We start from the raw sequence: 121896 nt of genomic DNA on the forward strand, positions 1-121896 counted from the left end.
CAATGAGCAGCAGCCTCCAGAAGTGCCACCAGGATCTGGCTGTTTTCTTACCCCCTCATCCCACACCGATGCTTCCACAAATGACCCAAGCCCAACACAGATGCAGAAACGGGCCAGGCAGCCGGGATGAGCCCAACCTGTGAGTCATACAGGGCTGGAAAAGTAAAGAAAAAAAAAGAATTTTCAGCCCAGGAATACAAATGGGAATCTGGAGCACTGAGCTCAGCTGCCCTCCACTGGGACAGGGAGAGCTGCAGGGAGCAGTTCAGAAGCCAGAGGGGAGCTCAGTCACACCCTCTGAGCAGCATCTTTTTGCTGTAACACGTGCGGCTCCTGCCAGAACGACTTCCTTGTCTTCAGCTGGAACTGAAACAAAAAAGGAATTGTGTGCAATGAGCTATTTATGGAGACATTTTTCTCAATGTTTGCATCACTACTGCAAGAAAAGCCAGCACCAGGACTTTCCTGCCATAGTTAAGAAAAACTCTCAGCTGTGGGGAGCCCCCCGGTCCTGCAAGTGGTAGGTGCATGTTGCATTCGGGTTGAGCCCTTGGATTTTGTCGGGATTTTTGAATACCCCTTTGCAATTAAAACACCCCCTGGGTTGTCTTGTTGCTAGCAAAGCTGACTGGGGCTGTGGAGGTGCAGGAAGGCTGGCAAGCAGGCTTGTCCCAGAGCACCAACCCAGATTCAATGAGCCCACCTTGACTGCAGGAACCTGGTTAGCTGGCAGCAAAGTCCCCGTGGAGAGGTTAGATAACACACGGTGGCTTAGTCACGCTGGGAAGTAAATGTCTCACAACTTGCCAAGACAAATTCCTCCCTGTTTTAATTAAATGTGAGCTCCTGGAGTGCCTAAAGCTGAGCTGCTCTCCAGCTGCCCCCGCCCCTGCATCAGCCCGGTTGTGCCAGTCAGGTTTCAAAGCCGTTGTCCTCACTTACTTGCAGCACAAACAAGCTCTGTTTCCATTCACCATTGTTTCAGTGCCTGGTGGCTGCTAGAGGGGTGATAATAAAGTAAGGACTTAACTGTTTGGTATTCTGCCAGTAGCTGGAAAACACAGAATTTGTTATCCCAGCCTTCTCAAAAACAAGTGACAGATGCTCAGGTCCCAGGGCTTCACCAGGAGAGCCATGGCTCTCATCTGCTTTCTCCCTGCCCCAAGGATGAGGCAGGATGAGGCAGGCAGCACTCAGCAGGAGCAGCTGATGTAGGGGATGCTGAGCAAAGGAGCCCTTGGCACTGAATATCTTAAAAACCTTCTTCACTTAAACCTTGATTGTGCAAAAAAGCTTTCAGGATGCCATGGTTTATTTTGCCGGTTGTAAAGAGTGCCATTGACAATTGTTAAACAATTACATTTAATTTATACCAAAAAAGCACACCATATCTGCATCACATAAACAGCTCTAGAGATGATTATTCCTTTTACATATGGAGATGTCTGGGGCTCTCACAAAGGTCTGATGACCCTCCCACCCATTGCACAATACGTTTTACATATGTACAATGGGCGCAAGATTGAGCCTGTGTGGGTTTACCTGTTCGTACTGGCAGCAGAGAGCTGCAGTTTCTCTGCAGGCAGGGATGGGTTTGAACATGCATGGTGATAAAAACCCCAAGTTCATAAATCCTTGTTTTCCATTGCAGAGGAGCTGGTCTGAACCTGACTGCAAAGCGCTGAGGGCTGTGAGACTGAGAAGCTTAAAAGGGAGCAGAGTATTGCATCTATCTCTGCTCCCAGCACAGCCTGGGAGAAGAAAAGGATAAATGGAGAAGCATTTCAGCGCTTACCTCTCCTTCTTACAGAAATCACTATACATTACAAGTGCCTCTGCATATTTTATAGCACTTAAAAAAGCACGTCTAGCTAATGTGGAAGTTGGCTTGTTCAGAGAGACACAAAATGTGCAGCCATAAAAATCCTCCAAGCTATCGCATTTTCCAGTGTCTGAAAGGAAAACGATGCTACAGGAGTCCCCCATGCTTTCTCCCAACCTGTTCACAATTGCTGTCACAGATCCAAAGCATTCAGCTCAGCTCCCCTCAGCTCCCAGTGGCTGAGCAGAATAAAAACATCAATGCAGCATCTCAACAAGTTTCGCTGTATTGCTGCCACACAGTACAGATGCTTTGGTAGCAAATGCAGCCTCCATCCAAGGATGTACCTTTTGAAGAGGAGAGCAGCAGAAATGCTTTCACCCAGTTGAAATTAAAAACAAGTAGTCAGATTATAGAGGAAGAGCTAAGCAAATTGATGCCAAAATCCTGGAAGAGTGATGGTCCTGGAGCAATCTGCTTCCCTCGGCAAAAAAGGGAATGTGGCCTGTAGGGTTTGGCTTGGGAAAGTATGGCCTTATGTCCCTGAGAGCCACAGAGGGGTTGGGGATAATAGGGTCTCTCTGTCTGGCTCTTATTATTGCAAAACATTTGGGAATATAATATTTTGCCTTTGAAAAAGCCACTTCTTTGTCCAAATGTGATCAATAGGTTCAGCAAATGTCAGCAGGATCTATCAGATGTGTATGTGCACACACAAATACTTGCTGTGGTCATGTAAACCTTCTTCCCATAGGAAACCAGGCATCCCCATGTGCTTAACTAAGCATTCTGTTTTTAAGGGCTCTCCCCATTTCCCCTTCCTCCCTTCACTTGGGTATTTGATGTACTGGATTGTCAGAGAGACGAGGGAGAAAGAGAAGCATTAGGATTAATGGTGATGGATGTCGATTCTCTTCAGACCTCTTGCCCAGTCCCACTTTGTAAGATGGCTGGGAGAAGCACCTCCATCAGCCTATTGTCCTCTTCAAACAGATCCTGGCTGCATAAGGAAAGTAATATATATTGAGCCAGGAAAGGGGTGGACATGCTGGGTGTGCAGGTGGCAGCAGCTGGAGCCATCCCTGACCATAACCTACTTAAGGAAAAGGCTGAAATCTGTTACTTGAACCAGGAGGCAGGAGCACTGGATGCTGGTGGGAGACAGTGAGATTCAGCCACCTGAAGGCATCTCCCTGAATGAGAATTACCTTCCCTATAAAGCAGCAGGCATCACTCTTAAGTGTTTTCAAGCTTAAATTGTTTCCCTAGGTGACATCCTGGTAAGTGGATTTCCCAATTAAGCACAACCCAATTAAGTGGGATGTATGGTAATTACCAAGTGCTCAGCAGGACCAGATCCATCTACGGCAGAAAGGCTCTTCCCCACTCTGGTAGGGGCTACAGGTGCTTCTATAAGCATGAAGGTGGGCAGCCCGGACATGAGGCTTTGCAGCCCTTTCCCTGCCAGTCAGCATCTTCTGTCCCCCCTCAGAGACCAGTTCCTGGTGCCAGTGCCCTGAGCTGCTGAAGCCCTGCAGCAGACGCGTGCAGCCTGCGCAGCTCCTCCAGCTCCATACGGGTGGTTTCGCAGTGCCACCCACTGGCACAGGCTCCCACAAACCCCCCTCCGCAGCTCTGCTCTGCTGCAGCTGATGTTCCAATGATGAAATATTAGAAGGGTAGCTCTGGTGGGCATCATTCATAGAGCAGACCCCACGTGTGCTGGCCCAGACCATCTGGAAGCTTTTTGGCGTCCGTTCTGGTGTGTCTGTGTCTGCTGAGCCCACGCAGCACAGTTGCTGGGTCTGCATCGTGCCAGATGTTGGCTCAGGCTGTGTTTAAAGACAATCAAATGGTGCAGTGCTGTGTCCTGCCTGCAGCGTGGCAGAGCGGGTGGTGAGCTGCCTTTTTGTCCCTGCTGTGATGGTCATACCAAGTCTCATAGTCTGTGGAGGAGTCTGTGTTCGTGTTCTCCCATGTAGGAGAAAATATGAAACCATGTCTGATTCTGAATGCCCCACTGCACGCTATAAGCATGCATCCCCATGGGGAGCATGCTCCCAGCAGGGGAGGGCTGGGGAATTCTGCAGGACAGATGGATGTTCTGCTTCCAATGCACAGCACAGCGGTCAGCCTGGTCTCTCTGAATGTGCTCTTTCCTTTCCTGAGCGCTGCACTTGCCTCTGCTGCTGGTTGAGTGTGTGATGCAAGTCCAGCCGACAAGCAGGAGGAAAGGTGCAGCTGTCAGTGTTTCTGCACAGCAAGCTGCTCCTCACAAACCACATTTTTAACTGAGTGCTGATTTAAAATCAAGTCTGACAAATATCATGTTGGGGTTGTCAGGTCCGGGAGCACTGTCTTCAGAAAGTATGAAAAAGGCACCAGAGGAGAGCTTGACATCGCCTCCCAGATGACAGTAATTAAAGGCTTTTGCACTTGGGCTCTGGGAGCTGCTCCTCTTGCAAACTGACCTTGATTGAAGAGGAAGAGAATGATTAGACTGGAGGAGAGCGATGGGGGTGGCAGGAGAAAGTGCAGAGGTAAGTCTCAGTTTGTCTTCCAACTGTTTTCACCCCAGCTCCTCTGTCCCAGCCAGTGTGGAGGCAGCAGAGCTCCTGGCCTGGCTCTGTGGTGCACTGGCTGAGATGGAAGACAAAGAGGGGCCCCGCAGCTCTGCACCATCCAGCTCTGAGAACAAACATTCCAATCCCCCAGAGCCCTCCAGGTTCAGTGACACCAGGGTCACCCATCCCAGTGTAGCAACCCCAAAGCTGGGTTATCCCCATGCAGGGGTGTCCTCCTGTGTGATCCCCAGGGATTAAAGCTCTCTCCTCTGTGCATCTTCAGCTGGATATCTTTAAGTACAGCACAGCAAGAGGAAAACCTGTGGCCAGGCTGTCTGCAGATGGGTGGGAGGTAAGCCCCACATCTTACATTTGGTGCTTGTTAATATTTGGATCAGACAAGCAGAATGCTTCATCCAGGGCGGTGTTTATGTTTGCTGTAAAGCCAGTACCTCTGCAGGGTTACCATGAAATTCAAGGCAGCTTGTGAAAAATGCTGGTGGGATGAGGCATGACTACAGGCCACTGGCAGCAAAGCCCTGTGAGTCAGGGTAAAATCTGTGTTTGAAGCCAAAGGGAATGCACTGGGAGAGCAGCTGGACCTGGACACGATTCCTGGAGGATGCGGGGAGATGCCCTGAGCTCTCACTTTGTCACTGATGCTCCTATCAGTCCTCCTGGCTCTCCCCAGGAAAAGCCGCTTTCTGCAGGAGCTGGGCAGGTCAGAGAGGACAGGAGATGCTCTGCCTATGGCTCTGCTCACATTCACACCAGCCATTGGGGCCAGCCCATTGCATGTTGCGTTTAGCACAATAAAACCTCCAGAAAACAATATCTCAGTTCAACGTGCCCTGAATATCTTTAACAATCCCCACAGCTGCCTGCGTGCCCTGTGCCGTGCTTGGTTGTGAGCTCTGCTGTCAGGAGGCCCTTAACCCCGCTGATGCCAGAACGCACCGTTGTGCCCCTGCTGCCCACCTCTCCCAGCTCTGCAACAGTGTGACTTGATGGAAGGTGGCAGGGGTTGGGGTAACGCTTCCATAGAAACTGGTCAGTGTTTGGATGAGAGCAACTCCAAAAGTAATGATCTGTCCCTTTGATGAAGGGGGAGCTGGGGGGATTTAGTTAAGGGAAGCATTATGCTCCGAATAATGAGGGTCCATAAGCCACATCTCCGTGTTTGCCTCCCCAGAAGGGCTTTGCTGACAGCCCTGACAGGGAGCACGGATGTGGCTCCCGCACAGCAGCTGAGCTGCAGCTCCACGCTCCCAGGATGAAAGGCACAGCTCCGTGCAATATTCATTCACTCATCCTTCCTCTCTTCATTCATTTATTCACCCATTCATCTGGTTCATTCACTTTTCCCTGGCACTTCAAGGAGCAGTGCTGAGCCCCTATCATCCTGCACAGCCCACCCCCAGCCCACGACCTTGTGGGCTCAAGCCTGTACATTTTGCAGGGCAGATGCTGGTGTGGCCGGGGCATGGCCTGCAGTGTGCCCAGCCAGCCACCCAGGCCCTTAAATCCCACTGCAACCCTGGTTTCTCTATGCTCTACTTTGTTTGCATCTTGTTCAGTTCGCATCCTCGTCATGGGAGCACAAGGAGGGGGACTGCATCGAAACTGCAAACACGGGGGGGTTCTTTCTTTTCACTGTGGTATTTAGGAAGGACAGGAGTGCTTTAGGAGCGTCTTCCCTCCTCAGCCACGTTAGAGCTGCCAGGTGACTGAGTGGGGACAGAGAGGCCATTGCAGAGGTCTCAGATGGATGCTGAGGAGCACAGTTCCAACCAGACCTTGCTTTGCCCCACGTTCTGTCTCTGCCCAGAGGCAACAGGGACTGGAGGCAGCAATTCTGAGCTCTGCAGAGCAGGACTTTTACCACTCATCTGCAGACATGTCTCTTGAAGAGAGTAAAAAGGACAGGGGCTGGGTAGAAATCCAGGAAAGATTAAAAGGAGGCGGTGATTTCCCTGCCTATGACCTCACTCCTGGAAAACAAGGCTTCTGCTTTTTGTGCATGTGCTGCTGCTCTGTCCTCTGCCTCTCTCCAAAGAGCTAAATGCATTTCTGAACCAAAGGAAGCAAACAGAAAGCATCATTCTTTGTATAATGAAGAGCTTTTTCTTTTGTTCCCTGCCTTTTATCAGGGATCTGCTGCCATCATTGTTACTCAGCGGGTTATTACCTCTGAGTGGATACTTCCACCAGCAGGAGCTGCTTTGTGGTCTGCTCAGAGCAATTATGGATCGGGATAATTCCTGCTGCACGGTTTCATTGCACAAGGATTTGCTGTGCTCCGCAGCCAAGGTGAGATGAGGTGAGCTGTGCTGCTGAGGTATCCGCACAGTAATGAGCAGTGGGTGTCGGTATCCTGCTGCCTGGGCTGCCCGCTCCAGGTACTCAGGTTAGCAGCAACGTGCTACGCATTCCCTTCATAATAAATACAAAAGCATGACACTTCTAAGTGCTCGGTAAGGCTGTGGCCAACATGGTTTTCCCACAGTTAGTAACCTGGGGATTAGGAAGCAGGGGTTTTTACTTGTTTTTCATAGCACACAATAAGGACAGATTAGCATGAAACTATAATACCGTCACATGCTCTCCAAATCCTCCATACTGAGACCCCGTCCAAGTTCAGCACAAGCAGCTTTTCAAAGGAGTCTTGATGATAATAAGTATTTTTCTCAGTGGACTGGGGTTGGATTTCTGGGGCTGCACGTTCACACTGAGCGTCACAAAGAAACATAGTTTGGATTCACTATGGTTAAACTTGGCTCTCCGTACCCTCAGAAATGTGTAGGTTTCCAGTCTGGGTCTGACACATGAAGCCTCGTTGCACCCAAGGGCCAGAGATCCTTTTGGCTTTAATGCCGAACCCATATCCAGGGTTATTTCTCCAAATGTTCTTGCTTCATGCAAGGTTTTGCTATGCAGATCTAGCTCATCTATCCTACCTGCACTAATTGATGGATCAGACTGATCTGAGCAGACACGATGACTTCACCCCTTCCTGTTGGGGATGAGGGGAGACAGGGCAGAGGCAGCAGGAAGCCACCTTCTTCCTGCTCCACTACACTGGCTCCTAGTTTAGGCAAAGATCTTGCAAAAGCATTGCTAACAAGTTAACTCTTTACAATGTCAGACCCTGAGGTGATTCCCCAGTGATACCTGTGTCTCTTTTAGTGGGCCAAGTTAAACACAGCAGCCGTCAAGCACTCGGAGTTTGACCAAGAGCCTTCGGCAGGACTCATCAGAGTTTTGCTGCTGGTTCAGAGGAGAACACACTGAGTCATAAGACGTTTTTAGAGTCAGTCCTTCTATGCGCACTTTGTGCAAGCATCATGCAGTGCTTGTGGTTAGAACACATCCATTAAGAGTCATGGCAAAAGTGGGTGAAAAACTCCGAAACCAGAGCTGGAAACCCCTCCTGACATTTCAGAGCAATCTTCTTTTCTTGGGCTGAGCTCCCAGAGCAAAGGGAAATGGTGGTCATGGGTAGAATGTGTGCACTACAGTGATGGCATTCAGGAACCCAGAGGACAGCCCCTACCTGCCCCAGGAGAGCAGAGAGCAGGCAGGGCCAGGCAGCAGCTGAGACGTGATGCTGTCGCATGATCAGGGTTTTCACTGCTACTCCTGACACCCCAGAGTGCATTAAGTTTGAGTCATCACCACTAATTACCTCCATAAGTACCTCTGTGGCACAAATTGCCTCCCAGCCAGCTGCCAGTGTGCCCCAGTGTGATGTTCTGGAGAAGACCAGAGCCCAGCATTGTGCACCAGCTCTGAATGCTGGCAGTGCTGGACTTGAAGGAGGTGATAAGGTGACCTGGGTGCTCACCACTCACCTCTGACCAACCCTGGTGCCCGTGTCAGTCATTTGAGTTCAAGATGGCATGAGAAACATGGAAGCTGATGTCCTCCAGTTCTCTTGAAGTCTTCAGCAAATGTTCCTCTCTAGTTCTGGCCCACTCTATCGAACATTTTACTTACACTCCAGCTTGCTCAACCCAGCTCTGTTCTTGTGGGTGCAGATAATGCCCCTCATCCAGCTCTGTAGCATCAGTGCCTTCTCCCAACCAGGCTACTCCCTGTTACCCGTCCTTCCTCTTGGTCTGCTGTGAGATACATTACCAGAATGGCTGCTGGGTTGTGTTTTGACATCTCATCTTCAACCAAGCCAGCTGCAGGGGGTTGGAACTAGATGATCCTTGAGACTTGAGAGCACTCAAAACGGAGAAGGTACCCAAGGCATTTTCCTTCACAAGGCTGGTGTCTCCCGTCCTCTTTCTCTCTTATATTTTTAGCCCTTAGCCTGCCTCAGTGTCTTTCCCTTGCTTACTAGGATCCAATGGCATTTTGTGAGAAAATACCTATAAATGTAGAGCATTATAAACTCCATCTTCTTTACATTTCCCCATGTTCCAAAGCTCCATTCCTCATCCCCAGACCCTGAAACAACTCCTCTGAAAGCAGATATCAGTCTTTGCAGCACAGGGAATGTTTTAAGGCTCTGAAAACAAAGTTTATTATAGCAGAACTGCCAAAAGTGTAACCGCTGTCATGCTAAAATATCCTCTGCCTCCTACATTTGTAACGTGGGAGTCTTTTATATCCTCTTTACTGCTGCTGAACCATACATTTATCTTGGCAGCAGATGTATGTAGACCGGGGTCTATTTCAGTGTCATGCTAAAGAGCTCTTAGGCTAAAAGATGCATTACAGCTTACTGGAAGACCTGAAATTAACTGCGCAATGATGCCGCCTGAAGATAAAGAGCCAGCAGTTCCCTTGAATTGCAGTTTTATCCAGATGGGTCTGAATAGCGTTGCCATCTCCAAAGGCTTCCCTCTGCAAAATTAACTACTGGCTCTAGTGAGAAACACGAGAGAGAGGCTTCGACAAACCATTTTGGGAAAAATCTGCCTCTTTACCCAGTGTATGGAGGCAGTGATGATTCCATCCATAGCCAACCAGCACCGGGACCCCAGAAAGGGCACCTCTTCCCTCTTCTCCCATACTTGGTTCTAGGAAAGGCATAGCAGCTCTCTACAAAGCTGTGGGTATGACCAAGCCTGTAAATGTTAATATTTAGTAGTGCTGACAGACCTCTCACCAGGACTGTCCTGAAGGGAACTCTGATGGCAGCACATGAAGAGTTAATATTGGGAAAACACAGATTTGGGGGACAGATTTTTGTTACTGTTATGCTTCACATCTGAGCTCTTGGCACAGCAGCCCCAGATTCTAATTGCACCTTATAACTGCAGTTTAAATCAAACTCACCAGGCTGGGCCAACTGGAGCCAGCTTCTGTGAGAACACCAGAGGAGACCTCTTGTCCCCAGCCTGGTCCCCTGCTGTGTGCTGGAGTGTGACCCACGGCAGCTCTGTGGTACAGCGACAGGAGGAGGTTCTTGCCATTCTGTCTTAAATGCCCTCACCACTTACAGGGTCAACATTTTCTTACAAAGAATGATAAGATGAGGGAAAATCCCACTTTTAGTTCCCACCATAATATATTCAATAGGAATAACAAATAAAATGAAAATGGTGTCTGCAATGCAATCTCAGCCACCACCATCCCAACCACTGCTGCTCTGGGCTGCCCCATCCTATGCAGGGTGGGAGTGGAGCAGAAACCTGCCTCTGTCTCAGCTTTTTTTGAAGATACTTTGAACACTGTTTAAAAGGAGGATTCTTGGAAATCACTTGGAAATTCTGGACTGTGTGAGAGCGGTTTCTACATGCAAAAACTTGAGAGAAGGACATACTCCAGCCACTCCTGTGTTAGTGTCAGAGAAATGAGGCCACTGCCTCATCTTCAATGGGGACATGGTGCAGGCTGGCACTTTGAGGGGTGGGAGTGCCCTTCACATTCCCTCAGAATGAGGAAAACCTGGATCTTTCTTTCCTTCTGATGTGAATAACAGATCAGATCCTGGTCTGGAAGTGTCTGGGTTGTGGATCAGGCACGCAGCACGTAGATGATGGAGATGCTGATGATGACATATAAAGAGGGTTTTGGGGGTCATTTGTTTTCAGCCAGCCCATTCAGGCAAGAATAAGCTTTTATTTTCTTCACCATGACAGCGTATGTCAAGCTAACAATGGCTGGGTATTCCTCTGAGGCTATAAAATAAGCTCATTCATACTTTTTCTCTCTCTTTGTTGCAGCCAGAACAAAAAAGAAAAAGAAAACCCTGCTGAGCTCCTGCTTGCTCCCCTGACCAAGTGTCCTCCCAGCCACTGTGTCACTGTCATTCCCAGCAGCATCACACTAATCACAGGAGCAGGGCTGGGGTTTGAGTCCATGGCCACGTTCCCAATGTAACAGGACTGAATCAGTGCCCTGTGTTGGGGCAGGGGACCCTGGAGCCCATCCTGTATCTGAGAGGGCAGCAATGGTACCTCTGCACCTGGAGGAGTGGGGATGGTTGGCACGAGACCTGATCCAATAACACCCCAAATCACAGAGCTTGTGAGCAGCCACTGAAATCTTGGTAGCATAATTTAGCTGAAAAGCCGACCTCACCAAAAAATAAATGGCCTCATTAACACTGGAACAAGGTGTCTCTGCTATAGAAGCTGCAGAGTACACCAAGTTGGCTGGAAGTGTCCATCTGGCTGGGGATAGCGAGGCCCTACAGGGGGATCTGGACAGGATGGAGGTGATCACCCCCCTGTACTCAGCTCTGGTGAGGCTGCACCTTGAGTGCTGTGTTCAGTTTCGGGCTCCTCACTACAAGAAAGACATCGAGGCCCTGGAACACATCTAGAGAAGGGCAATGAAACTGGTGAGAGGTCTGGAGCACAAGTCTTATGAGGAGCAGCTCAGGGAGCTGGGATTGTTTAGCCTGGAGAAGAGGAGGCTCAGGGGAAACCTCATTGCACTCTACAACTTCCTGAAGGGAGGCTGTCGTGAGCTCGGGGTCGGTCTGTTCTGTAGTGTAACTGGTGATAGGACCAGAGGAAATGGCTTCAAGCTGCACCAGGGGGGGTTCATGCTGGAGCAACTTGGCCTGGGCATGCAGCCCAAAAGCAGAAATTGCATTGGAGGGGAAGAAAGACTCGTGGAACTGGCTGAGGAAGAGAGAAAGTGGAGTGGACATCCTGTATCTCTGTCCAGCAGGTCCTAAACAGACCTGCTTTGGTGTGTTTTACTGGCCCAAAAAACAGAGCAAGCATCATCCATCCCACTAAATTCCTCCCGAATTCTCCCATTGCGGAGTGACCTGTGCAAATGCCAGCAGCTGGGAGACTGAAATAGCAGCTGCCATTGCTTAGGCCCCACTGATTTGCCCTGTGGTTTTTCCACGTCCTTTAATCTCCAGTAAATAATCCCTCATTTCCTTGTGGTCTTTCTAATTCCATGCTCTGTGCCGGCACTTCCTGTAAACAGCGGGTCTAGTGGCCTATAATTGAGGCTCTTGCCAGCTGTGCAAAGGGCACGTGGCAGGGCTGTGCTTTGGGCTGGATGTGGCAGTCCCAGAAGGCTGAAAAGATGGAAATGAGGAGCCTGGTTCTCCTCTTCATCCAGGCAGAATGTAAGGCAAGCCATGGTGCAGCCAAGGAGCAATTTGGGCTTAAAACCAGGACATATGGAAACAGCAGGTGTCATCAGTCTGCCACAGCACTTCACACTATCCAGTCTTAAGAAACAGTGAATGGGTCAGTGCTTGAAAGCACCACTGGCTTTCTTTGGCTAATGTGAAAAGAGTTCCCTGTGGCACATGCTTACACTGGTGCCACAAGAGTCGCAGTTTATTTTCTTCAGGTGAGTTCAAGTTAATGTGATAATGGATGAAGTGGGATATCAACTCTGAAAGCTCATCTGCCTAGGCTTCCATTGACTGGTTGCTTACATGGATCCTTTCACAGGCATCAGAGCATCCAACAAGCCAAACTGCATTAAGTGTGTACATTTCAAAACATAGCCTGCTTCCACTCCTGAAGGCATCAAGCCTGTGCTAACCCCTCCTGGTGCTTCAAGAGGAGCAGGTCTCATCCATCCCCAAGTGTGAGCAGGGGCAGCTGGTAGCAAGAAAGAGATAGATCAGAGTTTGTTCCATGAAATGTCAGTACCCCCGTAGTGCCAGCATGGGAGTGATCTCAGAGCACTCTGTGGAGGTCGGGGGAGGAGATGAGGTTTTTCCTAAGCTTGCAGAGTTGGTGCTGTTGATGGCTGCAGTGTTGAGCTGTTGGCTGAAACGTAGCCCTGCACGAAGTCGGACTGAAACTAAGTTCCTGCAAGCTATGAGATGGCTGCCTGAGTCCTGCTGAAAGCATCACAAGTGTAGATGAAATTGTTCTGTATGTATTTATTGGCTCTCAATGTGCCTCCACATCTTTTTTTCCAACAACAGAAATGCAAACAAGCCTTGAGAGGGGCAGACAAGATTTACCCAGGCAGCAATAGGAGCCCTTGAGCCCTGATGGCAATAATCCTCATCTGGAGTCAGTCCTGCTGGCTCCAGCCACTGCTGAGCTTGCTGGTGGAGAAAACCACTGCATTGGATCAAACCGATGTTAAAGGAGACATCACAGAAGTTAATAGCTAGTGGTCAAGAAGAGTTGCCAGATTCCTGCTTTCTCAGTAACTAATAAAAGTGCTTTTTAACACAATTAATGTGATGTCTTGCTGAAGACTGAAGGAAATTGGAATTGAGACATTTCTATTTTGACAGACTCGGTGGAAAACTTCTGTTCAGTCTGGTAGGAATGAGACCAATAAATTTCTGTAAAGACTTTCTGAATTCAGCCTTTGAGATAATAGATAGGCTGCTCTGACTGTGGATAAATAAACTCTGTTTTAGTAAGTGTTTAAAGACTTTCAGGATGACGGAGTGGAACATACTTCAAGTCTCCAAAGATGGGAAGTGGCTTCTGAGTCAAATACCAAACCATGCCAGAGCTCGTATTTTAGACTGAGATCACTCTTCTGTGACTTGTTGACAGTGTTGTGTTTTTTTTTGTTGTTGTTGTTGTGTTTTGAAGGAAAAAAAGAAAAAAAAAGAAAAAAGAAAAAAAAAGAAAGGAAAAGAAAAAAAAGAAAGAAAAAAAAGAAAGAAAAGGAAAACATCACAGGCTGAAAATAGCAGTGAAACATTCCCCAGCTGCAAACCTGCTCCTAAAGAGAGCTTCCCAGGGGACATAAAGCTTCAGCTACAGCCCAGAAAACCAGCTTATCAAGCAATGAGTGAGGTGGAAAACCCCATCTTGGGTGACTGCGGGCCTGCCTGAGCATCGCTCATTTCTGTCAAGGCACCAGAAGAGGGCAGAAAGTCTTTGTTACCACCAGCAAGTGCTCAAGGTGCAGCCTCCAAGTGGCAGCATCTCTCTGCCTTCCCATTTTGTGAAGACCAGCCCAACTTGTGGCTTTTGCCTGCTCTGGCCATCCCAAAAGCAGGTGGTGGAAAGGTCGGATCAGCACCTTCTGGAAAAGCAAGGCAGGTCTCCCCATTTATGAAAGCCCAGGGCTTAATTCTGCAAAGAAAACCAAAATAGACCTAACCCAAGTAAAATGGCTGAGGAGAAATTATGAAGCTCTGTTTGCTTTGTTCTCCTCCATCCCTACCAGCTGATGTGGATTGTTAGATGTGTGGGATAGAGGCCAGCAATGTGTGCTTTGCTTGTGCTGAGGCTAAAGTCCTGTTCTAGGGAGAAGGGGTGGTTCACATGCAGGGGACTGAGCAGACGTTGGTGGGCTCTGAAGGGATGTGTCTGGTGACATGGGGCCAGAGGATTCCTATGACTTGAGACACAAAAGTAGGGCAGAGGTTGTATGAACACATCCCTGACCAAACGTGCCTGGTTTTGGTGCCTTGAGAGCAAATGGGTACTTGAGGATCTGAGAAGAGGCTGGTCCAAGGAGCTCTGTCTCTTTGGATTCCCAAAGGAAAGGAAGGGATATTTGGTTACAGCTTGTGATTTACAAATCTGGTGGAAACAGGGGAGTAATGGGATTTTCAATTGACTAGGCAAAGCCTTACAAAATGACTGGAAATGGACATTAAATGAATGCAGCCTGTGAACAAAGCTCTATTATTTAGAAGTCATTAATCAGGAAAGTAACTCAGCAAAGCTTGTGCAGATCCTCTACTGCTGAGAATGCTTTGATCAAGAGTCACTGTAATTTTTTTCCCAAAGCAGAAGCTGTAAGGCAGGGTTGTTCTTGCTGAGGAGCCAGAGAGGAGCAGTGGAGGCTTTGGAGGCGGCTTTGACTCGTGCTCAGAAGATTGCCTGGGAGATGGCAGGCACAGCAGCATCCCTCCAGCTCGGCATGCCTTGCCTGCGCCACTGCTGCTGCTTCAGCAGCACAGCCTGGTCTCTAGCTGCTGCTGGCTGGGAGGCAGGCATGGGGCTTTTTTTCTAGCAGGGAATAGAATATCTGAATGCAAGCAGCAGGCTCACAATGATGCTGACTGTAGGAAGCGTGTGCTCCTGCCACCAGAGATACCACAGTTGCTACAGCAACTGCAAAGCACTGAGACAAGTATCCTCCCTCCACCATCTTCATCTTCCCAAAATAAAGCAGAGCAAGGAAGGAGTTGGGGTGTGAGAGACAAAGACCCTTAGTAGCAGGGCACTGATGCTCCTGTCCTGCAGCAGATGGTAGTCGTGTGCTGCTCCATGACCATCAGACCGCTTCCAGGTCCATCCCCAGGTCTCCATTACCTACATCTGCAGCCCATCCGGGCACACGAGCAGCTCAGCCTGCCTTCTCTCCCCACAGGGCTCTGCTGGTCAGACACTGAGCACTTACTGAGTGCCCGAGCTGTGGGGGTGAGGATGTGATGCTGGGGATGCTCCAGGAAGCACTGCAGCAGGTTGGGGAATGGGAGGAATCAACACAGGTGCTTTGTGAGTGCCTGCAGTCTCATTGCTATTTAAATCTGGCTCACCGAGGTTTCCAGCACTGCACCATCCTGCTCCAGCAAAACCACGTGGCCTCTCATATAAATATTTAACGGCAGGAGGAAGAGCTGCTGTAAAAAATACTTTGAGGGTTGCATAAAAACAGAAGGTTGTTTCAGGTAGCAAGAGCAGGGAAAAAAAAAAGAAAAAGAAAAAAAACAGTTTTAGCTGTAATTTCTCAAGATTACTCCACAACTGAAAGGAAGCAGGGTAGGGGGAAAGGAGGGAGAATGGGCTGCTGGTGTCTGCACTGCATGCTCTGCCCTACTCCATTTAACTGTCACCTGCTTTCTTACACTAGAGTGGAAAATGCCTGAAGTCTGCCTGTCCCCAGACCTTAGCTGGGCACTCTGCCCTTCCCCTCCACTCTGAAGGCATCAGGTGTGTCCTACAGATGGGGATTTAAAGGCATCCACCTGCCAGAAACTTCCTGGAGATTTATTGCACTTCGCCCTGAAGTGGATTGAAAAGCCTGGCTAAAATTGCAGGAGGAGCAAATGTGTTTTTATCATCATCAAACCATCAGTCAGGTCAGCCTTAACACAGATGGCAGCTTGAGATGGGGCTGATGCAAAAGGGAAGGGCTGGCCACAGGCATCTGCTCTTGTGGGATGCAGCTCAGGCACTGCTGGTGGATGGAGCGTAGCTGTGTCCATGCCGATGTCCTCCTCCTGGGTGGGATGCCACAGTCCAGGCTATCTCAGGTTCCTAATGAAGCCCACTTCACAGTGGGGCAGCTGGCATCATACTAGAAAAAGTGGATTTAAGCACCGTTTCCAAAAAGCGTTGGGCACAAGTTTTATTTGTTTCTCACTGATGCTGACACCAAGTGCAGTACAGCACTTTGGTCCACACCAGGCTGGGGCACAAAGAAGCATATTCAAACCCACGTTAAATGTCATGAAAATGCAGGCTTTCCCAGTGGGAATGCTGAACTCTGCAACAAATCTGCTTGCAAACCCCATCCCATACAGCCATAGTGCAGTTAAGTTTTCAGTTTAATTATGTGCAAGGAGGACATCAGTCGTTTCTCAGTGCTGACTTTGTACAAGGGCAACACCACTGGGCTGTTCAATAATTTATGTCCTTAAAATCAGGGGGTGGTGTTTGGGAAAGTTCCTACTGCTGCCAGCAGGATATTAAGCATCCTTCCAAGAGAGCTGGTCTGATTGCAGCAAGCTCTTACAGCATTCATGAAGCACACTGAGGTGCATTAGCATTAGAGGTTCTGATGGAAATGTGATCTCTTAATTAGCACACCCTACTGAAGAGATCCCAGCACAAAACCACTAGTAGGCTCAAGCAGCGGATGCTGCAGCCAAGAATCAAGTGTCTGGTGCATCAGTGCAGCTAAAAGCAGGGAAAAAACAGAACAAGAGATGTGCTGCAAAGAGGAAGTCTGTCTTGCTGCTGGTATCTTGCAGGTGTCTCTGCTCAGCATCCCAGAAAGCCAAGAGGGATGAGCTGGAACAATCCAGACAGAGGACAGCAGGGAGGCGCAAGGAGCACCACTGACTTGCAGAAATCATCACCTCAGTTACCTACTGATTTCTGTGCATTAGATAGCCAAGGTATGGGCAGTACTGCCTGTTCAATAGAAGAACATTACGTTTGAGTAAAGAAATGCCCTTGCTTCTAGAAACTGGGAAAGTGCCAAAGGAGGGGCTTTTTTTTTTTACTCTTTTTCCAAATATGTGCTCCTGACATGATCAGCATCCAGTGGTGGATGGGTCTTTGCACTGCCTGGGCAGCTGTCTGTCAGATAGCTGGCACAGAGCTGCAGAGCTGGGAGTCCTGAGGGGCTGCTTGACACAGTGCAAATCCCCTGCCCACATCCATGTCATCTGTGTTCATAGAGAAAGAGCTGAGAGCCACCAGCCAGGGACGATGGTCATTAAAACCCCTTCCTGCAGTGCTCATCTTCCCTGAGCATGAGAGAGCAACTGGCACCTGGAATGCCCTGTGTCATCTGCCTGTTCTGGGACAGGTTTGAAAAATGAGTTTGGAAAAAGTCTTGAGAAGGACCAAGCCTGTGTCCCATATATACTCCTGAGGCATCCTACCACGCTAAGCAGAAGAGCAGTGATGTGGTGCCCCTCCTGGATGTCAAGGTCATATCAGCATTATTCTAATGGATGAGTCATATTATTTTAATGGATGCAGCAGCCCTGAGTGTGATTGCTGTCCCCTTCCCTATTGTGCCATGCCCACTGCAGGCAGGGAATGGCACAGAAGGGCATGGGCTGTACTCAGAGCAGGGTTTGCAAGATGATGCTGAGCATAGAGCAGTGCAACAGGTATGAATTAACCCACTCAGCACCTTTGCTTCCCTTGGTCCACAGGCTGTTGTACGGAATACCAAGCTCTTGGCTTGACTTTAGCATTGTGATCTTGCACTGAGTGAAGACTACTTGAGTGATTTAAGTCCATGTCACGGGTGATAAATAGCTGCAGTGTTAAGAGAGATCTTCCTCTCTAGTTCTCTTTTTTTCCTCTTTTTTTAGCCTCAAGCTAAAAACTAAATGCTGCATATACTCTAGCTCTGCTCATAGTATATGCAGCATCGGGCTCCGCTTATCCCCTTCCCCCTCCCCAGCCCTGCCTCCACGCTAACCTACTTTCTCACTTTGTGGAAAGAACATCTTGGATTATGGTGCTGCAAACGAAAGGCTTCAGTCATGGTATCATGTGAATCACAGGTAAGCACAGGGTTTAACGTCAGCTTTTTGGCAGCTTTTTATTCCCTCCCCGCTTTGCACAAACAAGCCGCCTTTGTGCGGAAGTTCATATTTCCTCTTGAGACCGTGGTATTTGTCAACACGGTTTTTCAGTAATCCTTGCCATGCAGATAAGGCAGAGCTAAAGCAGATCCCTTTTACTGTTGCTGAAAAGCTACCTGATCCTGCTGCAAAGCTCATCTCACCAAGCTCTGTCCCCTCCAACCCTGCACCAGGCAGGAGGACAAAAGCTGTGCCTGGGTGACAGATCTGAAATCCCAGTGCAAAATATGACCTCGATGTGATTTCTTCAAGTGTTAATGATGCTCTGGAGGGAGCTGTGCTGGTGTCTGCAGTGATTTGGGTGATTTTTGTCAGCACTGGCTGTATTTCCCTGCACACATCCCGTTTCCTCTGGCCGCACTCACTCGGCTCCTGGAGTCTATCAGGAATATGGAAATCTCCAGCTCCCTATTTGCTTGTTGCTGGTGGTTCCTGAGCTGTTCTAAAGCAAAAGTGTAAAATGGGAAACAAGATTGAATGGAAAAAAAAAAAAAAAAAAAAAAAAAGGAAAAAAAAAAAGCCCGTTAAATCCAGCTGGAGTGTGGGGAGGGGTTGAGGTGCAGCAAAGCTGCATGAAGGAGCCGACCTGCTTCCATCCTGCTGCAGCATCTTGGTGGCCCTGTTCACCACCCGACTGCTTTTCTGTTCCAGTAACCTCCCCAAAACATCCACCCCTGCAGACCGTCCTCCCCTCCTGTCGGGCACTCCAGGCATTGGCACCAGTTGATTCTGGAGGCAACCAGCCAGATCTGCAGCTGGACAGGACTGACACAGAGGGAAATCTTTTAAATCCCTGAGCTCTCCCTAAATCCAATGGCACCATTGGAATGTCTCAGATAAATAAATGAACAAACAAACAAACAAAACAAACCATACTCTACAGTTCTATGTATTTATTGCTATGATGATATATTTTGGTTGCAAGCCCCGAAATGGGGAAGATCTAATTTATGTGTAACTTTGGGTTCACTGAATTCTAAGCCATTTTCTGGGCAGATCAGTGGAAGTCCACATAAGCCATCCAGAGCAGCTTCCCACTGCAGATGGTCAACATGAATGTTCCAGCACCTCCACTGAGGACGCAGCAAGGATGCAGCAGCCCCTGTGCTCTGTGATGGGCCAGGCATCCTGCGCCCACCGTGCTGACTCCATCGAGTTCCCTGGGCTTCACAACACTATGCTGGAAAACTTTCCCCATTCCCATCATATCCTGGTGCACCGGGGAAGCCTTCCTTCTTTTATCAAGGAGGAATTGACCAGCATCAAGGGATGCTCCTCAGGGCAGCACCAGCAGCTCTCAGACCACTCCGGGTCGCTTCTGCTTCAGGGATTCCCCTTCTCGGACCCTCACGGTCTGACGATTGACAGCAGTTGTCGCCGCTTTGTCTCGTTCGGAGCAGCCCTGCCAGGCGCTCTGAGGGGCAGGTTTAAGGACAGAATCACTGCAGATCGGATGGCACTTTCAAAAAGAAAACTCATGTTTTTAATGTTCTTCTTTAAGGAAATGACAACAAAATAACACAGTGGGGTGAGATGCCGAGTCAGCTGGGAAGTTTCAGCGTGTCCCGCTGCCATTTGCTGGGTGTCCCCTCTCCTGCTGGGGCGGTGTGTCCCATAGTGCCGCCATCCGTTGTGCTCCGGCTCCCTCTAGTGCCGCTCTGTGCTGATATCGCTGCTCCTCCATCCGGCTGCTCCGGCTCCATTTGTGGCCCGGAGCTGTGCTCACCTCCAGCTGTTAGTGTGGGCTCACAGCACCGCCGGGCCCTTTTCGACCGAACACAGCAAAGCCTTTCCGGTCAGTACCGATAAATACCGATCAATACCGATAAATACTGATCAGTACCGATCAGTACCGATGGGGCTGAGCACAACAGCCACTGGATGGCGTGATACAGGCACACTTACAGGGAGGACACGTTGTCAAAGAAACTCTTTATTTATGGGAATGTTGTGGTTTGTGTTTTGTGTCGCTTCGTTTCGTTTCGCAATACACGTCACGCAGCCGCCGGGCCCGAGCGGGACATCAGGGAGGAACGTTCGCGTGGCGGAACCTCCGTGCCAGCGGCGCTTGTTGCACCCCGACCAACTGGCTTCCGGTCCATACTTCCGGTTCCGCCTACCCCCATTTCCCAGGTTCCCTTGCGGCTCCTTTCTCTTCCGGTTCCCGCCCCGCCGTGGTTCGGTAGGTGCCGCTCGGTTCGATCCGGCTCCATCCGGCTCCATCCGGTCTCAGCTGCCGCTCCCGGCGGGCGGGGGGAGCCGCGCTGAGCCGAGCCGTGTCCTCTGTCCGCAGGTGCCGCCATGGCCAAGTCCAAGAACCACACCACGCACAATCAGTGTGAGTCACCGCCCCGGGCCCGGCTGTGGTGAGGGAGAGAAGCCGGGGGGGGAGCGGGATGGAGCGGGAGCTGCCGGTGCTGACGGGAGGAGCCGCCGGGCCCGGCCCGGCCTCGCGGTGCTGCACGCGGCCAATGGAGGCGGCTGAGGCCGGTCCGTGCCGAGTGGAAGCGCCGCGTGTGTGTGAGCGGTAACACGCGGCTCCGAGCTGCTCGTGGAGGGTTCACAGCGCTGAGAGCTCGGTGTGCCGGGAATGGCCGCGCCCCGCACCTGCAGCCGGATGATCTGAGGGGCGGCCTGGGATCCTGTGCTGTGTCAGTTCCACAGTGTTTAAAAGAGCTCACGGAGCTCTTCTAGTCCAAGTTCTGACCCGTGTTGTTTCCCTGTTTTTCACGTAGCCCGTAAGTGGCACAGAAATGGCATCAAGAAGCCCAGAAAACATCGATACGAGTCTCTCAAAGGGGTGAGTGTTTCTGCTCGTGTTTCCAACCTGTTCAGACTCAGAACGTCCCGTGCTGCTGTTTCTCACTTTTGGCTGTTGGTGTTTTTGCAGGTTCTGGTTGTGGGCTTCTTTTGCCTTGTTTACTCACCTCATTTGTTGCTGTGTTAGTTCTAACCCACATGAAACCCGCACTGTATTCCTACAAAGCTGCTTTTTAGCTCTTGTGCTGCTTGGGATCAGCATCACTAAATGCTGCTTCCAATGAAGCAAACACACGTCAGTGTTTCACTGCTCTCATTCACTCTCATTCACTTTAAATCCTGCTGTGTCTCCTCCCTACCGTTGTGGTGTTGTAACATCTGTATTGATACACAGAATGTCCTCCAGAAAAGCATTGCTGTTGCTGGGCGGTACACGTGGAAATGGCAGAACTGTGCATTATCTCAATACCAAAAGCTTGGTACGCTGCTAACTGCCCCCAAACAGCAGAGAGAAAAAGAGAAAAGGGTGTTGTTCTGGTTTGGGAGAGTGCTGTGATTCTGTCTGGTAGATGGGAAACTTCTCCTCTGAAAAGCAGATTTCCAGCCAAGCTCAGTGAGGGTTCAGCGCTCTGCAAATGCTCGTGTGATCTGGGAGTGTTGCTTTGTACCAAGTACGTGTGAGTTAAGATGGCAAAAATCCGGCGAGCTGTGTGTACTGGGGAAGATGTTCCTTGGAGTAAAGTAGGAGATGCGTCTCAATGGGGCAGTTTAAGGGATGGCTGAGTGGCTAAAGTAGTTCTGCTAATATCAGATCAGAAAATGTATCTGCATTAATCACAGCTGGAATTGCAATAACTGGGATGTGATGGAAATACACGTGTCCCTTTGACAGCGGGGCTCACGTTTCCTTTGTTATCGCAGGTTGATCCCAAGTTCCTGAGGAACATGAGATTTGCCAAGAAACACAACAAGAAGGGGCTGAAGAAGATGCAGGCCAACAATGCCAAGCAGGCAGCTCTGCAGAAAAAGGACTGACCTGGTTCAAGACGAAGACCCAGTTTGTCTTTTGGCTCGTATGTTTGAAGCATTCTTGTACAAATAAAATTGGATATAAAATTTTCACCTTCTGAATTTGAGGAGGGACCTCAAAAGTGCCTTGAGTTTTATTATAAATGCCAGTTGTGTGTCGTCACATCTGCACGTTGTGACCAGTGTGTGGTTTTGTTCCCTGTCAGATGACTGCAGAGGTTGTGTTGCTGTTCTTGGGCTCAGAAGTCCTGGATGAAACAGCTGCTCCTTCCTCAGTGCTGTTCTGCTGCAATCATTGGTGTAGACTGTGAGCATCTAATAACTCTCAGCCTGTTTTCAGTTTGTGAAGTTGTTGCTGAGTGGAGCTTTAAAACAGACAAGCAATAATAATTTGCATTGGTTGGGCTCTTAGGTGACAGTATTCAGTACAGATAGAACTGGTTTTGATAATGGTTGTGTGTTCACAGCTGTCTCATACTGTGATTTGTGCAGCAGTTCTAAGTGCTGTTAGAGCACAACCAGACCTGGAGGGCTGTTCTTTACACACAGAACAGGTGTTAAGAACACTTAGCACCTCTGTGTTACTGTTCAAGCACCAAACCCTCATTGAAACTGCAATTTCAGCCCTTGTCCACCCGGTGGTGTAAATCCACAAATCAACAAGGGCTGGAAGTGTGAAAATAGGGCAGTAAAAACCTGCTGGGTGAAAAATCAATATTTAAACTGAAACATCCAATTAATGAAAGTTAATGTTTAATACATATATCTGTGTATATTGCTTAGCCAATTAGTGTAATGAAATACTTTGTTGGAGTAAGTATTTTGAATTCTCTGTGGCCCAAAGTGCTTCTAAAAGAATTCTCAGTTTACAAATGATTTTTATTTATTTTTTTTCCTGGTCCAGCCCTGGGCCAACCAACACAGTGACTGATTGCAGCTGCAGGAGTGTCCTTGCAGCTAGAGAGATGATCACCCTCAGCCTGTGTGAGTCCTGCTGTGTGCATCTCTTGGACTCCTCGAGGCTGAACTTTCTCAGCTTGTAGAACTTAATTTCTCTGCAAGAGCAACGTGCTGGTAGGGAGGGCAGTGTGGTCTTGTTTGGAGAGAGCAGTCACGAGATTTGTGTCACGGGATAAAATCTTTTGAATCTTTAAGACAAAAAGGCTGGTTCCTGTTGCCTTCAAATGAGCCAAAAGCCCGTTCTTGTCTGGGGAGAGGATCCTGAAGATGACAGTCATCCTTGAAAAGTTTTATGGCAGCTGGCTACACCAGACACAGCTCTACAGTGTTTAAATGCTGGTGGTAACTGAGATCAGAGGTCTCTGAATTGCACGGTATCTGCCTTCCTTAGTGCACTGAGCTTGTCTACAAAAGCCTGGCCTCACAGCTGTGGTTCCGATCAATACACACGTCACTTTGGGATGCTGCTGGTGCTGGAGGAGGTGGAGTGGCTGATCCAGCTGCCTAAATGAAGGTCAGTGTTCTGCAGGGCTGTATGGTGGTAATAGTTAAAGAAAAAGCACAAACCTTAAAGAGGGATCTTGGCATTTGTTTTGCTGCACCTTTACTTGTGTGTCTGCAAATCTTACATCTGCTTTGAGTGCTACACTATGAATTCTGCACTGAGATGTTTCTGTCATGGAAGGGAGACCTGAACTCCGTGTGTCTGCCCCCATAGGGCTTGTGCTGTGAGAGCATCTTACCCACAGGGTGTGGACTGAGGGAAGAAGGACAAGGTTTGGGCAGAGAATGGGAAGTGCACATCAATGAGAGGCAGAAAATGGAATATGGGCAGCCAGTGGCTCTGTTTTCCCCAGGCCTGCCTCGAAGCTGCCTTTTCATGCCGCCCTTCATGCTGCCCTTCAGTGGGACAGCTTCCCAAATATGGGCTTGCTGACTTTCTGACCAAAATAGCGTCTGCGTGACAAAATGCAGCAGAGAGGAATGTAACCTTAATCCAGGCATCATTGTGTAGCAAAAGGCAGGAGTGCGAGCTGCTCCAGCAGCTCGGTGTCAGGTTTGTTGTCATGTGCACCTCTCTGTGATTTCCCCACACACGTGGTGTTCCTGTGGGACGCTGCCCGAATATTGGCAGTTTATAACTCCACAATGATTCAGTTTGAGAGTTCCCTCCTTCCCTTCCTTGAGGATGATGTGCCAGCACAGAAGGGAAAGCCGCAGATGTGTACCTGTGCTGGCATGGCCCTGCAGTGGGTATTCCTGCACTTAGATTTGCGTGTGCAGTCATGTAAATTCTGTCCTGCTTTCTGTTGGCTGAGGGAGGCTGGCGATCCTTTCTGGGAGGATGACATCTGCAGAGCAGATCAAAGCAGGGCAGATGGAACCGGCAGCTGCAGATCACTTGGAGCCATTCCCATTATGCAGAGCTCTGTCATCTTCGACATTTAGAAACTTCAAAACTCACATGACTAAGTCCTTGGTATCCCATCAGAAGGGGATGTTTCTGAGGAGCCTCTGCTTAGTCAGTGACACACATCAGTTTATACTTTTTATACGTGCTGATGATTTCTCCCCTTTGCAATGAAGAGGGCTCAGTATTAAGTTCTAGGTTGGCTCCTGTTTTCCCTACAGAGGAAAAAAAATAGGGTGCAAAGGGCACGTAACCGAACACTGAGCAGCTCATTTTGCAGAGGTGAGTAACTGCACTGAAAGTGCAGAGTACAGAAATGGGAAGGAGAGCTCAAAGCAGTGGGGAATGCCCTGATGGGACACGGTCATCACCAGAGACGTTGATGTTTGTTGTGAAAATGAGAAGAAGGACTTGATGCACCTTGTTCTGGCCCCTCCACCACCTCTCAGGAGCTTGTTCCAGCAGAAAATGCATGAACAGAACTTGAGTTGCCTGCTGCCACAGGCATTCCCTCACAGCAGTGGATCTGGCACAGTGAAATGTTGTGTATCTGGCATAGATCAGCTCATTTCTGTTGCCCTTGTGGCAAACTTGCTTCAAACTATTGTAGGAATTGAATCTGCTGCCACCCAACTCGAGCAGACAAGTCACCCAAGAGCTGCGGCTGCGTCCGGTGACACATGTTACATCACATGGCAGCACAGCTCTGTGTCTCACCTGGGCAGTGCAGGTGTGTGGGCTGTTCTACAGAATGGCTTCTGTCTGATTAGGAAAAAGGAAAAAAAGCAGATGTTTTGATGACTTTTTTTTTCTTTTTTCGAGCAGAGCTTGTGAGTGTGACAAGTTCCTTAAATCCCTGTGGCACCACAATACAACATCCAGGGGAAACTGCAGATCTGTGAGTTACACACATACGTGGGGTTCTGAGTTTTCTTAGTGTGTATCCAGGCACATCTCCTGCGTGGAGGCTGTAACAGGGCTGACTGTGCCAGCTGCAGGTCTGTCTGAGCCGCTTGGCTGTCTATCATGTTGTGTTAAATTCCTGATGCAGTTGTTCCCGTGCTTTAGCCAACAGTGAAATCTACCCACCCCACCCCGTGGCATTTACTGCCTTACTCTCGGACGACAGTCCATGTGTTAAGACAAATGGGTCTTGCAGAAGTTTTTCTGACTTTACACTGAGCGTGTTGACCTGCTGATCCTCAGCGATAGGGACCGAAAAGGCACAAATATCCCCCAGAATTCCCGCTCTTGTAGGAAGAAGTTTCAGCTGCTACAATGCTTTGGTTCTGTTCATCTCCAGTCACTGTCATCCCTGTTTTGCTCTGAGGGAAAAGAGAGGTGGTTGTGTGTGGCTGCTACCTGTGCCCATACTCCTGGCACTCTTGAACCAAGGGCAGAGTGCTGAGATGTGGCTGGATGGCTCCTCTCCTTTTCCTTGGTCTCACAGTGGAGCCCAGGTCTCCCCCAAGAGCCACAACTTGGGCCAAAAAGAGGGACAGGTTAAACTGGGGGAGTTCCTTATTTCCTCTCATGTCCATAACTCAGTGGTAGTAGATGTGCTGGAGATGTCCGTGTTGGGATTTGGTTGGGACAAAAGAAGGCAGTGGAGCTGCCAGTGGTGCCCATTGAGATGTGACAGGAGTGTGGGTTGCTTGTTGGCTGAATGGCTGTGGGGAAATTCCCTGCCACCTCGTTGTGCTGGTCAGAAGGAAAAAGGCTGAATTTTAAGCTGTAGCATTGCTGTGATTATGAGTGTGGCTGAAGCGCAGTTGTCTGCACCTCTTGTGCGATTTCCAGGTGTGGGTAAAACATCCCAATTGTTTCCCCAGATGCAGGAGGCCCCAGTGGGTCTTGTGAAGGGAGCTGTGCTGCTCGGGAGGTGGAAAATGACTGTTGTGGAATCGTCCAGTTGAAGACCTTCATGGTATCAAGGCAGCAGGTTCATTGAAGGCAGGACAGTAACAGCAGCACTTCCCACCACAGCGCTGTTCATTCCAACGCCTTTCTGCTCCTTTGCTGGCTTCTGGTGCATCTTCAGTTCTGCTGAATCAGCAGAAACCTGGGGGCTGGCCCAGAGGGGAGGCAGGGAGAGCTATTACCCCTTCCCTGAGCCTTTCTGAAGGGGGCTCGCATACAGGTGTGGCTCTATCTGGGGCTATTTCCTTTGGGTAGTAGCACTGAGTGGGCACCGAGCACAGGCTCCTTGCTCTGCACTGGGCTGTGTGTGGCCCAGGAGCCGTGGCACTGAGGGCTCCTGACCTTTGGGGCGTTTGTCTGTGTTTTCCAGATGAATGGTTAAAGATGTTCCTGGGTTTTAAGGACAATCTGCTGCCCGAGCTCATTTCTTTGTTTTATCTGATGTTACAAGCTCTGCTTGGGCAAAACATTTGTTGCTCTTTGTGCAGGGTTAAAACACAACCCCTCTCACATCCTCACTTAAGCTGCTTTAACCTCAAGCCTGTTTGGTGTGAATTAATAATATTTCACTACTGTTAGAAATGACAGTGTGCGTCGAGGCAAAGCTAGAGCTGCTCGTTGTGTTGATGTGTGGCTTTGGTTTTGTTGTTGTTTTTTCCCACTGGGAAGACGTATTTTAGGAGGAAGGACAGAAGGAAGGAAGATGGTGACACCTGCCCTGAGGTCAAGGGCAGCACCTGCAGGGCTTGCACAGAGCAGCCTGGTGCTGTGCCCTGCCAATATTTATTTTGCTTGAGTAAACATTTGATTTTAGCAACATGAACACAATGTGTGAGCCGTGCTGGGATGTAATTTGATGGGAGGAGGCAGCTATGTGCAGGGGGAGCTGCTAATACCATAGGAATGCCACACTTCCTTGGGGAGAGAGAAGACGGTGCCCAAGGCATCAGAAACAGCACCACTTGTCCTCCTAACCCTGCTGCCACCCTGAATGTGGATACTGAGACTGTGTCAGGGTCAAGCCCTGCTCGGGACCCTTGGCACCCAAACAGGTGGGATTTCTAAGGGAGAAATGTTGTGATTCAGATTCAGTGTGAGATGCCGTAGTGCTACAGCGCTGCTCCCTTGCAGGACCACCTGCCTCCCTCCACACAGAGTGAGACAAGGAAGAGGTGCTTCCAAATATAATTTTCCCTCTGTATGTACCACAGAGTGGACATCAGGATAGGGAGGGGGGGAGGGATGTCTTTGGGACAGTTGTAGGAATGTCAGGGAGGAAAGGAGATGCTCCTTTCCCAGGGGTTTTAGTAATGGAACAAGTGGTTGTTAATTCATGTTTCATCACTAAAATGTTGCCAGGGCTCCAGTTAAACCAGCAGGCACCAGTGCAGGCCCCTGCTGCCCTCACATGCTGTGACCAGTGGGGCAGCACAACATGGCGACTCCCTGGCAGGCACCCAGAGCCACGAGGAGCGTCCCCTTTGGTTGTGAGCCTATGGCCAAGGTGCAGCGCTCACCGTACTGCCAAGGAACCACTACCAGAAGCACTTGATAGCAACACTCTTTATTTTCCCTATGGCCACCCTTCTCAGCGCTCAGTCTTCATGCCGGCAGCCAGGGGACAGAACCGAGAAGCTGAGTCACAGAGCAGAAGGGGTTTCAGAGATTCGGGCTGTCCATCTGGCCTCAGATTTATTCAACTCCCTTCATGAACTCCAGGAACTCTGCCAAGGGGGAGACATCAGAGATGAGGGCTATTAGGTGGCACTGAAGTGCTTTCACAGCTGCCATAGTACGCGCTTGGCAGCTCTCCACGGCCCTTTCTCTATTTCCATCTAACTGAAGCACAAGAAGCCAGGCAGATGGCTACTGCTCCTCTGGCCATGGCCAGAGCTCCTCATGCCTGCAGTGGAAATGTCACCAGTGCCCAGTGTCACCCCCGGCCACAGACTCCACTCAAAAACAGCCTGCAGATCCTTTTGACAGCGCCGTGTCCAAAATAACAGCCCCTCAGTGCTGATGCTGGTGTTTAGGTGGCAAAAGCAGACGGGCAGGTCTCAGTGAAAGCAAACCTTGCTGTACAGCATCAGTAGGAAGTTAAGGGATGCCCAGGTCCTTGCAAACATTTTACAACCTCCCCAGCTCCATACAAAGCCAGGATGGGATCAGGAGCATTGCCCAGCTCTGCACAAGCTCACACCTGCCCCCAAAGACAACTGAGACCATGGGAGCTGCTCAAAGACTCACAACCAAACTTCAGGCAAGAAAGACTCCTACCGTCATAGTCAATCCTGCCATCATTGTTTTTGTCCCCATCTTTCATCAGTTCTTCTATGTCATCCTCAGTGATCGTCTCTCCAGTTGCCTGCAGCATGATCTTCAGTTCTTCAAGATCGATGTAGCCATCAGCATTCCTGTGTGAGCACAGAGGAGCTTAGGAAGGGACCCGCACACTGGGGAGGTGAGCTGGGGCCATCTCACCTCTCCCATCACCCACACTGTGGCTGTGGTTCTTACTTATCAAACATCCTGAAGAGATCTGAAAGTTCCTCTTCAGTTTTTCCTTTGCTGTCATCTTTCATACACCGGACCATCATAACAAGGAACTCATCGAAGTCCACGGTGCCGCTGCCTGTGTGCAGAATGAACACCGTCAGGCAGTGGGTGCACAGGTAAAGCCAAGTGAGAGGACAAAGTTCCTGCTAGGAACTGCAGGACCGAACTCAGAGAGCAGCTCTGTGGCAGGAGGCAGCTTGCAGGCTGGAGTGAGCAACTGAAACCATGGATTGAATTCATTGCTCTTGGTTTTTTTACCTTTTGTAGCCATTTTGCCCCAGCAAACCAAATATACTGCAAAACAGGACTGGAAGCTTTGATGAATGTGAATTCCTACCCTGGAGGCACCTGTCCATCTCATTAATAATGAAAACTCCAGCAGGCAGGTATTCATGCACTATTTTTGCACCAGCAGCGTAGCACTGTTGTTTTCAATGGCACTAAGGCTTTGCATGATTTGGGGCCACTTTTCTGTTTTCCAGTTTCTTGGCACAGTCTTTCCCTCCAGCCTGCACACTGGTTTTGTGTGCACACACTGATTTGATCAGTATACGTGTTTATGTCCATATATGTTAGAGCGGTGAAAGACTTTCCTGCTGATAAATGTTGACAAATTGTGACATTTATGCAATACCAGTTACTACCAAATTGGTTCAAGTAGTCTGGCCACGACAGTCAGAATCATTTTTATAGTGTTTATTAGTCTGGAAATTCCCTGTAGGAACCACACAGAAGCGTGGGGTGCATTCAGGATCTATCATAACCCCAGCTCCAGGCTCTCAGCAGGCGCTGTGTCCCGCATGGATCCTGCCTGAGGCCCACAGGCAGCAGGGAGCACTGAGCAACAGGACAGGGCTTCAAATGAGGAAACCAGAACCTCTCACCATCCTCATCCACCTCATCGATCATCTCCTGCAGCTCCTCGGGGGTGGGGTTCTGCCCCAGCATCCTCATCACCTTCCCCAGCTCCTTGGTGCTGATGCAGCCATCCTCTGCCCCCAGCACGAAGATGTCGAAGGCAGCCTTAAACTCTGAGAAGAGAATGGAGAGATGTGTGGGTTCTGTCCCCCAGGCTGGGGGTTTGCCCGGTGGGAACACCCGGGGGACACAGAAGCTGCCTGTGATGTGATCCTAGTGGATCAAGAGCCCTGGGAGCTCCTCCTCAGGCTGCCATGTCAGGTTAAAGATGCACCTACCATTTTTTTGTTCTTCTGTCAGCTGCTCAACCTGTAAGTGAAAGACAGAGAGCAATCCATTTTAATTCCTCATTGCCACTCATTGCTAACCCTCCAAGAGCTGCTCTCTCACAGGCTGGGACCTGGTCAGAGGAGGGACATCTTTGTGCCATGGCCAAGACCATCCCCAGTTGTTTTCAGCCCCAGATTCAATAAACAATCATAAGCATCAAGGTCTTGGCTACCAAAATCAGAATTTGCTCTTATAAGGTTCTGCCTCTATTCCCCTCATCCTGTTTTCCTTCACCCTGAATATTCATGTAAATTCTTTGGTCAGTGTATCACCTCAGTGCAATGGGGACATGCCACAGACAGGTTATGGTGCATGAGGAGCAGCAGGCTGCAGTCACCGTCATTCCCTGAACCTGGGCACTGGAACTGGAAGCAAACTGAGGCAGATGGGAGCAGCTGGAAGAAATGGTCCCTGCAGCCGCCCAGAGCTGGATGAGTTGAGCTGGCAGACTGCTCCCAAGTCCTACCCAGCTCATCTACCCACTCCTACCCCTGCCATCCACCGGTGGGAGCTTATCAATTAGCAGCAATTAATGACAATTGATGAGGAGAGCAAAGAGGAATCCACCAGAACCTCCTGGAGTGAATTTCTTTCGGATCCCCTTGGAGCACACCGCCATGCCATGGGCTTTGTCAGTGCCCCAGCGCTGCATCCACCTGTCCCTTCAGTAACATCCCTTACAATTACATGCTCCTCCCACGCTGTCTCTGACACCCCCACACCCACTCCCACCGTGTTTGGGTTGAAGCAGAACCCCTCAGCCCAGCAGTACTCTGTCTTGGAGGCGAGGCCGATGGTTTTCCACCCAAAAAGCAGTGATTTGGCAAACAACAACTTGGAAAGCAGGGAAAGTGCTTTATCTTAGCAGGAACTGGGAAGGGAGCAGCACTGAGCTCCCTGTGGAGCCTTTGTGGGGTGAGAAGCAAAAGCAGCAGGAAGAACCCCAAGCCCTGAGCAGGCATCATTTGGGCAGCTCAGCCGATGGCCACAGTCCATTGGGTAACCTGACCCCCTGGCAGCGTTCGCTATTAATAAGCCCTGATGAGGGAGGTGCCGGAGATAAAGATGAGCCCTGTGATTGTTCCCAGGCCTTTGGTATGCGGCCCCGCAGCCTGTTATTCTGACACTTGTCCCTGGCAACACTCTGCACCGCTCAACAGAACTGAAAAATGCTCCTGAAATAGCTTTGTGCCTGCACACCCTTATCTAGACATGAGTGGGTGAGACAAAGGCCCACTGGGTTCTGCGGCTGCACCGAGGGAATTCGACATGGATATAATGTTGGTATATACCCCTGTAGGTTTGCTGCCATCAATATACGCAGCAAATAACAAATCCTTACTTCCAAGGCTTTTCTAACTACTGCATGTTGGCTTTGTACAGCACTATGGATGTGGAGCTGTGCTGGATGGAACCGAACCACACAGCGATGCTTTTACTACACGGCTTTTCCCAAGCTGTTTATTGTGCCCCTGGTCACAGACACAGTTCACAGCTTTCTCCTTTTTTCTCCTCTGCCTCCAGCCTGGGAATGGTTTGTCCTGCTGCGCTCTGGGAAGGCAGACACCCAGCACACAGGATTTTGCTTTTTCTGCTCTTTTCTCCATCCCATATTTCCATTTGAAGTCAGGCACGAAAAGTTTCAGATCTTATTTATTTATTTTGCCAGATATTTTCCTACAGTTAAAATCTCGGGAACAGACTCATGAAGCAGCTATCAATTACAGCCATGTTCTGCCTCTTCTCCTTTTGCTTTTGCGCTGGCAGCTCCCTGTCAGAGCCCACCAACTTATTCCTCAGGTCAAGGACACTGCTTGGGCTATCAGATGGAGGAGGCTCGGGTTGAAACCTACAGGCTTCAGCTAGAGATGACCTTCACTGTGGATTTTTGCTCACTTTGGGGTGGAAAGGCACCCCAGGCTTTCTTCATAATTAATGCATGAAGTCCCTAAACAGTACAGCAAGGACCTGCTCCATGAGGGAACATAACTAGCTAAAAAGCTTCATTATACGGGCTGGATTTCCACTGATCTTACAGGGCGCACTCTTGTCCCTTCCTCATGCTCCTCGGGGCACTCAGCACGTCGTCATGCGCTTCCCAGCCCATCCCTCACATGTTGTCCGGATCCCGGGAGGGGTCACAGCTATAAGGGCTGACCAGGGAACAGGGAGAGCTGCCAACATCTCGTTTCCCTCCATTTTGTTTAACTAAGCAAAGTCCTTTATTCCCTCTGAACCTCTTGGAGTTGTCATTGCAGGACGTATTTTTCAACCCGGTCAACTCTATGTTAAAAACAACTAAAAAGAGTCACCCTTCAGTTCTTACGGTGTATTTTAACTCCGGGCACACAGCAGCGATTCACACAGAATCTATTTCCATCCCCATCACACCCGCATATCGCTCTGTCTAAATTACAGAATGATGCGCTGAGCTTATTATGGACCGGAGCGTTCCGGGTGCGCGGGGCAGCGCTGCGCGCAGCTGCCGGATGCTCCGCATTCCCAGAGAGCCCGAGTCCCAGCCCGGATTCCTGCGGGCAGCGGAGGGACCAGGCAGAAACACGGCACAAAGCAGAGAGTTGAAAAGTCTCATCGAAAAACACTCAGCTGAGGAAGGGGGGATTTAAGCAACGGCGCTTATGATTTTAAAGCTCCGGTAGCGACAGGGTGAGGTTGAACTCTCGCTAATCCCCTTTCAGCCGTGCAAATCAATCATTCTGTAACCCACGCGAATCACGTTCGCTCCGTGGGACGCGGTGCCGTGCCGGGATGTGCCCGCAGCCGGCAGCCGCCGCTTCCACCCCGCCGTGTTCGGACACGGCAGCGCCGGGACGTTCACGCAGACGAGGGGACTCGACTCCAGCCGAGCCGCCCGCCGGCGTCCCGTAACCCGGCCCCGGTGCCGGCAGCTCCTCGTCCCCTTCCTCCCCAGCATCCCGGCCCCGGGCGGGCACTCACCGCCGCCTTATAGATGTCATCCATGTCTGGGCAGGGAGAGCGAAGGGCCGGGGGGCGTCACTGACACGCTGTGCCGCCGCCGCCCCGCCGGCCCCACTGATATAGGGGGCAGCGGCCGGTGACGGGATGCGCCAGCCCACCACGGCCCGGCCCCGCACAGCGCCTCGCCGCGTGCCCGGGCTGCGTGGCACCGTGCCGCATCGCCACGGGCCGCTTGGCCGCGCTGAATAACGCAGGTCAGACGGAGCCCGACCGCTGCCCCGGGGGTCGGGGACCACGAAGTTGGAGGAGCCGGGGGAAACGCGCGGCACCGGGCAGGGGCAAACCGGGAGCATCCAACCGGGAGCATCCCCCGAGCATTGAGGGTCCGGCCGGGGCTGCGAACGGCTCCGGGTTGCTGCCAGGCGCTGCTCGCTGGGCTGGATTCCCGTCCTCCTGGAAGCGGCGAGTTGCGGCCCGGCCCCGCGCGGATGGAGCAGCCCACGATCGGAGCCGGCGGCGCTTCGACCCCAGCGACAAGCGGCTGTTCGGGGCAGGGAGATGCACCAACACCGGAGCGGCGCGGGCGGGCAGCGCTCCTGGGGGTGCAGCGCTCCCTCTGGTGGACTCGGTGTTGCTGGCAGCACAGCCGCACGGATGGGGGCAGCTCTGGGCTTCAACTCCGCAAATAAAAGCCATTGTCGGCTGAAGAAATCAGGCTGCGAGCCGGAATTTGGCCGAACCCGCTGAGCACCCGGCAGCGGCGGCCGGAGCCACGGTGGGTTTGTGCACCCGCCCAATGATGTGCAGCAGAGGCTGCAATGGAGCAATGTCTGCAATGTCTGCGGGCACCGCCGGGCTGCGCCGACCTTTGGGACGGGGATTGTTCAGTGCTTCGGTGACACAGCGGGGGCACAAAGGCCGCTGCATCCCCGCAGCCCGGCTGACAGCACCAGCGCCCAGAAACTTGGTGCCCATGTAGCCTGCACAGCGCTGCACTGCACGGCTCAGTACTACACTGCACAGTGCTGCGTTAGCACTACACTGCACGGCTCCGTACTGCTCAGCACGGCGCCGTGTTGCATTACTGTGCTGCACCGCATTACTGTGCTGCACCGCATTACTGTGCTGCACCGCTTTACTGTGCTGCACCGCTTACTGTGCTGCACCGCATTACTGTGCTGCCACCGCATTACTGTGCTGCACCGCATTACTGATGCTGCACTTTCGCTTTACTGTGCTGCGCACCGCTTTAACTGTGCTGCACCGCATTACTGTGCTTGCATCCGAGCAATTAGCTCGTGCCTTGCACCGCTTTTCCTGTGCTGCATCCGTCAATTAACTGTGCTGCACCGCATTACTGTGCTGCACTGCTTTACTGTGCTGCACCGCATTACTGTGCTGCACCGCATTACTGTGCTGCACTGCTTTTACTGGCTGAGCCGCATTACTGTGCTGTCACCGCTTATGTGACGTTTCGTGCTGCACTGCTATTACTGTGCTGCACGCTCGCTGCACCCATTACTGTGCTGCCCGTCAGTTACTGTGCTGCACCGCATTACTGTGCTGCACTGCTTTACTCAGCTGCACGCCGCACACGAGCATCCTCCGGACAGCAAAGCCCCGCCCCTTGTCTCTTAGCCCCGCCCCTTGTCTCTTAGCCCCGCCCCCTCACACGGACGGACGGGAGGTTCGGCCAATCCCGCCTCCCCCTGCGGCAATCCCCGCCCCCAAAGAGCCGAGCCAATAACTGCGGGCAGAGCGGCCGCACCCGTAGGGGGCAGAGCCAAGATGGCGGCGGTGGCGGAGCGGGCCGGGCGCGGAGCCGCGGCGGGGGGCGGCAGCGGCGGGAGGAACGGAGGCACCGCGGAGTGAGGGCGGCTGAGACATCGTGATCCTACCGCGGGGAACTACCGCGTCATGGACACGGCGGCGGGAGAGGACGGCGAGGAGCCGCTGCGGAGCGCGCGGGTCCTGGGCTCCGAGCTGGTGGACACGTACACGGTGAGGCCGCGGCCCGTCCGATCTCCGGGCGGCGTTGGCGGCCGGCGGGGCCGCTCCGGGGGAAGGACGAGGGGAAGGGCGGGCAGCGGGGAGCGGCGCGGGGACGGAGCTGGGGGCGGGTGGGTGTCCTTGTGTCTGCCCGGCGGGGCGCGGTGTAGCGCCGCTCGCTGCCCGGGAGCTGCTGCGGGGCCTCGCCGTGATGCATCGCACCGCACCGCAGGGAGCTGCAGGCGGCGGGACCGGCGCTGTGAGCCCCGCGGGGCAGGACGGGAGCGCGGCCGGGCTGGGCAGCGATTGGCAGAGCGGGGCGGAGTGAGCGCGGCTGGAGGACACGGAGAGTAACGGCTCTCCGAAGTGCCTGCCCCAAACCGGCTCCGTTTAGGGACACTGCGGGGCTGAGGGGCTGGGAGCTGTCAGCGGTTGGGAGCTTGAAATAAACAGTCTGAGCTCTTTGTGGCTGCTGCAGGGCGTGTGTTGTGTACCCACGAGAGCTGTGCTGCTCAGGATGTGGTTCATCCCCAGCAGTGTTGTCCCGGTGCCGTGGTGAGACATGCAACATGCCTGAGTGCTTCCGTGCCAGGCGTGCTCCGTGACTCAGAGCTGCTGATGCTGATGTTGAGGATATTCACTGGGATTTTACAGCAGCTGTGCAAGAGAGATTGAAGTGATTTGAGGACATGCCCGGGTGTTACCTGCCCCTTGCTCTGCTGGAGCTTACAGGCAGGGGAAGGGAAATGCCAGCTGCTTTGGTGTGCAGACTGGTGTGGTGGTACCCTGGGTAATGCCATCGGGATGCTGGATGGAGCTGCAGTTCAGGCTTATGCCTTTACAGGTGGTGTCCAGCAAACCAGCTGGTGGTTGGGGCTGGCAGCTGAGTTAACTGAAGTCTTATTGTCTGGACTAGATGCTGACTGGAGACTGGCACATTGCTAGAAGGCCTCAGGGCTGCCAGTGCTTTGTTTCCTTCTGTGCATTAGTTTGGCCTAAAATTGTTCTCCTGCCTTTCTCGTCTTGTGCAGCTGTTTTTAATATAAGCTTTGATATTTAAGGAAAAGTCTGTGGCTTCCTCAGGTGGGTGTAAACGAGCTGCCTGAGGAGGCAGGGAGGAGCAGATGCCTCATTGCTCTGCAGTGTGGGACCAGCTGGCTGTGGGTGCAGGCAGCTCTGTCAGGTACTTGTTTTTCTCAAAGTTTGTGGAGTTTGGAAGGAGGATGCTGCAAAGAGGCAGGTTCTCTGTGCAAAGCAAGAGGAAGAAGGGTTTTGTTAAGCTGTGCGAGGTGTAGACAGAAAGGAGTCTGAGATGGCCAGTGTTCATTAGCAGCTGTTAGAAGCTATGTATCTTAATTTGAAGCAAGCATTTCACTTGTAAGGATTTGGGAAGCTAAAAGGCGTGCTGTAAGGGGGCAGGTACTTAACTATGAAGGCCTTGATGTAATGGGTAAGAAAATAATGCAGTATAGCACTAGATATGGTAACAACATGTAGAAAGGCTTACAAAATGCATGGCATGTAAGAGTTTAGCGAGGACGCTGGGAGGTGGCTCCCAGGTTGAACAGCCATGGGTGTGAAAGCTTTCATGTTTAGCTGCAGAGCAATGCAGTTTGTCGTAAGTGCAGGTGGAGGTTTCACATAGCAGTGCCTGGGAGGAGGTGCAGCGCGGTGTTTCACCTCCCGTGTGAGGTGGCTGGGTGGGCACTCACCAGCCTCTACATGGGGAGAGCTGTGAGGAGTTGGTACGTCTGAAGCATCTGCCTTAACAGATGTTTTCCTGCCCAGACTGTCCATTTGGCTCAGTGCTGTTTCTGGAAGTGCTCAGGGCCTGTCACTTTAGAAAAAGCTTTCGTGGAACCTTTGTGTGTTTGCTTTGCATTGTCCGCAGAGAGGGAGCTCCTGGCTTTGTGGTGTTGGGAGCTTGCAGTTGGGAGCCATATGGGTTACTGGATTTTCAGTATCTCACCTAAGGTTTTATTCATTGCACGATCAGTCTGTGCTGCATTTAGCTGTGCTGCTTGATCTGCCATGGTTTAGCACACAGCATTTAAAAATAACTAGTATCATTATGGCTTCTGTGCGTAGCAGTGCTGTGGTTCTGAATTTAATTTGCTGATTTCTTTGAATTCCCCCCTTGCTTTTTCCTCAGCCATATGAGGTGCTGCTGGCACTCAGGTTACTCCTCTTTTGGTTTGTCATCAGCAAAGTAAATAATCCCGACCGGTGGTTTCTCAACACAGCCAGCCTGGATGATTATATGCAGGCCTCAATTGAAACTAATTCTTGTAGGCATTCATCTGCATGTGCAGCACTCACCCAAACACTGACGTGTCCTTTGCTGTACACACCAGTCAGACATGTTGATTTGCTGCTCTGTAGGACGTGTTTTGTTCAGCAAACCTGTGCGTCAGATGCACCTCATAGCAGTGATGGTTTTTGAAGCAGCTTTGCTTCTAAAATGCAAGAGGCATCTGTTTAATGTGTGACACTGCTGGTGCTGACTGGCACTGAGTGCTGACTGGCTGCCTTTTATGTAACTAATTGAAAATTCACTCTGGTTTCCATCTCTTCAAGTGGAATTTCCAGCTAAGTGCGTTTCATTCTCATAGTAGCCATGAACCATGTCTGTGTTATCTGGGATGGGAAACAAGTTATCATCTGTGCTAAATGCTTTCAAGATTTGATTGATATATTTTCCAAGGAGTGAAGTTGGACTGGATAAGTTTAATGTGTTGTTTTCATGCAGATATACAATTAATGTTATTGATCCTTGTCTGTTTTCTACTTTGTTTTCTTTTCTATATTTGAAGTTTCCTTGGTATTGCCTTACATCTGATTTGCCTGAAGGCAGATTGTGAAGTTCCTGTTGAGCTCTGCTGATTGCGCAGTGAATGTCAGCTGCAATGAAAACCCTGTGTTCCGCTTTTGCTACATAGGGTGTTTGAAATAGCTTTGTCTAAATAAGCATTGGTTTGGTTTATAGGATTATATTAAGTATTTGGGTGCAGTTGTAGTGATCAGGAAGCTACACTGTGTTTTACTCTAAAAGGAATTAAGCAGTTAATGCCCAACCAGCTAGAGGATTCACCTGGATTTCTGATCAGTTCAGAACCAGATTCCTGCCGAACTGAAGTGGGAGCAGGGTGCTCGCCAGGCTCCTGTGCCTGCTCTGCAGTTTGGTAGATTGAAAAAGGGATGCTGCTAAGTCAGGTTTGTTGTGGGTAGCTATGGATTCTGACTTGGATAGCAGAAACATTAAGAAAAAGCAGTTTAGGAATCTTGTTTGCTTTAGCTTTTGGATTGCAAGAATAACTTGGCTTTAAAAGAAGCAGCATCTGTGTGCTTTTGTTGTGGAACAACCTTGTGCGCGGCGTGAGGTGTCCTACCTCAGCAAAATCATCTTAGAGTTTGGATTAGCTTTTCAGTTAACTACAAGATTAGAGTGAGATTAGATTCTGCATGCTTCATATGTAGCCTTAGAGTGTACCTGTTGGCTTTTCTTTAAGATGCTTTACAAGTTTCTTTCCTTACTTTACGTTCTTTGTTTCAGGTGTACATCATTGAGGTCAGTGTTGGCAGTCATCAGTGGACAGTGAAACATCGCTACAGTGATTTCCATGACCTACATGAGAAGGTAAGGATCTTAAAACTGTGGCTTAGTCTCTTACGAAGGCAGTTCTATTGTATGAGACATCTTTTCTTCTCTCAGTAGCAGTGGGAATGTCTACTGGACAGCACCACACTAAATCCTTTTTGATTGAGCAATATTAACTGTGCATGTTACACTCCCTTTTTGAACTGTGAGAGATGGGCCTGAATAACTATAGTCTCAAACAGAAACTTGTCTATGTTCAGTTGTGTCTTCCATGTAAGGTAGGATGTTACCACACACAGGGAGCAGTAAGTCTGTTCTTTGCCTTTCAGCTCGTTTCAGAAAAGAAAATAGATAAAAACCTGTTACCCCCGAAGAAGATTATTGGAAAAAATTCCAAAAGCCTGGTGGAGAAGAGGCAAAAGGAATTAGAAGTCTACCTGCAAACTCTTCTAGTCAAGTTCCCTGTTGCTGCTCCGAAAGTTCTGTCACACTTCTTACACTTTCATTTTTATGTAAGTTTTGTTTTTAGCATATAAGAATGTGGTCCTGAGTGTCCTTCCTTAGTTCTCTGACTTAGCGAGAATTTCATGCAGTCTTTTCAAAATAACTGACATTCTTTGTCAGGCCCCTTTCAAGTCTGTTCTTTACACCAGCCTCTTTGTACTAGGCAGTCCCTGCCCGCACTGCTTGTCAGCACAGTAAGATCAGAAGATCCCTAGTAGAATAGTTGGAAGCAGTGAATGAATCTGCAGCTGTGTTGGTTATTAGGCTGAAGTCAACAAGCGCAGGCTCTCAGGAGGAGCCTTATGTAATTGATCCATTTCCTCCCCCACTCAGCCGTAATGGGCAGAGCTGTGGCTTGCACTGAAACAGTTTCCAGTAGACCAAATGAAGAAGAATAGCACTTGTGTAGGAGAGCGTGCTAATGGAGAGGCCCCTGGAGACACAGCTCCATCCAACTGACAGTGTTACAGTAAGGAAAAAGGAAGTCGTGACTTACTTTCATGTTCATATTACAAATTGTTCATTTGTCTCTTGTGCATCATTAAGCTTTTCTTTCAGTACTGCTTTGTATTGCAAGGAGAGAATGGACTTTTTATTGAGAGGAAGATGCAATGGAGAGAGCTCAGCTGAATTTCTTCCTATTCCTTGCCCTATTTTTCAGCTAATTTTTGTCTTTTGCTGTGCTGTGCTCATGCTTTTATAAGACTGTCCCAAAGATCTGGCATTGTTTGTGTATGAAAGCTTCTGTTCCATATTTTAGAAGTAAAAGTGTTGCTTACTCTACAGTTTGTTGGTTTAGGGGAATGGAGATTGAAGTATAAACTTTAACTCAATTGTTTTTGCCTGGAGTTCACAAATATTTACAGGAAAAAAGTTAGCTATTCAGTACTAAAGCTAAATATTTACCACAGCAATTCTGCTGGAAAATTATCTTCCTGTAGGACTTCAATCCTACATCTGTGACAACCTACGTGTGTTCTTGAGGCAGTAAAATCCCTGCTCTTGCCTTGGTAGTTTGGGTAGAAAGGCTGCTATAGTTCCTCTTCTTGTAGTGTTTCCAGTAGGGATTGTTTAATTTTATTTCCCTGTTTAACAGAGCTGTGTGAAGTAGAAATAGATGGCTTATCATAAATATATTTAAAACACTTTGAACTTTAACCTGTTCTGGACACTTGTAGCAGGGGTCCCTTGGGAGTTGCTTCTTAAGGGTAAAGGGATCGAGGAAGCCTGGATGATCCTCAAGATCAAAACCTTAAAGGCACAAGAACAGGCTGTCCCTGAATGCCATAAGGCAAACCATAGGGGAAGAAGACTGGTGTGGATGAACCGGGAACTACTGTTGAGACTCTGGAAGAAAAAGAGTCTGTGTTCTCTGGAAGCAGGGACAGGTTACTTGAGGAGATTACAAGGATGTTGCTAAGGTATGCAGGGAGGATGTTAGGAAGGCAAAAGCCCAACTTGAACTCAGATTGTGGCATGTGTGTGGCATCCAGGGGATCAGGCCCAGCCAGCGTGGGTTCACGAAGGGCAGGTTGTGCTTGACCAACCTCATCTTCTGTTTGACTGGGTGACCATACTGGTAGACCAGGGAAAGCCTGTTGATGTAATCTACCTAGACTTCAGCAAAGCCTTTGACACAGTCTCTGACCGTATTCTCCTGGGGAAACTGGCTGCCCGTGGCCTGGGCAGGTATATGCTTTTTTGGGTAAGGAACTGGCCAGTGGGCTGTGCCCAGCAGGTATTGGTTAATGGAGTTAAGTCCAGCTGGTGACCCATTACAAGTGGTGTCCCCCAGGGGTCAGTACCAGGGCCTATCTTGTTTAGTATCTTCACTGATGACCAGGCATGACTTGCAGATATGAAATTTTGCTTGGAAATAGAGTGCCCAGAAACTACTGGCCAGAGGCACCTGCAAACAATGGGGCTTCTGTGGGGTTGAAGCACGTAAGTAGCTGGTGCTAAGACAGAGATCTCTTGTAAGTTTGACAAAGGAATTTTTTTTGTGTGTGCTAGTCACCAAGCCATCCAATTCATAATCTTGTTTTAATTGTAAACGTATGCAGATATCTTCTGTGTGTCTCAGGTGATGAAAGAGGAAAATGGCTAGATGGGGGTAATTGAAAGAAGAGGCAGTTGTTGTATTTTGTTTGGGATGCAGCTCCTTCTGGCTTGTTGTTTCCAGTACAACAATGTGGAGGCTTTGTTCATCCTCCGTGAGTGGGGTGTCAGTTATATGAAGAATGCGCTTTTCTAAAACGCCTCATAAAACGAGCTGAAGTGTTTCAGATGCCCTGTGAATTTATTGTCTCCTTACAAATGGAGGGATTTGTCAGTGAATGCATCACACATTCATTTTGTGATGATCCATACTATCTGTTTACACTGCAGCTATGTTAAAAAGAGGTGTGTGTGTGTCTAGGGGAATTTTCTATTTGTGGGCTTGCACAAAGCATGTTTGTTTTTTTTTAATGGGGGTAGTAAGTGCGCTGTTCTTACACCTTCACATTTAGAAGAAATTCTTACATTGGGGGTTCAGTGTTCTGCTTTCCTCCTGGAGCTGTCAGTGCCTGGAGTGGAAGCTGAGAACGTAGGTAGGAGCAGGAAGGTAGAGAAGAAGGTAGAGGACGGGGAAGTGGTCTTGTGTTTTCTGCAGTGAGCTTAATAGAGTGTTGAAGTTCACGAGCTGAATTATTTTCTCTCTTCCTTGTAGGATTGTTAATGGACTGGTGTTTTTTTTTTCTTATGTCTTATTGACACTCAAAATCTTAAAATTCCTGGGTGGTTTTGTGGTTTTTGTTTGTTTGGAGAATGTATTATCTTAGTTTCTTCATAGCTGAGCTCCCCTTCAAGCTGGGCTGTGATGATTAGTAATAGTTGCTGTATCTGCTGTTGTACTCCTAATACATGCAGAATCTAATTATTTAAATATAGTGCAGTGTATTCCATCTCAGAAATAAAAAATGTATGAAATAACTGATTTGGGGTCATTTGTATGAAGCGTTTTCAAGCTATAAAGAAATCAATAAGACATGGTCACAGTTCCATTGTATTTTTCCTTTAATTGTGCACTGTAGCAAGAAGGGAAAGCAGCAAAGGTGCACATTGAAAAATTGCAATTAGAAGAATGTAAATAACATCTGATTAAAATGATTTATTCTTTGCAGGAGATCAATGGGATCACCGCTGCTTTGGCTGAAGAGCTCTTTCACAAAGGTAAATAACTTGGAAAAATTAGCAGTGAATGAAGAGACATTTTTCCTCTATCTGTGCGCCTTTGTGCACCTATGGTATTTAATTTCCAGACAGGTAGAGATTTGAGTTTTCAGTACATAAAGATTAAAAAGACAGGCTGTGGTACTGGCAATTAAAAAAAGTCTTCCTTAGCCTTTTCTTCTTGCTGTCTCATGTAGGGAAGTTTGGTTTATATCAGTGAGTGCTGAGACAGAGTGTATTAAATGCACTTTACATATCTAAATATTATTGCTCCAGAATTGCAAAAATGGGAGACCTGTCAGTTAAATAAGGTACTGATGCTGGCAGATCAAAATGAAATGTACAACTTAAACCTGCTCTCAAAGAAACTGTTTGCTATAACTAAGCACTTAAGCAAAATTGCTAAAGCTGCAAGAATTACTGCTCAGATAAGCAAACACTGCTTTCTCTGAGTGGTTTGAAGCTTTTGGGGAAGGAAAACTTGGTATGTCTAAGTTTATGTGAGCCTTGATTGTACTTCTGTGAAGGTGGGAAATACTTGCCATTAGTTGCACTAGGAGCTTCAGGCTTGTATTACGAGTGCCTCTTTGAACACCTATATTATTCTTACAAAATTTCTAAATAAACTGTTCAAAGTGGCAAGAAAAATGGAGTTGTTTTGGTATGTCAGTGTTGAGCTTTTAAAACATGAGGCAGATGTTTCCTCTCTAACCTTAGATTTTCTGTGTGCCATTTATTCTTTATAATTGCTGAAGTAGTGCAGCTCACTGCAGCAATGTGTTTAATGTCATACTCTTGTTTTTCAGGAGAGCAGTTACTAATGGCTGGAGAAGTCTTTACCATTAGACCACTGCAGTTATATGCTGTCACTCAACAGTTGCTACAGGGGAAGCCTACGTGTGCTAATGGAGATGCCAAAACAGACCTAGGTCATATTCTTGATTTCACTTGTAGGCTCAAGTACTTAAAGGTGAGCTCTATGTGCTCAAATACTAGAGATGTTTTTCCTTCCACTCCTTGGTGTGATTCTTAGCGAACTTTTGGAGCTTAGTTTGAATGTACAAGAGCTTTTACTGATAGTAAACTCCAACAATCATTTAGAAGTTCATGCTAAATATGCTTGTTCTGCTTACTTGAAATATGTATGTAGTTCTCTAACAAAAATGCTGATTTGCTGGGTGGTGTGCGCTTTTCAGCAGCTGTCTCTATAGGGTCGTGCTCATAGAATGTGGGTGCTGGTAGGACTGTGTAGATAAGTATTACTTTTTCAGCCCTGTATTCTTTGCCTACATTTGTTAGACCAGTGTATCTGTATCTAACAGTGTATCTCTGAAAGTTCTTTTCAGAGAATGTGGCTCTGCTGTGTTCAGCTCAGCATGGAGCCTTGGTCTGTTTTGCCAACTGTGTCGTATTTTTCTGTGCTCAGTGTGCTACAAAATATAAACACAAGGTGGCAGTTCTGAAATGTGGGTAAGTTGTGTTATGTACACTAAAACTGTTCTTAAATGTCAATAACCAGGTCACTGGAACAGGAGGACCTTTTGGAACCAGTAACATACAAGAGCATCTCTTACCGTTTGATCTATCTATTTTTAAATCGCTTCATCAAATAGAGGTATGACTGAGGTACTGCTTACTTATACAGGCTCTGAATCCAAGCTCTGCTGTGTATACCTTAATATTGATAACTGTATCCTTAGACTTAGTGCTGGAGATGGAGAGATTGAGAAAGATGGAACCTTTCTTTAAAGACTACTTTTTGAACAACTCTTGGAAATAAGGATGCCAAATTAAGACCACCTTGCGCTATGTGCTCAAAATGAATGAGGTTTCCCCTATATACCTAAACAGCTGCTTTTCATTGTCTTGATTATCTTACAGCTGTATTGTAATGTGATCTGTTAGTACACAGTGCTTTTTATTTGTAAGCCACCAAATATGAGTGAAAATATCCTGACATTCCATTTGTATGAGTACAGTTTAGTATATAGTGTTTCGTGCTTGGTAATGTTTGAGTGTTTTAGCTGGGTACTTTTACTGCAAATGATGAAGTTTCAGCTGTTCAGAATTATTTCAAATCTTTATTGAGAAACAATAACCAATTCTGTACTCTTTTATGGCATCCGATTTGTACTGGTATTTCCGGTCTGATTACCTCCTGATTGTTTGTCATCAGGAGGCTTTAATGGAGTGCCATATCTACTTTCCAAATGGGTAACAGAGCAGAGAATCTGATATTGAGGCTTCTATCTGCTTCTTCTGTCTTTTATTTTCTTGTTTTAGCATTTGTGATGTTGCACAAATTAAAATTTTCTTCTTAAATAGATAAATCATTGTGGAGGAAAGCTTATCAAAGGGCTGACTTCTTCGAAGCACACTCTAGCCACAATGAGTGTTCGATTTTCAGCAACATCAATGAAGGTAAATGTTTAAAGCACATGCCTGAATGTGTACCTTTTCTTCTTTTCTCTGTGCTTTGATTTGGTGAGGGATATATATTTAGCATAACTTTCCATCCTTATGTTGTTCTTTCATATTCTCCAATTTGATTGGCTGCTAATGTTGGTATTCCTGTGGATCTAAAAATTCCTGACCCAGCCAGCCCACTTGTTAAGACCAACAGCTTTAGTCTGGATGATTATAAAGTTTAGAAGTGTTCCTTACAGAAACCTTTGGAGTATTTTTGAAGTGGGTTGCTCTCATTGAAGACAATGTTTTACTGTGCTCATCTTAAATAGGAAATCCTAGTGCCTGAGGCCTCAGAGTTCGATCAGTGGGAGCCAGAGGGTGCATCAGCAAGCTGTCCAGTGACAGCAGTTATTCCAACGTGGAGAAATTTAACGACTTTGGATATGAGTCACAATAACATCTCTCAAATTGATGATTCAGTGGTAAGAAATATTTCATTTTTGGAAAAGCATGTCTGGTCTTCTGAAGCACGTTTCAGTAGCAAGGATTTTGCATTTGCTTTAGAACTCTTTTTTTCGCTGTACCTACTGTTCGTTTTTTTTTTTTAAATGTTGGTTAGCTGCCCTCATTAATACAGTCCCTTAGTTTATTATTTGATAATTCAGCTCTTAAGGAGACAAAAAAAGTTGGCTTTCATCACAAGAACATGTATCAAATATGAACATAGGTTGTTGTTTTTAACTTTTACTATTCCTGTGAAGAAGGAAGCAATTACTTCCATAACTCAGCTAGAGATGGTGCACTAGCAGTGCAGTTCTCTTGTTCAGGAATTTTTTTGTATTATTGCTTTCTGTAAGAGCCATTTTCAATTCTTTTGCTGCACTATATCATAACCATTGCTTTTGTTGAAGCAAATTTTGAGAAACTGTGCATAGGATGATAGTTTTCTTTACCTTTTTCTTACCATCAGCAAATACCGAAACAAATCTGACCTGATATATGAACTGAAATGTTTTACCACAGGCTTTTTTTTTTCCTCATCTTCTAGAAATTAATTCCAAAGATTGAATTCCTGGATTTGAGTCACAATGGAGTGTTACTACTGGAAAACTTACAGGTAAATGATGCTTTTGAAGGTCAGTTTTTCTTTTCAGACTGTTTAGAGAACAGATATTTTCTTCAGAGTTCTGCTGCTCATTTTCTTATGGAAAATTGTTTAAGTCCAAGTTGCTTATCCCTTGTAACATCCCACTATCCTTACAGTGGATGTTTCTTGTTTGCACTGTATACTTTAATTTCTTTGCCAGTGTTGACATGTTTGTATTCATTGCAGCTGTTTCTCTGGGTCAGTATAAAAGCAGTTGAGCGAATTTCCATTTGACAGGCTTAAGCCTTTGTCCAGCATGAAAAACAGTGTTGACAAGAAGTGAACAAGCTGTAATAGTGTTCCTGATACTGTTGAATTTTGATGTATTTTTTGTAATGGATGTTCTTTGCTTTTGTAGCATCTTTATAACCTTGTTCATCTGGACTTATCCTACAACAAGCTTACATCATTGGAAGGTGTTCACACAAAACTAGGAAACATCAAAACTCTGAATTTATCAGGAAATCAGCTGGAAAGTCTGTATGGTCTTAACAAACTCTACTCATTAGTCAACTTGGATCTCAGCAGCAACAAAATAGATCAGGTAACTTGATTATCAATACCAAACAGAATTGTGCTCTGAAACACAAACAGTATCTTATAGTGGGAGAAATTGGAAATAAATCCAACTGTAATTATTTTTTGCTGCTGTCATGTGTTGTAGCTTGGGCAAGAAATGCTCAGTATGCTGATTTTCATTTATCTGACTTGTGTTAATTAATTCATAAACTTTCAGATTGATGAAGTAAAAAATATAGGAAGCCTCCCGTGCTTAGAAAAGGTGATCTTATCCAGCAATCCATTGAGCATCATCCCTGATTACCGGACCAAAGTACTTGCTCAGTTCGGGGACAGGGCCTCAGAGGTAAGCCACGATGTACTTCTTCCTTTGATGCTGACACCTGAAAAAAACTGTTCTAAAGCATGGTAAGTAAAGCAGTGTGATGGTTACCCCAGCAGAAGAAAGAAATGGAGGAGCTGTTGGAGCGAGTCCAGGGTAGGACCGTTGTTAAGAGAGGAGACTTAGCTAAGATGTAGGTGGAAATTCTTTCCTTGGAGAGTGCAGTGAGGCCCTGGCACTGCTGCCCAGATCCATGGGTGCCCTATACCTGGAGGTGTTCAAGGCCATACTGGGTGGCACTCTAGGTAGCCTGAGCTGGTGGGTGGCAGCCAGCTCATGGCAGGGGGGTTGGGACTAGGTAATCATAGAATTGTTAAGGTTGGAAAAGACCCCTGGGATCACCAAGTCCAGCTGTCAGCCTATCAATGCCATGCCTGCTAAACCATGTCTGTAAGCGCCACATCTCATTAAAGTCCCCCCCAACCCAAGCCATTGTGTGATTCTCCAAGTCTAAAATCCAATGGATTTTTAGTGTGAATTGGAAAAGGTCTTCAGAGAACAAGAGAATACTGATATTATTCTACAACAGTCCTCACTCCTTGATCTGAATGAAACTTTACTGTCTTCAATGGATTAAAAAGTAGTATGTTACTATTGAAACAGTTGTGCTAAAAGGGTACTGAAGAAGTTTAACCATTTGAGTTTACATTAAATTCATATCAGCTTGGAGCAAGGTCAAATGTGATAATTTTTTTGCATCTAATGTTTACTGAGATGCACGTAGTTTGCATTAGGCTGAGATAATTTTTTTTTAATTGAAACAAATTGTAGAGCTGCTTTGTTTTTCCGTGTTTTAGATATTTTTTCATTGTTTTCAGGTTTGTTTGGATAACATTGTTACTACAGAGAAGGAACTGGACACAGTCGAAGTTCTAAAAGCTATACAAAAATCAAAGGAGGTGAAGTACAAACTGAGCAACTCTGATAAAAAGGTGAGTTTGAGCAGTGCTGAGAGGAGCAAATGAGATATGTTGCTTATGACATTGTGTTTTTAACTTACAGTTATTTCTACAAGTTAGATCTGTGGGGAATTCGTTCAAGTTTCCTGCAGCTTTTGAGTTTTTCCTTTCTTTGCTTGTGCTTTAATGTCATTATGAACTTGTGATGATGCCTCTTCATTTTCAGTGCAACTTCAGCAATTGTGATCTTCCTTTTTATGTTGATCTGGGATAGAGGAAGTGGGGAGAAAAAGATAGGATGGCTTGATAGTGTTTACAGTGAATGTGTAATTGACCATAAATTGATTTTACATTTAGACAAGTAGAAATATTGCAAAGGTGTAATTTTACTGCTTTTGCTGATGGTTACTATAATGACAGTCTCAAACATTGTTCCTGTGGATGTTTAGAGGTGGAAAAGAATCAAGAACCTGAATGCTCTTTACATTCTTACATATTTGTGTGCTATTGTAGCTAGTCAGTCTTGCTTTATTATTACAGCAGAACATATTTTGTCCTTGCAGTAGAATTCCTGTTTTTATTTCTTTGTGGTTTGTAAAACTTGCTGCTGATTTTGTCAGGAAATACAGTGTTGAAAATTACTGTTCAAGCTGAATTCTTAGTAGAATTCCACTATGAAAATGAATGTTAACAAACTTCAGTGGATGTGAGAGAAGCAAAACAGCTGATGCTGGCTTTTACTAAAATTGAGTAAGCTTATGTAGACTTACATTAGTTCAGGTTCTAGTGTGTCCTGTATAGTTCTTTCAGTTTTTTCTTTAATCACTGCATACTTTCTTTATTAGATCAGTGAGGACTTCAGGCTCACTGCTGCCAGTTCCAAATCAAACTGTTCTTCCCTTACTGTTCGTCCTTCTTCTCCCTCTCTGCCTCGTCCTGTCAGCTCCAGCCAAGGTAATCATGTATGTATCGTGCTGCTGGGCTGAGCCTCTTGGTTCTGCTTTTTTAAGCTGCATTGATATACATGAATATTATATGCATGGATATAGGGCTTAAAACCAAATGAAGCAGAAAGGTTTGCTAATGTTGGCTTACAAATTGGAAGCTGCATGTGAGTCAGCAAAGTTGACCTGTTCGCTGCAGTATTGTTCACCTGTACTGGAAGTTTTGGGTTCAGGACTTTTTATCATATCATTCTAAAGAAATCAGTGGAGGACCATAGATTTTATTTTTTATTTTTTGGAGTTTAGATATATCCTAGATTGTTAGCGGAAAAACTGACATGTATAGGCATGTTCTGAAATTGCTTACCCTAGCTGTACTTGGTCTGCAAAATGACGGTTGAAGGAGTTTGTTTCCCCTCTTCCTCCCCCCCCCCCCCTTCACAAGAGCTGAATTTCATCAGTCAACTTGAAGGAAGACAGAAAAAGGAGAAGGTAGAGAAAGGGCAGTTGTGGGAGCAGTGCTTAAGGCTGACAGTTCTTCCAAAGTGTGTGTGGGAAGTACTTAAGAGTAAGATCTTTTAAAGTCCTTTCCAACTGAACTATTCAGTTAGTAAAATCTTAGGGAAGGCTGCTGTAAGTGGTGAGGAAAACAAATGAGGACAGGCAGGTTATTTTTCAACTCTAACAATACAAATGTATTCTCTTCTATGTATTCAGCTATCGAGGGGTGCTTTTACAACTGTAACTTTGAGAGATCTGTTTAAAAATTCTGAAATAAGCCACGCAATTAATGTAACTGTTAGACCTTAAATCATGAATGATAGAATTAATTTCCTGATGTAGTATTTCTATGAATTGTTTTCTCTGCACTTTTTCTAGACACCATCTGTTTCCGTAAAGTATTATTCAAATTAAATGTCACTGGCAAATGGCTTATGGAAAAAGAAAAAATGTATAGGAAATAGAAAACAAAAAAGTAATGTTCTGCTTTTCCTGTCAATTTGAATTTCCTCCTTGCTAACGCAGTGTTTTGTTCAAGTAATAAATATCTTCTGTACTTCCTCTATAGGAAAAAGTTTGGTACAATCTGCTAAAGCTTGCCATCAATCCAGATGGATGCATGCAGGAGTTCTTGTGCTCAGGCTAGAAGCACAAATCCACTGTAATTCTGCTTGTTTTATTTGCTCATTTGTGTTCTTGAGCTGGTTGGCTCAGTGGTAATACTGAAAATCAATTCTCCATATTGCTTCAGTGCAGCGCTGCAAGTATCACAGGCAAAAATGTCCAGTAATGATAAGCTTTACTGATACTCAGCTTTGAACTGCTCAAAGATTCTGAGTAGGGTGAGGCGATAAGTCTTGAATGTCCTTGGAGTGCGGTTGGTTAACTTTCTGAACTTTCTGAAGGATTGATACAGATACTAGTTAATCTGGAGCCTTCAGAAATTGAGAAAATGCTACGAAGGTGCCTGTGCTGGGGGCCCCAGACTTGCATGCAGTGCTCCAGCTGAGGCCTCACAAATGCAGAGTAGAGGGGAATGCAGTCACCTCTGTCGTCCTGCTGGCCACCCCTCTTCTGATGGAACCCAGGATACCATTGGCCTTCTGGGCTGCAAGCACACACTGCTGGCTCACATTCTATTTTTCATCAACTGGGACCCCCAAGTCCTTCTCAGCAGGGCTGCTCTCAAGGAGTGCTCTCAGTTTGTATACTTACCTGGGATTAGCTTGACCCAAGTGCGAGACCTCTTATGCTTTGCTGAATTTCATTAGGTTCACAGGGGGCTAACTTCTTATTTGATCAAGATCCATCTGAATGGCATCCCTTTCTTCTGCTGTATCAACCGCACCTCTCAGCTTGGTGTCATCAGCAAAGTAGCTGAGAGTGCACTCGATCCCATCCCCTGTCACTGATCAAGATGTTTGAGAATACTGACCCATATTCTGTTTCTCACTAAGTAGGACGTCTAAATCCTCAGCAGGGCTGCTCTCAAGGAGTTTTCTTATAGTTTGTATACAACTATGAGATTACCACAGTCCAAGTGCAAGACCTTATGCTTTGCTTTGTTGAATCTCATTAGGCTCACAAGGGTCCATCTTTTGAGTTCATCAAGGTCCCTTTGAATGGCATCCCTCCCTTCTGCTGTCTCAACTGCACTGCTCAGCGTGGTGTCCTCAGTAAACTTGCTGGTAGTGCATTTAATCCCGTAATCTGTTGTTGATAAAGGTGTTGAAGAGCACTGGTACAAAGCGGAGCTCCCAGGGGCCACTGCTCATTACAGGGCTCCTGGACTTAGAGCCATTGCCCACAACCCTCTATGACCTTCCAAGCAATTCATTACCCACCAAATAGTTCACCCTTCAAATTCATACCTCTCCAAATTAAGAGATGAGGATGTAGTGGGGAACTGTGTCAAAGGCCTTGCACAAGACCAGGTAGATGACATCATTTACCTTCCTTTGTCTGCTGATGTAGTGACTCCATCACTGAAGACAACTAGGTTGGTCAGGCATGACCTTCCCTTGGTGAAGCCATGCTGGCTGTCTTGGATCAGCTGCTCATCCCTCATGTGCTTTAGCATGTCTTCCAGGAGGATCTGCTCCACAATCTTCCCAGGCACTGATGTTGAACTTCAGATTAACAGTCTTTAACACAACTTTGTATGCATTTAAAAATAGTTCTGTAGTTCAACTAAAATTCTATTTTCTTCTGTCCTGTTATGTGAAGACATCATTTAGCTTTAGTAATTTATAGTTATGATAATTGTGTAACTTTTATTCCACTTACTTGACAGATAACATTGGACATTAAATTTGGGTTTTACTGCAGAAGTTTTAAGAGGAATTTGTGTTTGTTCTAGAAATAGCTTGTGAAGAAACAGTCCTAGCGAGCAGTTCATTGCAATTCAATGCATCGACTCCTGCAGACCATACAGTTCCCCAGAGATGCTCTGAAATACCAGATTCAAGATGTAAAAATCAGGTAATTGTAGTTCTTTATTTGATGGTTTCTTAAGTCTTCGTAAGCTTTTCTAATAGTAAACTAATCTTACCAAAGTAATCTTTAGCACAGCTATCTTGATTCACCTTCAGGGAATGAGGCAGGGCAAGATCCCAGGGGACTGTCCTCCTTTGTCACCACTGTGGTTGGTCTTTGTCAAGTTCCTTTATCTTTTGCCTCACTTTGTAGTAGTTCAGTAGCTTTTAATTTGTAGTGTGCTGAAATGATACATATGGGCCACAGGTTGGATCTGTTCTAAAATCAGCAGCAGAGTCCATTCTTTTTCTACCCTAATTGAATGTCCAACTTAAATTAGAAAAGGTAGTGTTCTAGAATCCTCACAGCAGAGCTCAGCTACCCATGAGTGTGGCATTCAGGACTTTCTGAATTTGCTAGTTCCAAAAAGCTGGAGCTAACATAGAATCATAGAGTGGCATGGGTTGAAAAGGCCCACAGTGCTCATCCAGTTTCCACCCCCTGCCATGTGCAGGGTCACCAACCGGCAGCCCAGGCTGCCCAGAGCTACATCCAGCCTTGACTTGAATGCCTGCAGGGATGGGGCATCCACAGCCTCCTTGGGCAACCTGTTCCAGTGCGTCACCACCCTCTGTGTGGAAAAACGTCTTCTGAATATCCAACCTAAATTTCCCTTGTCTCTGTTTAAGACCATTCCCCCTTGTCCTATCACTGTCCACCATTGTAAACAGTCATACCCATTAACTTTGCTTTTCATGCCTGCTGCAGTCAGGCAGCAGCTGTAAGTAGTTGGAAGCTTCCTGATGTTTTCTTCCTCTCCTCAGGCACCTGTCTCCCTATTGGAGTATGGAAGAGGTGATAATACATGGTAAGCAATATATAAGTTCTGTTTTGAATCCTCCTTAGTTTTTCAGTAACGACAGTGGATGCTGCACTTTTAAAATATGGCCTTTATGGCAAAACTGTTTTTCGCTGTATGCTGCATCTGAGTTGTTTTTTTGTTGGTTGTTTTTTAAACCAAAAGTGATTTCATTGTGTTTGTGGTTTTTGTCCTGTGAACCCTGAAACGTATTTGGGAGTTTCAAAAACAGCAACAGCTGTATTGTGAACTGCTTTAACTTGTAGGATATACTTAATAGGGGTGGGAAATGGAGGGTGAATGAAAATTTTAGTCAAATTCTGTCTGTGAAATTCCACATTACCAGACTATATAACTCATGGCTGTGTGCTTTACAAGGATGTTCTAAAATATGTGCTGACTTAAGTAATAAGAATAGGCCTCAGAGCTCTGACAAGCAGCACTATCAATTGTAGACAGCCATAACTGGTTTTAAGCTCATGTTTGTACTTACTGTGGTGTGTTGTCTCTTTTGAAGTTTGGATCAACCAGAGGAAGAACACTGCACAGTGCCTGACCCCTGTAACACTGTCATCTTGCCTTTCAACTGCATGTCATACACTGCCACAAACCAGGATTTTACCCAGCACCTTTCTGCCTTGATAGCACAGACTGTGCAGAGAGCACCTCCCTCCTTTATAGAGAATAAAGGAAACCTTCCAGCCAGTTCCAGAACCACAGACAAAGAAGATGGATATTTTGAAATGGGACTTCATGAAGGAGATCAGGCTTTTGAGTTCAGTACTTCACAGACTCAATCAGCTGATGATGCAGAAGTGAAGAGCATCAACATAGTCAAAATTCTCTGGAGTTTTTGTATTCATATTTATAAAGAAGTCAGGCAGTTCGCTTCCTGTTTAGTTTTGACGGATGATCTTCTAGCTGTGTTTGAGATTCCTCCTCAGGAATTGAGAGGAAACTGCCAGCATATCCCTTCTGCTTTGAAATTAATACTGTGTTTTCCATATGCTGACCTGACAGAGTTCGGTTTCCTCATGCCAGAAATCTGTTTAATGCTGAAGCTGAAAAACAGCGATAACTGCTTGTTTGCTGTTTCAGACTCCCAGAATCTTCAGGACTTTTACTCCTGTTTGCACACGTGTCATTCTCAACACTGCACATCAGTGTTACCAAGCTCCACAATGTACTGTGGAAGTGCAAACCTCCAAGAGTTTCTCAGTCAGCTTGTGGAATTGAATTGCATTTCATCAGAGGATGTGGAGATAAAAGGTTGTTTCCCAACCTACCTTGTTTATGGGAATAAATCCGATGTTCAGAAAACCTTGCATCAGCCAGAGTCAGCTGGCAGTATCAGAGCATGGTCAAAAAATGATTTGTGCTCTGCACTTTATTCTTCAATGTATAAATCTTCTGACCAGTGTCCCTGTGTGTTCCATCCCTGCTGGCTGTTTCTAACACCACAGCATTTATACATAATAAAGGTGGATTTCAGTGTACTGCCGAGTAAATTGATAGGCACAGAAGACTTGAGAAGTGTTCTTAAGTTGAATAGTATTCCATTAGCATCAGTTGTGCTGCATCCAACTCATGGGTCCATCCAGCAGAAGGGTTCATTTTTGGATGGGCACGTGCTGGAGTTGCTTGTTGGATACAGATTTGTTACAGCAGTGTTTGTTCTACCTCATGAGAAATTCCACTTCCTAAGAGTCTACAGCCTTTTAAGGACACTTCTGAAAAATGTTAAGACTATTATTATCTTCAAAGCTTTGAACAAATCGGATGCTGCAAGAAATCACGTCTTGGAGTCAAGCAGACATGGTCAGTCAGCAAGGTAATACTTCCCATGAAAGGTTTGTTGCACAATGTCAAAGTGAGTGTGGCCTCGCTTCTGTTTGCAGTTGTCACTGTAATTGTCTTTGGCCTGTAGTACTGATGGAGTACATCTTCATTTTGTTGGTCTTTAATGTGTGAATGGTTATCCTGGACTTGAACCTGTCCAGGTACAGTTTCTTTATTCTTTTGTAGTTGCAGCTTAAAATGTATTTCCTTATGGAAGGAGACTTCTTATTTTACATGCTTGCAGGCTGATGACATGACAGAATAGACAGCAGTGCTCAAGATGATTCATTTAGAGTGAACTGCTAAGACTAGAAGTTGCCTGTTGGTAGTTGTTACATAGTGGAAGAACTGTAGGTTTGCTTAAATTTTGATCTTGTTTTCTGGATCTTGTCTGTCTCCTAGCTTTTACAAGCCTCATCTGACTCTGTCATCTTTATATCCATCTGAATTTCTTATTCAGAAGATTACTGAAGATAACCAGATTCCAGTTCACCTTCACGCTTCTGCGTCTCTGCAGTATGTGGCTGGGCTTAAAGGAAATGCCCTAGTTGAATTCTTCCATGGCAACATTGCAGAGGTATTGCACGTAGCCTGGCTACATAAGAATGTGCCTTGTGACCTTTCAGTATTAGGTGTTTAAAAACTAACATAGCAATCTTGATTTTTTTTTAAAAAAAAGCAAAAACAAACCCAACATTTTTTCTAACTAAATTTAGGTTATCCCAGGTCTGGAAGCATTTTGATGGAAAACTTGTGCAGATTGATAGCCTTGAGGGGTAGGAGACGCTACTCATCTGTTTATAAAGTTGCCTTCGGTATCTCAAAAGTTTCTCATGCACTATAGAGATGTTTCTTTTCTTTCCCCCAGGAAATGGGGAATAATTAGACCATGGCAGAAGCCATTTTCTCTCTAAAAGATAACTTCAGTTAACAGACCGAGGTAAACTCGTGCTCCGATTGTAGTACATTGCAGTGTTTCAGATGTGGGAACAGTCTTGCAGTAATCTAAACCTGCATCTGAGATGATGAAGCTACTGAAGGATCAGTGTGCAAGTTATTTGTTAAATACCACTTACATTTTAGGTGGAGAATGAAGAGTTGAGGCATCTCATGTGGTCTTCAGTTCTGTTTTACAAAGCTCCCACTGTGGAAGTGATGGCTTGTGTGCTTCTCTCAACAAAGGCTATTTACTTTCTGTTGGATGATACTTTCAATCATGCTGACGAGCATCAGTCAGGTAAGGCAGCTGTTTACTTTGATCCCCTAATGAGATTACAAGCTTATTCTGTGTCATCTCTTTGTGTGGAGTTTACCAGATTTGACTGTTACTCCTGGCTGAGGAAGAGTGGCGTGTTCTGCCCTCTGTGAAGTGCTTTAATGGGGCTTTTATCTTAATAAAAATCAGGTTTGGGGTTTTGAGTCATGGCTCATTCTTAAACCTTTTTGTGTCATTGTGTCCAGGCTTCTTTCAGATGTCATTTGATAGTCCTCAGCATCACCTGGGCAGTTAAAGGACCTGTCCATAAGCATAATAGCAAGTGAAGGATAATGAAACTTACTGTGTATTCTACTCATAGTAGTGGTTCATAAGTGCTATTAGTGGCTGATAAGGGGTGTCTGCTGATTTGAATCTGTGTAGTTAGTTCTTCAAGAAATGCTCTTCACAGAGGGACAAGATGCTTTGAAATTAACTGCTCTTCTGCCCTCTTTATTTACATGCAATATATTTGTATATTTCCTGAAAATTGCAGCTATAGTCATGGAAAGAAATAGGATTGTTCTTTTTTGTTTGACTTTATTCAACAGATTTTTGGAACCAAGAAAACTCAGACTGTGAAAATAACTCCTTCCACCTCTCTTGCTGCCTTGTGCTAAAGCTGAATGATCTGCAGTCAGTAAATGTTGGCCTGTTTGACCAATACTTCAGAATTGCTGGTGAGGATGCATTATGCTTTAAGTTTTTCCTTGTCTATATCTCGCCTCAGATGGATTGTTATCTTTGAGATGGAAGTGTTATTTTTGCTTCTTTTTCTGAAAAGGAATTAATGTAATGCTGCTGGTGCTGTATGAATGGGCTTGCAACGTCCTGTAATTAAAGTATATAGGAATCTTAATATCTTAAAATTCTTGAATTATCCTGACTTTAATGACAGATTGAAAGGAATTCCAAAGATGTTTTTGTTGCTTTGAGGCTTTGGCTTGCACTAAACTACAGGCTGTTGTCCCCAGTGCAACATGTGTAGTTGGTGGTTGACTTTTTGGATGTAAAATAAGGTGTTAAGTTTCCAGGAGAAAGGATGTCGACTGAATTTTTAGTTGAAGTGACACAGGTGTGTCTTCAGGGCTGTATTACTTTGTCCTGGAGTCCCACTTCCTGTGAGCCATACGTCTGTGCTCTGAAATATTTTTCCAGTTGTGTTATAAGACCTTGTGAAAATGTTTTAAAGTAAGCTGACGTATGGCCAGTATACAAAGCAAAAGGAAAAAAACCACCTTCATAAATGGTAACAATGTAAGGGTGAACCTGTAGAGCGCTAGTCAAACTTAAATCATAAACACACATCATTTTAAACCAAGAGAATTTATGTTCTTGTTTTTTAAAAAACTTGTAAGAATTGTCCTTCTTCAAGGTTTTGAAGACTTTGTATTCACAAAATTATTCAGTGATGCAGATTTTCAGGAGAAAAATTGCTTACAAGAATTTTTTTTGAAGACAGTTGCGTGTTGGTGGTGAGGTTATGGTAGTTCCTCATCTGAATGTATGAATGGTTTGTTTGGTCTTCTGTGCAGGACAGTCTGCAGATCACATAGTCACCTGCCTGACCAGAGACAGTTACAACACTCACGCTTTCATGCAGCAGCTTATGGCAGTTCTGTCATTGCTTGCACGCACACCGTCACCAGAACCAATAGATAAAGACTTCTACTCTGAATTTGGGAGTAAAAACACTGGTAAGTAGCCTTTTCTACAAGGATGGAGGCGTTTCTGCTTTGTGCAGAGAACTTCTACTTTAGGAGAGATGCATGTGTCAGTTGATTCCCATTTGTTCCTGATACTTTATCCAAACTCACTTATCTTAATTGTTATCTTACATGTGCCTTATCTGAAAAGAATTGCTAAACATAATTAGTCTTGCACATGGGAAGTATGTAGGTTGGTAATGCATGACAGACTCCAGTAAATGTCTGCAAACCAAACGAAACAATTCCAGTGTGTTAAACTAAAACTACATGTGTGTAAATGTCAACTTGAATTCCAGATGCATCCAACAGCCAAAGGTTGTTGCTTATTCTTACTCAAAGCATTGTATATTACTAAGTTCTGTTATCTCATTATTATTCTTGCAGGAAAAATGGAGAATTATGAACTGATTCACTCAAGCAGAGTAAAATTTATTTATCCCAGTGAAGAGGAAATTGGGGACCTTGCTTTTCTAGTGGCAGAGAAGATGGATGATTTAACTCATCTTCAGTCTCTCCATATCCTTCTCTACGTGTTGGCATTTCAAGTGAATCCTGCTGAAGGATCTGCCCAAAACACTAGTCCGCTTCAACCTAAAACACTAATATTAACCAGCTCTGATTTGTTCCTCTTTGATGAAGATTATATCTGTTACCCACTACCTGAATTTGCTAAGGAGCCACCAAAGAGAGACAAGTATCGGCTTGCAGATGGAAGGCGAATTCGGGACTTGGACAGAGTCCTTATGGGTTACCAAACGTATCCACAGGCCCTTACGTTTGTGTTTGACGATGTTCAGAATCAGAATCTGATGCAGAACTTAGCACTGAATCACTTTGGAGATGCTGACAGTGCCCCAAAGGGAAATGCTAAACAAGAAGGCAGCAGGAGCAGAGAGATCCAGTGGTACATCTTCATTCCAAGTGCAGAAAGCAGAGAGAGGTTAATTTCGTTGCTTGCAAGACAGTGGGAGATACTGTGTGGTAGGGAGCTGCCTTTGGAACTCACTGGGTAGTTATTGCACAGTTGGGTGATTTCAGTGTCTGTTGTAAAGCACAGTGTTCAAGTAGCACCTGTCAGGTTCTGTGACTCCAGTAAGGAGCTAAACTGGACTCCAGTGCTTCCTAGTGCGTTCAATAGTCCACACGACTATTCTGAAGCGTTACCTGGAGGTTGAACTTTTTGTAAAGTCTATTTTTTATGCAGTAGTAAATAGTGATGAAATTCATGAGCCATCCTGGGAAACTGTATGGAAAAAATCAAGGAGTCAACACTAGATGCACTGTCTTCTAGGGCTGTTAAGGTTTCTGCTGATTCTTCTGTATATATCAGTATTGCTATTCCACACAAATTCTAATGTGTAAATAATGGCAGATGCTTGTGTATGCTCAAGTGCAATGTTATTTGTACAAGATGTATTTTGGGTATGCTGCTAATGCTTATTATTTAATGACCTTCGTTTTATGTATTTTTTCCTTTCTAAGGCCAAATGCGATTATTTGCTGCCAGTCATGAAGCAGTAGAATCTCTGACACGAGCGGGTGGCACTTTTTCATACAGAGTTAGTTTTGTGAACATCCTTTTTATTTAGCACAGTAGAAGGGGCTGCCTGTGGGAGTCTCCTCGGTATATAGTCCTGAAAGTGGAAATACCCAACATGACTGTGTAACTGTTTTGTCAGCAAACAGTGAGTTTGTATCTCCGAACACAAAGTCTTTCTTTTGCCTATTTTGTCAATACAAATAAAGTGTAATTTGACAGTTTTCTCCTGGCCTTGTCCTAACTCAAGTATATCTTGTGTTTGCAGGGGACCACGTTCGGTTCAGGTGCGTTTTGTTCCTGGAGCGTATCATAAAGGATGAAATAAAGCAACAAGTGGGAAAGGAAATAGTTTATTGTACTGTAGCGAGTATGCAATGGTTCCAAAATGATATTGCCACTTCTTGCATGCAGGGTCTGACGGAGAAGCCTCCTCCTGTGGTGTTCATCTGCAGACACAGCTGGTCTCAGGAGCAGCACCACGAGGAAAAGCACAGAGCTGTGCTTTAGAGCAGGCAGGCGGATTCCAGCTTCTGTTTCCTGCTGCTTACCTGATAAAGAAGGGACGTTTGCTAACCCTGTGAGCTAAAAATGGGTGTAGACGAAGGGATATGAAACTCCTCACATCAGAAAGGTGCCGAGGTTCAGACAACACCTGCCTGTGTCAGAGATTTAAGCTCTGGACTCATGAGCTCTTTGTGCCCAGGCTGTCGTGGCAGGAGCACACAGGGAGGAACCTGGAGTCAGTGGTGACAGGTGGGTCAGCAGCATCTTCACAATTCCTGTTCCTTCTAACTTTCCAACAGAGAAAATAAAACAGCAGTGCTGTGTGCTGTGGGGTGTGATTGAGTTCAGCACAGCCAGCCCTGTTCCTACACAAAGCACTTGTAGCTTGAGCTGTTCAGTGCCTCATAGGGCCCACAGTCTCCATGCGCTGCTGATTCACACGAGACCCTTCCTATCTTTCCCAGAACACGATTTCACTGAGATAAGCAGAGGGTCTCACAGAGAAGTGGCTGCGGTCTGACAGCTGGGTGGCAGAGTGTTCCTCTGGGCTCCCGTTTCAGGAAAGATTGCTCAAACAGAAGGTTTCAATGGCAGGAAATTGCCCAAGCTCTCCAGGCTGAGCACTGCATGGAGAGGGGCTGGTGACGCAGCGTTTTAAATCACGGCCCTGCCGGGTTGGTGGGGTTTATGTGTGAATCCTTTTCTTTACCCAAACCCGGGATTTTTGATTCCTTCTTCCCCCTGTGAGCAGATGGAGAAGTTTTCACCATAATGGCTGCTCAGTTGTGAATGTTAAGGGGCTGCTGGAAGAAATGCCCGGCCTGGAGACGAGGTGCTTGGGAACAGAAACTCCTTATGTGTGTCCTGTTTCACAAGTTCCTTTAATTGCTGGTGAAGTTCTTAAAGCAGTTCCGGATCCTTCCCTGAACAGGTTTAGAAGCATCGCGCCGCTGCGCACCCAGCGTTCGTTCATTGTGTCGCTCTGTGATGTTATGACTGGTAATGGCTTGTGGCCACCTGCTCTTTCGGAGTGGGGTCGTGCTGCACCTGACACCAGTTCCCAGGATGCTGCAGATGGTGCAGTGCTGGCACAGCTCTTGGTGCTGCAGCCCCAGCAGCTGTGATCAGAGCAGTTCATGCCCGGTGACTGAATCGTGCTGCCTTTACCACTAGGTCAGAAGAGCCGCATCTGGTGACAGATGAGACTTGGATCTTTAGCTCCATGCCCTTCTGCTGTAAAGTTAATGTGAATGATGGCCAGGTGAGGAGGCTGACTGGGAGCCTTTTCATTACCATGTATCCTGTTTGATTCAAATGGGGATTCCAAAAAGTTTTCCCTTCCTTTTCACCAGATACAGCGATGGCAGGCAGCAGTGGAAAGCCTTAGGAACAGTCTCTGTGTGTCTTTTTACTGCTGAAAAGCGTTTTTCTTTGGAAACGCACATTTAGACATCAGGCTTTTGGTAAAAAGGAAGAGTGTGCCTCTACGTGTGCTTCAAGGTAAGCTGTCTCCACCATGAAAGCCCGTGTGTCTGTGGTTGCCCATTACTTGCAATGGTCCCCTGTGTCACGGGCAGCTCTCCAAGCACCACCACCGAGCAGTGAGTTCCTGCAGGCTGCTTGAGCTGCACGTGCCTGACAGGTACCATGGGGTGGAGGAGCAGCCTCGTTGCTCAGAGCCCGTGACCAGCATGGAGCCGTGCCTGTAAATCCACACAGCACTGCACAGCTTCCATCCTGGTGCTCCCCATCTACAAGGGTATCTCAGCTGGTGGCTGGACTGGCTGATCCTACAGGTCTTTTCCAACCTTGGGGATTCTACAAACTGCCCCATTGCGATGCTGATCTGGGATGCTGATCCCAGCAGAACGGGCATGCATTGCATTGTTTCCTCATTTCGCTGCTCCATGGGGTACAGAACAGTTTCTGGGCACCTGGCCTTGCCCGGAGCAGCGTTGTGCTGGGCTGTCCCCTCGTGGGACAAGTGGGCTGAGCCATCAGGCTGGGTTGTGGGCTGGTACATCTGCCTCATCGGCTTCCTGCTAGCTCAGGCTATAGAACCTGCTTTCTTCTCATCGTGTTGGCTGCTCTGTAGGATGGGGGAAGGCATAAAGGCCAAGTAACAGCACTAGTAAGTACAGCACCTCTTACATCCATTCTATCTTAGCATGCATGTCTGTGTCTGCACAGGGGATGAGAAAATATGAATGTTCTCAATCTAAATGCAGGAGTCGCTTCCCATCCTGGTTTCATTCTGCACTTTCCTGTACTATTCATGGCTCAAAACCAAAGGATTCCTCATTGCTCAGGGGGATTTGCTACAGGAGAAGCAATCCTTAGGCTGCTCCATACAGTGAGAAACAAAGGCCGCATAAAGTCAGTTTTCAGTCAGCAGCTGTTTGTGATATTCAATAGGAGGAATTCCATGTCAGGCAGCTCCTCGGGTAGTGTGTATTTTTTTAACCACCTTTAGGAATTTTCATCCTTGGGTGCATCGAGGTGTCAGCAGAGACTCTGGGGGATCGTATATTCTGCCACTGTTGGCAGAGCACCTACAAAATGCAGTGTTGGTCTCAATGAGTAACTGAAATACTTTAAATGAGCAGCGCCCGCTGCACAAAGTGTTTTGCTGGTTGGTGGGATGTGCTTCCATTACTGCTCTGAAGTGCATCTCACACCTGCATCGCTTCATTCACACCCACACTGGGGCAGGCAGTCACTGGCTGCACTGCTGGGCAGCTTCTGGGTGAGCTGATCTCGCTGGTAAAGTGAAATTGCTGCACCCTCATGTGAATTTGGGGGATCCGAATCTGCCCTTTGGATTTGCCTTCAGCGAAGCACACAGTTAACCTCTTTTCATTCCAATTAGTTGAAAACTAAGGATTTCCTTCCTTCTGTTTTGAACTGATATGTAAGAGGAAATCCGTCGTCGTTCCTGTTTTGAGTAAAGCTTTTAGTGAGGAGCTCTGCTTGTGCGTTTAGAAAGAGAACAGAAAGAAAAAGGCTGCTCTGATTGAGGGGTGGCGGCAGAAGGACTCGATCCACGTTCAAAGGCTGCGCAGCCAAGGAGCACCGTGCAAGGATGGTCTCGCGCTGCTCACTGCTGACCTGTGCTTTGCCTTGGGTCTGATTCCTAGCAGGTCTTATCTTACAGAAACTGCAGCCTCTACCAGCACTGCTGTGTGGGAAGGGTCCTGCCTGTAGGAGAATGAAAATGCGTCCTCCTGGGCTGCTGCTTTTCTTCTTAGCAGCGTGCTTCACTCCCACGGCCGACTGCGAGACCGCCCGGGTAAGTGTGCCAGCTGTAGTCTAAATGCTCCTCAAACAGCCCTTCATTTATGTACATTTGTGTGCTACAGAATGGTCCGCTCCAATCTCTGTTTTTCACGTGCCTTTTGCTGGGTGCAGAGCAGCATATGCAGAATGGACCTTTCAGCCCATGAAATACATTCTTTGCTCTGGGGTGGGTGTGGGTCGCCTAAAGGGCAGAGCCAAATTTGAGGCTGAAGCCAGTTGCTTGAATTTGTGATCAGGTTCGGTTTGTGTTTATGGTCAGCACTGAACACAATGTTAGTGATAGAAAATCATTGGGGATCTTCTGCTGCTATTTTCTGTACCTCGGGTGTCTCTCAGCTCAGGTCCCTGCGCGTCCCTGGAGGGTTTTCTAAATCGCTTCCAAAAATCTCATGAACTCTTGATGCGCTGCAGGGAGAATCCATTAGTTCCAGGTACATTTCCTCGCACTTCCCCAGGGAGGAATACCACGTACTTTCAATGGGAAGATTTCCTTCAATTCTTCTACCTCCACTCTTGTGTTTAGCACTTAGAAGAGTGTAGGATGCCTTTGTGTGTCTACCGTCTTGGTTCTGCAGCTGATCCCCCTTTCTGTTGGCTAGAATTCACTCTGGTGTTGTATTTGTGCCACCTGCTGCTCCAACCCTTGTCTTTTCTGCTGCTGAAGGAATGAACTGGCCTACAAAGTCCGAAGCCGTGTGAGGCATTTGGAAATCCTCTTCCTTGGGCATCTGAGCTGTGGGAGGATTCCCTTGTGTTGAATGGCACAGAGTTCTGAGGGGAGTGGGCAGATGTGCTAAAATGATTCTGAGTCTGGAAGCCCCAACCTGAGAAAGGCCAGAGAACTGGAAAGATTCTTCAGAGTCAGAAATTTAGGTAGAAGCTTCTGTTTATTTATATGGCATTTTCATAGGCTATACAAGGCTAATTTGAGGGGCGTACACAGCTAATAAGCATTTAAATAAGGTAAGAACCTTGGGAACCTTTTGGACTTGCAGGATATTTATGGGGACTTGAGCACAAATATGGTTTGAAGAGAGAGAGAGAAGAGAGGTTTTGTGGCAGCTGGTTTCCAGTGATGTTAGATGTGTCTCAGGGCTCTGATTGATGGCGTGGATCTGTTAGCTCGATGTGGGATTTGGTGCAGAAGGTGCAGCAGGTGTGAGAACATGCAGAGTTTCTCTGCAGGGAGGTCAGTGCAGGTGATACTGGAGGAAGAACAGAAGGAGCAGAGGAGGGAGAGAAGGGCTCTTTGTCTTAAATGTCTGAGCTGCGCTGCTCATCCTCATGCTGAGAAGCATCTTTTTTGGGCAAACACGAAGCGTTGTTATGTCCAGCAGTTGCTGGTCTGCTTGGCTGCAGTGTTCCTGAGAACTTCTTGTATGGCAGTAGTGACTCAAATGTCTGCAGCTTTGTTTTGTAAAGGGCAAAAGCACTGGAAACTTGGTGATTCATTAGATAATGGCTGTTTCCAGAACTGGCTCCCAGGATTGTTGGAGCCCAACACTGAAGTCCAAATATGTTTTTCTTTCTTCCCTGGAGTTTTGTCTTGCAGAAGGATTTGAGTTATGGTTTGGGAGGATGTGATAAAGCAAGAAAATGAAGGGAATAAAGCTGGCCCTTAAAACAGCCCCCAGCTTATTCTCTTGAAACTGAATACAATAAACACAAGCACCTGGAAAAGTAGAAGAGAGGAGTGTGGGAAGCACTGCAGCACCCAGAAGCTCAGAAGTGTCTCAGCAAAGCAGAGGGAGCCGTGGCTGCTCATGCTTGTGAGTGGGTGAAGCAAGAAAGAACCACCCTGCCCTGGCAGGATGTTCGCAGTGTGAGCAGAGGTTCCCTGGCCCTGAATTTCTTTTGGCTGCAGCTCTAAAAGCCTCCTTTATTTTCGGAGCTGTTTGAGAACACCAGCCGTCCTGTTTGCTTTGCACCCAAACCACGGTGCAGTTCAGGCTCACAGCATCTGAGGGGAGCAGAGCCTGCTCTCACCTCACCCCCTTCCCCTGGCACAGCCACCAGGGACCTCACGGGTCCTCTGTGCTATGGGCAGCCGTGCTGTGATGCACAGGCAGACTCTCCTCCTGCTGCTTCATCCCCAGCGATTCCAGCCTTATGTGGAGTGGTCACAGATAAGGCCAGAGGAGCAGCACGGCTCTTTTCTACAAGGCTGTGCCCCAGCAGCACTGTGGCTCCAGCTGTGTTCTGCCTCTCGTCCTCTTCAAAGCCTGAGCATCCAAACCATTGCTTTCATGTTCCTCGATTCTCTCTTCTGCTTTCCAAACAAATCACTCCAGAAAATGACAACTTCATCACTTCCGTCACTCAAATAAGAAGAGACTTTTTTTTTCCATTTTCCATGCTGCTCTTTTCTTCCTCTTTCCTCCTGCTGGTCACTGCTGACATGAGCACATTTCCTTCCAAAAAGGGTAAGGTCTTACTGGAAAGCTGCCTAAGGTTCACCGAGTGTCCCAGGAATTTGGGATGGGGAGATTCCACGGCTACTGCCTTGTCTTTGTTTTGTTCTGAAAATGAATTGCAAACACTTACAGGTGCCATCGGGGAGGAGGTGCTCCTCTCACAGCATCCTTCTCTGTTTAGAAATGGGGTGCACAATGGTGGACAGAAGGAAAACTGGACAAGGTGTGGCAAAAAACACACGTAGAGTTGGTGAAGCTTTGGGTCACAGGGCACGGGGAGATGTATCTGAGGATCTCAGACTGTTTTCAAGCTATTTATAATGCAGGGAAGGGAGTCCTTCTGGAGGAGGTGGATATTAAAGTGCCCCAGATGCACAACTAGAAATGGTTGGTTTGTGGGGAGCATCTTTGCATGGATGGCTGCAGGTAACTCCAGGAAGGCAGGGAAAGGTCGGCAGCTCCAGGCAGAGGGAATTTGTGTGAGTCAGGGAACTGTCCTGTGGATGTGTCCCTGCGGAGCTGGGACCACAGGGTTATCTCTCAGGAGGTTTTCCTGACAGGGTCTGCTGGCTGTCAGCTGGGAGGGCCTTCCTGGGCTGCTGATAAGGTGGGAATGGGAAGCTGTGGACTTCCTCCTTTGTCCTGAGGCAAACATATGCACTTGGGCTTACTCGGGTTCAAAGGAAGCAGAGCTGGCCTGAGGTTGCTGGTGGGAATCCAAAGCAGGGTGTTCTGGGCAACAGGAGAGCTGCTGCACTGACGGTGTTGTTCAGGACTGGCTTCATAAGAGCACCCCGGGTAGTGATCTCCTCCAGAATCTGATCTAATGCTTTTATTTCTAGAAATGCAGTCTCCATAGAGGTACAACTGAGGAGAGCTGTGGGTTTTTTTCCAGCTGGTGACCTTTTGGGACACACACAACTCCTGCCTCCCAGCTTTTCCCTGCCATCATCAGCGGGGAACTTTTCCTCTTTTTAGAATGAGCAAAGAGGTCTCTTGTACAGTCACTTGGCTCAAGTTGTTTAGGGATACAAGGAGAGTCATCTGTGAGCTTCAGTGACAAGCTGGCATGCAATGGTGCCTGCTCTCTCTGAGGCTGCATCTTTCTCATCTGCTCTGGCTGCATTTCTTTTGGAGAGGCAGAGCTGGTGGGTACAAGGGTATGGAAAAGCCCTGAGAGGATGCCTGAGCCCCTGTTCAGCTCAGGTGGAGGTACTTGTGCTGAATTTATCACCAGCCATATTTATTATCCAAGTCTCCTCCCTGATCTTCTTGCCTTTATGAGGTCCTTCCCACAGGCTCAAAGCATCACAGACCATCCCTCTGCTCACTGCCCTCCCCATTGGTGGTTGCAGAAAGAAGGATGCAGTGATGACAAAGATAATAATAGTTGGAAAAATGAAAACTGCCCAGTTTCAAACTTATTCCATTTTTGTTCTCTCTTTTTTTTTTTCCTTTTTTTTAAGTTAAAATCAATGAAATGCAACGTCAAGATGACATTTACCTCAAGCACAGCATGTACATCTTGTGCTGTGGTGCCAAGGATGTCCTGTCCCAAAGGCTGGGTGAGGGCCACCCAAGGACTTGGAGTGAGGGGCTGCAGGTAAGAAGGTTTTGCTTTATGACCCCTGCTATGCAAGGGTTAATAGTGATGTGTATGGTTTTTGAGCTCTAATGATCCAAGCAGTTTTGATTTCAGATGCACAAAATCAATTTATGGCCCCTATTGTTGCTTTTTTCTCCTTGCAAATCCCAGGGACTTCTTCATGGTCTAAGGTCTTGTTCTTGCCTTCCTTGCTCTTATTCTGTTGTGTGTTTCTATAGTTTGACTCTAGTAGGAAAAGGGTGAAGGAAAACTGAACTTATCCATAAGTTTTTAGACAATGAGACACTATAGATTATTGTTTGCACATCTATTCAGTAGTGAATGTAATGCAATATATAGCTCCATTGTCCACTGTTCTCTGTGATTCACTATTCTGTAGAAACACTTTAAAAATAACTGTAGTATTTGTGCAGTAGCTACAGACTAATACAGGAGTCAGACAGAATCCAAAGCCAATTCCAAGTTCCTTTAGGGGAAGGATGTTGTGCCAACAATAAAACAAAGTGTGAGAATAGCCCGAGTGCAGGCAGCTTTACTGAGTGTTATTGGTTTGGCAGGGGAGGGGGGGGTTCATTTTAGCTGTAGAGTCTAAAGTCACCCTGGAGAGCCTTGCTCTGTCTCTGTGCCATCGAACCATTCAGCATCTGCAGTTTCTGTCTGGGTACCCTCAGAATTCCCCAGTCCTGTCTCACACCCATCCCTGGCAGAATCTTACAGCCAGTCTTTGGAGTCCAGGTCAACAGGCAGCCCCAGGGAAGGTGTAACCGGAGGGGAAGTTCCGTGTGCATGTACCGGGGCAGGGAAAAGTTCTGTTCCGTTCAGTTAGTGCACAGCAATGTGCTTGCTTAGAAACCCTCCATAAGTGTGTGGGGTGTTTGTGTGGTAATCAGGAACCTTGGATTGTTCTTTTTAAGGTATACCATCAAGTTAGGAGAAAATACCCTCTCCCAGGTGGGGTGTTATCACATCTGTAAGAAGGAAATTGAGGAGAAAAGGTGCTGCCCAGGATTTTGGGGTACAGAGTGTTACGGTAAGTTCTTTGTCTGTTGGCAATACTTCCAGCTGCTCAGTAAGTCAAAAAGAGTTTTAACAGGAGGCGTTAAATATGCCTCGAGTTGGTTAGTCCTCATGATTCCCGCTGCTGCTTTCTAAGCACTCACGTGGTCTCCATTATCTGTCTCGGAGGTTTAAAAGATAATGCTGAAGCAATTTCTGTGCTTCACGTGGATTGCAGCATCCGCTTCCATTTAGCACGTAACATAACCCCTCTTGTTGGAACTTCCTTTTGTCTCTTCTTTAAAAAGATTGCTTTGGAAAGGGATGTTTTTGTTCCTCTTTAAGAAAGTTTCCAAAGGAAGAGGAAGATGCTTCTCTCTGGTGTCCCTCTGGTCTGGAGTTCTTGTGCCATATGTGCATTAGTCCAACCCAAGGTGCAAATAGCCCTTATAGGACTTTGCTGGTTAAGAAGCCATTGTGCTTTGGCACAACTGGAACGCCCGAGGCAGAAGGGATAAAACCTGGGATGCAGTTTAGGCTTTTCAATCTAACTTTATCTGTCCTCTTGCCTGCTAGAATGTCCAGGAGGCTCTGAAAATCCCTGCAGTGGTCATGGGGTGTGCTTGGATGGCATACAGAGAAATGGAACCTGCATCTGCCGGGTCAGTGAATGGGCTGTTCTGAGGGGTTTGTCCCATTTGTCTGTGCTGCAGCCTGTGATGAAGGCCAGACTTCTGCTTGGAGGGCTGGTTGCAGATTCTTTATTCCAGCATCAGTGTCTGTGGAGGACCAGCGAGGTCTGCAGCAGCACTAGGGTGCTGTTAGAGGTTATGGCATTGGAAAGGATCTCTAGGAAGAAATTAAGAAAGAACTGCATGAATTTAACCCTCTGATCTGATGAAATAATCAGTGTCTGCCTGTGGCTGCCAGAAGCCCTGAAATCCTCTTGATGAGCCATACAGTAACCAGAGCTGGGAGATAACGCTTCCCAAGGCTGCATTGCACCTTGGCGGGCAGATCCTCCCCCTCTCCAGATAATCAAGAAAATCTAAAAAGAAAGGGCTGGTTGTGGGTTTTTTTCCATTTTTTCCCATTACAGTTCTAGTCTTCATACAACAGAAGCATGAACAACTGCTGTACACGTGAATGATACAAAGCAGTGTTTCTAAAATTACTGGCTGGACAGACTTGAAACTTCCCCCTTTTACAGCACCCTTAATTAATGGCACTGCGAAAGAACAAGCAGAAATCCTACCTCTCAAGCCCCACTTTGAGAAAAGCTGATTTTGGATTTCTGTGTCAATTCTAATACATAGTTAAGATCCTCAGGCCCTATGAAATCAATGCGTAATGTCCCGTGAGCATCAGTGAATTCCTTTTCCAGAGGGATATCACACACCCGCTGATATGTTCTTGTCTATGACCCGGAGATTGTTTCCTCGGAGCCCATCTGAGTTCTGCTGGCATTTTGCTCACCCTCTGGCTGTGGGTTTACCCCTCTGTGTGGGGCTGGTGGCACCCACTCCAGCACTGCAGGGCTTTGGCTGCCAGAGGACAGAGGAATTACAGAGATAATTTGAGCTACAGCAACGTTTGCAGCAATGCAGTGGTGTAGAAAAATCACATCTGACACATTATGGGCCCCTTCTAGGAGCAGTACAGTGGTTTTGCCTGCCAGGACTGTCGAGATGGAAACCGTTTTGGCCCAGACTGCCAGTCAGGTAAGGAAGACTGAAACCTGCACAGAAACACCTGAGAGCAAGTAAAGGGGAAGCTGAGTGAGGGGGGGTGCAGGCAGGGAGGAGGGGATGCCGGCTGGCAGTGTTGGATAGCAGGTGTCCTGGCATTTTGTCTTTCTGCCCTTCATGCTGTCCTGTTACATAAATGATTCTCAGCATTTCATTCAGATTAGTCCATTCTTCCTATTGCAAAACCTCTCTCCCATTACCAGGACTATCCCAGTTTCCCCACATCCCATGTGCCATGGAGCAACCCAGGCTCCTTTCCCAGCTGTTCTCAAATTCCTGTCTCTGCTCCAATTGTCTCTCCATTCATATTGCTGCCCATACAAATAAATACAGACAATACTGCTACTCACATACGTCATTTTTAATCAATCTATGATCAGGGCAGCCTTCCATCTCCTGTTTCCCTTGTATCCACACAGATGACATGGGTGTGATCCCAATGCTTGCACTCACAGTGTCCCCAGTGCTTGGATCTCACATATAGCAGATCTTCTTAACACTGCCTCCTTCCACACTGGCATGGCATCACTTCTGAAATGAGCTATACTTGCTGTGGATAAGTGGTGGGGTATCAGGGTGCCAATGTCCAGGGCAGGTAGGCAGTGTGAGCCTGGAGCCCTTCATGCTGCCTTGAAGCTGAAGGCCAGGTTTGCTTGGACTTTCAGTGTGTGACTGTGTGCACGGGGAATGCAACAGCGAGGTCGCTGAGAGCAGAAGCTGCACTTGCTATGGAGGCTACACCGGCCCCAGATGTGACCAAGGTAAATGCACCGTGAGCTGAAGAGGGGCTGTTAGAGGGAACTGTGAGATGGGCCTGGATGCCCCTGTCCCAGGAGGAGAGGGGGTTTCTCTGGAAACTTGGTATCTCACCCCTTCCCTCCAAGCCCTGTGGGACCCCACTGCCCGAGCTACGTCTGTCACTGCTTATAGCCCCTGGTTTTCATGCCAGCTTGGGCCTGTGGAAGCAATGTTTGCTTTCATTTCCATGCATTTTGTAAGGTAAGTTGTGTCTCCCAGCAATGCCCTGACTGCTCCAAGGGAAACTCTTTGCTGTGTGATTCCAGAGATCCCCCTCTGCAGAGGTGTGAGGTGTGAGGCCAACAGTGAATGCATGGTCAAGGACGGGACTGCGATGTGTAACTGCAAGCTGGGCTACAGGAAAAGTGGCAGCGTGTGTGTAGGTGAGAGACATAATAGGTCCTCTGCCTCCTTCTCTGGCATATGTGATCGCCATGAATACAGTGACTACTGCAGAAGTGTAATAGCCTGGTTTTTAGGAATCCTGTAAGAGCAATAGTTCTCTTTTCACCTGCTTTTTGCAGTTCTTGCTGACCAAACTCTGCTTTCAGATATCATCAGACACAATGAAATTCGGGAGTAAATCCAGGCATCTTCCTTCTGTCACTTGTATTTGTTTAGTTGTGTGGAGTGAAGTATGTGTTCTATATTGAAAACAGGAATGTAGATGCTCTCACACCTCTCGTCTCTTTCCAGCTCAGGATCCCTGCACCTCTTCTCCATGCTCCCCCTTTGCTGTGTGCAAGTTTCTTGGACCGAGAAAGTATGAATGTACGTGCAAAGAAGGATATCAAGGAGATGGGAGGGTTTGCCAGCCCATAAACCCCTGTGTTGACAACAATGGAGGCTGCCCAGAAAACACAACAAATTGTATTTACAAAGGCCCAGGAGAGGTAAGAGTGATAACAGTGTGTCAGCAACCTGCTGAGGGTGGACGTGTGGGAGCCCTCCCAATGATCTCACCACTGTGTGAGCTCAGATCTGCTCTCTTCCCCTTCCATGTTGCAGTCAGACCACTTTTTTGGTGGCAGGGTCTGCAGGGTGAAATACCATGATCTGTAATCTCTGTAATCAGTTCTTTGTCTTCCGTTAGGCGTCTTGTGTTTGCAAGCCTGGCATGATGGCACGGCCTCCTTCACTGGAATGTTCCTCATTTGCCAATGACTGCCAGACGTATTTTTGTGATTTCTCCTCCAAGTGTGAAATCAATTCCCATGGAAATCCCAGGTACGCCAGTTCCAGGATTGCTTTTAAAGCTCATTCTGCAGCTAGAATGGAAATCCAGTGCAGATTTTGAAGGAACAGAGATTGAAATGAGAAGCAAGAAGTGGAGCTGCAGAATGACAGAAGAGAGGGAAGAAACACCAGATCTCATTTATTACTCCCAAGCACAATGTTTAGAAATGTTTAGCCCTGCAGATGAGAAATGCTGCCAGACGTAGGACTGTTTCTTGGCCTGCCAGGCACCAGAGAAAGCTTCTCTGGGGATACGAAGTTACCAAGAAAAGATGGAGCTTCTCTGAGAGGCTGAAGATGGGAAGAACATTGCCATCTCCTTGGTGGTTCTTCAGTGCTGCTCATGCACTTAACCTGCCTGGAATGGGCTCCCCAGGGATGTGGTTGAGCCACCATCCCTGGATGTGTTTAAAAACCATTTGGATGTGGGCCATGATTGAGCGGGGGGCTTTTAGTTAGGGCAGGATGGTCAGGCTGTGGTTGGACTTGATGGTCTTTAAGGTCTTTTCCAACCTGAGCGATTCTATGATTGTGTGAACATCAGCCTGCTCGCTGTGTGCTTCGGGCAGCGCTGAAACACTGTGGTTTTCCACTCTGACAGGGGCTCCCAAAGAGCAGACCTGTGTGTCCTGCACAGCCCCTGACTTCAGCTGGAACTCAGCCCTCAGCAGCCAGAGTGGTGTCAGACCTGCCCTGCAGCACACGGCCTCGTGTCCACAAACCAGAGAGCAGAGCTGGTGCTCGAAAAAACCCAAGCAGGAAAAAATGTCAATTACTGGGCAGCGATCTCAAGTAGTCTCTGAGCAATGACCTTCTGGTGCGTGAATCAGGATGGAGGTTTTCACATGTAGATAAACTGTTCTGCAGAAGTCATTAGAGCATTTAAAGCCTTCCTGAATTCCAGAGCACCCTGAAGCTAAAGCAACCTGAAGCTACGCGGTGTGCTGGGGCCAGCATTTCCCACTGACGCTCAGGGGTCGTGTAAGAGCTGTTCACAAGATTTTCACTTACATTTGTGGGGTTTGTGAGTTACTGCACATTTACAGATGCTGCAGTGACTGACACTGGCTTAATAACAGGTTAGAAAGGCATTAATAAATACACAGTGGCTGTCTGTACCCAGACACTAAAGCAGGCTGCTCTTATGTTGATTGTATCTGAGAAAGCATCTTCATCTTTGGTTAGGGGCTCCAGAGGCATGCATCTGATTTCACATCCCTTAGATGAGGCAGCAATTACTAAGCTCTGAGGTTCACCTTTAAGTGGCAATTACTCTTCCAGATGCAGATGCTGCTGTTCTCCTACTCACGTTTGTCAGAATTGGTGTGAGAACTTCGTAATGTTTAGTTACCTTTCCTTCTTGATTCCAGCTGCGTGTGTAAAGAAGGGGAGATTGGAGATGGGAGAAGCTGCTACAAAGATCTCATGAGTGAGATAAACAAGCATAACTCTCGTGGAACGTTCAGTAGGAAATTAAATGTCGCCAGGAAGATGTTTGGTAAGTGCCTTTTGAGTTTGTTTGGGGAATTAAGCCAAGGGGGGCAAAGCGTGTCAGCAAGAGGCTGAAAGCCTCTCATCGTAATACAGCTGTGACAGTGCGTGCCCACAGCCTGCAAAATTAAACACATCACATCTCAGAACTCACATTACCAGCACTGAACTGAGGAGGCAGCTGCAAGGAATGCGGTGGATGTGTCGGTTATTTGACAGCCCTGGTGAAAAGGGCACCACATCCACAGAAGGAGGAAACCTTGCTGTGGGGTGTGAGCCAAGCCTGATTCCTTCAAACCACCACCCGGCCTCCACCTGCACTGCCTGCACTCGGCAGTCCCTGTTATATACGAGTGCTGCCAACACTCATTTCTGAGTGTGTTTTCCACACCAATCTGCAATATGGGCAGCTGCACTATGAGCTCTGGGCTCCCAACTCCAGCACAGAGGGACCTGATACCAAATGACCTTTGTTGATAGGAACTTTGTTGGTGAGCCACTGACAACAGAATGAAGATGGACAATTGTGGGTCACTTTCAAGTAACTTTGCTGTGTTATCACTCTTTACAGCTTTTGGTTGTTCGGTGTTGCTGACCAAATATGGGCCTTTCACTGTCTTCGTACCTTCCCTGCTTCCAATTAATGATAAAATGGAATTAAACGTAAGTTTGCTTGCTTTTAGCAAAGGTTTGGCACCTTAAGATTTCTTTCTGCCTGAGTTCTGCAGCCTGTAAAAATTGATGACAAATGGGACAGTGTTAAGAGGAGCACTCCCTTGTGAGGACCACTTGTTGCCTTGTTAACTGCAGTCTCACAGAGGATGTCACATCCCTGGCAGTACTTTTAAAACCACAGCACTTCTCCAGTGAAGCAAAATGAAGAGAGAAGCTCAGCATTATATGCAAAGCTTTTTTTTTTTTTTTTTTTGTTATAGCAATGTTAGAGCTCTTTAATTAAATGGACTTTTTGGAAGAGCATATCATTTCTCTGTGTGCTCTCTACTCCCACAGGGTACTACTGCTGCGGATTTGTGCAGGATGCACGTTGTTCCCGGCCTGCATTTGATAGAAGACATGGTTAAAGCCAAGACTATGTGGACCTTGTCAGGACATCGGCTGACATTCAGCAACCAGGTAAAGAACTCCTGAACTGAAGCCCAGGACTGCTGTTTTCATGTAGCACTGACCGGAGTTTGGGCACATTGTTTCATCACTGTGCTTTCTTAGCAAGAAAAGCTTTTCTCTGTTCAGCACATCTGTGAGCATAATAGTGTTTCATTTCCACTCCTCACAGGGAATAATAAGGTTTTGCTGCCATATTCTGCAGCAAAGTCACCCTTTGGGCTGAATGCTTCTCCTTGGAGCTCATGTTCCCAAACACAGCTACATGCTGAGTCTCTCCTCTTCCCGTTACCCTGTTGGTTCCTTTTCAGCTGACTCATGTTTTCCAGCACCCACTGTTCTCTCTCCGTCCTGCATTCCGGTATGCTCACTCACAGCTGGCCAAGGGAGAGCCGGACATTTCCTCTCTGAGGATCCAGCCTTGGCCTTGAGGTCTGGGTTGTACTGCTTGCACCCTGCCTGCACCAACAGTACAAAGTGCTATTTGGAGCTGGGGCATCTGAACAGGACTTATCAATGGGCCTTACACAGTTCTTTCCTGTTTGTTTACTCAGGAGTCTTTTGATCCGGGAAGCCTTTGTTTCAGCCAGACTTCCCAGAGATGTGAGCTGAAGTGCAGGGCAGGGAGGAGCAGTTCAGGAAGAGCACAGAGAAGCTGTGCATGCCTGTACCCAGGCTGCGGCTGCAGCACCAGTACCTTGGGGCTCACTTCAAAGGTGCACCTCTCGTGTACCTCTGTACACCCACCTTCAGTGCATGATTGTGTACAGTATGGAAGGACAAATGCGTACCTTATAATTTGGAGAGCCTGACTGGGCTTTGTTATGGAACACCCTATTGCATTAGGAGCTGATAAAAGCTTCAGACAGAGCTGTAGTTTCAGGACTGCCTCCCAGTGCTGTGCTTGGGTGCCCAGGAGGCAGCTTGTCTTTCTCCTGGTGCTTGGCAGCTCAGTGCAGCAGGTTGCTGATCGAGGCACCCTGCCATGTTCCACAGCTGGGAACGATCGTTCAAGCTCACACAAACCTAAATCTGGAGATGACTGTCTCTGATTAGGTCTCCTTTCCCTGATAAGGTTTCAGAATGCTCCAGGATGAACATACTGCCCACACTCATGTAGGGGTGAGATGTTTGTTCTGCACTGAGGGCATCCCTTACATTTACTTTTTACAGAGTAAACCCAGTTGTGTCTTCACCTCGCTAACCCAATGGTTACGTAGATCTGTTGTGATCCCATGAATGTATACATGAAAATAACCTTGTGATGTTACCCAGGCATACACCAAGTCATTTCGGTACCAAGATGCACCAGGGGAGCTGTACAATGTTCTGCAGCCGGATCTCCCAGCAGCCAATGGTATAATACATATTGTTGACACCCTAAGGAAAAAAAGTAACACTGGCAACATTGGAAACCCCCAGGTATGCAGACATTTCTACTTCTTCTGTTTTATGGTTTGGTAGAATAAATACTTTAAAAATATCCATTTCCATGGTTGAGATCCTTAAATCTGAAAGGCATTTTTAAAAGAAAAAGGCTGTTAATTTGCTTTCAGCTCCAGATAAACACACCTTTAAAAGTAGCTAACAACACTGCACAAGGCAGATCCAGTCCTTGCAGTGATGCTTTCACAGTGCCTGGATAAGCAGAGTTCTTATTTCATGAGTAAGGTCTCTCCTTTCATAGCAAATAAATGCATTAATATTTCCTGTTGGGAGGGCATTATCATTTTCTGCATACCTCAGGTATAGTGATTGCCATGCCTTTGAAAGAGCAAATACATTGTAATAAGAATGTTTTTCTTTCTCTTTGTATCTTCTTGCAGAAAACCATTGGGGAGATCCTTGCTTCCATGGAGATATTCAGCCGATTTGAAACTATCCTGGAGGTAAACATGTTTTGTGTCAGCCCCAGCCCGTTTCTATGGCATTTACATCTGCTAGATGACAAACCTTGCCACTTGTCCCTACTGGCCTTTCAGTCTCTACACCTGATGGGTTGCTTAGAGTTTCCTCTCCCTTTCTGATGGATCTCCCTTGCTAACTCATGCTGTGTCCATTGATTAAATCTTTTATTGTTTTTGCAGAACTGTGGCCTGCCAGCAATACTGGATGGGCCAGGTCCCTTTACTGTGTTTGTACCCAGCAATGATGGTGTGGATAAGTTAAGAGATGGAAGGCTCATCTATCTGTTCACAGAGGTGAGGGCTCATAATCCTCTAACACGTCTTGAACTAGATGTGTTGCAGTGGGCTGTGCTGGCATAGCTTGTGCAAGGGGTCTGGTCATTGCTGCAAGTTGTCTTTCCTGGAGCTGGTTAACCCACGTCTCTCTTTCTGCAAGGCTTTGGTAGACAACTGAATGCTGGTGGAACCTGCAATGAGATTTAGCCAGATTGTTTAATTAATTGAGGTTTGGGGTTTTCTTCCCCCCTTTGCGTAGGGGAACAAGAAGGAATTTATTTTCCAAGTGAAGTTGCTGCTGTAGTACATTGGCATTGTCAGTCATTTGTTAACATGACAATGCTCACTCCTGAGCACTGAAGGGCTGCCCAGTTATTATGCTCTCTTCTTTCCATAGGGCATAAATAAGCTCCAGGAACTGGTGAAGCACCATATCTACGCTTCAGCAGCGGTAAGGCAGGCAGCAAAGCGCTGTTTTTCTTGCGGTTGACGACAACAACTTGGCAATGAGCTGAACTACTTATTTTAATCACTTGTTGGACACAAAAGTTGTGATTATGGCAGTTCTTAGAATTTCTGTCAAATCCTTACATTCAAGTTTCTCTGTGCAGTAGCTGCAGTTTATGTTTCCTCTGCCTTTAGAAATAAGCTTTTTTATTAGAACAGAATGAAGTATCTACTATGCTTCTGGCTAAGTTTTACTTGTTCATTCATTATGTACTGGAAAATGCCCTGTACCACCTATATCAACAGGAGACACTATTAATAGGAACTTGATTTCAGATGTGCTGGACACAGGGAATGTATGCACAGCAATTGTGCGTGTTTGAGATATTTCATTATATGGAAACTGTGAAGTCTGAATCCCCTTTAGAAGTATTTGCAAGTGGAGAAAATTGTGAAAGAACTCAGTATGCTGTACTAAAATGGCTCTGCTTATTCCCTCCACGGCATTTTTTCAGGTAACTGTGGAGAAACTGATAGTGATGCCACACATCGTTACTATGGCTAACCAGATACTATCTATCAACATCAGCTCGGATGTAAGTATGGACCAAAACCCACTCAGCAAAACCTCCTGTTCTCAGAAAAAAGTCTGGATAAGGTTCTAAATAGTGAGTTTTCAGCCAATCTCCATTTACTCCTATGCTTTAAAAATAGACTTAAATGGGGCCACTGAATTATTTTTCCTTCTTGTCCAACTTGTGTGCGGTTGCATTTGATGTTGCATATTATCTTTCCTGCATTGGTCTTGTGTAGATGAGTTATTTGTGTTGCCAAATAGGGAAGAATTCTGATGGATGACTCACAGATCCCCCTAAACATGAGAAACATTGTGGCATCAAATGGTATTATTCATACAGTGGACGGCATCTTCATCCCTCCTTCAATAATTCCCATTTTGCCTCACAGATGCAATGAAGAACAACACAAAATTGTGACCGTAAGTCAACTTGGCCCATTCTCATCTTAGCCATAAATTACATCTGGGCAATGGCGTTTTGTCCTGCTTTGTTAGCAATTGGCTGTTTTCTTTTAGTCATTCTTTCCTTACTCTCATCCTACCTTTGCTTCAGAAAGATGTTTGCCTTTTCATATAGGCCTTGCATTGTCTTCTTCACACTAGAGTTACTAATTCAGCTGAGAATGCTGAAAGACTCACAGGATGGAGACAGAGTCTATCCTGAAGTCAGATGCAAACATCTCATAACTATAGATTTAAGCAATAAATTTACCCTGTTTCAGAGTGTGGAAACTCCCTCCTAAGAATGCTTCTGACACATGTGATGTTTTGGATACTCAGTGGAACAGTAGCTCAGTGTCATTCTTGGCATGGGGAAGGGATTCATTGGGAAGATGAAGTTTTCCGCTCTTCTTTTCTTAACAGGGCTCATGTGTGGATTGTGAGGCCCTCAACAGCAGTGTTTGCCCACCTGGCAGCAGAGAAATGGTGATTATTTCTGGGTATTTCTGTCATTTCTTCTCTATTTCTCCCCCACTTCCTCCTCTCTCTTTCTCTCCCAACTCCTTCCCCCTCCCTTTCCCCCTGCTTGTGCCCCCTCCTTTATCACAGATACTATTGTTAGAACAGAAGGGCAGTGAGAGGAAGCCCTCACTGCCTCCTTCCAAACTGGGCGTGCTGTGCTGGGATGGTGTTCACCTTGACTCCTTTGTGAACTTCCTTAGCTCAGGGTCAGATGCAGTTGCTCTCTGCAGCAAGAAGAGCAGAGAGGAAGGTTCCCAAGCGGATGTAACCAGGCAGCACTGACTTGATTTGTTTCTACAGGAACTAACACCATTCCCAAAAGAATGTGTCTACGTCCATGATCCTCAAGGACTGAATGTCTTGAAGAGGGGATGTGCCCGGTACTGCAATCAGACCATTGTGGTGAGTGTGATGGAAGGCTGTACCCCTTGAAAGGAGCTTAGCTTTGCTTTGCCTGATCCACGGAGAAGAAGTCCAACTCCTTGAGTTGAGCCAGGGTGGGGTGGGAGCCAAGGGAAGGCTGTCCCATGCAAAGGTCTGTCCCCAGGCCCAGCAGGTGGGCTGGCTGCACACCCTCCTTTGGAAGGTGAGGAGCAGAACGCAGCACTAGTCTGCTATGAATGTCAGAAAACAGCTCAGTTCAGCTCCAGTACATTAAATAAATATGACAAAGCACACCAGTTTCAACCAGCCAAGCTAGAAGGAGCCACGGGACAAATGATGCAGTGTTCTCTGCATGCCCTGTTTTTACCATGTCTCCCAGAGGAAGCAGAGCATAGTGAAAGTGCCATAAGCTGTGAAGTGACTGCATCCTGTTTATGAAGCACTGTCAGATGCATCAGAAAAGTGGCTCTTGTAGAGTTTACAGACCTCATATTTGACTGCAGCTCTCAAGCTGTCCCAGTGCCAACTGTACAGAATGATTTGAGGGTGTCTCATTAAACAGCAGACGGATGTTTGTCTTGGGATTCCTCTTTTGTTGGTCATTGTGACAAGGTTTGCAATCCAGGACTGCTGCCTCCCTCCAAAAGAAGTACTGAGTGATGATAAACAAGGAGCAAGTGGGACAATATTAGTGGTGAAGTACAGAGAAAGGTGGGCATAAAAAAGCCATAAAAATAAAACAAACCCAAACAAAAAGTACTGGTTTATTGTGAAAAGAATTGGCTGCGATCAGAAAGAGATGTATCTTTGGAAAACACTTTCAGAATTAAAGCTAAATTTGATGTTTGAACTTGATGATCTAATTATGGGTGTTCTTAGAAACACAGATTACAAATGAGACAGCCTATTTCAATATAGCCCATGATCACAGGAAGGAGGACCTGGATTTGAGGACTGTGAGAGCAGGACAACCCCAGGCAATAGATTCTATGTCTCTCGATGCTTTAAGGATTTTGCTTTTGTCTCAGAAACCTGGGTGCTGCGAAGGATTCTTTGGTCCAGACTGCACGCCGTGCCCAGGGGGATACACCAACCCATGCTATGGCCGGGGAAATGTAAGTATGAAAGATCCTGCTGTGCTGCAATGAGAAGTTGAGTCAGTAGTTTGTTTATTTCCTCTGGAGTGGCAATGCAGGGTGATTTTCTTTATGGTAACAATTGTTCTGGGTAAGCATAATTCTGGATTGGTGCTCCAGGCCAAAGCCCAAAGCATTGGCCACGGAACATCCGAGGCGGATGGCAGGTACTCATCAGTGGGCATTAGCCCTTCAGCTCTGATCTGAATCATGCTGTGGCTTTTGCAGCAGCACTGACTAAGTGGGATTCTGTACTTCTACCACCACTCTTCAAAGTGCTGTTTTTTACTGCAGCTGTCAAAAGTGCCTTTGATAAACATCAGTACCTGGGCTTTGCCTTCGTTTGCTCAGTTTCTGTCTCTTCTGCATTTTGTTTCTTTCCAGTGCAGTGATGGCATAGATGGGAATGGCAACTGCCAGTGTTTTGAAGGTTTCAAAGGAATAGCCTGCCACATCTGTTCAAACCCAAACAAACATGGCGAGAACTGCGATGAAGGTTGGTCATTCTGAGAGAGATGAGAGGAAAATGTGGGGCAAAGGTAGAGAGCAGGTTTTTGTGTATTCAGGGTTCTGTGAAAGAAGTGATGGAAATGTCATTGCAAGTATCCTGTCAAACAGCAGTAGAGAAAGAATGGCTAATATGACAGTGCTAATACAGGTCTTGGAAACTGGACAAATGTAAAAAAGAAAAGACATTTTCCTGTCCCAGTTAATAAGGACCTTGTGTTTGATGGCCTAAGGTTGAGCCTGTCTTTAGAAGCGCGTATACCTCTTGGACCCAAGCAGTCCCAGGTTCCGTTCCCTTGCTGTTTTGATGGATGCCTCTCAGCTGGCACCTGTCTGTTAAGAACAGGGATAATCATTTGATGTTGCAAAGGATTGTGAAGGAAAGTTGAGAATCTACCATACGCCACTGGTGTGGTGGCTTCGGGACCTTTGACAGTTACTGATCTTTCTCCGTTTCCCTGACAGACTGTGGCTGTGTCCATGGTGTGTGTGACAACAGGCCTGGCAGTGGGGGTGTGTGTCAATCCTGGTCCTGCAAGGAAGGCTATACTGGGAAATTCTGTGACAAGACCTCCAAGAACTGTGGCCCGAGTGGGCTGTCCCAGTACTGCCATCAGAACGCTGTCTGCAGCCTCAATGACACAGCAAGGTCAGTCTGTCTGACACACACATTCGGGTGTTCATGTTGTCTCTGTACAGACATATACTGTATAGACATGTATGTTCTGTTGCACAGCTCAAGTGATGCAGTCAACCTGCATCAGTAGAGATTAGCCTCTTGCTTGCAAGGCTCAAACTGTTGTTTTGCTCACTGCTGTCTTATATTTTTAAGGTGTATCTGCATGGATGGATATGAAGGTGATGGGTTTTCCTGCCAGCCCATTGATCTGTGCAGCCAGCCAGAACGAGGAGGCTGTTCTCCGAATGTGAGTGGGGTTGGACTATTAGAATGTGCAGAAAGTCACTGTGCACTGAACAGTCAGAGCAGGGATCCAGGATGCTCTGATTTGTTGGGTGCTGCTCTTGTGCCTATCTTTCCTTATCTGTAAGGTGGGGCATAATAGCAGCTACCACAAGACAGTCATTGTAAGAAGGTCAGTCATTTGTTTGGTGGCCAAATGCAACACCCCAGGGAGGAGTTGGCTGGTTGTCCACATGTTTTGGCAGCCACAGAGATAAGCTGCACAGGTTTTTGTTTTGTTTTCCCTTTCTCCCAGTGCTCTCTCAGTATGTGTTCACTCAGTAGCTTGGCTGTGAGTTCCAGCTCCTATTTCTCTAACCTCCAAAGCTGTCTAATCATCCTTAGTAAAGAGCTGTGGTTCTGCACAATGGAAACAACCACCAAATGGTCAGATTGTATTGTGATTTCGATCCCTCAGTAAGAGGAATGCATAGAAGGAAATGGGATAGCACTGGGTACACAGTAATTCTTTGCATATAAGAGAGCTGCAGTCATTGTCGCCTCCATGTCCGGGCAGAAAATTGGGCTCCTCCTCTTCAGGAAATATTCTTTCTGTAACGGAAGAACCTTATGGGGTGGCAGGGAATGCCCCAGGAGTTCTGAGCCACCTTAAACACAAGTGTCCAGCTTTCTGAAAACACAGGATGTGTCCAGGATCACCATGATGGTATCCTCTAGGCCATTTCTGGATAAGATGCTTCCAGCCCCCATCCCCGGTGCTGCAATCAGGGCTGATCATGCAGAAACTCTCCTTAGTCTGATGGAGGAGATTTGTCTCTGCATTTGCACAGCACTCCTTCCTCTCCTCTGCTGAGTCTAATGCTTTTCTCTCCCTTCTCCTGCAGGCCCTGTGCACCAGCACTGGCCCTGGCAATGCCACCTGCCAGTGCAACATGGGATGGACTGGAGATGGGAAGGCCTGTGTGGCTATAGACAACTGCATGCAGGAGAGCAGAGGGAACTGTCACATCAATGCTGACTGCATTTATATCGGCCCTGGTCAGGTATGGGCTGTGCTAAGCAGACTGATGGTGGATGTATGTTTCCTAAGCTGCCCTGTGGGATTGCTGAAAGAAGGTAGAAACTGGGCTGGCCAGCAGCAAAACCTGCTTGTTTGTGCGGGGCACTGGTACGTCTGAGGCTGCCACACTGCTCTGGTGCTTCTATGCTGCTAAGGGAAGAGACTACAACTTCATAACAAGGCATTGGTTGCTGTGCCCAACTCATTCCTGGATCACAGCATTGTCTCTGGGCAGTGCTAAGACCTACAGAAAATCACATGTGGCTGTTTGGATGGTCAGTGAAGGAAGCCAGGCTGAGAACTGGGGCATCTTGTGGCCAAAGGAAGTTGTGTGGGAGGGATGGTTTCTCAGGTGGTCACTGCTTTTCCCTGTTGAGCAAAGGGAGCTTTGGACCACAGGCTCAGAAAAGGTGCCAGATGATCAGCAGAACACGGCTTTTCCAGCTGCCTCATGTGCCGGAAGCTTTGAGATTCTGTTCACAGAGTCTGTGTTGTTCTCTGAAAAGCTGGAAACAAATGGAAACCGTTGTTCCCAAGTGTCCCTCTCACTGCCAAGCAGTGCAACAGATCAGTGCACTTGAGTAACCATGCACCATGTGTGCTGTAATAGAGTATGATACCTTGCTATCTCTGCATTTTCAGCTCTTGAAGAAGAAAGCTTGCAAAAATCAATTAAGAATAGATACTGCTGCCTAATAACTATTTTGGGTTGCAAATGTAGATGCTCTCGTAGATCTGAAATATCTCTGTCCTGCAGAGTAAGTGTGTCTGCAAGAGAGGTTATGCTGGCGATGGCCACAACTGCGATGCAATCAACCCGTGCCTCATGGACAACGGTGGCTGCCATGACATGGTGAGTAGCTGAAGAGGTGAGCATGGCAGTGAAGGTTCCTCTGTTACCTGTCACAGCTGTTTCCAGCCACAGCATCCAGAGTATTGCAGGAGTTGATGTTATATCACCCTGCTGGCACGCCTCTGAGGTGTTATAAAGATTGAATCTCTGATCTGCCTAAGGAGATCCTCTGATTTTTGTGAGTTCACGTAACCCAAAGCAATCAACTAAGCCTTGATGCATAAGGTATAAACTCAGTGGCATGTAAAGGCAACAGGAGGAATATGTTTGTGTGCTCCTTTAGCCCAGGTGTGGGAGGCCAGTGTTTGATTCCTAGGTCAGTATAACGCTGCATAACCTATGTTTGCTCTCCAGTTTCTCCTTCTGTTGTGTTTGCAGGCCATGTGTGTACCCCTTGGAGGAGGGGAGAGGTCCTGTGCGTGCCCTGAAGGCTATGTTGGAGATGGCATGATATGCTATGGGGATGTTCTGAAAGTGAGTAAAGAAATATCAGAGGTCTTTTTGAGGTCGGTGAGAAACAGCCCTCCTCCCCTCCCCTCCCCCTTTTCCTTTCTCTGTTACCTGAGCTGACTTCTCCCAGCACCAGACAGTGCAGTTCATTTTTGCCCAAGACCACAGGGATGCCAGTGGTACCAAGGCCAATGTGTTCAACAAATCACTGGCAGTACTTTCCAGGCTGTTTCACCCCTGTCTGTCCTGTGCAATGCTCTCTATTGGAAACTTTTTCAGGTCAGAGTTAAGTAGGCCCATTTTCTGCTATTAGAAATATCAAAGTCCATTGTGGATTCAATCCCTGTCCCTGATAAACAGCATCAATTGCAGACAACTTGAAAATAACTTACTTATTTAGGAATATATATTATTCAATGGTAGGATATACACATTTTTAATGGCTAGAGTTTGGCTTTATTTTACTGGTATGAGGTGGGAAAGGAATGCCAAAGTCACTACTGATGGATGGGCTCCTGTGCCCTGCCCTGGGACTCCCAGTGCTGCAGCTCTGGTGCTCGGTGGAGGTAACCCTTCTGTTGTTTCTCTTTGGAAGGAGCTGGCCAGGAGTTCCCACTTTGCAGGCTTCTATGACTGGATTAAGGTAAGAACAGCCATGGGATGTCCACATGGGTAAGCTCTGTAGAAGTAAAGTCAGCGTGAACACTGCTGTTATAGGATGAGCAACTCCAGTTTTCCTTTCCAATAGAGAAAAACAAAACAATAGTGAAGGTGAAATTGTTACTGTGTAGCATGTAGAAAACATTGGATGAAAACATTTATGATGGAACAAGGCTGTGGAAACACGCAGTGATGTGTGGCATCTCACTGAGCCTTTTGTTCAGCTGCATGTGCAGCTTTTGCTGGGGATAATTTCAGTCCCTCCTCTAAAAGCGATGCTCAGCGTTCAAAAAGAGTTTATGGATTTGACTGAAGGGATTTGAAAAGTAATTGAAATGTGCAAGTAGAGCTTAAAGCTGCAGATTTCTCCTCAGCAAACAGGTGTCTGGTGTTTTGGCTAAAGTACCATTTGATTGCCAGCAGCACTCATACCACATGGCAGGAGAACCTGCTCTGCAAACACTGCATGCATCTTTCTGCACGTCCATCCCCCAGGACTGCCAAAGCAGGGTGGCTGTGGGTTATACTTTATGGAACAGTTGTGGTACTGGCACATCTTATTTGATCATCTTTGTGCTTTCGACAACAGAAATCTCTCTTCAGCATCCCAGCAGGAATCAATGTCACTGCCTTGGTGCCATCAGAGGAAGCTATCAAAAGCCTGAACAAGAGTGAGAAAGATTTCTGGCTGACCCCGTACATGCTGCCATTTTTAGTCAGGTATGAGGAGAGTCCTGCCTTTGCTTTCCCATGCCTGACAATGATAACAAAACTGTATGTGCTCAGGAAGGAGTCATGGAGACATAAGCACAGAAACGTGGTTAAATGCATAAAGGGCAAATAATATAGTAGGTATTTGGAATGTAACAGAGCTCAGGCAATTGGAAGTGGATTTATTTTTCATGTATGTGCAGGGAGAGATTTTCCCTGTCACAAGGATGTGTAAGGCCATCCTCATGGTGAGTAATTCCTCATCATTCTCACCACACACTTGCCTACTTCATGTGAGAGATGTGTGGATGTGGGGTGGGATGACCTGATCTCCCCATTGTTACGACCAGCACCCTCACCACTTCTTTATCTGCCTGCATTCCCTTCAGGGCCCACTTTCTTGAAGGTGTCTTCACTGATGAAAATCTCAAAAAGTACAACAGGACAGAATTACCCACCCTCAACCCACGGACCAGATGGCAGATAAACACTGAGAGTGGTGTAAGAGTTTCTTCTATAATGAGCATGTGCCAGCATCAAATTAAACCTCCCAGGAACTGCTGTAACCAATGGAGAACCTGGATGGGTCACTGTTGGATTCCAACAAAGGAACCTTCTAAAAACTGCACCCACATTAATTGTGTGCAGCCCTGAACAATGTGTCTGGTTTGCACGTGCCTGGTGATTTCTGATGCTTTTGCTTCTCTCTCTGATAATTTTGCAGGTATCCACCATTCAGAATGCAAGCCTAGTTGTCAGTGACATCCCTGCCAGCAATGGCATCATTCATATACTCAGCAAGGTATGTTGCTTTGTGTCACACTGGGAAGTACATTATAGCAAGTAAGTTGGTGTTTGCAACATCTGAGATGGAGGCAAGGAATAACGTATATATGGACAGTACGAAAGAACAATAATGACAAAAATACACTTGATTGTCACAAGGTTCTGACAGATGTTTCCTGTATACTGCTGTTTTAAGTATATATATCTCTGGGACAAGTGGGAAGGGAGTTCCTCTTCTCTTGGCTAATAGAAGAGTTAAGACTTGCAGAATTGTGCCAAATGAGGCCATTTCTATTTGCTATTCTTGCAAGCAGGGCAGAAATTATTTCCTTCAGACTCTCTTGTGCAAACTTGCTGATGAGCTTGTTTTTTTCTGCAGGTTCTGTTGCCGCCTTTAGGAGACATCCCACCCAGTCCTCCAGGGCTGCAGAAACAGCTTGATGCAGTTGCCTCATTCAGCACGTTCAAGAAGCTGCTAGAGGTAAGCAGCTCTATTGTGGTTGTCAGAACACGTGTCAGCAGGTGCCCAACCGACCCTTTGCAGGAAGGCCTAAACTTTGACCAACTGGGGAGTAAAGGAAGACCAGCTGTTTCCTACCATCCCAAAGTGATCTTCTAGGGAAGATCTTTTTAGCAGCCAAAGGACTGTATACTTGCAGTTGGGTCCCTGTGTCATCTTATTACAATGAAAGATGACCAGTGTATTGCAGGCAATCATATGCTGGTAGGAGGCTTGTCAATAATCAAGGGACTGTGCTTAGGTTAGCACAGGGAGCAAGCAGTCAGACATGTGGCTGAACAGAAGCTGTATCCCCATTTTTAAAGCATTTCCTCTAGTGCTATTGCCTTTGTAATTGATCTCACATGTAGTCTGGCTTCAGTAAGTACAGGTGTAATTACTAATATCATTGTTGTGGCCTTTTTTAGCAATACCAGCTCACTGGAAAGATTGAGTCCTCTGAAAAATACACAGTCTTTGTTCCTGGAAATAATTCCATCGAGGAGTACTGCCGTGCTGCCGGCGTGACACAGTTGGTAAGCAGCACCAACATGTACTGCAAAAATTGCAGGGACATACGTAATGTCAGATCATAAACTCAAGCCAAGATGTATGTGCCAATTTAAAACCTTCTGAAAGCCTCCAAAAAACTTCTGTGGCTTCATCCAGTGAAAGAACCATCAAGGTGTGATCAGTCCTCATGTGATCAGTAGTTACGATGCTCTGCGGTCTTAATTAGCTACTAGAGAATGCTTAGGAACTCTTCTTATGCCATACCTTTGACTGAACAGTAGTCTAGGAAGTCAGGAGGTGACTCAACCTTCTATCGTTTGACTTTTTTATTTCATTTTATTTCCTTTTGTGGATTAGGACAATGAGACAGTGCAGTTCCACGTTGTACTGGGAGAGAAACTCTTGCCAACAGATTTGAGAAGTGGAGTCCATAAGAGCAGCATGTTAGGGCTCTCCTACTGGTTAATGTTTTATCAAAACAGCACCCAGGTAAGGAGGGAAGACTGTTCTGCCTCTGATGCACCCATATCTGTTTTGGACACCATTACAGTTCCAGACTGTGGCTGTCTGTCAGTCATTGTGCAGAAGAGTTGAAGATTATCATCTCAGCCCTTTCCTTCTCCTTTGCAGAAGTTTGTCAATAATATTCCTTTGGATGGAAAATTCTTTGAGACAAGGAATGGAGTATTAATCGGGGTTTCACAGGTCCTGAAGATACAGAAGAATCGTTGCACCGCCAACACCACCACAATACAAAGGGTAATGATGATTTCCAGTCTGTTGGCTACAAGTTCCCCTGCAAAATACGTGGGAGTCATGACCAAAGTCCAGCCTCCATCCACCTTGTGGCTTTTGGCCATCTGAAGATTTAGTGGTCAGACTGAGGCAGAACTGCATGCAGGAACTTCAGGCTTGCAGACACTCCTACCTTGGCTGAGAGGTTCAGGAGGACGATAATGTATTATCTTTTCTGCTTTGCTTAGTGGTGCAGACTCATTGCCAGAGTGCCAGAAATAAGACCTTGTGTGGAGCCTTTGGCGGCAGCCAGGAGATGGGGATCAGGCACTGTGATTTTTCTTCTTTCAGTGTTTTGAGTCTGGTCTCCAGATCAAAGATCTCCAGATCCAAGTGTTTTTGTCCCGGCCAGCAGCCTGTACAGCACCATTTGTATTCCAGGAGTAGAGTCTTGCTGCTACAAAGGTAGAGGGCACACATGTGACTTGTCCTGTTCTCTGTGCCCAGTCAAGGTGCGGCAAATGTGAGAAGGGGATCAAGTGTCCTCCAGGATCAGTTCTTGTGGTGAGTCTTTGGTTCACGTGGCATCTCACAGACTGTTTGCTGATAGTGCTTTGAGGAACAGAGAGGAACACAGTCACCATTTCATCTCTTTGCTGGCCATGAATTGCCTCGCAGCCACATCTGATCATTACTCTATGCCAAAATTTTGCCAACTACTTTTTCTCAGTATTCATGCTGACATGAGTACCACAGATCTGTCAGGTAACAAGGCAGGCCATGTGGGCAACCTCACGCCAGGCCCAGAGGTGGCTCACTGCTCCCAGCCCACGATATCCAGGTTTTAGTGCTGTCCCTGGAAGGTTAAAAGATTAATTCCTCTGTTAAGCAGGAGCACTGCTGTATGTGTCAGAACATATACAGTGTCTGAGTACTGCAGTGTCTGCTATCTGTATGTACGTTACTTACATTGGCAGGAATTTCCACGAAGCAAGAATCTCCCTCGCTGTCAGCTGCGCTCTGGGGACATGGGCTGCCATTTCACTTGTGCAAAAGTTTCTCTGGTAAGAAAAACATTTGGTTTGGATTCATTTTGATAAAAGCGAGTAGGGCATTAGAAACAGCTGTGGAAACAGCCTGTGCTGAGCTGACATCCTGGCTGAACGTGTGCCGCTGCAGGCTGAGACCGTCTGGGCATTGCTCCCCATCCTGGAGATAGAGGGTATGGGGGAAAAAGCTAACGGAAATGTCTGTGCAGTGAGGGACTGTGTCTGCTGCTCTGGCATCGTTACCTTGGGTTGTGCTGTAGAGGAAAAGAAGGAGTTGAATGTTTATAGCCAGATTTCCTAAGGAAATGAGGCATGGCTGGTGGTATTTCACTTGTGTGTGTGCCCTTCTGAGTAACTGATGACTAATTGGAGCCAAACCAAAGTGAGGAACAGGTCTCACCATTACGGTGCCCTCACCAGCTCTGTGAAAACATCAACTGGGAGAACATTCCTGAAGAGGAAATGGTAAAAGAAAGGCTTGTGTGAATTTGACCCCTCTTGGTTGTTGAAACATCACCCTGGGAAGTTTGGTGGGAATAGAAAATGGGGAAGGGACAGAGGCAGTGGGAAATGTAGCATGTCCACAGGCAGAGCTTCAGTCATCACAGCCCCCTCTGGGCACCTCTGCCTCTATTTCCTGAATTAAGTTTTTCTTCACCTGTATTATCCAACAAGGTCCCATCGTGGTCGCCTCCCTCTGTGGGTGAATGCAGAGAGAAAGCAGTGAAATGAGGCTTCTGAACCAAAGTGTTTTCTGGCAGAGCCTCTCTCTGTGCAATGGAGTATCACAGTGATGGGACACAGGCAGGAGATAAGCTGGATGGGCATGGAGTGCAGTGTTTGTGTCACCAAATGACCAGCATTGCTCAAACAGCCAAACACATCCTTTGCATGAGGTCTTGGCAGCTGAAAGCCCCATTCTGGGAGAGGGTGTCACTCTGCCCTACCTGCATACAGCTGCCCTTCTCACTTGTTGTCAGAAATGGTGTCTGTTGCATATTTAAAAGAGCAGAGAATCTTCCACAGTAAGGCTGTGAGCCTGGGGGACATGTTTTTGCTGCTTCATCTGTGCTGCAACAGCCAGCTCACCCCAACCTGCTTTTGTTGGTTCCCAGAAGTCTGTCTGCTGTCCCGGCTACTACGGACACATGTGTGAGATGTGCCCAGGAAAGCCAGGCCAGTGGTGCTCTGGGAACGGGGAATGCCTGGACGGCATCGAGGGCAGCGGAGAGTGCCAATGCCTGGAAGGATTCCATGGCACTGCTTGTGAGATGTGTGAAGTGGGCCGGTATGGAGCTGACTGCAAATCAGGTGACAGTGATGGGTACTTTACAGCTCGTGTTCTGCTCTCAAGGAGAGAAAAGCAGACTTACAACCTCTGAAACAGGCCCACAGCTGGTGGGCCACCAAGGAAGGGTCGTGGGAGTTGAGTACAAGTGCTCAGCCACTTGTAGCCTCGTTTTCATCCTTGAAGGAGCAACCCCTGCTCTGCTGCTCATCCTGTTGCTTCCCAAGCTGCAGGGAGTAGAGATGATCTGCTCCCAGGCACTGGGATCTGGCAGCAAAGGAACATGAGCCAATGCTCCCGTAACATTTTCTGTGTGGCAGCTAGTGGCACAGGATTGGGAATAGAGCAGACACTGAAATGGCAGTGAGACCTGGTTGGTTTGACATCTGTTCTTACCCCACAGAATGTGCTTGTGACAATGGCATATGCAACGATGGACTGCAAGGGGATGGGAGCTGTGATTGCTTTCCTGGGTGGAAGGGCCCAACCTGCCAAGAAAGTACGTGAATGTGATGGGGCTTGTGGTGAAACGCTGCTGGTTTGACAGAGAAAATAGAGTAATCCTCTTTAGGTTTGCACCCTGAGCTTGAGTGTGTACTCAAAACTTGAGTGTGACATCAAATGTTTGAGGAATGTTTAGAAGTGGAAGCTGAGTAGAGCTGTCCTATTCATCTAAATGTAAAGCATAAAATAAAACCACGTTTTACTTTGAATGGAGCAAACCCAAAGGTCTCGGTATGAATGGAATAATAAGATTTCAGTCCTTGCTTCACTCCTAGCAGTTTTGAAGCCCCGTCACCAATCAGGGATGACAGGGAGTAAGTTTGGAAGGAGCTTTGCTGTAGATGGCAGAAACATCCTCAGCGAGTGTTGTTCTGGAAATGCCAAGTCATGTTTGTGTTTTCTCTTGCAGGAATTGAGGTGGACTTATGCAATAACACTTGCCATCAGATGGCTAAGTAAGTACAGCCATGGGGCTGGCTCATTCTGAGACCCATTCTTGGTTATGCTTTATGGAAGAGTGATCCTGTGTGTCAGGCATCACTGGGGGCTTGGAGACAGTTTCTGCTCTTTCATAGCACATAAATGTCAGTTTCATTCTTCAGTCTTTCTGGTGCTAAGCCCCATCCACTTTCCCTTAAGGTTTTGTTTGTTTGAACACAAAATCTTTCTTGGAAACAGATTCCATGTGTGTGGATGAGAGAAAGCAGAGACTCCAAGCAGCTCCAAGTCTGCCCTTAGTCATGCAGCAAATCAAGCCACTCACAGACTCTCTCTGTTTCTCTTGCCCTTCCTCCCCCCCCCCCCAAATTCTGTGGGCTGATGAGTTGTAAAGGAGCCCTTGGGGTCTGCAAGACCTTTTGAATTCGCAGGATTTAATCCTGTGTTGGGGATGATTCCATTTGCTGCTTATCTGTGATGCTTGCAGGCTGATGATTTGGTACTGTAAAGTCAGTAACTCTGGGCATGTTCCTCCTGTGGTCACTGTGAACGCTTGCAGATACCAGGCTTGTGTAGTGTGTTTCCTGCTGACCAAGCAAATCAGAAGATGTCCTCAGTGGTTGTTTTTCTCTGTCTTGTTTCAGCTGCCTGAATGCCTCTGCAGATTCCCCACCTGTGTGCTTCTGCTCTGCTGGATACACGGGGAATGGGACACACTGTGAGGGTATGTCAGATGTGGCCAAGATTTAAACCTTGCCAAATCTGTGGAGTGTGCACACATATGGAGGTCTTGCAAGAGAGAGAGAAAAAGACAGGCAGGTGGAACAGGGCAGTTCTTAGTCCTTATAGAGAGAACTGCGTGAGTGGATTGTACTTGTTCATGTGCAACAGCAGCAGTGGCAAAGCTACAGCAGTTTTGGCCATTAATCCCTGTAATATAAATGCTTTGATTCCCTAAAATGTCGCACTCCTTGTATTGTTGACCATGCTGAAATCAGGAAGAAGCAGCTGTGCCAAAAAGCTTTAGGATTTCAGGGTGCTACTCTGGAGCAGCATGCACGTCTGACTGTCAAACAGGTGCAGACAAGAGCAGTAATATTGTAGCTCAGAGCAATAATATTGTAGCAGAGAAATCCAAACACTTGTAGATGTTGTAGTTCCTTTACAGCTCTGCCCTTTTTGAAGTTTCATTGAGAAAGAAAGGGATTTTAATAAGACAATGTGATTTTTGTTAAGTTGAATGATCATTCTGGCCCTGTTTATCTTCCTTAGATGCTCTAAGTTGGTTCTGCTTCTTTTGTTTGCAATCACAGAAATAGATCCATGCACTATTGATCATGGTGGCTGCTCCATACATGCTGTGTGTACTAAAGTGTCCCCAGGAGAAAGAACCTGTGTCTGCAAGGAAGGCTATGCTGGTGATGGGACGCTCTGCAGGGGTGAGTGCTCAGTTCATGTGTTGGTGATGGTGGCAAGACATGGCTCATGCAAAAGGGAAATTCACATTTCAGATCAAATCACCAAATAACCTGATTGTTCTTTTTGTCTGTTCATGCAGACATTGTTTCAGAGTCAATAATCAGTGGCTGATCTTGATTCAACCATTTCTGCCTTTTGATGGGGTGCTTGCACACATTTCTGTGTGTACATATGTACCTGCAGGGCTGTGCTCAGAACCTGCCCAGGTCCTGAGGAGTGATGTGGTCTCTGCTGCCCTGTCTCAGTGCCACCCAGAGACATGCAGGGGGCCCTGGCTGCCCTCAGCACCTGTCTCACTGGCCAGCCAATGTTCCGTGGTGCTCCAAGGTGAGGCTGGAGCTGCAGGAGAGTCCAGCCCTCTTCTATCCTTCCAAGCACGCTCAGATGGACGTGGCATTTGCAGGGGGCAAGTTCATCATGGCTTGAAGACCCATGTGTGCAAAGAATCCAACTTGCACTTCTTGTCTGTTCCTTTGCTTTTGCAAGTTATTTGCCATCAGGGTGTTTCTGAAGCTGGGATGGTCCTCACTGTCACTTCACCTCTTTGGGCAGCCCTCAGCAATAATGTGGCCTTATTGTTTTGCTGCAGAAATTGATCTTTGTCTTGAAAGCAGCGGGGAATGCCACGCCAACGCAGAGTGTGTTAAAACAGGCCCAGGGAAGGTGAGTAATAAGATGGATGTCAGGGCAGCATTACTATGTAAGTTGGCACAGATGTGTCATTCTCCCAAAGACTGTCCCTTCCATGGCAATGCTGGCATTGTAATTATTGCTTCCCACAAAGAACAGTTGCCTGGGGAGGATGTGGGAAGCCTGCTGCTTCCTCCAAAGCAGATACTTTCTGTTGACCAGAGGTTGGAGGTAGTCTCAGGTTATGGCTGTTGACACAAACATGACTTTCTTCATGAAGGAATGGAGTGTGGGACAGATGTAACAGCACATTTTCCATCCAGTTTAGCCATTGTGTTTTCTTTGCTGCACACAAGTTTCAGACGAAGCACGTTTTCCCTCCAGGTTGCCTGTAACTGCCTTCCTGGTTACAGTGGAGATGGTGTGAAACGATGCAACCCCATCAACTTGTGTGAACAGGTTCGTCTGCATTTTCCTACCAGTACCAGTGTGAAGGTCACAGCCTTGAAGCATTCCTGTACCCAACAATTAAAAGCAAAGACTGGGCTGACATGTTTGTTTAGAGCCAGCTGTCTTGCCTTTTTACACATAAGGAATCTCATGGAGTCTTTGGTTTCTACTGCTTCTCACAATGACCTGCAAGTATCTCAGCCATATGGCACTAGGATGGGGGTGTCCCTCCTTTGGGACAAGCAGTGCAGGAAGAGTAGCATAGAGTGGAAGGCATGTGGGCTTGTTTCTCAGCATCCATTTAGTGTGGAATGTGCTCAGAAATGGAAGTGTAAGCCTTTCACTTTTCTTGCTAGAACAACGGAGGCTGCAGTCCCTTTGGGCTCTGCAAATACACAGGCCCTGGCACTCGAAACTGCTCCTGCTCTTGGCACAGTGTTGGAGATGGCTTCACCTGCCGTGGTAAAGTATATCAGGTGAGAAACATGCACAGCATCTTTTGTGTTTGAGCCTCCTGCCCCACAGCAAACCTCCCTCTGAGCACGAGCTGCAGGTCTGTAGTCTCATATCACCGTGTGTGCATAGTGTAGGAGGGAAGGAAGATTTGGGGTTCTGACTTGGGGTGACAATTGCAGTAAAGCAACCTTGCTCCAAAGGGAGCCGTGATGCGAACACTTGCCTGCTTTGTAACCTCCATGTCCTCCATGCCCACAGTGCTGACAGGGGAGGGAGGGCAAGGTGGCTCTGGTGTCCAGTGTCTTACCAGAGTGGAAGAGCGACTTGGAGTGGAAGGGGCAGGTCACAGTGCTGGCTGTTTGGAAGGAGCTCTGCTAACACCAGCTGTTTCTCTTTCTTTAAGGAGCTTGCAAGGATAGAAGATGCATCTGTGTTCTTTAAGATGATACTGGTCAGTGACAAATGGCTTTGCCTCCACCTGTAATTTTCACCCAGCATTTTCTGCAAAGGGTCTTGCTAACTGGAACTGTGTTTGCTGTTTGTTGTCCCACAAATGCTTCCTTGCCACAGGCAGAAAAAAACAAGGAGCTCAGTGGGGCAGGACCTTTCACTGTCTTCGTCCCACGGGCAGACTTCATAGGAAACTCTACAGCGGTGAGTGTCCTCCCATCCCAGACACCCTCATGTTTGGCAAGCTTCAATCATTGCAATGGGGTTGCACTGAAGAGCATTACATGCATCCTCCATTCTCCACCAGCATGAGGTTTGAAAGCCTCTCTGGGCAGGGTTGGGCATGGCTCCTGCTGTAAGGAAATGCTTGCTGGAGGCCTTGTCTTATAGTCCTCAGAGATGCAGCCAAATCAGTGATGTGCAGTGACTATTTTTTCCTACCCTGTGCCCCACACCCTGCAGTCCCACTTCCATTGGCCTCTTCCCACCAAGAAGAGGAGACCTATGGGAGAAGAGATCCTTATCCACAACCCCATGAACTGGGCAGTTCTCAACCAGCAGCTTTTTGGTGTTGGTGTGATGGAGGCTCCTAACAGCACCAACCTAAGTCCTGTTGGGCAGCTTCACACCTCAAGTCCCAAGTCCCGGCTTTTTTCCCAGGCACCATACTCCCAGTAGAGGAACAAATCCCAAGAGCTGTGTATCATAGGCATTACTTGCTCATGGACAGTGTGCTCGTATGTTCTTGAGTTGGGCAACCTTTTGATGTTGATTGAAATTTCCCCTGCATTCCTGTTTTCTCTCTGTAGTTTGAGGAGTGGAAAAGCAGAGGTCTCCTCCAGGAGCTGCTTCGTTACCACATGGTGGGATGCCAGAAATTGCTGTTGAGTGACCTGGAAGCCCAGGAGTCCCTTACATCTCTATCTGGCCACACGATAAAGATCACCGAGAAAGAGGTATTTCTCTGCCACCATTCCCTTCCCTGTCCTGCTTGACAGGTTGTCACTTTTGCTGTCATTTGAAAGCCCGCGGATGGCTCAGAGGGCAGCACTCTGTGGGAGCACTTCTTTACATCCCTTCTCTCTCAGAATAGCATCTATCTCAATGACGAAGCCAAAGTGGTCACAAGTGACATCGTTGGCATGAATGGGGTCATTCATTTCATCGACAAGATCCTCATTCCAAGGGACCTGGTGAGCCGTAACATTTCCTCACAGATCTCACAGGTAAGTCTGAAGCCCAAAGAACTGCTGTGGGGTGAAGACAGGGTTGGGATCTTCCTCCCAGCAGCTCTGACACTGCTGCCCTGATAACCCCTCTCCCCAACCCCAGTCCTGGCAGCACTTGGTGACAGTTTTCCTTCCCTGTGCAGCTGAACATCACAGAAGCAGCAGAGACCTTTGGGTACACCATTTATAGCAGGTTGCTGAAGGTGAGCCCTTGCCTCCTGGGGAGCTGCTGTGTACACGTGAACATTCCATTTTGGCCTGTGAATTTTTCTTCATATCCCTTCTTGTATTGGACAGGATGCGGAGCTGCTGCCGCTGATCAGTAACCCCCTGCACAGACCCTTCACCATGCTGTGGCCGACAGATGCTGCATTTAATGCCCTCCCAGAGAAAAGGCAGGAGTGGCTGTACCACAGGGAGCACCGGGCCATGCTGGCCTCCTACCTCAAGGCACACATGATCAGAGACACAAAGGTAAAGGTAACAGCAAGGAGGCTGGTGCCTCGCAGCTCACACACCTGCCTATGGCTGCACCAGAGCGACCTTGCTCAATATTTTGCCAGGCTGGATGGGGCTGTGAGCAACCTGGGCTGGAGGGGTGTCCCTGCCTACAGCAGGGTGTTCAAACTACGTGATCTTAAAGATCCCTTCCAACCCAAACCATCCTATTGATCACTTTTCCTTCTTAGATTGTTGCTGGTAACATGCCCCAGGTCGAGTCCATACGGACCATGCACGGCTCCACCGTCTCATTCCGCTGCAGCAGAACCCACGTGGTACGTGAAGGAGGTGCTTGGTCCCACTTTGCCATGGGCAGCAGATGCTCAGACACCAGCGGGAGGGGAAGATGGAGCAGGGCTGCCCAGCAGCTGGGATGCCCCATTGCCATGGCATGGCATGGAGAGGGTAGAGGCACACGGGCCCTGCAGATGCACACAGTGACGGCCCGATTGCTGCACCAACCTGCTGCTGCCATGACCTGGAAAGACCATTTCTTAAAAGAGGTGGCTGTGAAAAACAGCATTTGAGTGGTTAAGGAAATGAGCATGGAGGCTGTGAAGAGTTCTTGGGGTGACTGAGAAATCACCAGCCAGAATGGACAGAATGTGGTGCAGCCAGGGTGCAGGATGTGCCAGGACCATGAGGTGCTTTCTTCCTTTGGCAGGGAGAGCTTCTGGTGGGAAATGGTGATGCCATAATCATCCAGAGGCACATGGAGTTCAATGGGGGCATTGCTTATGGCATCGACAGGCTGTTAGAGCCTCCAGATCTGGGATCTCGCTGCGATGAGTTCATCTCTGTAGAGCTGCAGGTGAGCACTTGGGGTGATGCTGACGAGGATCCGTGCTGTCTGCTGAGCCTTTGTCAGCAAGCAGGGGAGGAGCAGAGCCCATACTGAGTGGCTGTGGGGTTTCTTTCTCCCTCCACAGGGATCGATGGAGAGCTGTGGACCCTGTGGCTTTGAGCCGCCCTGCCCTGCTGGCTCAGTGCAACGGGTAAAGCTCCCACCTCTGGCACCTTGGCATCCTGCTGAGGGCTGCTGACAACACCCCCCGTGTCTTAGCAGCATCATGAAGGCACACACGTGTGTGCTGAGCTCTGTGCTCAGCCGTGCCATTTGGTGGAGCAGGGTGGGTCGAGCAGCATGGGCTTGGGGACCACAGCCTGGTCAGACCCTGTGAGGGTGGCAGCGGGTAACAGGCCCAGCTCCATCCCTGGAGCAGCACAGGGCGGCCTTGTGTGGCCACCAGGGCCAAAGAATTCTGCCTGGCTGCTTAGGGAGGGGTGGGGATGTGGGGTGTTAAAAATGTCCTGTCAGGAGCATCCCCTGTACTGCTGCTGTCAGCCCCCACACGAGGGAGCCTCCATTACTGGTTGTGGGGGCGGGCGGGGGGCACGGGAGGGTCGAGGCGAGGGGGAAGGGGCGTGGTGTCCAGCGATCAACGTGGCAACCTGTGCTGTGCCTGTTTCCTCGCAGGGGGGAACCTGGGGCTGCCACTATTTCGAAAACCAACTGTTCAGGAACACGTTCCTGTTTCGCCATAACCACCCATTGCGGCCGTCCTGGTCTTCCTCCCCGTGGGAGCCCTTCAGAAGACACTTCTCTTCCAGGGGGCCTCTGAAACGAGGCTGCAGGAGGAACTGCGTTTCCACCCAGTGGGTCCCGCAGTGCTGCGCCAACCACTACGGCCGCGACTGCCAGGGTAAGGCAGCGCTATGGAGCCCCGGGGCAGAGCCCCACCTGGGGATGGGGAACCGTGGGGAGCCCGGAACAGGGGATTCCCTTGGAGAAAGCCCCGGAGCCGAGGGCAGCTGAGGGCAGCGGGCAGTGGCGCTGCTTGTCCGTCCGCAGGCAGCACAGCCACAGCTGCAGGCTCTGTGCGTCCCACACCGCAGCTCCTGGCTGGCTCAGGGTCCAGCCTGGACACATGCCGACCTTCTTCCCCAAGCCCCGTCCCCAGGTCGTGGGCTGCCCCATAGCGGGGCGGTGCTGCCCCATAGCGGGGCGGTGCTGCCCCATAGCGGGGCCGCGCATCAGCGCATCCTCACGGGTGTCCCGGCCCGCAGCCTGCCCGGGGGGTCTCGAGGCGCCGTGTGGGAACCGTGGGACCTGCGACGACAAAATCGGCGGCTCGGGGCGGTGCAACTGCAGCCAGGCGTTCATCGGGACCAGCTGCGAGCTGTGTGCGCCGGGCAGATATGGACCACAGTGCCACGGTATGGGGAGCACAGGGAGGCTGCAGCGGTGCCTTGGTGCAGGGGTGGCTGCAGGGTGGAGGGGGGTGGCTGGGTGAGCACAGGAATCAGTGTGGGACACCTGCACCAGTGCAGGGACGTGCAGGGGACACGCAGAGCTCGCTGCAGGACAGCTGGTGCTGGGGCTGGTGCTGGTGCTGGTGCTGGTGCTCTGGCCCTGGCTTCAGTGGTTCCTCCTGGTTTGCCCGTCTGGGAGCTTGGTGGGACGTTGGTCCTGGGGTGCATCCAGCACAGGGAGGGAAGGAGCCCTGAGCAGAGGAGCTGCTGTGTCCCAGGAGCAGAGCAGGGCAGGGGGCGCTGAGCAACGGCGGCTTTGGGTGGTGCCCACCTGCATGGGAACGTGTGGAGCAGACAGTTGGGATTGGAGGCAGTGGGATGTGTGTGCTGTGCTGGCTGCGGCCCTTCCTGCAGTGACAGCAGCGCTCCTGTCCCTCAGAGTGTAACTGCACGGAGCACGGTGTGTGCAATGGGGGGCTGCACGGCGACGGCTTCTGCTTCTGTGCCGAGGGCTGGACTGGAGAGCGCTGCGACGTCCGCCTGGGTGAGGTGCCAACCCCTGTCCTTCCCCACGGCCCAGGGCTGGGAGCAGCGGCCCCATCCCCTGACCGACCTGCAGTGGGGCTGTGGGGCTGTCAGCCGTCCCACTGCAGCCCTTGGAGCACAGTGTGGCTCTGATCCGCACTCTGTTTCAGCCATGAAGCCCACCTGCTCCCCGCCGTGCCACCCCCAGGCCTCCTGCCGCGCCGGCAACCTCTGCGAATGCGACATGCACTACGAAGGGGATGGCAGAGCCTGCACAGGTGGGGGCTCAGCGCAGCTCCATGGGGTAGGCCATGCTGGGGGTGCCGTGCAGGGCAGAGCGGTGCTCTGATGGTAACGCTATTTTCCATGCAGCCATTGACATGTGCAGCCAGGACAACGGTGGCTGTGCCACACACGCTGCCTGCACGCAGCTCGGTGTCAACGTCTCCTGCACTTGTGCTGCGGGGTATTGGGGGGATGGCTACAGCTGTGAGCCCATCGACCGCTGCGCTGACGGCAGGAATGGGGACTGCAGCGAGCACGCACACTGCATCAGCACCGGGCCGGTGAGCACAGCCCACATGGGGCAGCATCCCTGCCATGCAGCCCACACACCTGCTGTGCTCAGCCCCGCACAGTGCACGGGTCCAAGCTGCCACTGGGGTCACGCTGGGGCCATTTCTCCCCCCATCTCTGCCCCATGGGCGCAGGGTTTGCTGCAGCCGTGGCATTTCAGGGCTGTTGGGTGTTGTTGGTCCCTCAGGGACCACGAAGGCCAGCTGCAGAGGAACACAGCTGCTCACTGTGGGGCAGGTGGGGCCGGGCCTGTGATGCAGCGCTGGAACCACATGTCACATCCCTGCAGCTCGGCTGTGCTGGAAGCGATCAGTGCGATGCTGTGGGGGGTTCCTACGTGGCTGGATGCAGGGCTGGAACAGAGGCTGCCAGCCCATGGAGGCCACGTGCTGCAGCTCTGCACAGCTGTGGCAGTGCTCCGGGCCTGCAGGAGTGCAGCTCATCTGCTGCTGCTTGTATGACGGCGTCACCGTCCCTCCTCTGTGCTGCAGAACAAGCGGCGCTGCGAGTGCAAGAAGGGCTACATCGGAGATGGGATCCAGTGCCTGGAGGAGGCCGTGCCGCCAACGGACCGGTGCCTGGACAGCAACGGGCAGTGCCACCGGGAGGCCATCTGCACCGACCTGCACTTCCACGGTGAGAGCCTGCGGGGCCACAGATGGGTGCAGGCCGGGGCGGTGCTGTGCTGGTGCTGTGCTGGTTCTGTGCTGGTGCTGTGCTGGTGCTGTGCTGGTGCTGTGCTGACGCTCTGTGGCTCCATTTTGCAGATAAGACCATGGGTGTTTTCCATCTGCAGTCACCCCGAAAGAAGTACGACTTCACCTACATGCAGGCGCAGGAGGCGTGTGCTGCACAGGGGGCTGCCCTGGCCACGTTCCGGCAGCTGGCGGCCGCGCAGCAGGTGGGAGCAGCAGGGCAATGGAGCAGGAGGGCAATGGAGCAGCAGGGCAATGGAGCAGCAGGGCAATGATGGGCCACGTGCTGTGCCCCGGCCGGAGGTTGCCCGTGCTGCTGGGCTCTTCCTCAGCCCCCCCAGCTGCCTTCACCTTTGCAAGGCCCACTGCAGACCCAGCAGTGGGGTCTGGGGCAGCATCTCACAGCCAGGAAACTGAGCCTCCCCGGTGCCGTCGGGATGGGGCACACCTCGGCCCTTTGGGTGGCAGGAGGCTGCAATGTGGGGCCGCGCGGCCATCGCGGAGATCCCGACCCCGGCCCCTGACGCTCCGGCTCCCCGCAGATGGGGTTCCACCTGTGCCTGGTGGGGTGGATGGACAACGGCACCGCCGGGTACCCCACGGCCTTCCCCACCCCGAGCTGCGGCTCCAACCACGTGGGCATCGTGGATTACGGCCCCCGGAGCAACCTCAGCGAGACGTGGGACGCGTTCTGCTACCGCGAGAAGGGTGAGCGGGGCGGGCGGGGGCTGCGGGGCGCGGTGCGGGAGGGACGCGCCGGGGCGGGTTGTGGGCGGTGGGAGCCGGGCCGGTACCGGACCCTGCGGGGCGCATCGGTTCCCTTACAGACGTGACGTGCGCGTGTCCCGACGGCTTCGTGGGGGACGGCACGTGGTGCCGCGGCCGCCTGCCCGACGTGCTCAGCGAGGACTCGCGTTTCTCCACCTTCTTCTCCGTAAGCGACGCGCCGGGAGCGGGGCCGTGTTGGGGCCGGCCCGGTCCGTCCGCAGCGCTGACGACGGGATCGTTTGCAGCTGCTGCTCGCTTACGCCAACGGCTCGGCGGAAGGGCTGGAGTTTCTCGCCTATTTGTCCGACGGCTCCGCTCCCAAAACGCTTTTCGTTCCCGTGAATTCCGGCTTCGCGGAGAATGAGGTACGGTCGCGGGGCGGGCGCGGCTCCCGACGGGGCATCGGGGCACCGTGCGGCCCCGGCTCCGTCCATCCCGGCTCCGTCCATCCCGGCCCGCTCCCCGCAGACACTGTCCGGGCAGGAGCTGCAGCTGCACGTCTCGGCTCTGCTGCTCTTCAGCTCCGACCTCACCGAGGGAACCGCCGTCCCGTCCCGGGCGGGGCGCGACCTCCGCGTGTCCGTTATTCCGCCGGGCAACGGCACCGAGCGCTCCGTACGTCCGGCCTCGGCCAGGTCACCCCCTGCCCCCCCCGCGCTGCGGGTCCGGCCGCGGGGAGACCAGACCGACGCCGCTGTGTTCGCAGCAGGAAACCACGCGGATCAACGACTCCGCCGTGCTGCAGTGGGACATCGCGGCCGCCAACGGCGTCATCCACGTCCTGGCCGAGCCGCTGAGGCTGCCCCCGCCCGCGGCGCAGCTCGAGCAGGCGAGTGGGGGGGAGCGGAGCGCCAGGACCCCCCAAACCCCCCCCCGTCCCCCCCATCCCCACCCGCCGTGACGCCCCGTTCCCGCAGGTGGCCGCAGGGTCTCGCGCTGCCGGCGCTGCCGCGGGCGCCGTGTCCGCGCTGTGCGTGGCGCTGCTGGGGGCGGCCGCTGCGGGAACCGCGTATTGCGTGAAACGGAGCCGGAGGGACGGGCAGTTCGGGTACCGGCAGGTGAGGGGGGGGCGGGGATGTGGGGGGGTGTGCGGGGCGGGACCCGGTGCTCCAAGCACAGCCCCACACCCCCCCCATCCATCCAGGCCGACCTGCGCGAGGACGAGGAGGAGGAGGAGGGGCAGCGCCCGCGGGGGAGCGCGGATCCGCGCAGCGCCAGGGCCCGGCCCCAGCGCCCGTTGGTCGCCATCCCCAACCCGCTGTACGGGGGACACGGCCCCGACTACGAGCCGCTGCACGTGAGCGCTGCCCGCCCCGCCCCACGTTATCCCCGCCATGTCCCCGTGTTATCCCCGCCCCATCCCCGCCCTATCCCTCTCCCCCGTTGCCCCGCGCTGACGCTCCGGTTCCCGCAGGACGCGCTGCTGCCGGACCCCGCCGAGCTGCACTGACGGATCCGGCCGCACAGAATAAACAGCTCCGTCCCCTCCGTCCCGTCCGTGCCGCTCTGCTCCGCTCTGCTCCGCTCCCCGCCGCATCCCATTACCGGCCCCCACCCCCTCGGAGCAGCCCCCCCCGCTCTGTCTGCCCTCGGTCCGATGGGCGCACACTGGGCACATGGCCGGGCCCAAAGGGTCGTTGTGTCAGTGCAGTTAAACCCAGTTGGGGCCGGTCACGAGCGGGTCCCCCAGGACTCAGTGCTGGGGCCGCTCCTAATTAACATCTTTATTAACGACCTTGATGAGGGGATTGGGTGCACCCTCAGTAAGTCTGCAGACAACAAGGTGGGAGCATTGATCTGCCTGAGGGGGAACAGGCACAACAGGGGGACCTGGATGGACTGGATGGATGGGCCAAGGCAAACTGTGTGAGGCTCAATAGGGCCAAGTGTCGGGTCCTGCATTTTGGTCACAACAACCCCATGCGGCCCTACAGGTGTGGGGAGGAGCGGCTGAAAGCTGCCAGATGGAAAGGGACCTTGTGCTGATGGACAGTGGGATGAGTATGAGCCAGCAGTGTGCACAGGTGCCCATGAAGGCCAATGGCATCCTGGCCTGTATCAGGAATGGTGTGGTGAGCAGCACTAGGGAAGTCATCCTGCCCCTGTACTTGGCAATGGCAAGGCCTCACCTCAAGTACTGTGTTTAGTTTGGGACATGTCAGTACAGACAGGAGATGGAGGTGCTTCCTGCCCCCAGCAGCAGCTCAGGACTCTATCTGTGCCCCTTTAGATATAAAGCAGGGAGCAGCAAACACACACACAGTCTACACCCACACATAAGTGTCAAACAGGCTTTAGTGGTACAGAGGTGCTGCTGGCAATGCGTACAGACTTGCTCTGTTGGCCGGAATGGTTCGGCCCTTCACCGAATGTGCACCATCTCCTCCAGGAAGGGGGTTTTCATGCAGCCTGTGCAGAGCTGATCCATCCAGAGTGGGGCCTCGTGCTGCAGGGGGGTGCGCCGTGGGTAGAAGGTGAAATTCACGTCGTAGTTCAGCAGGCAACTGATGGACGCCATGTAGATATCAGAGAACCGCACCAGCCGGCGGGAGAAGTACGTGGGGTTGTGGAAGGTGCGGAAGATGCTTCCAAACTGGGGGTTGAACAGGTTCTTTGTCAGCGACCTAAGGGAAAAAAAGATGGAGCTCCGCTGATGGAAGGCACTTCTCAGGCTCGCTCCCTGCCCAGTGAGAGCCACTGTGAGCTCTGTGTGTGCTCCACGCACTGCACAGCCTCACACGCTGCCCAGAAGACTCTCACAACAGCTGTGCTCATCACTGTTTGGCAACTGGCAACTTGGCCATTACTGCAAAACAACATTGGCTTCAGCACCAGTGGGCAAAGCCCTCTTGGGCCCAGCATGAATGATGCCAAGTCAGATAAGAATCCACGCCTTTCTAGCTCACAGCAGCCCTCCTAAGTCCAGTGGTGTGACCCCAGGTTCCTCCTCAGTGTTTTACAACCCCCGGGCACTCCACTCCCACGGGATATTTTGGGAGCCTCCCACCCAGGGCTGAGGCAGACCACCCTTGTGCACTGAGACCACAAGGAGGATTCACCACACTGCCTTCCTCACAGCTGTCCCTACTACAGGTGGGGTCCCACCTGCAATGCCTGCAGTGCCAGGAGTCACAGCAGCCAGCCCACGGCCCTCCAGGTACAGGCTGACACCACCACCACCTCTTTCCCCACCTTGTATTTGGTCTGTCCAACCTCTCCTGCTGTGGGACTGCACAGCTGCAGCCCAACGCAGACCCTTCCCCACAACAGGTTACCAAATAGAGCCAGTGCAGGCCTGAGAGCCCCCAAGAGCTCGTAAGCGAGCAGGGCAATGCACTGACCTGATCTCCTGCCGCTCCTTCATCCACTCCAGCAGTACCTGCTTTGACTCCGCGTCCTGATACATCTGCAGAGACAACAGCAAGTGCCAGGTTACATCAGCCCTGTAAGCCACACCTCGAGTCCTCCTCAGTCCCCTCCAACCCCCTCAGGGTTTTCCCATAACCCACACACCTGTGAGGCCCCTGCAGCAACCCTGTTTGAGGAGAATAAGATGCTTTTTGAGAACACAGGAACGTTACGATATCCTCTGATTCCTACACCAGTTCCAAGTCTCAGACCTGGGATATGGCATATTACACACCCTCCTCAGACAGGAGCTCTTTACCTGCATCCTCTCCAACAGCCCCGTCAGAGCCTGCTGCCAGGTCAGGGAGTGCATGTACTGCTCTGTGTTTATGATCCGAATCTCCGTCTCCAGTTCAGGGACTATGGCTCCAGTCCTCCAGCCATGACGCAGCATGAGGTCCTGGAGGTCGGGGTGAAAAAACAACTGTGAGTTCAGCATGAAGACTGAAAGCCAAACAACCCTGTTTCCAAGAAAAGTGTTCTGTTCCCATTGCAGATCCTCAGGGGACAGCCATCCTAACAGTCTGCTCTGGTCACACCATAACTCCCATCTCCCAGGCTCCAGGATCAGCTGCAAGAAGCATCTAGAAACATGGGCTCCACATGAGCTGCTCTCAAGCTCACAGACCAACAGTCATTCTTTAGTGGCAGAATGTATTTCAGGTGCCCTTTCTGCACTGCTCCCTTCTGCATGACAGCAGAGCAGGATGCTTATGTCCAGGAAGCGTCCCAAAAGTCACAGCCTACAGAGCACTAAGCACAGTATGCTGAGAGCTGCATGCTCAGAGCAGGGCCCTGCCTTACTGACCAGCACAACCACAGCAGTCACACGGGCTCGCTGCATTCCCTCCTCAGCCTTTTCCTATCCTTCACCAGCCACAGCACCACCTTCAACAGGACCACAGCACTGCCTCTCTCATGCCCTCTTACCACTGGAGATAAGCAGGTTGCTCTGCTTCTCTCCTCACTTCAGCAGCACTCTAACAAGTTTGCTCCAACCTTGCTATCATCTGCTTTTAGGCTGCTCCCCCTCCTGAGCCCCCCCAGCAGCTTTAGGCATTTTGGGACAATCTGGGCTTGTAGAGCAGCATCAGGGATTCACTCTGAAATACACAGTGATGCCAGATGTGCAGAAGTCTGGCCACACACACACACCTCCTGAATGACTGCCTGCCCAAAGTGCTCAGCCTGGAGACAGGCAGATCCTGCTGACACACCATGGTGCTCAGCACTTAAAGCACCTGCAGCTTTTTACTCACCGCAAGATCGCTGTACAGATGGTCACCAAAGTAGAGCACCTTGGATCCACGCCAACCTGTCAGCCTCAGGAAATCAAAGAGGTTACCCTGCAGGTAAAAGGAGAACAGGACAGTGAGTACAGGACAGACGTGTTCATGCTCAGTGTGTGTGGAATGGGGCTGCCACCTCAGCAGCGCTGTCAGCACAGCTGGATGTGTCACTGTACAAGCAGAGTAGTGTACAAGTCGTGTACAAGTCACTGCAAGTAGATGTGAGCACTGAGGAGATGTTAACCTGCTCACTGACCCACCACCCAAACTCAAAGGCTTCTATCCTTCTCTATCTTCCCTTACCTCCTCTTACTGTGAGAGCTGCCTTTACAACTCCTGGCCTTCCTCAGGTTGCAGAAAAAGCCAGAAACCCTATACCCCAAAAAGCAAGTCAGGAAGTCCTGTGCCCTAAGGCACAGCAAGTCAAAGGGAGCACATGGACAACAAAAGGAGGCTTCTGAGCTAAGACGGGGTTTCAGCTCACACGATGCACAGGGGCAGGATGTCAGTAAGGAGCACTGCAGGCTGTTCTCAGATCACTGACTGCCATCTCAACCAAAGCACTAAAACCCGGCTGGCATTTACAGCAATTGCTTACCCCACCCACGAAGCCAAGCAGCTCGGGCAGCTTCACAGCTAAGTAAAACAAACCAACCCCCAAAGCACCAGCTAAAGCTGCTTTCAAAGCTTTCCAAACATCCTGCCAGCACACACAGACTTCAGGGATTCCCATCTCTACACAAGTTTTCCACATGAGTCACAACGGAAACAAAACCCACTAGGAAAGCAAAAGGCCCCCATCAGTGCCAGCAGATTAATGTGCCAGCATCAGCGGGCACACCAACCTGCGGGCTGCTCAGCAGCAACACCTCCAGCCCATGCCCATCTCTGCTGCCAGGCACCATGCCCGCTGTTCACTGCTGAGTGGAGGCTGGCAGGCCTCTGCATTTGTGGGACTTCCTCTCCTCAGGGCACAGCTACTTGACTGCAGCCTCACTAACATATTCTTCCTGTGGGATCCAGCAGCTGACAAAACCAGGAACAAACCGTCCTAACGACAGAGGTCACTTTATCTCAGGGGACAGACCAGCTGCAAGAACACCCTGAGGCAACAAGTTCACCAGAGCCCACCCTTTGGATGCCCATGTCTTTCAGGAAGGGAAGAGCCAGGCTTTGTACCCTTTCTGATCACTCTTTTTTCTCCTCCACTTCAATGTGAAACCTCTCCTCATGCAGGAAGATCGCTCTTTCCAAAAAGTGCTAAGCAGTCTTTGCTATTGCTAAAAAGCCTCCAGTTTTATAGAAAGGTGCAGCCAAAGGTCACTTTACCTCTTTGTAGATCTTCCCTTTCTCCAGCTGGTTTATTTTGTCCCATTGCAGTGAGCCATTATCATCCAGTTTTCTAAAAGGTCTGGGAAAAAAACAAAAAAGGGGGGGGAATATTTCAACTTCTTTTGATTTTTAGTGACTGTTACCCAGCAACTACAACATTCAAATCAGAAAATTCATCTCCCTATGTCAGAACGTTGTTCATTGCACCGGCTCATTATGTGAAAGGCCCTCAGGCACCACAGTCATACGTTTTTATCTCCAAAAGATCTAGATCATTACAGCTCCACTCCACATCCAATGGAGAGAAATCTTATCAAGTCAGCTCAGTACACAGATCTACTCCTGGTTGTGCCAGTGGTCTGGGGAGTGGGGGAAGGAAGAGGAAAGAACAGCTGGCTCTGTAGAGGGCTGAATATAGGATATATTCCTGGTCAGTTATAAGCTGAGGCAACAAAGCAGGCACAAGTTCCCCAGACCAACGAACAGAAATGCAAAGCAAGCACAGCGCTCTGCCTGTCATCTGGTCCCTTGACATCTCCTTGCTGATCACAAAACCCAGCTGCAACGTACAAAGGTTTCCAGAGCTGCCAGTTACAAAACATCATCGTACTCAGTAACTGAAACCACAGATATTTGCTTTCAGGAACAGGAAAAGGAATCATGCTGGCACACTCTCTCAACCTATTGCCAAGAAACAGCCAGCTGTCATACATACCATTCCTTTTTTCTTTCTAAAGAGTGAAGCCCACTAATACCTCTAGAATCTAAGTTAAGCCCAGGCCATAAAATAGCTCCAGAGGCCTAAAATAGCTAAATTCAGGAGCATGCTTTCTGTTTGGCATTACCCAGGAGATACTTATTCCCAGATGGGTTGTTTTTTTGTTGACCAAAGCAAAAGCCTCAGAGAGTATCTGAGACAGCACTGGAAGATGGTGGCATAACAGATCTAAGTTATACACAGCAAAGCACAAAGTGCTGCTCAGGAGGGTAGGAGAAGTACTGCACTGGGGCACATACTTTCGCCGATCAGTGAAGAAGTTGGGTTTGTCAGCCTGCACAATGACCATGTCGAATAAGTCCCGCCAGTTCTTGCCAACCATGTGTTTCATCCCTTTGTCCCTAGGGGAAAAAGGAACAGCAAAGTTAACAGACCATTTTCACCCAACACTGCATCTTCACAACAGTCTGTCCTAAAACCACCCTCATTCCAGCAACAAAGAAGAAAGCAAAGTATGTTCCAGGGTCTCACAAGGCTGCCTGACTGCAGGCAGGGCTGATGTGAGCTTTGACCGATTGCAGGCATCCCACCCTTCTCTTGTCGCCATAGGAAATCCAGAGAAGTAATAAAAGTGGCAGCTCCATTACACTGCAGCCAGACACAACCTCACAGCTTCTTGAGGAAGTGAAAGGCTGCGGTGTACAGAGCAGCAGGGTGTGTGCTCAGCACAGCTGGTCCCCACAGTGCCCTCATCTCTACTGCTGCAAAACAATCTAGCTTGGATGAGGACACACCGCAGAGCTCTTGCTGTGCTGCGGTGACACATCACTGCATACTAACAGTACTTACACAAAGCTGAAGGGACTGTTTGTAATGAGGAAGAGTTTCTTCTTGTGGTTCACCAGCCTGTTTAGGACAGCATAGATTTCATCACCATGCAGAATATACTGCTCTGAATTGGAATAAAACAGACATCAATCAAGAAACATGCAGAGGGCATGAACATGTTTCTTTAAAAATCAAACAAAACCAAACTTGACCACCAAATCAACAGGGATGCAAAAGGACCAAGTTAGATCCACCTGACACGGCGGGGAGCGAACCACTATGTGATAAAACAGCCTTCCTCATCAATCCCATCTAGAGCAATGACAGAGCCTGAGGAACTGAAAAGACTGGCAAGGAGGGCTGGTCCCAGATAGAAAGGGGGATGGTGATCCATCCAGGCCACGATCATACCAGGAGCTTCTTTCCACTCTGAATGGAAGCCTCCTCAGCATTCCTAGACTGCCTTTGCAATGTTCGCACTATGCCAGGGATGACCAACCCCTGCTTAAAGGCAGAAGGAAAACAGACACAAAAGCAACGATGTACCTGTTTCCTCCATTAAAACAAGATCCTCCATCAGACCCTTAAATATCACCAGGTCCTTAGTGCCACTCTAAGCCTTGTCCGCCTTTACATATGCCACAATCAAGACTTAGTGTAGGACCTGTGCAGCAATCTTTTGCAGAGTGCCACGTAGTACAGGACACATATAAATGTATTCTGCAGCAGAGCTCTGCTAAACTCACCCATGTCTTTTTCAATCCATTTGTACATCACTCCTTTCACGTGTACATCTCTAATAGCATCCTGAAGAAAAGGATAGGGAAAAAGTTTCAGTTTTACATATACTCTGTGATTCTAGGAAAGCACTACTTCCTTCCTCCTGGAAACCATCACATGTTAATGCACTGCTACCAAGGCTATCAACACTGCAACTCCAAAACCACTTACTGCTCCAGAACCTCAGTCAGGACATTAGCTGGCTCTTCTTCTTTCCATATGCCTGCAAAAGCTTTATCAACTACAACCCAAACTGTGCACTGTTGGAAAAGTGAACAACAGAGATGAATATCTGTGATTCCTGGCTTCCAAGAGCCAGGGGAGGCTCCCAGCCCTGGCCTCATGTAGCCAATGGGCACAGAAGCATCCACTGGGAGTGTTGGTGGGCTGGGTTTCTTTCTTTGTTTGCCAAAACAGAGCTGTCCAATTTTCAAGAGGGAGGCGAGCTAAAATAATGTTGTTAAGGGCATCCAAATATCTTCTATTTTCCAGGCAGGAGGCCAAGATGCAACACATTTTTGGACACACCCAACTAAGATCTTTCACAAGTCTCCATCCAATGGGATACGCCAAATACACATGGCCATTTCCAGAGCACAAACATGTTTAGCAGTGTTTGCACGTGTTTAAAGGTACTGTTTTAATCCATGACCATTTAGATTGGTAAACAAAGGTTGCCTTTCCCCAGAACACTTAAATCGCTGCTACACTCAGTGTACTCCTCTGAGACTTCAGACTGCACACCCACACTCACCACTGCCACTGCTGGGGGTACAGGTGCACACAGCAGCACACAGTCACTGCTCACTGCCATGCTGCTGAAACCTGCGAGTCAGCCTGAAATTAATTTCCTTCAAAGCTGGGAGAGAATCTGAGTTTACAGCTTAGGTGGGGGACAATGCAAGTGGAGGAGACACCTCTTCAAAGCAGAGTTTGAGGGGTCTCCTTTCATCACTTGGACCTCACTGATAAAAAGGCAGCAGAGGACACAACTAATTCCCCAAGAGACTGCCCTGTCCAGCTGTAAGACTGAAATGAGAACACTACAAAGAAAATAACTTAATCCTGACCAGCACTGGCATTAAAAGCAGCAACGCCTGGCACTGCAAAACTACATTTTCAGAGTAGAAACAGATTCCAAGGCACTCTTCCCATCCCAACAGCAATAACAAAAAGAGAAAGGGAAGAACTGTATGTTTTCTGCAGGACTTAAAGATTCCTTCCAAGGGAAGCTTTCTCACTTCCCAAGATGAAGCAGCCAAACTGGTACGTCAGGAGCACAGATTTACACGTGTGCTTCAGCCTTTACTGCTGCCTTTGGGACTGTGCTTTTGACTCAGTGTCTCTGGTGCTCACTCCCAAACACACAACGCTGCAATTAGGGTCACCACCAAGAAGTACAGCAGAGTATCAGGTTCAGACATGTCTTAACTCATGCAAGCCTGAATTGGAGCAGCAGATGAGGCTGGTACGTGTGTCTGTGCAGGGAAAAAAGAAAAGAAAGAAAAGAAAAAAATAGAAGAAAAAAAAAAGAAAAAGGCTGTCCGGTAAAAGCACAAAGCAGCTGCCATCCGACCAGAAGCAATGCCAGGCACTGGCACGGATTTTCTGCTGTATGTCACCTCTCTGCCTGCCTCAGTCACTCCTTCAGGAACAACCACATCCCTCAGCAATGGATGCAGAGACAATTGCCAGGATTAGTACTCGGGAGTTTGAGGGATTGAGCACAAACTGCAAAGCAAAGCATCAGGCCATGGCAACCACCCGCCTGCTCTCAAAGTTTCAGCTATGAGCAAATCGCTTCTGACCTCAAAGGAAGGCTCAGGAGACACTCCAGACCTCTGGAGTCAGCTGTGTTCCTGCTTCTCATTTTCCCCACTTCACAATCAAAAACAGTTCAAGTCTTGTGGGAAACTGGCTGATGTGCTCTTATCAAGCACCAACAGAAGGTCAGAACACAAGCAGTAATCCTTGGCTGCAGCAAAGCTGACAAGGTGGATCCTTATCACAAAAGCAGCAGTACAGATGAACAGTGTATGTACAGGCTGCTGCCAGAGGATGAGCAGAACATTCCCACAAGGTACAAACCCCAAACCCCACTCCATGGAGAAAAGCACAAAGTGAGGCTCGACTACCAGGGACACACCATCTGTCAACAAATGTCACCTAGGACAGTGATTTCAAGCACTTGCATCTCATCTATAGCATTAACTAAGAAGTCAAATGGTATCCCCCAGCGGTGGTAATAATCTTATCTTATAATAATACAATAATTACATATATCTTATTATCTTATATATCTCTCAAGTGGCAACAACACAGTCCTATTAGACTGCTCACTAACAGCCATTCAGTTTGGGAACTGCAAAGCTCACAGGCAAAAGAGCTCGCAGCTCTGATGTGGTTTGAGCTGTGTGACTGCTGACATTTTACTTACAGATATATCCTTGTAAAGATGGACCTGGTCAAACTCAATGCTGTGAGTTATGAAGTAATCAATGACTGAAGAGAGCAGCGTCATTTCAGGAAGAGAGAAGATGTCCATAAACTGTTTAAGTGAAGGACCCTAAAAAGCAAAAGAAAAAAAAAAAACCAAAACAGACAAGTATTGAACAAAAAATGTTTAAGAAAAAAAGAGAAAATGCAAATCCAAAACCAGCAAATCTTATCACCCAGTACCGCTTGGAAGGGACAACAAAAGCATGAAGGCGAAACAGACAATTACATCCTGACCCAGTAACTCAGCTGGCATTAGGTAGGGTTGCAGCTCTCCCATACATTTACTATTTAAAAAGAAGGGTTAAATCATCCCAGTTTGCTGGGAGTGAGGAGGGCAGCACAGCAGGAGGATAATTGAGTGCATGATATGGACAGATATCAAATCCTGAACAGAAAGATTATATTTCAGAACCGGAAATGATGCTGAGCTATAATCAGAGAATACACTCATCAGAACGCAACTGCTCAGATTGATTGTCCCCGAGAGAGAGAAATCAAGTGGTGACATTGCTGGAGCTTCAGACTGCCGGCTCAGAGGGGCATTAAGCAGAGGAAGCCTGCTCTTCTTCCAGCTTCCCTGTAGGCCACTGAACTAACAAAGGTCAAGAAACAAAGCAAGTCTGAGGGGAAAGGGATGTGAACGGCCCTGCTGGCCCATAGAACCACATCGGGCACTTGTGGAAGAAAATCTCTCCCGACTTCCTCTAGTTCAGGCTACCAAAGGATCTCCACAGTTCCTATGGGCATTACTTCGGTCTTTAACTGCAACAGTACGATTTCCTGCCCCCAAAAGAAAACAATCACAGATGCCAACCCTACAGACAAAGCCCACTGAAGAGGTCTGATGAGCTGTAGCAGGGATCCCTTTCATGAAGGAAAAAGAAAACCCTACACCAAATCAGACTTAAATGTGTCTGCACACATGCACACTCTCTCACTCTCTCCCCCCTTCACCCACTATTCGGTGCAGGCACCATCCCTGCAGCCTGCCCTGGTAACTTGGGGGCAGGATTTGGCAAAAGAAAGAGCAGGGAACATCTTCCTATCAGCTTCCAGAACCATTCAGCTCCAGGCCAATAGCCCCGGTGTTCAGAAATGCTTTGCAGATGGCTTTCACATGTTAAACTGCTAAATAACCTCTGGGGCGAATTCCCACTGGAACAAAAACACACACTGCAGCTCTCTATGTCCAAGGGAGGCTGGGGTCATTTATACTCTCACACAAAGCACTGTTTTCCTATCCACTAAAGGAGCTGCTGCATCACAGCAGTCAAGGGCTTACATTACCTTGCCATAGAAGTCGCTCATCTGATACAGCGGGATGTGCTGCGTACCTCCATAGAGTTCGATTACCTCTTCATCAGGCACTGGTTTGAGGCCTCTGGACAAAAACCAGCAAACAGTGTGTCAATAATCAGCAGCCTGCACAGAGCTACACACTGCAGAGAAAGGGGAGTGGGGACAGAACGGCTCGTTTGTAAACCTCACACATTTCTCTTGCATAAAAGAAAGTCTAAGAGGAGCACGATCCTCCAGACTCACATAAAACCTTACCCTGACATTTTTCAAATACCTCGCCTGCTCCTTTAACTTAATTGAGGGGCTTTATCCACATTCCAGCAGAGTTCAGGCAGAGGTTTTCCCTCCGTATGCCGTCAGTCTGCTCCATCGAACAGCCCCCACCACACAACTCTGGCAGCACCAGCTGTCTGCCTTTGGAAAGGTTGCTCCCATGGAGTTTATCACCACTAAATGAACCCATCATTCAGTTTTCCTGAGCAAAGCCAGCCCTTTGCTAACAGAATAGTCAACAAAGATCGTTCTTCCCCCAAAATACCATAGCAGCAGCCAGGGCTACAAGCTGAGCTGTCCCTTAGCAGGTTTTCTGCTGCCAGAGGCTTTGCCTCTTGCACAATTTGTGATGGCTGTTTACTCAAGCAGACAGTGACTTTCTCTTTCTCCTGATGTAGCCTATCAATGTACAACCTCTAAGACACTAAAAGTTGCCTAAGTTTTCCTCAAAAGCAAAGGGCAGTTCAGAGAAAACTTGTTTTGCAAAGGACAAAAGAACACTAGGAAAAAATGCTTCCATTTGTTTTCCCCAGAAAATCTCCTTATGAATCTACAGTAAAACATGTGGCAGTACCAACCCCCGCCCCCTCCAATCAAACTCTCAAAGAAGCCAATTCTCTCTGGTTATGAAATTCCCTTCTTAATATTCTTAGAGTATTTCCTGTAACTGAAGCCTAACAGCAAAAGGGCAGAGTTCAAATAATGGTTCCTACACTCAGTAAATTCAACACAGATTCTACAGCAGCACTACTATAGATCTCAACACACTGCTCCTTCTTATGCACCAAGCTCACTTTGCATTGCTGCTGGGCCTTGTCTTGGTTTCCAGCCTCGTACCTTTCTGGACACAGCACATGGAAGCAATCCCATTGCTCCCAGTTTGGCCACTTACAGCAACACACTCAGAGAACAATATAAGAGAAGGAAAAACAGGGCAACCTGAGCCTCCCACAGGGCCCAGATGCTGATGAATCATTACATTAGTGGCACTGCTTTGGGTTTATTTGCATGTGCAGACCATGCTCCTCTCAGCTCTGTGAGGCACCCAGGCAAAGCGCCGCTGGGATGTGCTCCTGCTTGGGGCAGACAGGCACAAACGTGGACCACGTGCACTGGAGGCCTTCCCTGAGCGTGCTGTTTACTCATGTGTGAGCACAGACACACTGGAGCTGCAGCTCAGATCACACGGAGACGTGATCAGATGGATCATTAAGTATTACAAAAAGCTCCAGGTCTTCCCACACACTTGGCTTGAAATCCTTGAGAAAAAACTTCCCGCAGTGATATGCCTGGTAAGCATCTGAAGCAAGTGGGAACAGGATAAGCCAGACAAGACTGTGTTCTGCTCCAAGGGAAGAAAAAGCCCATACACCACCAAGCGTGGTTACTCAGATACAGTAATCTGCATATAAAGGTGTTTAGGAAATAAGGTTCAGAACCGACAGACCTGTATGCTGTCCCGAGCTGGACATAATGGAAAGCATCGATCTTCATCAGAAGACTCTGTCAGAAGGCAAGAAAGGACAGATATTTACCATGAGAACTCAGCAGGTGTACTCAGAAACCACGTTTAAGTTTCAAACTCTAAACAAATGATGTTTAGAAAATAGAATTCAATGCCATTATCCCACATCTATGTATTTAAAGCTACACCTACTCCCTAAACACTTCTACACACACTTATCAACACTGACTTTTTATAAGCCCCTCTGGCAAAGGCTGGTGGACAGGGATGGAGCTGAAAAGGAAAGGGAGAGGACAATGTTTCTGTAACTCAGAAAGTTTCTTATCTTTTCCAAAAGCACACACACATTCCAAAGAGGCTTTGTGTGCTTTGGAGATCAATTTCTCATCTCATTTACCTGGAGCAGAACTAAGGGGGCAAGCTCTGGCTTTGAGCACAGCTGCATCCAGTCATCTCCCATATACAGGAATGCTCCCCTGCAACACTTCTCCCCCTCCCCAGCACAGACATAAGCTACGATGCTGACAAGCAGACCTGGCTTGGAACATCAGAGTTCTCTTGGAGCTTTCTATGCTGCCTCATTCATGAGTCATCTCCTGCCCATCCATTATCCTGAAAGCACAACTCAAGTTCTCAGCACACAAAGTGTTCCAACACAGCACCATTCTGCAAATAAAATCAGAACACAGCTTTGTATCCCTTGTCCTGCTCCTGCAGTGCAAGGTAACCCATTCCACAGAGCACTCACAACCTTCAGGCACACACTTTCATATCCACACCACGTAGGTGCAGTGTGTTACCTGCAGGCAGACCTCCTACGTGGATTGCAGGTGAACCTACTGGAAGATTCACTCAGACAGGCACTACCCAGTTTTTCCATATGCTTTGCAGATTCTGATCCCCAACACAGGGCAGTTCTCACCCTGCACTCACTGTAAGGGCAATTTGCTTGGCCAGGGCAGCTGCCTCCGTGTTCCCCCACACATCAGCCGCAGATTTAAACACAGAAGGAGTTTCTCACAGCTGAACCTTGCAGTGCTGCCACCTGACTGCGTGGCTGCGTGGATGACATCACTGGGCAGCGGGCTCTCATGGAATGGGTCCAAAGTGCTGAGAAAGGTTTAAAGCCTGGCTCTGCCTGCACTCCAAAGCAGCGTGCATATCAAGTAGCTTGGATCCTTTTCCAGGCAGTCCTATTATTCGGGTGGGGGGGTGGGGAAGGCTTCCTAAAGCATTCTCCTGACAAGTCACTTCTATTATTAGGGTAAGGCATAACTCCTCTGTTCCTGGCAAGAATTTGCTGGAGACACAGGATTTAAATCTGCTAAAAGACAGTAATGGTCACGCAAACAAGCTGAGTTTTTATTTAATTAGTTGGTGGAAATAATAACTAACTTTTTACATTGGCAGAGCTGTTTACCAGGGACCTTTTGCTCGCCTGGCCCATCCTGCTGCAGGCAGCGCAAACACAAAGGACATCTCAGCCCTGCAACGTTTGGAAACAAGAAGAATCTACGCAACGGAAGGCACAGCCACCCAGACTGCGCATTTAGCTGACAGTCTGCTGCTCAAGTTATTGTAACAGCAGCAGAAAGTATTTCTACTCACAACACAACACGATGAAAGACAAAGCCCAGGAGGCTGAACTTTGTACAGCTTTACCTTTTGCACATCGTAGTGAAGTCCACGTATGGCAAACCCTGGAATGTAGTCATACTTCCCAAGACCTTCTGGATACTAGGAAGACAGACAGCAATATTTTAAGGGACAGGGGCATTATCGACACAAGCATTTCATTGCTGAGCTGGCTGAGGCCCACAGTCTGCTCATCCCAGGCACAAACCATCCGAGGACACGTGCGCTTTGTTTTGCCCTTTGACAAAGGAAAGAGCAGGAATGGAACCCCCAGAACAGCTGCTCTCACTTAAGGGACACTAACAAAAACCCAACGGATCCATTCGGGCAGCACAGACTTCCATTAGCTCCATTCAGTGCGTACACTTGGCAAAGCGATGGCACTGCAGAGTCCCTCTGAAAAGAAAGACATGACTGGAGGAAAATGCCCATTGCAAACAGGGTGTCTGTTGGCAGGCGTGCCATGCAGCAGCACCCACATTCAGCTGCACGTGCCAAGTCCTGCAGCCCTTCACTGCCAGCCCCCAGCTCACACTTATTTGTGCTGTGTAAAGTCTGCAGGCACGACTTGCACAGTCAGGGGAAAGAGAACAGATTATTTCCAGACTGAAGCTCCCGGTCCGTATGTACCAAACCTCAGGAATGCAGAGCTTGGTAAATTGTTCACCAGGAAATTAATTCCAGATACAGACAAAATGTTCTGCAATCCAGAACTGAAATGTGGCACTGCTTTTTTTAACATAAATTTTGCACGTGTGCAGTGCTGTATTTGACAAGCACATCTGGGGCACCGCAAAGAGCATGAGTTAATTGAAGGGAAACCCTCCGTGCCCCGTTACCTTGAACTGTTCTATGAGGATGTCTCTGGCAGTGTTGAAGATCATGGAGTGCAGTAAGTTTGAATACTGTGCTAACGTGTAGTCGTAGTCAAAGCCGTATATCTCAACATCTCCCAGGCTGATCTCGTTGTTGGCATAGATGGCCGCCGGGTTGAGGAGATTGCAGACTCCTGGTGGAAGGAGATCTGAGAGGGAAGAGAAGGGGGCAGAGATCAGAACAGCGAGAGGACCAGCAGCATTTCAAGCTTCCCCTGTGTGCGGGCAGCCATGGAGCTGCACGGCAGCAGCACAGAGCACAGCGCTGCCAAGGGCTGCTGACACCTCAGACAACCTCCCCATAGGGAAACACACTGTGCAACCTCTGCCTGCATCAGCAGCCGCTGAGCAACGCGTCCATACAACACCCTGCATCAGGCAGAGACCAAACAACATCCCTCGGCTGCAGCCTACACAGAGCACAGCAGAGCTGCCAGTCTGAAGCAGCACATGTGCGGCCCAGCACAGCTCACCGGCTGCAAAGGCAGCTGCACAGCTCAGCAGGGAAGCACTGGGCCCTTCACTTCCTGAGCTCCCCTCCTGCAGCGCCTGCATCGCCCCCATGACCTGTGGGCATTTGTTTCCCACCGAGGCAGGCAGCCCCCACACAGCAGCCCCTCAGGCATCTTTATTGCCTTTTTAAGGGGCAGAATGGAACAAAGTCGTGTACAAGCACCAACACTGTGCATACACACACACATATAAACAACTAACAAACAACCTAAACCAAAACAAACACCGCACACCATTAAGCCAGGCCCTGGGAGTGTGCAATGCTGATAGCAACAATAATCCACGCTCTGCTGATAACCAGCTGTGGGAAGAGGGCAGCTGCTGTGCTCAGTCACTGCAGGGCAGCAGAGCCACAGCAGAGCCAGGAGCAGCCCCTGCCCATCCTCCCTGCCCATCCTCCCTGTCCATCCTCCCTGTCCATCCCCCCCCTCCACCAGAGCCGCCCTTCACAAGATAAAAGCAGCACAACGCTCATACAGGATCCCTCACAGGATCCCTCGCTGCAGCCACACTGAGGGACGGGCAGGAAGGAGATGTTTCCCCTGACACGAGGACAGGTGATGTTCCCTTGGTACCACGGCCAAAGCACCACCAGCACCACCAGCACCGATCTCCTCCTGATCCCACCCAGCAGCAGGCGGCGCTTTTTTCCCTTCCCACCTTGTGGCTTTTAGCAAGAACCCGTGTCAGTTCCTTCGGGCTTCTTCGCTACCTCATCTGAACCAATTATCACAGCGCCACCAGCCATTCTCAATTAAGACTTTGCCAGGAACTATAAGACAATTTACAAGGGGTGCTCCCAGTTGATGCCCCCAGTACATCTGCAGGTGTTCACCTATAGAAGGGAGCACAGAACTGCTTCCTCCACTAGAGAGGGGAGGATTTGAATGGTGAATGTCCCCCTCTGTGGCTCCACATCACTGAGATCAGCACTCAGCGCTCAGCACGTTTGTGACGGTGCGAGCAGCGCGATGCTCCTCTCACAGGAGACGTGAGGCTTCATTGGGTGTAAGAAAAGCAATGCAATTTCAGACGCCAGCTGCAGGAATGGAGCCAAGCATCAGCCGATCAATCACATCCACGGGAGCTGGGTGGATTTGGAAGGAAGGGGATGCAGGGAGCCCAGAGCAGCGGCTGTGCCACACTGAGAGCAGGGCAGCGCTGCACGGCCACACAGCAACAGCTCTGCTGCTCTCAGACATTTTGTCCCAGCTCACACGTTCTCTCTGGCCTCCTAAAGGCCAAAGGAAGATGGTATCCCAGCCAGAACTGCTTCCTCATCATTGCCCCACACGTGGCACGTTCCCTACGGGCGCTCAGCTCCTTGCGGTGCTTTGTATCACACACTGCAGACACCAACACAATCCCAACACAAACCCACAGCTCCCCCCCCGCTGCCACCCACCTCCTGCAGCTCACTGCAGCCTCACAGCCCCGAGGAGAAAGAACAGCCGCCGCTGCACGGCTGGATCAGCAGCAACATGGACGTGCAGCATCCTGCACAGGCTGCACCCAGAGCCACCGCACCGACCTGACCCACCAGCCGAGCAGAGCCCAGAGCAGACACCTTTCCTCCAACAACAGCAGCTTTTGCTTTCTGCTCTGCACGGAGGGGTCGATTGCTGGGCAGGACGAATCGATCACAGCGGGAAAAACAAACGAGCAAAAAACAAAAGCAAAATCAAAACCAGCCTTAGCTGTCAAAACTGAGCTACAGCCCCGGCCTCTGAGCGCTGCCCAGGAAGGGAGCACTGCTTACACAGCACCACATCGGGATGTGTGAGCCAAGGGAGAGCCCTGCGAGCAGGGAAATGGGGGAGCAGAGAAATGGGGGAGCAGAGAACAGTATGAGCAGAGAGCTGGGGGAGTGCACAGCCAGGGCAATTCCTTCCAAGCCACCCTCACACTCGTCACACAGGCCATTAGTTGGAAGCTCTTCCAAAGGTTCCCCAAAGTATTGATGTATTGTAGCTACGTGCTGTGGGGATAAAGCACTGACCACACACACCTCTTACAGCCAAACCTTCGCTTGTGTTTCAGGTTTGTGCATTTCCTACACTGCAGGTTCTGGTCCGTTCCCAGCTGTGTCTTATCAGCCTTCCCCGACACGTGGACAGCACCAGCCCCAACACACACCGCCCCGCTCAGCATCACCCTGTGCCATGAGCCCACACCGGCCCTTATGGCAGCACAGGGAGCAGAGCCGCCAACCCCCGGATCATGACGGGCACAATCACAGCCCCGAGCTTCAACATCCCGGCTACAAACAGGGAACAAAGGCCCGGCTCGGTCCCATCGTGCCGCCAACAAACCCAACGTGTCTGGCCGTGCTGTGCCCGCTGTGCAGCCTAACCCTGACTCTAACCCTAACCCTGACCCTAATCATAACTCTAACCCTAATAACCATAACTCTAACCCCAACCCGCACCGGCCCCACGCCGCGTTCAGCTCTGCCGGCGCTGGGCGCTGCTTCCCGGGTCCTGCGGCGCTTTGTGCCGGATCCCGGGCGCTGCGGGGCGGCTCCTCCAGACCCCGCAGTGTTTGTTTACCCGGGGCTGGAGGAGGAACGCGACGCGGTGCCGGTGCCGGTGTTGGGCTCCGTGCGGCTCCACCTCGGGGAACCCAGCGGGACGATCCGCTGCCCGCGCTGTGACACGGGACTCGTCGCTCCGTGACGGAGCTTCACGCGGCCGGACCGACCCGGTGCTGCCCCACGGGAACGGCCCACGGGGTAACGGCGGGACGGAGCGCGGCCAGAGGCGGACGCGGCCCTTACCGTAAACCAGCTTCTTCATCTCGTGGTACCGGGCCCACAAGTAGCTCCGCGTGTCGCCGCTCTCGCTCGGGCCGGGCTGAGCCCCCGGTGCGGGGCCGGGCTCCGCCACACGCCGCGCTCTGACGCCGGGCGGCGGCTCCCGGGGCTGCCCGTGTCCATCGTGTGCGGGGCCGCTGCTGGGCCGGCGGCTGCGGCACGACACGGGCACGGCCAGGAGCCGGGGCGCCGCTACGGCACCGCGCAGCGCCAACATGGACAGCGCCAGCACGGACCGACCGAGCGGAACCGGGGAGCGGCCGGAGCGCAGCGGGTCGGTGCACGGAGCCAACCCGGCCGCCCGCGGCGGCGGCACCGGGCGGGAACACGGAGCGGTAACAGCACGGAGCGGTAACACGGAGCGGCCCCGAGCGGCCAATCCCGCCGCGCACAGGACGGGGCGGAGCGACCCCTCAGCGCGGCCCCGCCCCCTCAGCAGCCGCGGCCAATCAGAGGCGGGCGGGCGGCGCGCCGCTCGTCACGTGGCGGTAAACGTGACCTTCCGGCCCCACCGAGCGGGGGGTCGGTGCTCGGACGGCGCCCGTGGGCTGCGGGGGGACAAGGGGGCACAGCACAACATAACATAGCACAGCATAACACAGCATAGCATACAGCACAGCACAGCACAACATACAGCACAGCTCCGCTCCGCTCCGTCTCCCCGCTGCCCGTCCCGTCCCATCCCGCCATGCTGCTGAGCCGGCGGCTGCGGCTCCTGCTGCGGCTGGTTCCCGGCCGGTCCCGGTTCGGCACGTACCGGTTGCTGCCGTTCTTCTTCGTGCTGGGCGGCGCCATGGAGTGGGTCATGATCAACGTCCGCGTCGGGAACGAGACGTTCTGTGAGTGCGGCCGGGACGGGGACGGGGCGGGACGGGATGGGACAGCGGGGGGACCCGGCAATGAGCAGCTTCATCACGGCCGCAATGTGACAGCGGGGCTGTCCTGACACCGGTGTCCTGTCAGTCACTGGTGTCCTATCACTGGTGTCCTCCCATCGGTGCCCTGTCACCGGTGTCCTCTTCCCCTTGCACTCGCTGACGCCGCCTTTTCCCGGCGCAGATGACGTTTACCGAAGGAAGCGATCCGAGCGGCGATACGCGGCCAGGATGGAGCGGGGCGAATCGTAACCGGAGGCTCCGGGGGCGCGTCCCGGTGTGTAACGAAGCGCTGCTGCCGATGGGGCCGGGACGGCTCGGGGTGTCACCGGGTTGTCGGTCACAGCCGCCTTTATTGCTGGGTATTGAACCAATTCCGTTCGGTTTCGGCCTTTTCTATTGAGTGTTTGGTTGCAGCGTCTGAATAAACTGACCCGAGCACACACGGCTGGTGCTGCTTCTATCGGCTCCGCCAGCAGCTGCTGAGAGCAGGGAGCGCCGAGCTGGGTCCCGGTACATGGGCAGAAAGGAAACCTTGTTTCCATTAATTGCTCTGGGCTGACGGAGCTGCTCTCACGTCCTTCGTGTGCTCCCCAGTGCAGCGCAGTGTAACTGGGCTCCTGGCGCACAGCTCAGTGCTCGTTCTGCCTGCTCTGCTTTGCAAGGACATCGTGCACTCCTGCCGTGCTGCAACCTGCAGTGGCGGCCCCTGCAG

General features: G+C 48.9%; 6 protein-coding genes across 13 annotated transcripts; 4 read left to right on the forward strand and 2 right to left on the reverse strand.

Annotated features, from left to right (window-relative positions):
• The first annotated feature begins 19044 nt into the window (after positions 1-19044).
• On the forward strand, positions 19045-21981 carry RPL29 (ribosomal protein L29). Of its 2 annotated transcripts, XR_001557860.2 has the most exons (5): positions 19045-19880; positions 20088-20267; positions 20379-20451; positions 20821-20885; positions 21767-21813. XR_001557860.2 is itself a non-coding variant. In XM_015874476.2 (4 exons), the coding sequence occupies exons 2-4, from the start codon at positions 20387-20389 to the stop codon at positions 21878-21880; spliced, it is 216 nt and encodes a 71-aa protein (XP_015729962.1). In that variant the 5' UTR covers positions 20150-20267; positions 20379-20386; the 3' UTR covers positions 21881-21981. The 2 variants fall into 2 exon arrangements, 1 of the variants encoding a protein (XP_015729962.1); XM_015874476.2 differs by lacking the exon at positions 19045-19880 and having other exon boundaries at positions 20150-20267; positions 20379-20423; positions 21767-21981.
• Positions 21982-27713: 5732 nt separating this feature from the next.
• On the reverse strand, positions 27714-33033 carry TNNC1 (troponin C1, slow skeletal and cardiac type). Its single transcript, XM_015874475.1, has 6 exons — positions 32928-33033; positions 29918-29948; positions 29606-29752; positions 28683-28797; positions 28443-28579; positions 27714-27889 (listed from the first exon to the last, which is right to left on the reverse strand). Exons 1-6 carry the CDS (start codon positions 32949-32951, stop codon positions 27858-27860), a joined length of 486 nt encoding a protein of 161 aa, XP_015729961.1. The 5' UTR covers positions 32952-33033; the 3' UTR covers positions 27714-27857.
• A 1632-nt stretch (positions 33034-34665) lies between these two features.
• On the forward strand, positions 34666-58914 carry NISCH (nischarin). Of its 4 annotated transcripts, XM_015874471.2 has the most exons (21): positions 34672-34910; positions 38452-38535; positions 38826-39008; positions 42165-42213; positions 43020-43183; positions 43733-43828; positions 44539-44634; positions 44952-45104; positions 45671-45739; positions 46128-46313; positions 46506-46634; positions 47489-47602; positions 48415-48523; positions 51374-51495; positions 52314-52357; positions 52866-54179; positions 54590-54764; positions 55271-55424; positions 55994-56122; positions 56978-57139; positions 57536-58914. In XM_015874471.2, the coding sequence occupies exons 1-21, from the start codon at positions 34827-34829 to the stop codon at positions 58162-58164; spliced, it is 4245 nt and encodes a 1414-aa protein (XP_015729957.1). In that variant the 5' UTR covers positions 34672-34826; the 3' UTR covers positions 58165-58914. The 4 variants fall into 4 exon arrangements, 3 of the variants coding, with proteins under 3 accessions (XP_015729958.1, XP_015729959.1, XP_015729957.1); XM_015874472.2 differs by lacking the exons at positions 54590-54764; positions 55994-56122; positions 56978-57139; positions 57536-58914 and having other exon boundaries at positions 34666-34910; positions 55271-55409; XR_001557850.2 differs by lacking the exons at positions 48415-48523; positions 54590-54764; positions 55271-55424; ... (1 more) ...; positions 56978-57139; positions 57536-58914 and having other exon boundaries at positions 34668-34910; positions 52866-53111.
• Positions 58915-61221: 2307 nt separating this feature from the next.
• Positions 61222-102836, forward strand: STAB1 (stabilin 1). 3 transcript variants are annotated; one of them, XM_032447300.1, is made up of 70 exons: positions 61222-61326; positions 62336-62484; positions 66373-66509; positions 67427-67542; positions 68085-68170; positions 69160-69229; positions 69922-70017; positions 70321-70437; positions 70751-70947; positions 71148-71281; positions 72661-72788; positions 73353-73444; positions 73793-73915; positions 75179-75325; positions 75730-75792; positions 75991-76104; positions 76484-76537; positions 77049-77129; positions 77372-77530; positions 77975-78037; positions 78374-78475; positions 79486-79572; positions 79978-80089; positions 80566-80749; positions 80933-81026; positions 81907-82065; positions 82840-82935; positions 83314-83409; positions 83981-84028; positions 84635-84765; positions 85146-85257; positions 85481-85558; positions 85922-86023; positions 86470-86577; positions 86912-87043; positions 87185-87313; positions 87797-87853; positions 88267-88353; positions 89454-89649; positions 90030-90125; positions 90540-90585; positions 91213-91292; positions 91882-92007; positions 92637-92710; positions 93062-93136; positions 93484-93603; positions 93987-94034; positions 94154-94237; positions 94843-94989; positions 95122-95259; positions 95406-95465; positions 95560-95736; positions 95952-96038; positions 96428-96574; positions 96693-96758; positions 97241-97466; positions 97831-97980; positions 98456-98560; positions 98712-98819; positions 98914-99107; positions 99609-99753; positions 99885-100018; positions 100355-100520; positions 100640-100746; positions 100826-100945; positions 101049-101195; positions 101287-101409; positions 101498-101638; positions 101725-101877; positions 101995-102314. In XM_032447300.1, exons 2-70 carry the CDS (start codon positions 62404-62406, stop codon positions 102028-102030), a joined length of 7794 nt encoding a protein of 2597 aa, XP_032303191.1. In that variant the 5' UTR covers positions 61222-61326; positions 62336-62403; the 3' UTR covers positions 102031-102314. The 3 variants fall into 3 exon arrangements, with proteins under 3 accessions (XP_032303191.1, XP_015729907.1, XP_032303192.1); XM_015874421.2 differs by lacking the exon at positions 61222-61326 and having other exon boundaries at positions 62137-62484; positions 101995-102836; XM_032447301.1 differs by lacking the exon at positions 61222-61326 and having other exon boundaries at positions 62138-62484; positions 101290-101409.
• Positions 102837-102857: 21 nt separating this feature from the next.
• NT5DC2 (5'-nucleotidase domain containing 2) lies at positions 102858-120670 on the reverse strand. 2 transcript variants are annotated; one of them, XM_015874443.2, is made up of 14 exons: positions 120271-120670; positions 116946-117130; positions 116134-116208; positions 114454-114509; positions 112722-112815; positions 111373-111501; positions 108902-108962; positions 108177-108279; positions 107627-107728; positions 106607-106688; positions 105248-105334; positions 104248-104388; positions 103922-103986; positions 102858-103204 (listed from the first exon to the last, which is right to left on the reverse strand). In XM_015874443.2, the coding sequence occupies exons 1-14, from the start codon at positions 120521-120523 to the stop codon at positions 102943-102945; spliced, it is 1695 nt and encodes a 564-aa protein (XP_015729929.1). In that variant the 5' UTR covers positions 120524-120670; the 3' UTR covers positions 102858-102942. The 2 variants fall into 2 exon arrangements, with proteins under 2 accessions (XP_015729929.1, XP_015729928.1); XM_015874442.1 differs by lacking the exon at positions 120271-120670 and adding an exon at positions 117455-117551.
• Positions 120671-120785: 115 nt separating this feature from the next.
• SMIM4 (small integral membrane protein 4) lies at positions 120786-121626 on the forward strand. Its single transcript, XM_015874451.2, has 2 exons — positions 120786-121145; positions 121366-121626. Exons 1-2 carry the CDS (start codon positions 120995-120997, stop codon positions 121431-121433), a joined length of 219 nt encoding a protein of 72 aa, XP_015729937.1. The 5' UTR covers positions 120786-120994; the 3' UTR covers positions 121434-121626.
• Positions 121627-121896: the final 270 nt, after the last annotated feature.

Source organism: Coturnix japonica, chromosome 12, assembly GCF_001577835.2.
Source record: "Coturnix japonica isolate 7356 chromosome 12, Coturnix japonica 2.1, whole genome shotgun sequence".
NCBI classification, from domain to species: Eukaryota; Metazoa; Chordata; class Aves; order Galliformes; family Phasianidae; genus Coturnix; species Coturnix japonica.

Coding starts and splice junctions, on each gene's coding strand:
- RPL29 (XM_015874476.2), top strand. CDS start 20,387: ATGGCCAAGTCCAAGAACCACACCACGCACAATCAGT. Junction 20,424..20,820: donor CCACACCACGCACAATCAGT/GTGAGTCACCGC, acceptor TTTTTCACGTAG/CCCGTAAGTGGCACAGAAAT. Junction 20,886..21,766: donor GATACGAGTCTCTCAAAGGG/GTGAGTGTTTCT, acceptor TTGTTATCGCAG/GTTGATCCCAAGTTCCTGAG.
- TNNC1 (XM_015874475.1), bottom strand. CDS start 32,951: ATGGATGACATCTATAAGGCGGCG. Junction 29,949..32,927: donor ATGACATCTATAAGGCGGCG/GTGAGTGCCCGC, acceptor TTTCACTTACAG/GTTGAGCAGCTGACAGAAGA. Junction 28,798..29,605: donor CGATGAGGTGGATGAGGATG/GTGAGAGGTTCT, acceptor TTCTGCACACAG/GCAGCGGCACCGTGGACTTC.
- NISCH (XM_015874471.2), top strand. CDS start 34,827: ATGGACACGGCGGCGGGAGAGGACGGCGAGGAGCCGCTGCGGAGCGCG. Junction 34,911..38,451: donor AGCTGGTGGACACGTACACG/GTGAGGCCGCGG, acceptor TCTTTGTTTCAG/GTGTACATCATTGAGGTCAG. Junction 51,496..52,313: donor ATTCAAGATGTAAAAATCAG/GTAATTGTAGTT, acceptor TCCTCTCCTCAG/GCACCTGTCTCCCTATTGGA.
- STAB1 (XM_032447300.1), top strand. CDS start 62,404: ATGAAAATGCGTCCTCCTGGGCTGCTGCTTTTCTTCTTAGCAGCGTGC. Junction 78,038..78,373: donor CACCTGGCAGCAGAGAAATG/GTGATTATTTCT, acceptor TTGTTTCTACAG/GAACTAACACCATTCCCAAA. Junction 84,029..84,634: donor GCTTCTATGACTGGATTAAG/GTAAGAACAGCC, acceptor TTTCGACAACAG/AAATCTCTCTTCAGCATCCC.
- NT5DC2 (XM_015874443.2), bottom strand. CDS start 120,523: ATGTTGGCGCTGCGCGGTGCCGTAGCGGCGCCCCGGCTCCTGGCCGTG. Junction 105,335..106,606: donor AAGGGAAGATCTACAAAGAG/GTAAAGTGACCT, acceptor TTTTACCTGCAG/GGTAACCTCTTTGATTTCCT. Junction 103,987..104,247: donor GGCTGTTGGAGAGGATGCAG/GTAAAGAGCTCC, acceptor TTGTCTCTGCAG/ATGTATCAGGACGCGGAGTC.
- SMIM4 (XM_015874451.2), top strand. CDS start 120,995: ATGCTGCTGAGCCGGCGGCTGCGGCTCCTGCTGCGGCTGGTTCCCGGC. Junction 121,146..121,365: donor CGTCGGGAACGAGACGTTCT/GTGAGTGCGGCC, acceptor TTCCCGGCGCAG/ATGACGTTTACCGAAGGAAG.